Here is a 144,179-nt window from a genome sequence, read left to right on the forward strand (position 1 = left end):
TTGATCTGTAGACAATCACAGATCTGGTTAAAGCTGATCACTGCACTAAGCACCCTTCTTTTAGGCTCAATGGAAGGAGCAATTAAACATTCCTTAATGTAGTGATAGCTGGAAATAATAGGAGGCTACCATCCAAGGTGCTGGACCACATGGCAAGACCAGATCAGAACAAAGCCCAGTGGACTGATTGCAAACTCAGGAGCTAAGGGTTTGTTTTTTGGCACACTGTGTGTATGACAGGAGTAAGCCAATAGAAAGAGAGGAGCAGTCATGAGCATGGCCCTGAGGGAGCAGAGAGATAAGGTCCTTGGGGCACAGAACACAGTGGAGAGGCAGACTTGGAAATTCTGAGCAAGTAATTTTGTTCCTGCTGCATTCAGGGGAAACATGACTTGGTGTACATTATTTATGAATAAACAGGATTGCACAAAATATACCTGACTCATGTCATCCATTTCGCCTTCTAACGGAAAGAACCATACAAGGCCCTGATTATCGGCTAGCTGCTCAGGCCAAAGAAAGGGGCACTAATAACGTTCTGCCGAGAACTTGAAAATAGGTTCTAGAGGGCAAATAAATGACCGACGTTTTAATAAAGGCTTAATCAATTGTTTCAGTGGCCAACAGGTTGATAAAATGCTTATAATAATTGCTAATACCTTAAGATACTAATAAGCTCATAATAATCATCTCTAGCACATACCTTACACCATCTATCAATCATTTATTAACTCTTTCTAAATAGAACCTTAATATAGCAGAATGGCCCTATTTCCTGATGCTGCACTTCTGACCGTGAAGGCAGAGACTCAGGGCAAAGCAAAGGTAAAATCCTGTGCAAATCTGGATCAAGGGAGGTAACAGGGACCAGGAAGCACAGAGAAAACAACTGCAAGTAGCAGGAAGGCACAAGCCAATGTGCACCAATGAAAGGAAAAACCGACATCCCATTAGTTTGAGATTTATTTATTTTTTTCCTCCAGACTCTAGCAAAGCACAGCAACAATGCAATCTGCTGTTTGTATAAAAATGTGTCGGCACAAGGAAGGAAGGATGCACACATGGGGATTTCTGCCTGAAAAGGGCACTTGAAAAATAATCACTCTCCAGCGTAGGAGAAACATCTGCACAAAAGGAATACAGACACCTTGCATTCGCTCTTCCCTGGATTCAACCCCCATGCTAGTGAGGCATATGATGCTAAGGGAAGGGGAGTTATTTCATATGGTCTCATTGAAATGCTGCCTCACTTTGATTGTCTGGGGTTATTTTTGTTGGTTGTTTTAAGAAAACACAAGGAAGAAGTTAATATGCTCCTCCGTAGAGCTCAAAGAGACAGATCCTCAGCTAATGGAACATTGGTGCAGCTTCCATGGAGCTATGTTGACTCTCACTCGCCGAGGATCAGACTCCAAAAATTCTGTCGCCTTTGTAGATGTTGTATCGGGGCCAATCATGCATTGCAAGCGTTCTTGTTCCAAACCTTCCTGCTCCTAAACCAGCTAAAAAGCAGTGGATTGGTAGTAATAGAGAAAGGGGGTATGCCATTTGACACATTGTGAGGTTTTTTTCAAAGCTGCTTAGGAGATTCCCATTTATTACTCGTCTGTATTAAAACAAATGTAAACGCCAGTTTTCTGAATCGGAATTATATTTCTATACTCCAAATGTGAAACCCGTGTCGAAACTGAATCTAATTTCCCCAAAATTCTGGTTTCCTGAAACTTTCAGGAAATCCTCAGGGACAACTGGATAATTGCAATTTATCGTTACATATTTTTCCAAGTATTCAATCTCTGAAAATGATCCACTATGACATATTCCATCATTTCCCCCAGAAAAGGATGTAATCAAAGAGGAGGCATAATCTGAGCTGGTGGGAGAACAGTATTATCTCCTCTGTATCCATGTTTAGAAATATTAATTTAACTCATCTTCTCCTATTGATTTAAATCTGATCCAGCTGAAGAGGGACTTAGCTCTGAAACATCCTATATTTCATAATACAAAGCTTTCAGTTTTTTGAACTGTTCAACCTTACTTGAAATTATCTGCTGTCACTGGATTTACTTAAGTAGGTCAACTGTGGAGCAGTGGTAGAACTGTTGATGCATCTTTAACGTTTTGCTTTTATCAATTCAAATTACATGTATTGTTTCAGGTATTTGATTTTCCTGAAGCAATTGCCAAGATCTGGCTGGGATAGAAGTAAATGCCTAAAATACCAAAGATACAATGCAGTGACTTTAGTAGTAGGACTGCAGAATTGTATGAAAGGAACAACTTGCATATCCAGATCGAATAATGTGGGTCCCAGTGCTGCCCTGCTAACTCACGTGGAGTGTTCCTCATTCAAGAAGTCGTTCCATTGGTTGGGCAAAGTTGGCTTTGCCTGGGTAAGATCTAAGTAAAAACTGCGTAAGGACCTCAGCATTTTACCCAGCACCATTAGAGCCAATTTATCTATTCCCCACCACAAACCAGAGCTCCTACGGCATCTTTACCTAAGAGAACTAAAGTTAATCCTACTTCTTGATTGTTTTTTTTTAACTGACCATTGTCAGGTCAGCCACTTACTCATGTGACTCTAATAGGTGAGAAGCGGGAGGAGGGAAAGTTTTCATCTTTAAAATACATAGTATTAGGCTAGATTGGGGCTTGGATTACACACCCATGCAGCAAAGTAAGAAGGAATAAACTCACCCGCACAGCCCTACACAAACTGTCCAGACCTTAGAACAGAGCAAGCACATCAGCAAGCTCTTCCTCAGAGCAGGTGAGCAAAGATGGGCTGGGAATGAACAGAAGGTTTTGTTCCCCCACCACACCTACTTACTGGCCAGAGTAGCTGAACCAGCCTGTGATGGCATTACAGATATAGACCATAAGAAAGATCCTGATTCAGCAAAGCACATGCTTAGCCATAAGCATATGCCCAAGTTCTATTGGCTTCAATGGGACTACTCGCGTTCCTGAAGATGACTCGAGTGTGTCTGTGAGTCAAAGTGCCTCCTGTTGTTCAAGACTCCTTGGTGCTTGCTGCTTGGACTGGCTTCTCCTCTCTCCTTTCATATGTTGGGTCCTAAGTTTTTTTTCTGCCCGACTCCTGGTGCCTCCACCCAAGGTGATGCCTTGCTATATCCGAGAAACCAGTGGTGCTTTCCCTTGGGTAAATGAATAACATTAATAATGGGCAAGGAATATAAAACTCAGTATACAAGAAACAAAGTACCCCAACACAAACCCCACAAATGAAATGACACACCCAAAAATAACAGTATAATTGTGCAGGATTTTACTGGGAGGAGGAAAATAGGATCTGGGGAAGGAAAGGGTTTGGGTTAATTAATAAACGCTCAACACTAACAAACCCATTCCCCACCTCCCAAAACTCACAACTTTTCTCAGTACCCAGATCCCTGCTTAGCTACTTTCCCAGGTAGCTGGCACACTGAGGTTGAGTCCCATTAAAGCGTCTTCTCCTCTGGGTGGGGCAGGGTCCTCTCCTGGCTGCCTGGTCTGGTGTCCTGTGGAGCTCTCAGTAGCCAGTGCTGGTTCATATCTCTGCCACTCTGGACATGGTCTCTGCAGGGCTGGATTGACTGATCCATGCACTAGATCCCATAGCAGTTCAGAGACTTCCTTGGAGGGCATGGGAGTTAATCAGTGGAGTGGCTTCTCTCGCTCCCAAGCTCAAAATGGAAATTAAATCTAGTTTCTTTGCCTCTAAGTCAGGCTGTCCCCTCTCACTGCAGGGCTGAGCCGACTGGCTCCTCATTGACCCAGCAAACTGCTCGTCCAGATCAACCCATGCAGAAGCCTCCCTATTGTCCTCAGCAGGAGTTTATAGTCCATTCTGCCTCCACCATGGACTCCAAGGATTCTGGGAAATGGTCTCTGAGGGGTCTGGTAGCCATTACAGTTGCAGTCCCTTGGGTAGGACCCCCGAGAGGGTCAATCTGACAAACTCCAAGTGGGAGGGGGCTACACTCGGTAGTGCAGCTCAGACACCACTCCTTTGGCCGTGCCAAAAGTCACAATCTAGCCTATGATTATTTCTAGTACAGTAATGCTGAGAGGCTCTGTCAGGATCAAGGCCCCATTGTTTTGCGTCCTGTGCAATATTTCCTTTTGTTTTAGAAGGACCGATCATCATTTGTCACAATGATTTGTGGAGTCATTTAGGAAACCCTTTAAAGTGTGTTCTGCAAAAACCTTTCCAACATCTCTGGAACCTTCTGCTTTATAAATGAAGATATGCCTGGCCTCCTGTCTCCGGGGATTCAGTTTGGAAGCACTCTTCTCTGAACATCTTTGCTTTTCTTCTTGCTGGAGGCATCTCTAGTATATTCCTCTCTTCAGGGTTTGTATTTTTTACAATGAGACACCAGTTGGCAGGACATCCTTTATCTTTACATGCATCAGATGTGTCGTACACAGATAAAGGATGGCTTTTCCCCTTACAACAGCTTTCATCATTTCACAGTTGGGGCCCCATGAGTTATGAAGTTAGATAAAAATGTGTCATCTTGAAAACCGAAGGATACAGCGTATGACTAGGCTAAATAAAAAGGCAGTGGATAGAGGATGTGATAAATTGCTCTGTAAACATCAGGGAAGGATGAACTGTTTTGGATAAACTAAGAATGGATCTGGTCCCTTATCCAGAACCTGGAACTTTTTCCCCATACTTGGTCATTGGCTTCACTTTTGAGACTGCAAGAGACGGTGCTGATTATAACGATGGGCCAGATCCACAGCTGGTGTAAATTGGCAGAGCTCTATTTATGTCAGTTTACACCAGCGAGGCTCAGGTCAGGTTTGTGTTTTCTTTTGTGATGTGAACCCCATCATCTAGGGATGGCCTCTGAGGACACCAGTTCACTCATTTTGTATAAAAATCTTAATTTTTTTCCAACCTTTCTTTATTGAATAAGTTCATATACATTCAGGTATGCTTCCTTGCCCAAGCCAGAGATGGGGCTGCACTCTACATGGAGTGGATTTAGAATCTGAACCCACAGATAGAATTTGCAGCTAGCACCTACTTCTGTAGTGGGCCCAAGCAACCCACATGGGTCTACACACTCACCATATTTCAGATGTCCAAGATTCAGAAATCTAATGGGGTGTCTCTTTGGGTATGCCTACGCTGCAGTCAGACGACTGTGGCTGGCCCGTGCCAACTGACTGGGGCTCGGGGCAAGAGGCTGTTTAATTGCAGTGTGGATGTTTGGGCTCAGGCTGCAGACCAGGATCTAGGACCCAAGTCACAGGGTCCTAGAAGCTTGGCTCCAGCCTGAGCCTGAATGTCTACATTGCAATTAAACAGCTGCTTAGCCTGAGCCCTGAAAGCCTGAGCCAGCTAGCATGGGGCAGCTGCGGATTCTTAACTGCAGTGTAGACATATCTTTTAAGGCCAGAATAGGTCTGAAAAGCCCAGGATTGCTAGTAGGTCAGTGCAAGAGTTACCGCCGCTATCCAGCAAAGTGCTTAAACATGAGAGTAGTTCCACTGACTTCTAGGGAGCTATACATACTAAAAGTTAAGCACATGCACAAATGCTTTGCTTTCTCCAGACCTATGACAGTGCACGGGCTGCTAGCGGCAACAGGCCTGCTAAACATAGTAATAAATCTCTCCCCATAGACTTGCCTGGGTTTACCTTCAACAAGTCAGTACAGAATCCAGATCTGAATTCTTTGGGGCCATCTCACTTCAGGCACTGCAAAGCAGTTACTCCATATAACCCGCTAGCCTCAGAGGACATTGATCAGGAACAGACAACATTGCACGTGCAATCTGTATTTGAAGTAAGATCACAGCCTTTCATCCCAGTCTCTGGCTTGACTGAACAAAAACCCACGTTCTAGTTTGGGACTTCCCCCTGAAAATGAGTGATTGTTGTTCCTTACTTTCATGAGTCACTTATTGGCACACACTACAAATATTGAACTCCAAATGTCATGCTCCAAAGCAGATCCAATATTATAATTACTCTGAGTTGACACCTTGGAAAAAATCAAATGTGTTCTGAAAGTAACGATAACCTCTGCAAAATCCACGAACTACAGAGCCAGCCTTATCTGACTTGATTTCCTTTTTCTTTGATAGGTTTTGCAATAAATTACTTATTTAATGGATAGCAGGAAACATCACACAGGGCTATTTCAAACATTTCTGCCTTGATCATGTAATGCTATTTTCCCTTTTTTATTATGCTGTGGGCAGAATTTTAATTATAATATTTATGCAAATTATGTTTGTATAATCATATATGAAAGAGAGTGTGGATCAAATTTTCCAGCCAATTTATCTAAATATGAGCTTTAAACTTTCCCTTTATCACTGTCACAAATACTCTCTCACTTTGTCATTCCAGGCAGTTCTTATTAAAGTAGCATGTAAGGCTGAATTCCTCTCTGTCTGTACAAGAAAAGCCTGTTAGAACTGGTTGAAAAATAGAGGAACTATCACCATTTTTTATCCTTCTCAAAATGGAGAGGCAGGATGGTCCACTGATTAGGATGATAGCCAAGAACTTGGGCGGTCCATGTTCAAGTCTGTTCTATCGCAGACTTCCCATGTGACCTTGGGCGAATCACGTAGGTCACGATCCACAAAGGTATTCATGTGCCTCATTCTCATTGATTTCAATGGGAGTCAACCATCTAAATACCTTCACAAATCTGGCCTTCTGTGCCTCAGTTTTACTACCTGTGAAATAAGGATATTTATGATACCTATATCTTATCTAGTGCTTTTCATTCATAGATCTCAAAGTACCTTACAAAGGAGGCCAGTATCATTGTATATTACAGATTGTGCAGCACCCAGATACTACAGTGCTAGAGGCCAAGAAAGTACCTTTAGATGATTTTCAGGCTAAGTATTTGCTGAGGTTATTTAGCATATCACTTTGAACAACAAATTTGCAAAGATCACATGTGTTAGAGGCAGTTCACTTACAGTGAAAAAGGGTAAAATTCAGTGATATTATTTGCTACAGATTGTTCCCCCAGATCGTCATCTCTGAGCTGGGATCCCAAACAGAACCAGAGAGTTTGTAATTGTGCAGTTCAGGGGAGTTGGTTCTGGTCCATCTCTCCAGAAAAATGGGTCATCTCCTCAGCTGATGTGTATGGACAAGGCTCAATTTAAATGAACAAAGTTGTGGCCAGTTACACTAGTTGGGAAATTGGCCCAGTGTCTTTTTGCTGAGCAGTTTTGCTCTGCCCGCTGATATAATCAATTATATCTTGTATTTTCCTCCAAGGCCAGCATGACTTCACTCCTCTTGCCATGATCTCCCGCAATGACAGTGAACATGTAGTTAAGCATTATATAGCGTAATGCAATATCATGCTGGTTTTCAACTCTGACCTTCAGCTCTATCAGCACCATAATCCATATGAATTAATGTCTCAGGAAGCAAAACCAAGCATTTTTCTCTGGTAGGGCAGAACAGATAAAAAGAAAAACATTTGTGCTTCCTCTGGGCATCAAATCTAGCAGCAGGGGAAAATTCAGTTATCTTAGCTATAGGTATAAATATTTCTGCTCTGCTTATTGCAATACAGTGATATTATTACTATAAGTGGTATTTAATATTTACATTCCGTTAGCACCTAGAGTCGCATCTCTACCAGCCGGGGCTCCGTTGTACTAGGAAATGTACAAAAACATATACAGTCTTTGCCCCAAAGTGCATCCATGCTAAAAGATGAGATGTAATGGGTGGTTGAAACAAACAAGTGTGCAGGGTTGGAGTGGGAAAGGGAGGAAGGCAACAAAAATTATGAAATGTTTAACATAGATTAAAGGCTTGGATCCTCAAACGTATTTGATTCCATTGGGTAATAACCCCTATTGAAATCTAATACCTTTGAGGATCTGGGCCTAACTGTGTGTTTAAAATTGCATGTTATAAAACCTCTGCATTTTATTCACATGCATGCTCGGATAATCTACTATGCAGGTGCTATTTTACACCAAAGTCCAGAGACCAACCAAGATATAGTAACACTTCTGTATTTACATAGTAAATATAGATTTAAAAATGAGGTGAGCACATCGTTTTTCCATTGACATCAAGTGGCTTTGGATCTGGTCCATAACGCCTGTGCATTTGGCTTGCATTTGGCTTCTTATGCATGGGTTCACAGTGTTAATGACTATGGATAGAGTGCCAAATGGTAACCCAGTTATCTTGCAGATCAGAGACACATCCCCTATACTTGATGATTGCAGTTTGAATTTGCTTTGCTATCTGTTCCATGTTTGAACCCTGCCGAGAAAAATGGGTTGTTCGTCTCCTTATTGTTAGTAATGACCATTGATGATATGGTAGTGCTGCAAAGGGTCCAGTGAGAGCTGGGGCCTGTCACGGGGTGACAGCAATCGGACCAGACTGCGAGGTTGAGAGATCCTCACTAAGGCAGGAGAAACTGGGGCAGTAGCTAGCCTGAGTCAGACCAGGTAGGTAGTGCTGCTACAGATCCCTATTGTGGTGCGGACTGTACTTGGATAGTGAGACAATCCCTGCTCTAGAAAGCTTACTGAAAGTGCTCAGATAACAATATTGGATGCAGTGTAAACAGAATTCTTGCCCAAGATTTATTTAGGGAGCGTCCCTGATCTGTATTTGATGGCAGAGGCTACGGGGGCTGACCAGGTGAGTGATGGATCCAACAGCTACTTAGCCGTACAAACAACCCTAGTCTGCATCTGCCAAGCTTCCTTGAAGGTGGGCTAAGATCCATGATGTCTTCAAACCTTAAAGCTAAGGCTCAGTTTGAGTTTGATGTGAACATCTCCCACATCGCAAGTAGCTACTTAAAGGTGGCATTATGCTCACTTAGCTACCGGACACAGTAGTTCCCATACAGTGCAGTTAGCACCAGTTAATGTGAAGTGTTACTGGATTTCGGTTTCCAGGCTGCTATACAGTAATTGCACAGAAATGGCTCAGGAAGTCTTCAGCACCTGTAATGACAAGCTTGACGTCTTTTCTTCCCCTCGCGCTCGTTTAAATCTGTTCTGAATGCTCCCATGTAAATCCTCCATGCCATATTAGCCCGTGACGATGTTCATTAACAAATGACTGCAGGGTTGTCTAAATGAGGAAAGCAATTAGGCAGATTTGTGGAAGACAAAACATGTATTCGATTAATGTAATGGTAGACACATGTAGAATAATTTTGGACTCAGAGAATGTGAAATCGGAAAAGGAGGGGGGCGGGAATCCGGTGTCTTCCAGTTACGGCGTATATCAACAATTATGAGCTTTCTCGGACAGCCTCTTAAAACTTTTCATTATTAATCTCTGTATGTAAGGTTCCAAAGAAAAGAAACAACCAATATTTTCACATAATTAAAGGAAATTGTTAATCACATTAAAAGGTATGGGATATGCTGTTATAGGGGGAAACTTTTAAAAGCAGCAGTTAAGAGGAATATTAGAGAGCCATTTAAACTGAGTTAAATAACCACGGTTATCTGTACCTAACTGCAGATGTGGAAGGGCTGCCTTGTGGGCAAGATAAAACTGTTCACTCAGATAATGAAGCAAACAATACCTGGAAGAGACGATAATTGTGACTGTGAAATGGAGCTGTGGCTGTATGTATTTATTTATCTGCCTTTGCCATGATGAATAGTGAATTTGCACAAAATCTCAGCCCATCAAAAAGATGCCAGGACATAAAACAGGAATATCTTTTCTGCAATAAAAAAGATACATTTCTAACATTATGCAAAAAAAAAAAAATTAGGAGGTAGAGATGAGCTTATTCCTTAGTCACAGCTCAGTGAGTTGTACTGTTTTGTGTTTGAAAGGATGAGGAATAGAAAGCATTAAAACCAATGCCTAGAGATAATTTTTCAAAGGGTCTCTGAAAAGGTGCAGATTAGGTGTACCCGGTGACTCAGACATCGTGATGAGCATAGTATGAGTACCTAGCGAGGGAGGAAAGCTAGTAGATAGGACTGATTTGTATGTGGAAATGTATTATTATTAACTGTTTGTATAATGGTAGCACCTAAAGGCTGCAATTGAGATCAGTGTCCTATTGTCAAGGGCCTAGAGAGAGAATCCCTAACTTGGAGAATTTACACTTGAATAGAGAAGGCAGAAAAATGAGTGGGAGGGGAAACAGGCATAGAGGTGAAGTGAGTTGCCCAATCCCACAGCAGCAGCGCTAGAAATAAGGTGGAGATCTCCTGAATCCCTGTTCAGTGCCTTAGACATAACACTACATCTTCTCCTCAGAGCATAGCCCTATTACAGGCAGTAAGCTAGGGAGATCTGCAGAAGATGAGGGAAGAATTCGTTCACTCTTGCAACTTTGTCCTTCCAGACTCCAGTGGATTCATAGATTTCCTGATCCATTGACCTCCCACTTCTCTCCCCCTGCACAAACAAAACCCTCCCTAGAAATGTGTCTGTGCTACTGGGTAACAAATTATAACTTCTGGAAGAAGCTCCAGCCAGAGTGACTGGTAACAAAATTATGGGGTGGGTGGGTGTGAGAGAGAGAGAGAGAGAAATCTAGTAGTTGAACACAATTTGTGTGTGTTTGCAGTTGTGCTTACATTTTTGTTTACTATTTTATTTAAATGTCTCCAGATACCACTTATGCTCTGGTCTTCTCATGGTGTTTCAGTTCCAGGATGATGGAAATACTATGGAAAAAAAACACATTTTGTGTGGCTGGAATCCTCAGAATAAACCAGGTTATGTGTTGTTTTGGCCACACAGATGGTTCACAGGTACAAAGCCTGTGAACAACATCAAGTTACCCAAATGTGTAAGCCCTAGATGTTAGTAGCAAAGGAAGAGCTAACCTCAAACAAGAATAAAAGGGCCATGGGAAAATCCTTAGCCCTAGACACTAAGGGCTAGTTTTTCTCAGCTGTAACTTGGACTGTCTGAATTGCAGTCTTCTGCTGGGGCAGTGCAGCTATGCACCACGTCTTAATCAGGGCTGACTGTAAGGTAACAATCTAACCTTAAATTGCTTGAACCTCTGCAAAGTGCATGTAATTGGAGTCTGTTGAGGGGAGTGGAACTGAAGGATCCAGGAGAGCACAAAGGGATCATATTTTGAACACCTACACAATCTACTTTGAGCAATGTTTCATGTGGGTGGAGACTATTTTGTAGGCGGAGCTAGGAAGAGTAACCACTACCTTGTAAACTGGGTGAATTTTTAATTTTTTTTTTGGTGAATAGTAAATTTGCCAAAAACTATTCATAAAACTATTCATGAATTTGGGTTGAATTTGGGTTGGTCCTGGCTGGACAAAATGGGATTTTTCTTATGAAAAATTCAAATGGTTAATTTTGAAACTAAACATTTCCAAATTTGAATGTTGTTTGGAAATTTAGCTATAGTTCATTTGAAAAAATACCCAAATGAATTTTTGGTTTGTTATGGGGTTATTTTTAATTTATTTTTTGTCATGTTTCAGGTGTTCTTTTATCCAAGACCTATTTTGGCAAGAGTGAAAAAATAACTTGATTTTCAAAATGAACCAGATTTTTTAGGGGAGGGGTTCAGTTTGGCCCTTGAACTGAAAAAATGAATTGTTTGCTAAGCTCTAATACCATCCCTTCCCCTAACTCCTGGATAAAACTGATTGTTCCTCCTATATATTACCTGTGGCATATTGTAATGATAGAAGTGGGGGAGAAAATATCTAACTAGTCTGTCAGCCACAAAACTACTTTCACATTTTCTTTATAATCATCAGTTTGAAATGACATTAGATTACTCAGAAGAAATAGAGTGCTGGAATGCATGACAGTCATATGGTAGCATTTCTATTAATGTAGAGTACAAGACAGAACATATAAGATGAGACATGCTCGTTACGCAGTGGGTATATTAAACAGAACAATTAGAAAACTGAGCTGGTGCCAGGATACTGAGGTATAATTTGTATGAATGTAGAGACCTGTTAACTAGTACCCAGTGGACGATGTGTACATGAAGAACAACTTGCTTGCTCTCTCTCCAGAAGTTACTAGTACTCTTAAATAAGAGAAGGCTTGCAGGGCTCTATTAGAATCCTAGCTTTCAAAGCCTGAAAAAGGAGGAAAATACTGTATAGACACACCTTCTGGAGAATACAGACCTTCTTCCCTCTAATGCTTGGCAATGCTGTTGAAAACTTGGGTAACAAGCTATTTCTGGGGTGACTGGAGCACGCAGATTTATAAACTTGATTCATAGCCCATTGACATTAGAGGAAAGACCCGCGTTGACTTTTGTGGGCATTGGATCTGGCCCTTAATGAAAAATGCTGCAGACATCCTGAAACAATAGCCCTGAGAGGTGGGTGGATTGGCCCATTCACCCCAATGGACTGTTAGCTCTGTAATCTAAAGCAAGAGTTTAAATATAAGCATTGTTAACTCTAATTGCTGATCATTTTAGCAGAAGCATCCAGCTAACATGCTTATCCCCATCTGCCTCCCCCTACCTAGCTGCTAGCACGTCCTGGTTTTTCCCTTAACTTCTGAGTTGCAAGTATGCATCTCAGTATAAAAATCTGCAGCCTATTGGAAATGGGAACTATTTAATTAACTGCAAATCTCCATTTGTAAGGGAGGCTTCTGCACAATTTCCTCTCTGCCTCCAGTGTGCCACAGAATCCAGAGCCCTTAGGTTCAGCTTGCTGAGGGGTAATACAGGGCTTTAAGACACCTGACACCTTTTCCCCTCTGATCATCCTGTCAGTACTCATTCAGACAGCTAAACTAAGACAGGAACCCTGTCTGAGCCACTCTGAATGGAATATGCATCAACAGAGAGATGGCTAATGTATCGGTAATAGTAATCAAGTATGAATAACCTTGCATTTTCTATCTCTGTGGAGTACTGATGTACTCTGGGGTACCGTTTCCCACAACATAATATTAAAATTACTTATCTCTAACAATCAAGGATTACATAGTCAGGGATCCACTCCATCCTGGCTTTACCTTAGCATATAGGTTTACTGGTTACAGAACTATATACAGTCCAAGCTTTTCCTTTGCAGCTCTGGCTATCACCGTTGGACATGTATAGGGAAAGAAAGGACTATAAGAGTGAGTGTATGGTGAATTTTTTTATGTTGAAATCCTGATATACATGGAGTATCTGCAAAATCCTCCAGAGAGCACTCGAAAGGGAAAACAGACCAAAAAAAAAAAAAGCAGACTGCATATGACTGCTAGACAGCCAGAACCTCATTTCAGTTTATCCAGCTGCCTACAACACAAATGCTATAGGCATGTGCTTAAAATAATGTAGTGGAAAGCAATCCCTTGGGAGCTAAAATAATGCTGGGATTAAAAACAAGTTGCAAATAAAGAGAAACACGAAAAAATGGAATATATAAGGCTAGGCACTGCAAAGGTGTTGTTTTTAGAAATCAAAATTCCTCAGACGAAAGAGGAGTGTGCAATCCCAGCTTGGCTACTCATTCAGATCAGCACAACAGCTCTCGGTAAATAGGTGATTTGACCTATCTGAGAGCAGAAAAGCTACCTGTTTTTTATTGAGTACCCAAAGAAATGTCTCCAAACAAAGTACCATGGTTGGAGTGAGCGCTGTCTCATTAGCATGCATCACGATTGCTGAGGCAAGGAAGGGGAGGAATAAAAGCGAAGCAAGAAGAAAAACATGTTTCTTAATAGAGCCAGACTGGAGGAGGAAGAGGAGGTAAACAATAACCTTCAGCTTTCTGTTTACAAGAACATCCCTCCAGCAATCAGTGTCTAAATTGGACAAAAGTATGGGACTGCCGCAGGTACCTTTTCAGCATTCCAGTAATTGCCCGGTGCTAACTGGTGTGAAAATGGGACTGGGTAGTTTAGCAGATTGGAAGGAGGTACAGAACTTTTCAGTTCTAGGTCACTTGGTCAAACCAAGCCTGGTCCAGGTAACTGTAAGGTAATTACCCTCTAGCCACTGCTCAGTGATTGATGTAAATTGAGTTTGGTGGTCATGGACCTGTTCCTAACGGATGCATGTTCATTAGAACTACGCTAAACACTTTTTTGCCCATAGAAAACTTTTGTCGTGAGCAGGTGTGGAGGGAGTTGTTGGGTTTTTTTTCCTGTGGCAGACTTCAACTTTTCACCAAAATATTAAATCAAATATTTTAATTCAAAATGGTGCCGCTGTACCTGGGAGGAGTTGCTCTCTGGATGAGGGTTGGGGGGGAGGGGTCCCTGGCCCTGGTGCATAATGGGAGGTGTAGTCTGGCCAAAGAGCTCAGACCATAAAGGAGAATCCGAGCACCCACACTACAATTCCCATAGGGCTCGTCGGTGCCATTTTTTAATACAAACATTTTGGTTTTCAGGAATTAGGATATATTTTTTAAAAAATCAAAGGTTTCTGAGGAAAGCAGATGGTTTTCTTTGCAATAACCCAAACTTTCAATTTGAAAAACAGTTTCAATTGAATTTTTGACTAGCGCTGGTGTTCACTACACAAACCCACCACTAGCAGCACTGCCATACCAGGTCAGACTAATGACCCATATAGTCCAGTGTACTGTCTGTCAGTGGCCAATATCCAACACTTCAGAAAAAAGTGAAAGATACTCCATAACTGTCCATTATACACTAACCTGCCCACAGGGGAAGTGTCTACCCAACCTCTCGCACACAGTGGTTGGCTTGCGCCTCAAAGCAGGAGGGTTTATATGCCTTACAAATTGCTTTTAATCCTATCCAATTTAACACTAGATGTCCTCGTGTATATAAATGATTTATCTTTTGAGAATTGTTCTAGTTCTTGGTCGCAGTGATGTCTTATAGCAATGAGTTCCATGGGACAACTATGCATTGTGTAAAAGAGTATCAGTTTTAAACATGTTGCCTTTTTTATGTTGGTGCAACTTCCTTGTTTTGTTATACGACAGCTAAATAGGAATGTCCAGTTTACTTTCTCGATGCCATTTATTATTTTATTACGTACCCATCATGTCACTTCTTGTTATCTCACCAAACTCAGCAGCCTTAATCTTTTCAATCTCATCTCATAAAGAAGCCTTTCCAAGCCTCTATTCAGACTTGGTTACCTGCCCCTGTACCCGTTCCATTTATGTTATTTTTATATGGTTGTTGAACACTATGGACCACAATCTCCTGTGCTGAGAGCCGCACTCTGACCTGATTAGCAAGATTTCCTGGACCAGTGCCAATCCCAGTGCAGTGTAGGGCCTGCTATAACTTACAACAGCCAGCTACTATAAACAGCAGACCTGTTCTCCACCCCATCCGCCTTCTTGCCCCGAAGAGGGGAGGGGGCCAGTTGATATACAAACTGGCAAAAGAATGGTTCATGTGAATAAATGGTCACTAGGATAAGGGTTGCACATTCTTGCGGCCACTTAAGAGGCCACCTCAGCTTGGGTTCACAAGCAAGTGTGAAACCTGCCGAGTCAGATTGAGAAAGATTCCTAACACAAGGAAATGGAGTTACTCCTGAGTTATACTGGTAAAAGAGAATCAGGCTTAAGTAGTTTGAATCTGTTAAATTAATCTTTGCTTCCTGCTTTTGTTGGACAGAAGAAGCTGGCCCCTGGTTTGACTTTGGAGAGAAACCAAAGGAAACGGGTTTATACACCTTGCAATTTCAAACGTTGGCAATAATACAAAGCCCTACCATCGCAAATACAAACGGCAATAAAATTGCATCAGGTTTGGAAATGTAAAATACTATTTTAATTTATTCTCCAGATTATCCAGGCAAAAACTCAAAGAGCAAAAGATGGAAATAAATGCTTGGCTGGTGAAACGTAGCTAGTACAAATGCACCTGAAACCAGTGGGTATGTACTTGGCGGGACTTAGCTGTGCCCCTGTTGCTACCATGGCAGCTCCACTGCTATTCATAGACGTGCTGTGTCTCCTCAAGCTAGTGTGAGTATGTGCACGCAAGCAGGAGAATCGCCCCCCTAGCTCGTTCTGTAGCTGGAGCCTTACCCGCTCTTATTTTGCCAGGCAGTTAAACAACTGAGTAATAGATCTACAAATGGACATCTTATTAGCCTAATCCCGAATGGAAGAATACACAAATCAGCCATTTGTTCGGTGGATATCGTTTAAGCTCACCATCCATCTTAGTCAAAGGAGATGCCGAGTTCAATTTATCAGTGCTCAGACGAGAACTCGGAGAAAGGAAAAGGCAGGAGGCGGAAACCTCTGTGAAACCGGCTCACTCTTTCCTGTTGACGAAGGATGCTGTTGACTAATTGCAACCCCATTTGAACACGGTGGGTTCCGAAGTGTCACTGTTATGGCTTTTCATTCTGTTTCGGAGACACCATTAAAAAAAAATAACAGGAGCAGAAAAGGGCAAGCAGCTAGAATCCAATTAAAATGTAGCACGGACCAGGCAGAGCAAAAACCCAACTCGGAGAGACTGTGTGAGGGTAGGGAATAATTCCAGGGCATCTCTCCCTGAAGTCAATGAACATCTTTTCGTTGAGGACAGTGATAGCTGGATCAGGCCCTTAGTGAGTGCTGACTAGGCTGTGACTTGGCCACGGTACTGTGGATAGCAGCATAGCCCCAGAAGGCGAAATCCCCGTTTCGCATCCCCCCTCGCTCTGGGATGAGGGGGGCGGGGCAGGGGGAAGAAGGGGTTAGGAATTTGATACTGGCCTATGCAAGCAGCAGATTGAGAAACTCTCTGTCATTTCAGCTGTGCTGGCCCGTGTATTGGGACCTCAGAGCCAAGGCTTCCCCCATCCCCTGCCCCTCTCCATGCTGTACCCTGAAGGAACAGCTGGAATGTAGCATCCTCTTATTCCTGCATGACTGTGACCAAGATTTGGGTAGCCTGCCAAAAACAGGTAAGGGAGGTTTCTGCACTCGTCCACCAGCTATTTGGGCCAAGGATCAGTCAAGCCCTAAATAAGTATGAATTAAGTCGTATACAATATATTTCATCCATGTGTGCCTGATGAGCTTCTGTAGCAGTGACCCTCCATCCCTAACACTTACCTAGCACAGATTTCCCTCGAGCAGGATTTGTTTCTGTTGGAGTGGTGGGGGGCGGTGGAGGGGTGGAGATTATAGGAAACCTTGGCACACTCCGTCTAATCTTGCAAACCTGAAACAGTAATGGAGTTCCCCAGACTTGCCCGTTCCTGCTCTTTATGGCCCCTATTTGGGAAAACACTTGAGGAAGTGCCTAACTTTAAGTGTGTGTGTGTGTGTTAGAGAGAGAGACACATAAGCTTAAGGAGATGCAGTGTGGCCCACGGGCTAGAGCCCTAGACTAGGACCTCAGAGACCTGGCTTCTATTCCAGGTTCTGCAGCTGACCTGCTGGAAGATCTCGGGCAAGTCATGTCCCTCCTCTGTGCCTCAGTTTCCCCATCTGTAAAATGGGAATAGTGATTCTCACATCCTTTTTAAAGCACTTTGAGATCTCCAGATGAAAAGTGTTGCATGAGAGCTAGGTATTAGTGCTTTGAGTCAGGACCTATGTCTAGAGTTTAACTTACAGTGGACCAGACAGTATAGCCATTTCACATGCCACTAAAAGCCCTGGCAACCTTACTAATATAGTGTCAGGTGCCTCGCAAAAACTTTTTTTCCCTCATCAGTGTTACAAGGTTTATTAAGACGTGTCTGTGCTGCAAATTCAAATGAAATTGTTTTATATTATTAATGTTGCTGGAATCTTAATTCAATTATGAAACAACTCAATCAGTAAGCAGTCCCCTGGAAATTATCACCATTAAAGCCATGAAAATAATTAGGGTATTAATGGAATGTGATGAGTATCAATAGCTCAACTATTAACCCAGCTAGAAGCAGCAGTGTTGATGAAAAGTTGCGGGTTTTCCCTCCTAGATGCGCTATGCAATTTGTCTTTGTGATAGTGTGTCATTGCAGATCAGTCTCTAATCAATTTGTCCATCACAGCACAGTTTTTAAATTTCCTTTTAAAAAAAAATCCCTGTCATTAAAATACATTCAATAACAGGACTAACCCTGCTCTCATTGCTGTCAATGGCAGAACTCCAAGGGTGAAATCCTGGCCCTACTGAAACCAATTTTCCCATTCACTTCACTGGCCCCAGGATTTTGCCTGCAGTGTTTGCAGAGCACTTGGAACATGAAACCATTTGTTTGTTTAAATTTTGTTTTTAAAAAGGCACCTTTGTTGAAACTGTAGCACTAACTGTAGCATTTACTCAACCACATTATCCCCCTTGGAGCTCCATATTAACATAGGTAATTGCTGAACAGCACCAGTAGGAACAGACAAAATAGAAACGCAGAGCAGGATGTCATAGGTAACATTCACATTGAACAAGAGAGGTGGCAAGACAAACCCTGTGGAGTGAGAGCCTTTGAGCAGTTCATCACGATCCTCACAAAGAGGAATAAAGCCACAGAACAATGACTCTATAGTAGAACTTGGTGGATGATGATGATTTATTTGGTCTGAAACACTGGTGAAAAATGCAGATTCAGTGACAAAACACTTCATGAAGTGTTCATAAATCCTTGTCAGGTTTGTGTACTGGTCCCTAAGGAGGGCAAACAAACTCCCCAAAAAAGTCAAAATATTTCCTTTAAACTTCTTTGAAACAAAAGTGTTTGTGTTTTTGTTTGAAACGTCTTGTTTCAAAACATCCTTTGTTTTTGTTTAAAAATCAGAGGCAAGTTCTCAAAATTAACACCTTTGTTCAATCTGGCAAACTTTTTTTTCTTTAGTTTTTCGGAATTGCAAGCCACCCCAAAAATTAGTTATTCATGCAACTCTCTTCCATATACCTCTGCTTGGGATCACAAACCTATACTAAATAGTATTGTTGGGTTTTACAGGGCAAAATTCACTCCGCTGCAGAAGCTAGCTCAAGACCTATGCTCCACCTAAACCCTGTTCTGCACAGGGGTGCATTTAACTGATCAAACCTTTTCCTGACGCCTTTTGAAAGTCCCAAACTCCCGTTTGCCTTTAGCAGGCAATTTTGGGTGCACAACAAATGAAAGGCTAGGGCTCAGAGCCCTCCATTATGCACGTAGTTGTGTCCTTGAAGAAACTTGAAGCTGGACGACCGACTACACTTCATTTGAAAATGACTGATTAAGGCATAATTTAGATGCAAAACTTATCATCAGTATTCATGTCTGTCATTCTTCTTAGATGGCTTTTATAGAGCCAGTTTTGAAATGATCAGAAATGCGAGAGAATTAAAGACCTGTCGAAGATACTTAGGGGGCTTATTCTGGGATTTCATGGCATTCATGTGATGCTGACCTGCGGCACAAAAGCCTGGAAATTCAGGTTGTTTTTACGTTTGATATTGTGAGCCATTTTCACTTGTGTGCTGTAAAGTAAAAACGTACTATTAAGGGAAGGAAAACTAGCCTTCAGTCAGCGTTACCTACCCTACGTAAATCAACAGAAAATTGCTCTAAAGAAGGAACTAATGCTTTCACCATATATGCTTAAAACACTGGCAATTGGATTAGCCATATGATTAGTGAACTTAAAGGTTATATTATCAATGAATAAATGAAGCATCCATTTTATGGCAGTAAATATGAATATTCTGGGTTCAGTAGCATGAAGAAGTAACCACCATAAAAGAATTCAAAAATTATTTCGTGAAATAAATATTTTATTTTAGACCATATGCTTCATGAGGCGAGACTCTCAGCTGCTGTAATTCAGTTTAGCTCCACTTCAGTTCAGTGAGTTTCTTTCTACCAGGTGAGGACCTGGCCTCGTTGTATTTTTTATTATTAGGAGAGTGGATAAAATGAGCCCAAGAGTGCTGTCCAGTTGGCTTTAATTAAGAATAATGGGATGGACTTGAAGCTTAGGAAAATGTAGGCTGGGAGTGTGAAAATCTTGACCTTCTCACTGTGCATGGTGAGGGTGACCACTAGGAAACTTTTCATGCTATAGAGAATCAGACTTTTTGTTAATTTTAAGTGTATTAGAGAACAGATGCAGACACACAGGCTTGCCCTCAGTTTGTGTTCCAGCTTTTTCATCTCTTGTTTATCAGGGATAAACTTTTAGTCGACACATAGACGTGTAGTGACAATAATATACTGCAAGTCAGCATATCATTACAGAAGTAGGAAAGGTGGAATCTCTTGCCACCAGCACTCTATAGGCACAGTTTGGTACTCGGTAGGCACAGCCGTTGGTTTGATTATAGGCTGTAGGCCACTCTGTCACTTGGATTTTGTGGCCAAAAGATCTGCTACGTCCTGAAGTAAACTCTCCATTGATTTTAATATGTGGGTGTGTCTCTTCTGCAACGTACTACATCCACTCTGCTTCGCAAAACAGACCTTCCACTACATATAGGCAGACTCATTAAAGGTACAGAACAAGGACAAAAAGTCATAGAAGTCACATAGCTACCTATTCCACAGTATTCTACAAATCTAGTGGGCTGAATCACATTTCAGACCCAGCCTCTGTATGCTTGACCATGTATTTTATAGCAGGGGAATGCTAGTATAGGTGAACGACTTTTAAATACTTTGCACCACTATTAAACATTTAAATGAATTGATCTGTGGAAAGGGCTTTTTTTTCCCCTGCTTTTTTGTTAAACTAGAAATGACGGTCCAAATATAAGCAAAGAGTTACTCTGTAGCTGCAGGATAAAATCTTCAGCCACTGATAATTTAGGGCAACATTCTGCCTTCATGTTTCAGAGTAGCAGCCGTGTTAGTCTGTATCCGCAAAAAGACACAATTAACTGTGGCCTAAACAGAGACTGGGAATGGTTGGGTCATTACACTAATTGAATCTATTTCCCTATGTTAAGTTCTCCTCACACCTTCTATGGGCCATCTTAATTATCACTTCAAAAAGTTTTTTTCCTCCTGCTGATGATAGCTCATCTCAATTGATTAGACTCTTCCTGTTGGTATGCATACTTCCACCTTTTCATGTTCTCTGTATGTATAAATTTCTCCAGTCTGTGTGTTCCATTCTATGCATCCGAAGAAGTGAGCTGCAGCTCACGAAAGCTCATGCTAAAATAAATTTGTTAGTCTTTAAGGTGCCACAAATACTCCTGTTCATTCTGCCTTCAGATCCATGTGTATGGAGCCAGATAATCGGCTGATGTACACTGGCATAGTTCCAGTGTGTGCCATGTAGCTTCTATAGGAATCTATGGAGTTACTCCGGGATTTTCAGTGGTGTAGCTGAAATCAGATTACAGCTAATTCTTAGGACTAATTGAGTGAATTTGGCCCTTTGAAAAGAATTTAATAAAATTGTTCTGGAGCATTATGATAAATCTAGGGATTTATATGGCTTTCGTCACCATAGTCACTAATCATATGACTCAGAAGAAGGACACTGGGGCTTCATCTCAGTTTCAATTGTTTTTGTTTGATTTTCTGAACAGAATCATTGGGGTGGGGGAAACACCACTACTTTGTAGAACTATTTTGGGTGGGATTTTTCAAAGAACCTACACATCAATTTCCTAACTCCCAATGAAAGTCAATGGGAGCGAGGCACCAAACTCACTTAAAGCTTGTCTACATGGAGACTATATTGAGCTTTAAATTCACATCTTAGCTTCTTTAACAATAGGTATTCCATACTTGCCTTCCTTCTAGATTCTCATTCTTCACTAAAGGTGCCGGTTTGTGGATTAGCTTAATCCACTTCTGAAATGGATTTAGCTAAATTGCACAAAGGCACTCAGTGCAACACAAGTCAGCCCACAGGGGGAGCAGTGCGGAATAGCTATCCGGAGCTATTTCTCAATGTAGACAAGCTCTTGTGTGCTCTTGAAAATCCCAATCTTACTCCGGTGCAAAATGGATGCAAAAGGAGCTGTAAAATTCTACCAGGTTCAAAAGGCAATGTTTTATACTCCCACTTCTCTTAGTTTGCACAGTGCTACATTACAATACAAGTTGCAAAGCCACAGTGAATCTAGCTCAGGGTTTTCTAAGGTCAAATATTACCCAGATTCAACATCCCAACCAGAAGCATTCCTCTTTCCCATTTCTTCTAGTACCAGAGAACAATTGCTGAAGGTGTTGATCCTTTTCATCGTGCCCTGTCCTCCAAAAGAATGCCCTGATGAAAGAGAGCAAAATACTAGAAGGGGACACAGAGATTTCTTCTGCATGTCTGAGCCACAAAGCAAATCTGGCTTGCTGTGAAGAAATTAATGACCCCTGTGCTACTCATCTGTCTTTTATTCTGGAGGAGAAAAAATAAAGCATTCCTAATCATTCCACTTTCATATAAAATCAATATTTGATTGAAAGTGATATTTATTTTGAAATAATGAAATGCCTATCCAAGCACTGCAAATGCATTGGCCTGAGGTGAAAGAGAAACTACTTCCTCTTAATATTTAATTGCAAGGGAAACACTTTGAAATGATGAAAAGCAGTTGTGTCACTAGGTTCTAAAGAAAAGGAATGGAATCATTTCCTGATGAAACACACACACAAAATAAAAAAAAATTGATCAATAAAATACATCAAACTGATTGCATCCTTAAAGTATTTTTTTGCATTAATTTATCATATTGCTCGATGGGTTTATAGCCTTTTTTAAAAGAATACATGGAATATAAAGCAGCTTCCAATTTCAGTGCTCACTTTCTGAAATGGATTCATATTTCAGCAGATGAAGATATTTCGTATCAATTATGCATCAGAAAATGTGATTTGGGGCTGGCTCGTTATGTTAGAGCATGGAGCATATGGTGTAGCCAATGGAAACTCAACAGTCTTAATGGCTGTAGAGTGGAACTCTTTTCCACAGCAGAATTCACACCCGTCCAGAGGGCCAGCAAAGGTCTATGCTACATGGAAGCTCCATATTAAGGGCTTTAAAGTCATGTTTTGAAGTTCACTCCTGTGTGGAGGACTAGAACTGTGCACCACTTATGCCCTGGTGTGAGGGTGTGAGTGGGATTTAAAGGGGTCCATAAGCCTTTTCTTAGCACAAGGGTGAATTTTACCCTATAGAGGAGGAAAAGAGGAGGGATCAGGTGGACCTGAAAATAACTTTTTCCTGTTGTTTATTTATATTGTGGTGGCACTTATGAAAAGCAGGAAGTAAACATTTAAAACGCCTATCGATTTTTGTTTCTTTTGGACAGATTTCATTTATCAATGAATTATTAGTCCAAGGTATGAGATGAAGAAAGGGAAGCTGTTTTCCATATCCAATCATAAGGAAGCAACTACACACTTGCAGCAAAAAATGATTCAGAACAATGGTGGGGCAAATGTGATGGTCACAGGTGATGTTAAAAATCTCAGCTGCTTCATGAAGTATATTCCACTTTATATTTCTGCCGAAGTCTGTGTAGTTAATGAAGTAATTTTGTAGAAAATTGGTTTGTCTACAAGTGCGCAGCACAGTTCCTTGGTGAATGATATATTGCTGGAGTTCATTTTGTGCTTTAAGGATGACCATTCAGTCATGGTGCAGAGAGTCAGTCGTCTGCATCACCTAAATCCCAGGCAGATGCTGGGTGGGTGGGTATCAGAGATGGATTGTTTATGTGACAAAAATGTAGAAGTGGGTATGGCCTAGAGGGTGGGGTTTTGGATCCGTATTTACATAGTTTCAGTGGCTTCAACATGCCCATAGACCTGGTCTGAAAGGGCTGTGATTGGTCATCCAGCCATAGGCTTGAATATTTGCTCTGGGGAGGCTGCTCCCTGATGGAAACACAGAATTTTTTTAAGCAGGGGAATAATAAACACTGACTAGCCTGTCCTTCAAGTAGCTAACACTTCTATGCCCAGGGACTGGCCCTAAACACGTGACTGGGAGAAGGCTTAGAAGGACCTTTTACAATCCCTTCTGAGTTGTGTCCCTCAGCTACACCCATTGTGTTTGCCGTCCTTAGGATTTATGGGGCCCTACGCAGTGTTGTTAAACGGGGGCCTCTATGCCTGACTTGCTCTTAGCAACACAAAATTAATACGGCCCCTTTCTTCTGCTTAGTAAGGAGACTGCAGCATGCGCTGGGTGTGCAGGAGCCGACCCGCTCTTAGCTGCTGTCCCGGTCATAGGCGCAGACTCCGTGGGTGGGTGGAGCACTCACAGGGAAAATTTAGTGGGTGCAGAGCACCCACTGGTGCCAAGCTCCGCCCCTCTCCCCCCTGCCTCTCACACACCGGCGGCCCCACGCTTACCAACTCCTCCCCTTCCCTCCCAGCACTTCCAGAACACTGCGAACAGCTGATTAGCAACATTCAAGCTCCGGGAGGGCGGGGGAGGAGCGGGGATGGGGCACACTCGGGGAAGAGGAGAGGATGAGGTGGAGCAGGGGCAGGAAGAGGTGGGGCAGGAGCTTGGGGGAAGGGGCGGAGTGGGGGTGGAGCCTGGAGTGGAGTGGGGGGTCAGGTCCCTCCGGCAAGGTGAGAAATCAGTGTCTACGGTGGTGCCCCAAATTTTCAGGTGCCCTATGCAGCTGCACATGCCTAAGGATGGCCCTGGATTCAACCATCTCTAATGCACATGTTCAAACCTAGCCTGTTCGTAGGGGCTGGTCCGATGCCTGTTGGAGTCACTAATTCAAAACCCACTGAAGTGAAAGAAAAAACGTACCGATGTCAGTGGACTGGAAGGTAGGCCCTTAGGGAGTACCCTTTATTTACGCTTTTACAAAAGAAACTGCCATTTATAACTTTATGGAAAATACTATTACTCCTTGACAATCTGCCAAATGATTACACTGTGCCTTCATTTTAGGGAGTGGAAACATAATGTTTTCTGAGTTTTCCCAGCGCCCTTGAGAAACAGAAATAAACAAGTGTTATCTAGCTTTAATAATATGTGCAATGATTGCACAGCCTATCTAATTTGCATCTCATTACGTTCACTTTAATACTGGGAACAGATTTGCTGCCTGATTGGTCTGGAAGCAGTTTAGTGCTACACTTTTCAGAGCAAACTTTTCCACATCGGTTTCATTCTTTGTAGGCAGGCTTGGACAGGCAGTGCTCATTCCTCAGCATGTCAACTTTTGCAGAAAGCTCTATTACTGTTCTAATGGGGAGGTGAGGTGGTTATGCCACTAATTTAATCAGTACAACTCCTTTTGTGATGTCCTCGCCCCTCCACTCCACCCCAAATGAACAGTAGGGAGTGACCATGTGCCCTTGGCTTGCTGCAGAGAACCTGAAAACCATCAGCCCAGATCCTCGAGGGTATTCAGGCACCTGATTCCCAATGGGAGTTAGGAGCTTATATACCTCTCAGGATTTGGGCTGTCCACTCTTCCATCCCTGCACCCTTCAGCTAGTTACTAGGTAGGTTACTAAGGCCACCAACTACATACAGCCAGGCTCAACCATGTTTATTCTTCTTTTCATTCTCAAGCTGCCAGAGCTGCCTTGTAAAATAGTACAGTATGTCTGAGAAAAAATATGTTTTTCCCTTCTTATCCACAGAGGCCCTGATCCAATCCTGTTGTTGTTGGTAGACTCCCATTGGCATCAATGGGCTCGTGATCAGTCCTAAAGGGCAGAATGCACATAGGAACAGGGAGGGGGTAGCTGGTTGCCTGGCCTGTGCAATGCGGGAAATGTTTCATTGCTGACTTCCATTGCATTGTCCAGCTATTAATAAGGCTTTAAATGGGGATTGCTCCTTTCCTGCTGAAATCACCTCCTCTACGCCCCCAGGGCTTTATAAATCATGGTCTGAATCCTGCAAGTGCTGAAGCAACCATGCAGCTTTACTCCTGAGAACCGTACCACCGGATCTAATACATATGTGATGCGTCAGATCGTGGCAAATAAGTGGACATTGGAGGTCAGCATTTTCTGAAGAGCTCAGTACCTGAAATCGCACTAGCCTTGTAAAGAAGATCAGCATCTCGGGTGCTGACCTGGTCTGAAAATCTGTCACCATGGGAGCAGCTGAGCACTTCTGAAAATCTAACCTTAAGTGTCTCAATGAGAGCTGAGTTCTTTGGAGTTTCCGGCCCTGACTTTCGGTCAATTTTCTATGTTCACAAAGGCAGTAATATTCATTCTTAATTAGCATGATTTTTAAGGCTGCAATTTAGAATTCTGGGTTTGAAAGTGTGTAGTAACATCAGCCCTGTCTTCATCATTCTGCATTACATTCCAGTGGAGATGTCATGACTTCCTTTTTGCTCATCTCTGTTTGCTCTCTGTGAATGCTAGGTAAGTTTCTTCTATTGTCAATTTCATTTTGGTTTCCTTTCCATATTGATTGCATCTGCCAGGAGAGGTCCATCGCTTTAAAACGCATCAGTGAGGGGCTTTCATTCCAAGCTCCATGCTCCGGTTCATTTGGAGACGTCTGTTTCAGTGTTGGTTTGCTGGAGCTTTCCAGTGACTGGGGCTGGTAGGAAGCAGCTGTGAAGAGTTAAGTGCAGGCATTGAATGGCTCTTGGTCTTTTTTTCAGGGCTGTTTCCCTGACAGGTGTCACTAATGAAAGCCTAAAATCCAATGTGTGACAAAACATATTGTTACAGCAAGGATGGCCATTATTTGCGCTGAGATGGGAATAATAGGTTTTTATTTACTCCCAAGCAAGCTGTGTCTGGGGAAAACCCACTCTAGACAAAAAACAAAGTTCTGTGTTTGTCAGGCTCAGGAGATTAATTAAACTCTAGAGAGAGACCAGATATCGTTGCATTTGATGTTTCGCTCCTCAGCACTGATTTTTTGGAGTCATTTTTGAACTGAGGAAAGACTGATGCCTCTGGAGAATGAAGTCTTCTGTTTAGCCAGGGTGCAATTCACCCCTGTGGGTAGTAGAATCAAAATAAGGACAATACCAAAGGGGCAAATAGGCTCTTTTCTGGCCTTTTGCACAAAGTTAATTTCACCCCACAGAGCAAGTACCGAGGACCAAGCTGCTTTATCAGTGCCCTTCCACTATGATCGAGAGAGACACAACTCTTGGGGTAAAATGGTCATTCCGTATTCATGATCATTCACTCCTGGAACATGCTGCTAAGACGACCAGCGAGGCTGCTAATCACTGCTAGGTGGTTATTTGTTTTTAGTTATGTGGGCATCTGTTCTCTAGGAACTGGGCTGAGACCCATCACATTTGGTTCACACTAGTTGCTGGGTAGACATCAGATGCTAATGAGACAGCTGCCATCTTGGCCAACAGCAGGGATTGAACAGGGAAACTCCAGAGCTAAAAGCAAGAGTCAGGCTCTCCCGTGAGGCCTTCCACTGCGCTTATGCACCTCTGTAGGGTTGGAAGGGTATGTGCCATACCTTATAGGCTGATACAATGAGGATGGACAACGTATGGGACAGAAGTGCCACACTTACATGGATCCAGTGACTCAACCCACGCCCTGCAGACGTGTGCAGATGGTACTATTCCAATACACAGCCTTGAGCAGGGGCAGCAAAACATCTGTATTGCTATGATGCAGTCTACTCAGGGATTAGTAGAATAAATTCAGTGTGCCCACTCCTTGTTAGTTCCCCACACAAAGTGATTGGGGATTGCGTAAAGGGGGTAAATTTCACTCCAGCTACACCAGATATATTTTGAACTATATCCCACTCCCAATCCTCAAAAAAAAAAACCCTTGTCATTATTAATTGTCCTGATCTACAAAAGCTTTTAAAAGGAAAATGGCAGCAGTGTGAATGAAAAAACCCTCTAAGATGACAACTTCTTTGTAAGTTACAGCCCAGTCTAATTTTAAACTACCAAATAATAGAATTCTAAAAAAAATAGGATTTATAAGGCGAACCGCAGCTAAAGCCTCATACACATAAACAGCCTAATCTCTTCTAATGCCTGAATATGTTCAAAATACACAACTGCTGTAGTAATACTTTATTTTTTCTAATAACTAGAAGTAGTTGAATAGCGCAGTAAACATAAGCCCTAAAGTCTCACGATCAAACGTATTATAGGAGCTGTTTGAAAATAAACCAGCTTGAATACTTTGCTCTTTCTTTTAATGATTAAGAACTTTCCATGCTCATTTAAGAGCAGATTTCCAATTTTCAGAGACCTGCCGTAGAGAAAATTGGAAACAAAAGGTGAAACTGCAGTTATAAAATGCACAAATCAGCCTATAATGCAGTGAAATACAGTACAGTAGTTAAGGCTCATGTGGCAAAATTAATATAATGTATAGTGTATTGTAAACAATTGTATTAGTTCTGTTCCAATGGTAGTAATTATATGATAGAGTTATCATGGAAATGGCATTTTAGCGTGGTCCACATAGCATAAGAAGCTGAAATAATCCTATTAGAAAGAGAGACCAGATTTACGGCTCCTTTTGTATTTTTTTTGCATGGGGTGTTCCAGTTAATGAGTTTAAATAGAAAGTTATCAGGAAAATGGCAATCAGGGGTAGCACTGAGGGGGTAAGAATTGAACAGATCCAGCCAAATCAACTTCTCCAAAAAGCAATATTAGAATGTAGTATCCAAATGTCCTCTGGTGGTGTTGTTCCTTTAATCCCCAATTGAAAGGAGTAGTGATGCATCACCCAGTTCATCTCATTGCACAAGTACATCTTTATGACCATTATTGCCAGTTGAACATTTTAAGTTGCTCCATATTCCAGAGGGAAAACAGCTCTCACAAGGCAGTCACTGCATAATCAGGCCATCACCATCACAAAGAGGAAAGCAGAATATACCTGCCCGCTTCACTTCTTTTACCTCTTAAAAATAATGGGACAGATCCTCAGCTGGTGTTCAGCATGTAGTTACGTTCACTACAGTTGACACTAACTGAGGATCTGGCTTAATCCGTTTAGTTCAGAAGGACTGTAGTGATTTCACAGATTTTTAGATACGCTTTGGGATCAGATTATCAGGTGGTGGGGTAAATTGTGTATCGGGTGGTGGTGTCAACGTAGTGTTGCTATGCCAATTTACACCACTTGAGGATCTAGTCCTTAAGCAGAGGGGAGAGGCCGAAATAGCATCTCAAATTCCCTCTGGGAACACAGGGAGTGTTTTGGGTGCTGTAGAGCACACTGCCACCTACTATTTCAGTTACCTTTGAAGTTATACATATGTTTTCTACACAATTATTAAAATTGGATGTAGAGGTTAATTAACATTAGGACTGATCGACCTTATCTCCAGAAGTTGATGTCACCTAATTCTTCAGTTTTCAAAGTGCTTATTTTACTCAAAACCATAAGTAAAGAAATAATTCTTTATTCATAACTCACTGTGATAAAAAATGTACAACAATGTCCACTCCATCCTGCATTAGCTGATAAATTACAGGTGTTAAGTAACTACGGAAATATGACTCCGCGGCTTGTCTTTTAGTGATATCTTCTCCTGCTCTGCTGTTCTTCAGAGGACGGTCTTGACATTGTTCCCTGCTAATGAGAACAAAGCTACCATCAATCTGAAATAACATTCTATTCCCTTTACACAAGAATGCTGGGAATGTGTTCTGGGGACAGAATGAACCTTTTATCCCCCGGTGTAACTCCACTGGATTCAGTGGAGTTACAGGAGGAATGAATCTGGCCCACTGTTTCTCCCAGCAGATGGATGCTCATACTGGGCCAGCTCCTTAGCTGGTGTCAATCATGGTGAGCACATTGAAGACACAGTTAGGCTGACATATGCCAGCTGAGTTCTCAGCCCAGAGTTCTCAGAGTGCAGACAGATGGTCCTTTCTAGTTGGATACATTTACTTTATAGTCTAAAAACGTTTTGACCTTTGAATGTGTCTTTTTAAAAAAAACAAAACAAAAAACCCCACCACATTGATCTATATTTTTGAAAGTAACTAACTAGTGGTTCTGGATGCCTCAAACCTGGGGACCAACTTGATGCATCTTAGAGGCCTGATTTGCAGAAAGTGCTAAAAATCAGGGTTTTTTTAAGGCATCTGAACTTGGGCATCCTAAAACAGAGGTACTCAAAATCGCTAGCCACTTTGGAAAATATAGAATTAACCATAGCTGCATCTTTCTTACAGCATTTTATCTGTAGATCTGAAAGTGCTTTACAAAAGTATCATCACTCCCATTTCACTGATGGGGAAAATGAGGCTCAGGGTGGTGACCAGACTTGTCCAAGGCCACTCAATAGGCCAGTGGTAGAGGTAGGAACTGAACGCAGGTCCCCTGAGGCCCAGTCCTGACCATAATCACTGACTCCCCAGAATGAAACATCAAGGCTAGATGCTCCCTGCTTCAGCGTGGAGTGGAAGTTCAATTTAACTTCTCAAGATGATTGTTGATCTACGGCAGGCTCCTCTCTTTCATCATTATCCTATTTTCTCAGATTGGTGCTCCATTTGAAACTCATCGTGAGACAATATTCCTTTGACAGTAAGTATAGAATATATAAAATATATGGTCTCCTTATTACATATTTCTCTTTAGGAAAATATATGTGCAATCAGGTAAAGGGTTGGAGGGGTTTTATTAAATCCCTCCTATGAGCAGAAAAGTTAGGGGGGAGTTAGCATTGTTTTGTAGGATCTGAATGTATCTTTATACTATATACCTTACATTGTGGGAGTGGGGGGGTGGAGTGGCTAGTGAGGTATCATGAATAAAAACAGGAGCAGCAAATAGCTTTTGTTGGTCAGAGGTGTGATCCCTTACCTACCTAGCCTTGCTGGCATTTAGTGCAGACGTAGTTACACCAGCAGTGCTGCACTTTTGCTAGGATAGCTTGTTTCACTCCTGGGGAGGGGTTTTACTATACCAGTACAAAGTGAAGCTTTGTCAGGCCAGGTCTACACTAGGGGGTGGTGTCGATGTAAGATACACAACTTCAGCTACGGGAATATCGTAGTTGAAGTATCTTATTCCGACTTACCTCCCGTCCTCACGGCGCGGGATCGACATCCACGGCTCCCCCCCTCGACACCGCTACCGCCGCTCCCTCCGGTGGAGTTCCAGAGTTGACAAGGAGCGCGTTCGGGGATCAATATATCGTGTCTAGATAAATCAATCGTTACCCACCGATACAGCAGGTAGTCTGGACGTACCCTCAGTATGGCTGTGTACACACTCGAAGTGCTTTGCTCACATAGTTTACCAGTAAAGTGCACCTTGTGTAGACATAGCTTTACACTCATATGCATGTCACTGGATTGCTGAAGCCTAGATTTTCCCCTTCCTGCGGAATAACTCTGAGTTTCCTCGACAATTATTCTGGGGCAGGGTTCTGCCCCCAGGCCTCGTGTATGTAGGAAATCTTCCAGAGATAAAGATCCTTATGGAGGCCCGGTGCCTCTGTAGGCCCTGCTGCTCTTCCTCGTTCGGTGGCCTCTTGGCTTCAATGGAGCAGAGGGACTTCCCCATCCTGTATCTAACTCAGAACCTCCCTTCGAGAGAGCCCTGAAGCACAGAGGAACTCTGCTGGAAAAGTAATACCGCCCACAGTTTTGTTAACTTCCCTGTGGCACTAGGAGCAGGAGATGTAGTCATTTCCCGAATCATAGAATATCAGGGTTGGAAAGGACATCAGGAGGTCATTTAGTCCAACCCCCTGCTCAAAGCAGGACCAATCCCCAATTAAATCATCCCAGCCAGGGCTTTGTCAAGTCTGACCTTAAAAACCTCTAAGGAAGGAGTTTCTACCACCTCCCTAGGTAACCCATTCCAGTGTTTCACCACCCTCCTAATGAAAAAGTTTTTCCTAATATCCAATGCACTCATCAGCCAGTTAAACCCACCCCTTTCTCTGCACCAGCTAAAGAGCTCTGTGTACCCTGCCAGACCAGGTGTTGTAGTTGCGATCTCTGTGGATTATATGCATCATATCTTAGTCACCCACTGTCTTAAATTGTTTATACTATGGTTTTTACATTGCAAAGAAAACACTTGGCAATATTGACATCACATTAAGTAGTGCCATTTCTCTCCCTATTGTGACAGCTCATGCCAATGAGATGAGAGAGTTGCTTCCTTTTTTAATACACAATTCCGCTGCAGGCAGTACCTTCATACTATACACTAGCACATCATGGGTGAAATCTTGGCTCCATTAAAATCCAATGGTAAAATTCCTACTGATTTCCGGGGGCCCAAGATTTCACCCCATGTATTTCTGGGCTACGTATTTGGGGTTATAACTAGGCCCAGCACCAGACCTCTGCCCCTCCGCGTAAGTTCCACTCAAAACATGGCTTATGTGGTGCTTACGTGGGACCTAGATCTTGTGTAAAAGATGTAAATTGCACCCTTGGAAACCAGAGTAAATTTGCAATTGTAGTGATCTTAGTTTTCCCTTTCCAGAACAAGCTGAAGTGTCTGAGTAACGTTTTAAATCCTCCTTCCCTTCTCCCTTTGTGCTAGGTAATTATTCATTTGTAGTTTATTAGCTAATTATAAATGTGTGCTGGTATTTTAGGAGGCAAGAACCACTTAAGTTAAGAGTAATTATGTGGGTTTGGCCTGATTCTTTGTATGTGGCTTTTCTTTTTCTTTTTCCTGAAGACTGAAAATATTAAAAACCTCTATTGATTGATCTTGTCAAACACTGATGTGTAGACACGTTTCATTCATGGCAGGCTTTGCAATTGAATTAATTGAAGTTAATGAATTTGGGGTTACTGGAGTACAGTAGAAAGACTGGCACCTTTAAAGGAGGTTGTAAATGAAGAGAGAAATGTTAGCTGGTCGAGTGGATACATGCTAGTTAGTTTTAAAATATGATGATGATCATGCTTAGCTCTCCTAGAGCACTTTTTAGCCATAGAACTCTAAGTGCTTTACAAAGTATGTTAAGGATTATTATCCCCATTTTACGTACGGGGAAACTGAGGCACAGAAGTGCAGTGCTTTGCCCAAGATCAGAGCTGGGAACAGAAAGTCTTCGGTTTAACTACAGAATAGGTGCATCATAGAGAGAGACTGGCAACAGCAGCTAAGCTACATGGCCATGGATCTTAATGGGTTAAAAGACCCTGAGGAAATGATCCATCATTTTTCTCAGATAGCTACAAGTGAAGTATAATGTCAAAGCTTCTCCGCATGCCTGGTCAGTTGTAGCCCTGATGCTCCATGGGGCTGATCCAAAGCCCATTGAAGTCAGTGGGAGCCTGCCCTTTGACTTCACTGGGCCTTGGGTCAGAGATCACATGGGGCTGGAAAGGTGGGAAGGGAAGACCAAGACAGTAGGGAGATGGCTAATTGAATGTTTCTTTTCATTCCTTGCCCTCTTCAGCCCCTCTGCCATCCATTGTGCACATGGCTAGATCCTCAACTAGCATAAATCTTCATAGACGTCAATGGCGGAGCTATGCTGATTTTTGTCCAAGCTGAGAATCCGGTCCATAAAACATCTCTCTAGCTTATTGTGCTACGTATGACCTGAATGGTGCACAGTAAAGGCTAGACTTTTTGCAATGAAAAATATACATATTATTTGATGTGTTCATGTAAAAATTATTGTGGCTTAGTTTTCACTGAGCAATAATCTGTATTATGGTGGGGTTGGAGAAATTTGGTTTCTAAGGGATTTTGACCTCAGCATTACTAGTTTATGGTAAAGAAGAAAAGGCACTTAAGGGGATTTTGTTTCACTTGAAAATTAGCCTGGAGGAAAATGAATCTTCAATTCAAATTTAATTAAAAACTGATGAACCGAAAGCCTTGCAGTGGCTCGATGCGGTTCTGTTCTTATAAAACAAGAACATGATGCTCATGAGCAGTAAGAAGAAAATAAACACAAGAGATTAAAAATTAAAAACCAGATTGAAAAGGGCCAAACTAATTTCTGTTCTATATCCATTGGCTTCAGCAGATTTACCTCAGGGCTGAATTTAGCTAGTTGTGTTTCAATAAGTGTTTGGGAAAATAACATGTATCAAGTTTTCTTCTCTGATATCTCACCAGATTCAAGGGAAAATACTCAGCTTTGGTTATTAGTTAGTGGCTTGAAAAGGGGGCTGGCTCTGCAATCCTTATTTATTAAAGTGAATGATCCCATAGAAATTAACCAGCGTGATTAAGGAGTGCGTACTGATGTGAGTAAGGTACTATACAACATGATTCGGGAGGCTGGAATTAGGAGTCAGATACTCAGATGGTGTAAAATGGCATAGCCCCGGAGAGATCAATGGAGCTTATGTCAATTTAAACCAGCTGAGGGCCTGGCTCTGCTCCTTTGAGAACAAACACCAACTAAAATGGATACGTGCTGCAAGTAAACTAGTCAGAAAAGGTCATCTCCCTCCAATATTTATTTATTGTGCTTGTGTGTAACTGACAACTTTCCATTAAATGGTTATTTTCTCCATCTCTTGAAGTCTTCAGGTCAAGACTGGAGGCCATTCTGTTTTAGTCAGCATAAGTGACTGGGCTCAAGACAGGCGTGAATGGATGAAATTCTATGTCCTGTATTATCCAGGAGGTCAGAGGAGATTTTCTAGTGGGCTCTTCTGGCCTCAAAATCTATGAATGTAGAAACTATTATTTCAGATCACTTGTTCCATTTTAAATAATTATTTGCAGGGCTGTTTATTGGATTTGTGGCTATTTGAGTTCATAGGATGTTTTCTGCACATTTTAAATTAGTGACTCTGATGGTTCACAGGGTGCTCAAGATGGGGTGTCACCTTCTTACTCCCCTCCTCCAGTGCTTAACTGAGTGTTAACTCCTTGACACATTCAGCCTGTCAGCCGCCCAGACAATCTCCTCTGGGCTACACCAGGTTTTACATTGCCTCCCAGGGTAACAATAGATGCACCCCACTCACCAAGCCCCGTTGGAGCGTTCCCCTGTAGTGTTCAGCCCCTTATCCACTGAACACTCCCAGTAATACCAGGTATCCTGCTACGATTGCCAACTCTCCAGGGTTGGCCTGGAGACTCCCGGAATTAGCATCCATCTTCCAGTGACTATTGAAAGCAATCCAGGAGAGTTTAATAGGATATTTTAAGAAAATAGCATTGTTGTGCTGGGGGAGAAAAAAAATCTCCCGGAATAGCTTCAGTCAGAGCTGGCAACCCTATCTACTGTCCACAAGAGAACAGGGCACACACCAGCTTGCCTGCCCCTGAGTGGAATCGGATCCTGGATAACCTCACAGGACAGAGACAGATTTATAGTAAAAACAATCATAAGTGTATTATCAAAGCTGCAGATTGAAGAGGTAGTCAGTAAGGATAATGGAAACAGAAAGGTTATTTATAAAACAAAATCATAACACGCTTTCTAGAGGCTAGACTTAACTTTAACAAGCTAACCATCTGTCTAAAGAAGCTTGTCTCACCCCAAGTGTCCTTTGCAGCATTTCCATCCAAGGCTGGTAGGAACCCTGCTTTTGTCTGTATACAACGCACTGTCCTTTTACTTCCTCGGTGCCGTATATTCCCCAATCTTCATTGCCTGTCCCCTGAGACAGGACAGCACTTTGTGGTTCAGTCTTCTGTGTCTTATCTCCCTGTTGACTTCCCATTCCCCTTTGACTTTTTATATAAATAGTGCTTCCATTGCACTGGCTTCCAATGCTAAATGTACATGTGAACCAAGATAGGGGAATATCCATACATCCTTTGTCTCACAGAAACTGGTTTGTCAACCCTGCCTTGATTCAGACTTTAGGAACTTACTTTCACTATACTTCTTACTGCGTATCTGCACATACATTTCACGACACTATTAATGATCAGTGTGGCTCTGGCCTTCAGTGAAGAGGCTGGAAAGAGTATGTAAGGAAGAGGAACGTGAAAGTGAGTTGCTGAAGCATGTGGTTAACTGGGATCTATCTGCTTTCTAGTTAGGGCACTGTCTCCGTGAAAGATTGTTTAGTTTTTATTTTAAAAGAAATGTATTCTCATTCATTTAATTCACCCCTGTACTCCAAAGTGCTCCACCATTCTTCCTGTTAATATGTTGTTATATCTTCTTTGTTCCCTTGTAGCTACAGCATCAATACGCAGCAAGTTATGCAAGGCAGGCTTAACATACTGCTGCGATGGCTTTCATTACTGTAGGGGTCCTGCTTCTGCTCGAAGATTGCTGTTGCAATCTTTCTATACACGCCCGAGGAGGTGTTTCTAATACTATGCAAGATATAGGAAGCAAATCAACAGAGATGTGCAGATTTGTATCTACTTTGTAGGACTGCTTAGCTATTTATCCATACTATTCCACAGTGCTGTAGTCATTGGCCAGCGTGTGCGTGTGTGCGTGGTTGGGGCATTCACCTGGGACGTGGGAAACGCTGGTTCAGTCTCGCTGCTCCAACCACTCTCTTACTATTTATCCAGCACTCAACAGAAGAGACTGAGTGATCCCCACATCAGAAAATCCCATAGCTCAGTGGTCAGAGCACCCGCCTGAGAGGTGGAATACCCCCGTTCAAATGCTTTCTCTTCCTTTGGTAGAGAAGGGGGAGATGGACCTGGATCTCCCAAGTGAAGGCTCCAGCCACTGGGATGAAAGTTATAAGATTGGCGGCACCTCCTCCTCCTCCTCCTCCTCCAGCTGTTTTGCATGGACCAAGATAGGCCCCTAACTCATTCCATCGAAAAGCACAGTAGGTGCCTAAGCCCCCGACTGCAGGCATCAGGTTCCCATTTGAGGATGGGCACCTCCCTGCGGCATGGATTTAGATACCTATCTCTGAGAGATGAGCAGGGCTTGGCACACACCCCTCGCTTTGGAAGCTCCCGGCCTAGCAAGCTGGCTTTTGTAGATCACATTCTTAGGCCTCTCTCTCTTCCCATTCATTGTATAGGGAGCCTAGACACCCCACTCAGCTTTGTGGACCACAGTGTTGTTCCTGTGATTATTTTTTTTCCCCTATATTCAATATTGCACATGGGAGTCCCTTCATGGATCCCCTCTCTTTTCTCTTATGAGGATCAGGCACTAGAGGGGAACATGAAACACATTGAACCAGTGGATTGTATTTGCATTCAGAAGCCTTAACACACATTTTCCTGAGAGAGAATCATAGGACTAACCTTGTATTAATTGACAGTTCCAATGCTGCACCCGTCTTTGACACCATTTTTCTTTGACTGGTCTCCTATGACTAACTTCAATTAGAGAGAGTAGTTCTGATCAGAATGAGAGTGAATTCTTAACAAGCAGCCTAGCTCTTTTTAATGGGGAAAAGAAATGCACAGCTTAGTGAAGAAACCAGCAATGCTGAATTTGCATACAGTTCCTTTCAATTGAGGTTTCAGACCCTTAAAAATGCAGGTGACAGAAAGGTTCATCTGAATCTCTTAACCTTTCTGAGTGGATTCTGTAACTTCGCTCTCAATTTCTGGGGTGAGGCGATCTATATACAGGGGAAAAAAACATCTTCACAAAACAGCCTTGAACAGAGCTGTGCCTAAGATTATAACATTAAATACCAGAATCAATCTGCATTCTAACACAGGATGGAGGGGAACCAGCACAGCATGATTAAAGTTTGCTGTCCTGGAGATGTTCATATGGAAACTTTGGCAAGAAAGAGTCATTCCTATTGTGTTATGTTATTTCTTGTTGTTTTTTCACAAAAAAAGAACAGATTCACTGCACCAAAATTTGTAAAAATATCCCCTACAAAGCTGATGGGAGGAGGAATGAACTGATAAGAGGTTATATTCTCCTTTCATTTACACCAGACTTAATCCACTAGTAACAGGAGACTTATTCTAGATTAATTCAGAGTAACTGAGAGCCAACTTTAGCCCAAGATCTTGGGGACTTATCTCTTCTCTCCCATGAGTATTGAGGATTTTTGCACTTCAGGGTAATGATTTCATTGGAGTTGGTCCTGCTTTGAGCAGGGGGTTGGACTAGATGACCTCCTGAGGTTCCTTCCAACCCTGATATTCTATGATCAGTGATGGGGCCCATTTCAGTGAGTGACCTACCACCCTCCAAAGGCACGATCTGATTGTTAGTGGTGGTGAGCTCTGTGGCTACAGTGGTGGAGTGGTTTGGACTCTGGTCCCAGAGTGCTGGATGCTGCAGGAATGAGGGAATGTAACACAGCCTAACCACGCTGATTTCTATCTGAAGGCCTAGACTGATTATAGCATATTACATAACTCACGTGCCTTTAGCTTTGGTTGACCTTTCAGTTTCCAAGCCTAGAGCCTAAAGGGACTATTACAGACTAGTACTTCTGTGAAGCAAGCAACTTAATTCAGTGAAAGTGAGAGAGACTGGCAGAGTGCAAGGCTTCCAAATAGATGTATGCGGGGAGGGGGAGATGCTGTGATTCTTGATGCCCACGGGGGAAGGGCACCAGGGCACATAAAAGGTCCCTGTAGAGTCTCTCACATTTCTCAATGATTATGAAGACCAGTGTATGTGCAGATAATGGGTAAGGAGTTATTGTATGTGTGTATCCTGAAAATTACACTTGTGAGGCCTTGTAATGAAAGGCGGGTCACTCAGAGGTAGCGTGCGTTGAGACAGACTTCTCCAGACAGGAGGTGGGAGACACTTCTCTCCCTGGTTGACCATTGTGTAATTGTGTATGCAAATTGTGAGTGCTGCAGGGGAAAACAAAAACAGCCGGGGTTGTCCCATTTACGGGTAAAGGCAATGAACTTTGGGGGATATAACTGGGAGTATGGAGGTGCACTGGGGATCCAGCAAGCAAGAGGATGGGGGGATCCTCAGCCATCATGGCTGAAAACTCTGGTGAAAGGACTTAGGGTTAAGCTGTCCTCTATGAGACAGGAGAATCTCTTGTGAGTTAAGTTTAGACTTATGATTTTGTTTTATATGTCACCATTTGTTTCCAATATTCTTTCTTCTTATCATTTGAATCTCTGTTCTGTGATGATAAACTTATTCTCCTTTTCACTATCAACATGTCGAAGTTTTGTGTGTTAAGCGGAGTGGTGATCTTGAGTTAAATCTAGCAAGCGAGTGTGTATTATTCCTTTGGGAGTAGCGAATCCAAGAGCTCTGAGTGTTCAGTGGATCAGAGGCTGGGGACTCCAGAGGGACGCTGGGAGGATCTGGGGTTGATATATTTCTTTTGCTAATTGGTACAGAGAGGGAGGCCTGCAGAGGCCTGGCAGGCAGTGCTTGTGTTGCCAGAGCCTGGGGTGGGTCAGAGAGCTGATTCACAGTAGGCACAGACAAGACTTCTTCACACAAAGGGCAGGTGGTAGTGAAGGGCCTCACAACCCTAGTTATCCCTGGGAAGCATCACAGAAGGCTGCTTAATTCTTTCTTCTAAGGAGCTTCACAAAGTAAGCCCAACACAAGAACCTCAGGTTAGAGGAAGTTCCAGTCCGAATCTTCATTTTCCTTTCATCTCCTTTTTTTAAATCCAGGATTTGCCTTAGTGGATCAGTCTGTTGGTCCATCAAGTCTCATACCGTGCCTCCGCAAGCGGCAATATCTAATGCTGCAGAAACAAAAGCAATCTCCTGAAATGCACCTCCCCAAAGCCATGGAGAAAATTCCTTCTGACCCCTAATCAGCTCACAGTCTCAAGTATGAGAGTTATTTTGCCCCAGTGGCGACCTGCATCTCATTGTGATTATATATGATTCCTCTCCACCGTCACCCTATTATTCCGTGGATTTCTGGATAGTTTTTTTTTTTAATTTTAACCTCTTTTCCTCTCTCAAAGTCTCAGACAAGAGACTTCAGGACTAACAAGACACGCTGTCTTCTTTCTGGCTGAACTGGAGAACTATTCCCAAAATGCACTTCTGCTCATCACCCTTTGGAACAGAGTAGCTGCAATCTCACATGGGGCTTCAGCCTTAAAGGCACAGGTGTTCAGCCATACTTTCACTCCTTTAGAAGAATGGCAACCAACCAGGACATAATATAACCCAGTATAGCAGGCCACATTACCACCCCTGTTCTTTATTTATTACACCACAGGGTTAATAATAATGTCCAACTTCCTGAACAAAAGCTTTACCACAATGCCCTGAGTGCAGGCAGATTTTTTTAAATGAGTTTGAGGCTTCTTGAGTTTGCTCATCTGTATAACTTTGTTCTTCTTGCCTCGGGTTTCTTTTCTGTGCACTATGTCATTATGTCACTCTGCTGGCTAAGACATTAGATGCTCCAAAAGCCCTTCAGAAATCTCCCCAGAGAAGGTATGCTTCAGAAACTTCTGTCAGCCACAGTGCAGTTCATGTGCTATATGAAATAGCCCTTAGTTCTTTATATCAAACTGTGAGAGGCTGAATTGTTTTCTGATTAATGTTATAAATTAACCCAGCATACATACTATATAAAAGGGAGGGGGGGTGTATTGCTGGTGTTTTATAGGGATCTCGTCATAATGCTTCCACAGCAAGTCTATAAACAGCACGATATGAAATGACAAAAATGAATCTTAGCTTAGCAAAAACAATTATTTTTTATTAACCTACCACTCATCTAGGTTCAGTTAAGAATCCTGCCTCCCCACCCCCATGGCTGCATATAAGCCACACTCTCATTATAACCAGCGTAACACTGCTCAGAAGCGGAAATGCCGTGACATTTCTTTTCCTGTGAGATTTAATTGTTTTAAATTCCATAGTTCTAAACACAAGTGCATTAGCCTAGGTAATGGGAACAAAAATATAACATGTAGAGATAATAGCAAGCAAATCATTCTGAATCAAGCTGGTTTAGGCAATTGGATTTGTCAGTCTATGTTTTTCTACAGCCCTTTTGTCACACTCATTAATGAATTTATCTTCAAAACAATCTTGTGAGGTCAGATATTGTTATTCCCTTGTTACAGTTTGGGGCCTGAGGTCCAGATTTATAAAATATTAGATGCCTAAAGATGTAAATAGGGGCCTAACCGGCTTAGGCAGTTAACTCCCAGGACTTTCAAGGGATGACCCTCTGAAGGGGACCCATGCAGGTCTGCACTACTGGATAGAGCTGAAGCATTGGAACTTTTATCCAACTACAAATACTGATCGTTACGATGATGAAAGATGTTTTTCAGATGGTCTAGTTTTCAGGTTCCCCAGTATATAAATTAATCACAGTATTCTATACAGTATTCTATAGCCATAAAGAGCAACTCAGATCTTATACACATTCTCACTGGGGTTAACTCTTCTGGATTTCTATTCAGCCGCAGCTCTGCCATGATATTTTTAATAGGATAGATAGTGGTAGGGTGCAGACTCTGCTTTGTTGATTTGTGATCACCTTGCAAATGCAGGCAAAAAGGAGAGATCTCCCTTCACAAATCCATCAACACAAATTCAAAGCAGGGGGACCACCCCACAGGACTGGCCCCTTGAATTCTCCCCCCCACACACACACACTTAAATGCAGTTGAATGACCTAGAAAATTAATCTTCAGCAAGAAAAGAGAGATCATTTGTCACCTGATGTGTCACAACCTACACAATCTATCAAGCAGACAACATTACTGTACATCAGTTTATGGTGCTGTCATATTTCACAGTCAATCTCAATGTCAAAAACAATTTTACACAATTTTTTGCAATTTATTTTACTTGCTGAGGTTGAAATGATGCTTACCATGAAGGATGTGTCCGTCAGCTAGATTTGCAAAACTAGAGAACTTCAGGGGAGAAGTAGTGTGCTCTGAAAGCCAACTTCCATGTGAGCAAAGAGTTCCAGAACTGACCCCATAGTTTTCCCTTTAATTATTTGGGTTCCTTTGACTCTACTACACAACAATCAAGATCAGGGCTTCATTGTGCTAGGCACATACACGTTGTAAGAGAGAGCCCTGCCATGAAGAGTTTGCAATCTAAATAGACAACAAAGACAGGTTGAGAATTCAGGAAGTGTTACTGTATCCCCGTTTTACAGATGGGGAACTGCACACAGAGAAATTAGAGGACTTGCCCAAGGTCATACAAAAAGGATTAGGAATTGAACTCAGATCTCCCAGATGCCAATTTAGGCTCTAATCCTGCATAGAATCATAGATTATTAGGGTTGGAAGGGACCTCAAAAGATCATCTAGTCCAACCCCCTGCTCAAAGCAGGACCAATCCCCAAAGGGCCCCCTCAAGGATTGAATTCACAACTCTGGGTTTAGCAGGCCAATGCTCAAACCACTGAGCAATCCCTCCCCCAATGGGAGGAGGAGCAAGCCCTCAGTACCTTGTCCATCTATCCTCTCTTGCCTCCCAAAGTTTATCCCACTGCTCTCTTCTTGGCAGAGGAGGTGGAAGGAGGAGTTTTACTGGGCTTCTCAAATGCTTATGGCCGAATGGATGACTTGGTAATTATTTAAATGTGCAGGCATAACCATACCTATAAAATGTCCTGAAACCCAAACTGAAATATACAGGCTTTGTTATTGTTCCTGGTGCAGGAGAATATTTAGATATTTTCATAACCAAAGTTCACTGTGTTTATAGCCACTGGAAATAGGGGAGCTGGATTGGCCAAATGAAGAATTTTGTCTCTCCCCCCTGCTTTCTAACCCAAACTGAAGTTTTTTACAGGTTGAGTAAATCACTTTCTCTCTCTCTCACACACACCCTTCAGTTGCACACACTGTTGGCAGCCCCCCTTCAGCACTTCAGTGTATGATCTTCCGAAAGTGTCTGTGTGTGAGGCAGCAAGCGAGCATCAATTCCCCCCCCCCCCATCATCGAGGTAGGAGGCCTAGCCAATCGTCTACTGGGACACTATTCAGTAGTTCTCCTCGACTGTCCACATTCCTCCATTTCCCCTGTTCTTGCATCCCAGGGTGAGGCATATCTTAAGAGCCATACAGCCATTTATATTGTGTGGGAATCTCTGGATTTCCCCCTCAAATCTTCCTAATCGGCTTTTCATCTGTGTATAAACCTAGGAACCCTTGATAAATTTGTAAATCCACAATCGTCTCATCAGTACATCAGATTATGAGTCCCAGACTCAGCTTGTGTGTTTATCTGATCTCAGATTAATGAGGTTGCTTCCTCCCGCCCCCCGCCCTGTGCTTGTGGACAAAACCTGAACACATCAATCTACAGATAATTTGTACAGGGTGGAAGAACAAACATGGACCAGTGCAGAAATAATTGGAAGCTAGTTTCCCTATTCTCTTTTCTGTGTTTGGATGACGAGTTTTAAGAGATCAGAAACAAAAGGGAGTGTTTACATGTGCGAAAGGATACATTCCTGTTTTAAAAAAACAACAAAATATCGCTGTCCTTTAAATGGAGTCGAAATAATAAATAGCGCAAACCTAACAGTAAGAAATCCACAAGCAGCAGTAAATCAAGTATCTACATTATGACCCTGAAGCCCTTATCCCCTCTCATTTTAATGGATGTATTTATCTTTTCTAGTCTTTCTATAGCGCTCCTCATCTTTCTGTCTGAGTGCCTCACAAACATCAATGCATTTCTTTTCACAACAGCACTGTGAGGTAGGTAAATATTAGTGTACCCATTATACAGGTGGGGACCTAAGGCATAAGGAGACTACAAAGTTTTTAAAAAGTCTGCAGTGACGTTAGGTCCCCCAGTTTTGGGGTGCCCAACTTGAGACACCTCTTGGCTCCATTGAAGCCAATTGAAGCTTTGCCAAGGACTTCACTGGGATGTGGATTTCACTTGCAGGACTCATTCTCAGAGCTGAAGGACCCCAGACACATATACACACAGCTCCCATTGACTTCATCTGGAGTTGTGGATACTCAGCAGCTTTGACAATAGAGTGATTCTTAACCCTTTTTATAAGAACATGAGAGCATGGCAGTCTTTAGTGACCTGTAGGCTCCTGAAGCCTTGCAGGTGCAATTTGAAAAATGTAATTTTCAGCTCTCAGCTGGCAACATTAATTGGAAATTATGAAAATTCCAAAACTTAGCTGAAGGCTGACGCTCAGTATTGGTTCCTGGGTCTGAGACTGTCAGATGGCCAAAATGACGTACAGCACAAAGATCAACACATGCATTTGGCACATTATGGGGGAGATTTCCAAAGGCACAAAGAGGAGTTCAGTGCCCAATACCCATTGACTTCCAGGTGCCTAATTCCCTTTTGTAGTTTTGAAAATTAGTCCTTATATTTTCCCTCTGGTTTTAAACGAAATATGATCTGAGCCAGGGTAAACAAGCTGACTCCCAACCTATGTGTATGCCCACCCAACTGGAACCTTTTTGAAAAACATTTAGACTTTTCCTTGCATGATGCCCCACCTGTTGTCTGTATCTGTCATCTCTGATAGGCTGGAACTCCGCTGTTACAAGTCACTGAACATGCTTCGTTTGGGCCTAAGCCCTCATCAGGAATGAATAAGATCTTAAGAATGGCCATACTGGGCCATACTGGGCCATACTGGGCCAGACCAATGGTCCATCTAGCCCAGTATCCATGTGCCTTGGACACCATGAGCATGAAATGTACTTGCTCAGAGATTCCCAAGATCCATTGATCTTTTGATGAAGGGTAGTATAGAAAGGCCTAAGACAGAAAGAAAGATAGATAAAGAATTATCCTAAACATACCCCTTGCTGTCACTTTAAAAGCCAGCCAGACCTACAGCATAATTCCACCCCATTGCTTCCAAGATGTTGCCTGTGAGCACCTCCAGTCAAAGACACTGGGGGAAAAAAGCATTTCCTTTAGTCTAAGAAACATGTTTATAACTGAATGTGTCTTATACACTTGGGTATTTAGCAACGTTAAAAATTGCTCATAATAAATTAAGTTAATTTCTTTGTATATCAGTCCTTGATAAGAAGCAACTGTTTCATTTCCTTTCCCCGTTATGGAGGACAATCTGTTAGATTCATCTTGTTGGGAACACGAGTGTGAGGTGATAAGTATGATTGATGGTTCCCTTCTGGACTCGGGTTCATTATTAATAGCCACGTTCACTTAAACTATTGTCTCACCCAGTAAGGGATTTATCTTTGTTTACTTGTACCCAGCATGCAAATTGGTCACGGTATTCTTTGCCTATGATAATATTGCCTGTTGGTGAAATACATGGTACACAGAGAATAAAAACCTACTGAAATTGTTTTAAGTGCATGTTTTATTGTCTATGCTCAAATTTACTTCAGCCAAACATGAAAACATTTTTAATTGATTCTGTCAGCTTGATTAATGACACTTGCAAACCACTGTCTTGGAATCTATATGTCTGTCTGTCTAGATATCTATGGGATATTTATATGACTCCCGTTACCATTGGATCAGAGCACATCACAATCTTTATTTACCCTCACAACTTCAGTGAGGTAGGGAAGTCTCTGATCTGCATTTTACAGATAGGGAACTGAGAGACAAAGAGACTCAGGGTACCTCTACACCAGAAATGCTACAGCGGCAGTTATACAGCAATTGAAGGAGTTCTTCCATCACTGTAGTAAAACCACCTCTCCGAAGAGCAGTAACTAGGCTGCCAGAAGAATTCTTCCATTGACCTAGTGGTGCCTACACCGTGGCTTAAGTCGGCTTAATTATATTGCGCAGGGTGTGACATTTTTCACAGCCCTGAGCAATGTAGTTAAGTCAACCTAATTCTGTAGAGTAGACCAATCCCCAGTCTCTTGGCCAAGGTCACACAGGAAGTCTGTAGTGGAGTAGGGAATTGCCCCAGGTCTCTGCACTCCAAGGCTATCATTCTGTCCACTGAAGGAATTCGGGGCATCACAACACAGACAGACCCAGGGCTGTCTTGTAAAAGTACCTCCTTTTCCAAGTAATAAGAGTTGGCCAACAATTTTTAAAATTTTGACACCCCCCCCCCCAAAAGGGAAGAAGTATTTTGATATTTTTGTGAAACTTTCTTGTGCTTCGATCAGCTATTCAGCAGGTAAAATGTTTTAAATACAAAAATTTGATAGGCTCAACAACAAACCCAGAAAAACAGAATTTTTAAAAATTGTAAATTATTAGTTCTGTAACTCCTTAAAAACTTCCACTCTCTACAAATGTGCTTTGATTTTTGTGTTTTTCCCCAACTCTACTCATTGTTGATATAGGGCTTAGGTGGGCTTATTTGTCTTTAGCAAAGATAGCAGTTTTCAGGTATCTAAAAGGATGTCATAAGGAGGAGGGAGAAAACTTGTTCATCTTAGCCTCTAAGGATAGAACAAGAAGCAATGGGCTTAAACTGCAGCAAGGGAGGTTTAGGTTGGACATTAGGAAAAAGTTTCTAACTGTCAGGGTGGTTAAACACTGGGATAAATTGCCTAGGGAGGTTGTGGAATCTCCATCTCTGGAGATATTTAAAAGTAGGTTAGATAAATGTCTATCCAGGATGGTCTAGACAGTATTTGGTCCTGCCATGAGGGCAGGGGACTGGACTCGATGACCTCTCGAGGTCCGTTCCAGTCCTAGAATCTATGAATAAGAGGTCGTCAAAAGGTATCTGTCCAGTAGGGTACTAAGCAGATGCTTAGCTCACAATGCTTAAAGTTGTGCATGTACCTTGCAGAAATAGGTACATTTCTCCTCAACCCTTTAATGACTATGAAATGGAAAAACACAGGTGTCTAAACAAAAAGAGATGAATTGGAGAAGGATGAAAGAATGTCTGAGAAGGAAGATTGGAACGTTGCTCACTGGCCTATAATTTCACCATGCCACTTGCCTGCTACCATACAGCCGTGGGATACAGCATCATAAGATCTCAGACTGAGTAGGACTGCAATTGGCTGGTGCTCAGATAGAAGGAAAGTCCAGCATGCTGCCAGAAGTAGTGATAACAGTTCAGTAGGTGGTTCTTTTCCTTCTGAATCATTACTGCAATAATGCCCCAGCATGATGCTTGGGGGCACTGTGCCGTTGGAAGTGCCCTTCTTGTGCTAAAACATGAATGGAGGACCTGGTGTGCTCATAGAAAATTCCATGATACCATTGTCAAGTGCAGGGGTGTTAAGGCCTAGTTTTCTGCTTTAACTCCATCTTCAGGAACTACAGGTGCTCTTTGCAACTCATGTGCCTGACTATTTTATCCACGGTCTGCTGACAGACTCCCAGAGGCACTTTCAGAGGCTAACACCTGTCTTCCTTCTCAATTATAGGAAATATATAACCGAGCACAGCGGCTATAAAAGGATGAATAAAGGGAAGAAAATCGAGAGGAAATCATGGCCAAAAACTAGCTGGGGTAGTGGGAATCAGTCCTCAGTACTATGAAAAACAGTACCTGTGGGTTATTGCTGCTGGTATACAACGCTTGCAGCATAGCTGTTCATCAGTGGCCTAAACCATGTGGAAGATGGAGATCATCTTAAAGGGATGGTGGATTCTTACCCACTCCCTCACACTGGACTAGAAAGGGGCCTGAAGCTCAAAATTAAGATCCATGTCTGAACTTTCCCAAGGTTTGGGGAGCACTCACTGGGCTTGTAACTGAGCTGCCTCTGCAGATAGAAATCAATAGCAGAGTCATGAACTGAACCTGAATTTCATCTGTGCTTGGGGATGTTCGGCTGCGGGTGGCCAGACCAGGGGCCATCTCTGAATTGTGCCACTGCATTTTAAGATTATAAAACCTTTGCCTTGCATTGTCATTAAGCTAAATATTTTCCAACTTCTTTTGGCCTTGTTGATAATTAGAAAGGTCAGGAGTTGGTAGATCACAGAAACCTCCCCGCAATATAACAATGCGGTTTTCCCAGCTGCAATTATTAAATTAGAAGCGTTTGTTCTTTTCTATGCATTTCCGTTTTATTTACTGATGTCTGTTAGGGCTCTCTGTAGCGGACAAGATGCAAGTGCTTCTCAGCAGCATGCGGGAACTCAGCAGCACATGCAGGAGCCAACATGTAGCTGGTGCCAAGAGATGAACCATTTGCCTTCTATAGCAATGAATGAGGGGGACTGCGCAACTGTACAGCACTGAGACACTCTGTTGGCTACTAGATTAGGGGGCAAAGATGACAGAGCAGAGCAGCAGTCTCTAGCACTATAGTTCTCACTACATCACCAGAAATTGCCCTGGTCGGTATTGCTTTTAAAGCTCTTAAAAGCAAAGAATAGTAGTGAAGAGAGACTTTACACCTTGGAAAGAGTCTGATTAATACCTTTTTTTTTTAAGGCTTCAATTGTTCAGCTTCCAGCTCTTTAAAATAGAGCTCGTCTGGAATTTTCCATACAAAAGACTTTGGCTGAAAATGCAATTTCTGTAAAATCAAAATTCTCCATAGGATATTATTTTAAAATTTTACTTTTTGATTTTGGGTCAGGAAAACCCAAAATATTTTATTTAGGGTTGGTCTTAATTGAACTGGCATATTTTGGGTTTGGCAAAACGACCCAAAACATTTTGTTTCAAGTGAGTTCAATGCTAGACAGCATTTCCCTTTGATGGCACAGCTGTAGTTAGGATAACTGACTTCCCCATCTCTTCTATGGCCAAGCTCCCTGGCCAGACTACTTCTCTCATGATACAATGCAGTATCTCCTCTGATTGAGCAGTGTGGTGCATCATGGGAGTCGTGTGGTGCATGATGGGAAATGTGGGAAACATCTGATGGGTATATGCCACCACAAGAAATGCAGTTTTATGTTGAACTGACTCAAAACTAAACATGCTGGCACATGCTTACCATGGGCTCCCGTACCGCTGCTGTTTATTCTTCCTCAGGAGAGACATGTGGATGGTGACTGGCTCCTGTTGGACTGCCATCACCATCTCTCTCTCCGTAGCTGACTTTAAAACGGAAGATATTGGTGGTGTTGCCTAGATCTTAACCTTCCCTTTGCTCATGTCACATTCAGGTGGTTCGCTAGCCTGATCACCTCTAATATGTTTGCTTTGTGACAAAATGGCCGAAGTTGGTATGGTGGGTCCCATGCTTTTCTTGGCACGGAGCTAAGATGCCACCCCTTCCCCCTGCTCTTGGGATGCCGAGGGCCCAGCTAGTGGCCCGGAAAGGAGATAGAGGAGGGAAGTGGGGGGATGCATCTGGGTTTGGAGCCCCCACCCCTCTCAACCCCTGTGGGTTTCTTACCCTCGGTCCTTGACGCTGGGGGAGGGAGTCTCCCTTTGGTTCTCTGGTCTTTCAAGTCTCAGCAACACACCTCCAAACTCCAGTCTTCTCTCCTTCCTCACATACCCTGACTGCCTGAAGCAGGGGGGTTTATTAGGTTCCTGACAGGGCCTTAATTGACTACAGGTGCTCCAATTAACCTGTAGCAACCCTCCCTAATGTACAGGGAACCAAACCTTAATTAGCCTTGGGGTTATATATTTCCCCTCGACCACTCTCCCACTTCCTTGCGAGTGTGGGGCCTATTTCCGGTCCTCCCTCCATTCACGCATCGGGGCAGAGTTCCTCTGGATGGCGTCCGTTGGCTCCCTTGACAACTTCGAGGAGCAGTGGGCACTGTCCTGGGTTCTCTGCTCGGTGTCCCCTTCAGGTTCCCTTTGTTTGACCCTTTGACCTTCAAACCTGCCCTGTTACCCTTTTTGTTGTCCCTCACAATTATTTGAGTTCCTGGACCTTGTGGATCCTCCCCTAAGGCAGGGACAGGGTCCTTTAGCAATGGGCAGGCTTGTGCCCTCCTGCTTTCTGGAACCCAATAGGACCCCTCTCCCACTGCTCCGTGGCTCTGCCGTATCACAGCTTGATGAGAGATACTAAGGAATTCAAATAGTGCTTTCGCCCACTTTTATTTCTGTGCATGCCTTTTACTTGCCCAGTGCGCCTGTGTAAGGGAGTGAAGACAGCGCTTTCCTCCTCCGTGCAGGTATCACTAACCCCACCCCCAACCTATGCAGGTGGGCAGAAAGGGGCAAGCAATGGCTGGAATCTTGACTCCACCCTTACAACTGTCCACCCCAGCTGAGCTGGTGTGGAAGAGGAGGAAGGCATCTGCTGCTGGTCAAGGGCAGCAGCAAATTACTTCCTCCTTGGAGCCAAGGAGTAGAGGAAGCAGGACTCTCATGCTACGTCCACACTGCAATTGGGTGGTTGGGGGGCTGGTCACAGGTCAGCACTGTCTGACTCATATCCCCAGACGAGCATGCCAACTGGCACTCAACAGGCACTTAGGCATGTGTCTAAGGGCTTTGCATGTGGATGACAGGTGGAGCTTGAGAAAAAACACACAGCATGACTCACAACAAGCCTGCAGTGTAGACGTACCCTCAAAGTTATAATTCTTTCCCTGGACTGCCACAGTATGCATTTCCCCTTATTCCAAGCTAAAAGTAAAGTGACAAATTAGCTCTACACAATGAATGATCAGTCGTGGAGCATTTTGGTTAGTTAATACTTGAGGCTTGATTTGAATTTGGGATTTTTATTGGCTGTTTAAAAAAATCTGCCTTCCGCCCCCAAGGAGGTGTTCTTTTTATTTGCAAAGCAGAAAAATGATTTCTAAAAAGGTGAAAGAGTAGTTTTAAATTTGATAGCATGATTAGCTGGGCTCAGACCGTTATACCTTATCTCGCTCCTCGTGATAACTCAGAAAAACAATAAATGTCTTCTTACAGCAGACTGACATTCAATATTGAAATTGGTCTCCTAATCTTTATGTGATTGCTTTCTCTATGATAGAAATATTGCCTCGTGTAGAGTATTTATTGTCTAGTTCTTTCCAAAGTATTGACTTTATGTAACAGTTTGATATACATCAAATCCTTTATAGATTTAATAAACTATTCTGGTCAGTCTTCTGTTGTAAACACAATGAGATTTATGGTCATCTTAGTGGAAAGCCCTTTTTCCTTGAAATTTTCTACTTCCAGATATCAAAAGATAGGAAAAGCAACATATATCACTGTGGAAATCTTACCATGTATCTGTCGAGGTATTAGTCAGAAGCTATTGATGGTTAAAGAGTTGAAATATGACTAATGCTTGATGGCACAGCTGCCAAGACCTGGGTAAAGACACAGTAAAAATCCTCCCTTTTTACCCCCCTGAAAACTATTTTCTCCTGCAATGAATCACTCTAGCAGGATGGAGCGTGAAGCAGGGGCTAATCTAGCCCTGAAACAGAACAGCACCAGAAGGACTCCAATAAAAGAATCTATTATGGATGAAAAATAAAAATTTACGATTATTCAGTTAGGTATAAAGTTAATGTGTTGTCGCTACACTAGAACACTTGTAATTGAAAACGCTGATGAATGAGGGAGACAAATTCATGGTGTGACCCATCAAAGGACTAGGTCCTTTTTTAAACTCCGCGTTGTTTTCTAAAAGCGCAATCCTGCAAGATGCTGAGCACCCTGCCCCCACTGCAAACTCATGCCTAATCATGGGCTCCACTTGAAGTGCATGAGATGTCCCATTAGCTTCAGTGGCACTACTCATATGCTTAAGTTAAGAACCTGTTTAAGGTTTTGCTGGACTTGACCTCTCTGATTTTTATTCTTCTGAGTCTAATGATCAGATCCAAACATGTTTTCAAAGTTAGCAGCCAGAAGAAAAAAATAAAGATCAATTTTGTTTTGGTAACTACATAATCCTTTGAATGATTAAAAATGTTGTTATATGTCGATATCTGGAACTATTTTGTAGTCATTTCTTTATGCCATGCCCAACACAGTAGTAGCTAATGATGTATTAAGCAACAGGACTATAATTTATCGTGTTACTATTCATGTATTATTATCAGCTATGGAAAGCATTAGAAAGAGACTCTAAGGAGTTACTACTTTTCAAGGTCAATAGGGCTTCCAGTATGAACTTAGTTTTGCAGACTGGGGCCTGTGAAATTCACTGGAGTGGTAAAGATAAGGAGATGGACTCAAGGTCAGAGCAGCATATAAGGAGTATGCCATGCTGAAAAGGGAGCAGTCTGGGGGACCAGGTGGCTCAGAAGACTTTCTTGGGTTCATTTGAACCTGAAACTCAGGGAGTGAACTTCTCTTCACTCAGACTGGCTCGGAATATGGACTGCTGGATTTCAGCCAGTCCAAGCCATTGGTAAGTGCTTACCATATCCGTTCAGTGCTCTGTGTGAAATGTGGCTTCTGTTGGCATCCTGCTGTCCAAATGTGCTTATTACTGAGGCCACCACCATGACAGCAGAAAGGCCATGCACTAAATGGGTCAGGCCGACGGTCTCATCCCATGAGGCAGTCCACCCAGAAGCGGGTTGCGACGTACTGGTGTGAAGGAGCACAGGGAAGCTGGTGCCACCACTAGCCAACGTTGTTCCTCGTTGGCAAATAAAGACGCCGAGACTGTGCCTTCACAGGCACTTCGCTCACCAAACAAAACACAAAAGTTAGATCCAACTTGTAGCAGCAAATGCCGCAAAGTGAAGAAAATGAGACCCTGTTAAAGATCACAAATGGGCTAGGAAAAGCAGCAGGGGTCCCAGGGAGCCTCTGTGGATGTGGCACTAAAGGTCAGTGCCAATGAGATCTGAGGAAAGAATCAAGGACTGAAAAGTGCAATCAGTAGAGGAAACAGCCACTCGGCTCTTCATTGTAGCAGTGCAGTACAAGGGCCTGAGGGACTAGCACAGCTGATGAGGACTGGAATAAGTAGGCTCAGGGGCTTAATGAGCTTTGCTTAAAAGCAGCCCTTGTCTAACAAATAGATTTTTTTTCAATGCTCCCTCAAATCACAGCTCTGTCAGATGTTCTGATTCTCCTTTGATTCTAGTTAAGTTCCCCAGGTTTCAGGTTAGGATGGATCCCGGTTACAAAAAGAAAACGTCAGAACTCTTACCTTCCGCTTGTTTCACGTTTAAAATTTCATACAATTCACATTGCATATGATTTCCATGAAAACCCCCATACATTTAGTCTTAGTTCACACCAAAAGTTTTCAAAGCTCAGCAGCAAACCTCACCTGTACTTCATAGATCCTGAGGCCAGAAGGGACCATTGTGATCATCTCATCTGCCCTGTACCACACAGGCCACAGAACTGCTCCAAAATCATTTCAGTCTGAACTAGAGAACATCTGTCTAGAGAAACATTGTGCTGGAGAGTCTGATCCTGCAAACACTTAGAACCAAGTGGAATTCTTACTGTCCTTAGCACTTCCAGTCCGTGCTTAATTTGTACTGGGGCTTGCCAAGGCTGAGCTCCAGCACCTCTAGTTTGGCAGTTCAGAGCCCCACACCTCTGGGTTTGTGGCATCAGTTATGAATGTAAAAAAAAAATGCGGGAGCCCTGACACTTTCATTACAAATTAAGCACTGCTTCCAGTGAAGTCAATGGGGCGAAGGCGGCACATGTGGCCAGATCCTCAGCTTGTATAAATCAGAGTAGATTTGCTAAAGTCAATGGAGTTATACCAGTTTACACTGGCGGAGGGTCAGGCTGTGAGCTGATTCTGAGGGCAATATAGTGATACACTCATGGGTTGCAGGTGGACCTCCCCCTTCAGGGAGGCTAGCCCCCATGGCCAAAGTCCTGACCCCCCCCCCGGGCCGGCCAGAGCCCCCAGCCGCCCCCCTCCATTGCCAGAGGAGCCCTGGGCCAGGCCGGAGCAGCCCCAGCTGAGCCAGGACAACCCCAGCCCAGCATCCCGCAGCAGGGGCTGCAGCTAGCTGCTGCCCATGGATACCCTTACTCAGGCTCAATAGCACCTTGACTCTCTCAGTGCCTCCTGATAAAGTGCTAACCGGCCTTCAGCCATGGCATCACAAGCTGGCCCATAGGAACGTACTATTCTGCATGAGTTAGACTGGCCTTTCCTAGCCAGCTGGGTACTTCTTCAATCCCCAATCTCCATAGTATCTTGTGGCGTCAGATATAATTGCAAACTTTTTTCCCCACAGCCCCGATACCAATTCCGCTTTGCCTACTTGACGAGCGTTGGTGCGGATTAATTGGTGTTTGCGCCGCGCTTTGAGGATTACACTTCTACAGGCTGCAGCGCTGTATATTTTAGTGACTTTATTTTAGCACAAGACAGGCTGGCCCCTCATTAGCATTACATTATTTTCCGGCCCCTCAGTGTCCTCGGTAGCTGACTGCTGGCTACCTGTTGCTAGAAATAATTGCTGTAAATTAAATCTGTACGATTTTTTTCCCCCAAACCTGTGAATGCACAGAAATGAATTCACTACAATTTTATTTCTTCTTTCACAATAAAGGACAAATCCCGCCGTTGGGTAAACTCTTGCAGTCGCCTTTGGAAAAACATTGGATCGCATCAGTCAAACTGAAATCCTACCTCTACCAGAGACTTCCTGGGTGACCTTGGGCAAGTCACTCTATCTCTCTGTTCCTCCGCATCCTATCTGTAAAATGGGGGTGACTGTATTTCTTCTATCTCACCATTTGTCTGTCTTAGATTGTAAACTTTTTGGGAAACTCTCTCTTACTATGTGTAAAGTATGTAGTCAGTGGGGCCCTGATTTTTGTTGGTGATGCTGCAATAATAATAATAAATTGTTTCATATCTCAATCCTAAATTCTTAATGCTCATTATTACTATTGGCCAACCTTTCTTGACTCAGCTACATAGGAGTAAACCTTCCTCTTTGGAAGCTTCTGCATTTCTCCAGCTGCCTTCAACGAGTCCATTAGAGCTTTTAGAATTCACTCATTAAATTCAAACACACACAACTCTTCTCGATATTATGTTAACCTCTCTCCCTCAGCATGAAAGCAACTTCATATTATACAGCTAAATTATTAAAATTGTGAGCAATTTTGGAGTGACACTGGATCAACACAATTCATGGAACATAATGTATTGTCATTTTCTTTGCTTCAATGGTATATTAGCATTTTAAAGACGAACAATACCTTTTCTGACGAGATAACATGAATCAAAAAAGAAGCAGCCCATGCTATGCCTTCATTGCAGGATGAAGGTGTAAACCACAATATTTTCTCTAGAACAAAGATTCTGGACTTATATTTTACTCCCACTTTACAGGGAGGTGAGGTGAGTTTCCAGTTCCCTTGTGATTGTGTCATGTGATGGAAGAAATTATTTTGTGATCCTAGGACACTTGTATTTTTATCACCTTTACTACTGCCCTTCAGATCTGAGCCCATTTTTTCAGTGTTAGGATACACTGGATTATTGGCTGAAGTTAAAATGTTATTTCCCACTTGTCTATCAAAGAACAGTGGCTATATTGCTTTCCTGTATGTACTGCAGCAACCATGTAAATATTTACTTGTAGCAATGATGAAAGTATCCAAATAAGTAAAGAAAAATGGAGGCATTTTTTACTTTTGTGATGTTTCTGGGGAATATAGCTAGGCACTGTAGGGGAAATGCCTGAAGCATTAAGGAGGCAAGATACAGGCCATAGTCTGAGTCAGAGTGACAACTCTCAGCTTTTCTCCTCTCACTGCTGTCAAAGTTAGACTCAGGACTCACAGTTTGTCAGACCACTCTGTTTTATTAGCACAGCGCTCTGCTAATGACACCCAGATAATGTGAGCACCATGCAAGACACAAACTATCTTATTTATACAGATAAAAGGGTGAGAACTTAACAAGATAACAAAGGAAGCAGAATCAGATAAGTTTACCTGGGCTAGGCATGCATATCTTATTTCCTTACCCATCTTCTGTTAATGTTTTGCCATTAGCACCATTGTTTATGCCTAATGTTTCTTTTCCTGGCACCTGTATTTCAACATTTCTTATTTCTGCTTAAAGGTACATACAACATTTCTTTAATCCATTCTTATTTTTACAATATAATTCATTATACTTTCACACTGCAAACATGTGCCTTGGAAATAAGCCACTGAATGAATGAAATGTGATTGTGAGGGTGGGGCAATGGTTCTGTATTTACACACGGTTCATATTAATTAGTAGTAATTGTTCTATTCAATATCGCATCAGTTATTTTTATTATATTTATCTGTATGTATTGCAGTAGTGCTTATGGGCCTACTGCAATGGACCAGGATCCCATTGTGGCTAGATGCTGTACTGACTAGGGTGACCAGATGTCCCAATTTTTATAGCGACTGTCCCGATATTTGGGGCTTTGTCTTACACAGGCGCGTATTACCAGGGCCGCCCAGAGGGGGGAGAAAGTGGGGCAATTTGCCCCGGGCCCCACAGGGGCCCCATGAGCCCTGGCCAGTGGTGGTCCGGGTCTTCGGCGGCATTTCAGCGGTGGGGGGCCCTTCAGTCGCTCTGGGATTCGGCAGCATTTCGGCGGCGGGGGGCCCTTCAGTGCTGCTAAAGACACTGTGCTCATCTAGTCTGACTTCTCATATAACGCAGGTCACAGACCTCCCCTGAATTAACTCTTGTTTGAACGAGAGCAGATATTTTAGTAAAACATCCAACCTTGATTTAAAAGTCGCCAGTGATGGAGAATCCACTGCAGCCTTTAGTAAATTGTTCCAGTGACTAATTACCCTTCTCGTTAAAAGGTTTTGCTTCACTAACCTGAATTTCTCTAGTTCAACTTCAAGCCATTGGATTGTGTTATATGTTTTGCTGCTAGATTGAAGAGCCCTTTATCACCAAGTTTCTGTTCCTCATGTAGCTACTTAATAGACTGTGATCAAGTCACCCCTTAACCTTCTCTTTATTCAACTCCCTGAGTCTTTCACTACAGTGCATGTTTTCCAATCCTTTAGCTTAATTCCCAATGTACAGATATGGTTGTTACCAGTGATGTGTGTTCTGTTTTAGAAGCCTTGTTTTAATGGCCATTTTAGAGCTATCTAAGCAGAGATACGGGGAGTTCACAAGAGTGTGTGAAAAAGTTAGTGGTGAGAATCTAAGTCCTGCTCCCTTTGAAATCAGTAGTTTGAACATTGACATCAAGATGGCAGCATGATGAGGTCTTTTTGTTCTGTATTTGTCAGTACAACATCTAGCACAGTGGAGTTCTGGTCCATTGCAGTAGGCCCATAAGCCCTATTGCAATACAAATAAATATAACAGAAGAATTGATGCAATATCGAATATAATAACAACTACTACTAACTAAGACTAAACCTTATTTTATGTAATTTCTAATCCCTCTCAAATTAATTTCAAAAGGAGTTTTCTGATTGCGTTAGAGTTGCTTGCTAATCATCCAACCTGCCCTTTGTCTGGTGCCAGGTTTGTTCGCCTGGAGGTATTTCAGGTATCTCAGATCTAGTCTGTTTCTTGTCTTTTTTCCCACTACTAAGACACCACTTGCAAAGATAGCTACATAACGTATATGCATTTAGCTTAGCTAGGACTCAAGTAGTCATTTTTCCTTGCTGCTATTTTATTAATATATGCTATTAACCTTGCTTTTCCTTCTCTTTGGTACTTTATCATATGGGCTAATTAATTCTTCAAGTGAGAATTTCAATGAAGGAATGGGGATGTCTACGCTTGTAAAATAGATACATACTCAAGTGATGTTACCTGGCACCGACTAATGAGAGAGTAAACACCAACTAATGCATAGTACGCAAGCTGGCAGATCAAAGAAAGATGATCGGGGAATTCCTGTGACAGCTGAATTTGTCGGGTTACTCTAAATAGTCGACACAAACTACGAGTGGCCTTATTCAAAAGATCAGGAAAATAAGGGGGAGTGAGTCTCCCTCAGCCCCATGCACGGCTGAATAAATCCTCCCCAGAATTGGGGTCTGGCTCTCTGGACACTTCCTAAAGTGAATAGGTGGAGAGGAAGCAGAGAAAGGTAATGGGTAGGTGGTTTACTTAGTTTGTAAGCTCTTTGGGGGAAGGAAGCATCTTCATTTGTACAGCAGCTGACATAGTGGCTCCAGCAAATGTTACAGAAGTTGATTTTTTTTAAATGGCCATCAAATGTCCAGAAGGAATAAACCATTTATCTGGGAGCTGATCTTTAAACTAAATATAATATATATGATCGTGATTGCTGCTTTTCTATAACATTGTCAGTTTTGCCAAAGGTCAGCTTGATTACATCATTTCTTCCACTGTCAACATATAATTTCTTATAAATTCCTAAGATGCAAGGGGGGGAATGGTGAAAGGGAGAGAGAACGTAATTCCTGAGTGTTAAAGGGAAAGAAAAAAAGACAACAGAGAAATCTGGAGTCAAAAACAGAGGGCCTGATTCTCCTCTCTATTAGGCACTTTATTCAGCAAAGCACTTAAGCACCTGCTTAACTTTAAGCATGAGTCCCATTGAGCTTATTGGGACCAGTCATGGGCTTGATCCTGCAAGATGCTGAGTGCTCCAACTCCCACCAAGCAAAGCACTGATGCATGTACTTAACTTGAAGCATGTGAACAGTTCTGCTGACTTCAGTGGGACTCTGCATATGCTCAGGCAGGAGTACTCAGCATCTTGCAGGGTCAAACCCCATGTGCTTAAACTTAAGCGTGCACTTGAAGGTCTGATCCAAAGCCCATTGCAGTTAATGAGAGGGAGGTTGCATTGATTTCAATGGGGTTTGGATCCAACCCTGAGTGCTTTGTGGATTGGAGCCTTTCAATAAATAACTTTATTGACAATGTCATTACTTCAGATTTACACCAGTGGAGAATCAGGCCTAAATAGTGTAGCAATCACCTAACAATCTTTCCCTGTTCAGTTTGTGTATTTATTTAATGTTTTGCTTCACTGCTAACGGAAGATTGAGGATAGAAACAGTGGAAATCCAGAAGGCAGAGATCTGATTGGTACATGCTAACAGAATAGAATTAATCCCATTAGTTGGATGAATATACCATAGATAGAAAAGAGATGGAAGACTATAAAAAAGAGATGATTGCTGAATTTTTTATACACCCATGCCCATCCCACTCATTCAAATCTGAATGAAAAGTAGCTGCCTGTGTAAACAATTTCACATCCAGAAAATAGCTATGACTCATCTCTCTCAAATATCTCATTACAGCCCCCTGACCTCTGCCTTGCCAGGCTATTTTTGTTGCCATCTATTAACCTGAACACAGATGCTGATTGGCATTCCAAAAAGTGGCAAGCCTCCTTTTGAGTCATGGCAGAGCCATCATAAATTTAAGAGCCCTCTGCTGCTGGAGGTCACTTCTTGAGATGCGACATAAATCAAGAAACACCTGTGCTCTTGGAAGACTCCCTGGAAATTTTCATAGAAATAGAGCTGGTAGGGTGGTCTTATGCTTAAGGCACTGGAGTAGGGAATGGGATTTAATTCCTGACTCTGCCACAGACTTCCTTTGTGACCTTGGGAAAGTCACTTAATCATTTTGTGCCTTAGTTCCGTATCTGAAAAATGGAGATAATGTTGCTTCCCTACCTTATAGGAGTGTTATGAGGATAAACTGTTAATATCTGTGATGTGCTCAGGTACTATGATAATGTGGGCCTTATAAATTCCTAGCTAGATCCTGTATGCAGTGTTGTAGCTGTGTTGGTCCCAGGATATTGGACCAGGTGAGTGAAATAATATCTCTTATTGGACCAACTCCTGTTAGCAAGAGAGACAAGCTTTTCAGCTTACACCCAGCTCTTCTTTCTCTGTAAGCTTGAAAGCTCCTCTCTCTCACCAGCAGAAGTTGGTCCAAAAAAAGCTATTATCTCACCCACCTTGTCTCTCTAGATAGATCCTGCTCAAATTCCAGTTACTTACCAAATTCTTCCTAAAATCCCCCAGCAGATGAAATATTCAGTTTGCCCTGAATTGTTCAGTAGTATTTCTTTACGGCCTAACCCAAGATCAACTAAGGTCATTGGAAAGACTCCCACTGACTGCCATGGACCTTTCCTCCGTGCTCTTAACCTGCTTATATCTCACATTCCACAGATGGCTGCATTTTGGCATGAGAGCAGAGTGCTCCCTATACTTTTCAAATACATTGATAGACTGCTGCTGGAAATGCTGTAATATCACTCCTGTTTGGGGCGTGTTTTGGAATCTTTAGATAATTTGGGCTGTCTTAACTGTCCATCTACGTTCTCATTTGCATTGCTGGGAATCGTTACCAGTATCCAATTTGTGCATGTAGAAATATTGTGGAAAAACTGAACAGAAAGGACAACTTGTTTCTTGCTCGCTCTGGAGCACGGTGTGCTTTCATTTCTGTTTTTCAGACTTGATCATCTTTACAGTGCATACAATACAGGCTGTCCTTTCACATTTGGTCTTTGGTCTGTTCTGACGCACCACATTTAATGCTGCCTGACATCATCATAGGAAACACAAGCTGTGTGCCTGAGACACGAACTCCAGTGTAAAATCCCTATGCTATGGATTCTCTTCAAAAACACAGGCTGGCCTCTATCTTCACTCATTCAGTTCATGTCTGGCTCACTTTATTTTGAAGTAAGTCTTGCTTGATGCCCTATCTACAGCCAGGTAAGCATCTCACTTCGATGGAAGTTTTGAGAGTGGATACACAGCCCCCGTAAGGAACCTCTTGAATTAGAATGTCTCAGGAATCGGGGCCATCAGCAGAGCAGACTGCAGACCACCCAACAAGCGCAGTTGGCCTGATTGGCTTCCCTGCCTGATTGGTTGGAAGTGTGAGCAGACCAGCTGTTAAGCCCAGAAGCTGCTCAAAGCATTTGCCTGTGGCTGTGATAGCTCCTGCCAGTCCCGACCCTCGGCTCAGATTCCCAGCTTTGGCTCTGACCCTTGGCTCTAGCATCTGCCTCTGATTCAGGCTCTGACCTGGGGCTCTGATTCCTGACTATCAACTCCAGCTCTGCTCCTGAGGCCTGACTCCTCTAACCACTAGGCACAACCACCCACGTCCTGCTCACTGGTAGCATGTAAGTGGAAATAGGCCATTAAAGTTACCGGACTAACTTCTAAACTAAGCTTCCGTGTTCTAACTCCATTGAAGTCGGTGGAAAGACTCCCATTGACTGCATTGGGTTTTGGCTCAGCCCTAAGTGAAATCTTTACTTAGTGGACCGACATTTCAGTAATACTGAGTTTCTCTGTTGCAGTGACCAATGTTGCTTTTGTGAATTTTCTCATGTTCCAGAATATACTCGACAGCAAAGTAGGAACCTCTTAAGGAAGTATTGTTTTTGCAGAGGGCTGCAGGATGGGCATAGGGAGTCTATATGTGCTTTGGGTTCATTTTGCAATGCAATATGTCAGCAGAAACCCCAACACTGTGATTTCTGTGCTGCATGCACATAGACCGGGGTGGGCAAACTTTTTGGCCCGAGGGTACGGAAATTGTATGGCGGGTCATGAATGCTCACGAAATTGGAGTTGGGATGCATGTGGGGGTGAGAGCTCTGGCTGGGGTACAGGCTCTGGGGTGGGGCCAGAAATGAGGAGTTCGGGGTGCAGGAGGGTCCTCCAGGCTGGGCCAGGGGGTTGGGCTGCTGGGGGAGGGAGAGGGCTCCAGCTGGAGGTATGGACTCTGGGGTGGGGCTCGGGTTGAGAGGCTTGGGGTGCAGGAGGGTGCCCCGGGCTGGGATCATAGGGTTCAGAGGGCAGGAGGGGGATCAGGGCTGGGGCAGGGGGTGAGCTGTGGGAGGGGCTTGGGGTGCAGGCTCTGTGTGGCGCTTACCTCAAACAGCTCCTGGAAGCAGCGACATGTCCCCTCTCCAGCTCCTATGTGGCGGTGTGGACAGGCACCTCTGCTGTGCACTGCCCCATCCACAAGCACTACCCCTGCAGCTCCCATTGGCCGCAGTTCCTGGCCAATGGGAACTGCAGGGACGATGCTTGGGGAGGGGGGCAGTGTGCGTAGCCCTCTGGCTGTCCCTACCCGTAGGAGCCGGAGTGGGGACATGCCGCTGCTTCTGGGAGCCAGCTGGAGCACGGAAGGGGGCAAGCCCCAGGCATATATTGCTCAGGCCATACAGTGCCTACAATAGTACACTCGTTCCTGGGCACGTCAACAGAAAGATGCTGGTAAGCTGGAAGCAATTGAGACAGGAGCAACAAAAATGATTAAGGGACTGGAAGGATGGGTGACAAGGAAAGATTAAAAGAACCAAGCATAGCACAGATTGGCCAAACAGTGACTAAGGGGGAAATGATGTCTATCTACATGCATCTGAAGGCTGTAAACTGCAAGGAGAGAGAGGAGTTGTTCTGAGCAGTGGAAGGAGGTGGGTGTTTGTGCCCAGAGTGTTTGCCTAATATAGTCCCCTCACCCATCTTCTCAATGGACAGGGTGAGTTTGCTTTAAACACAGTCCCTGGGAATGAGGCAAACTGCTCCTGTTTTCATTGCTGGACAACTTCACAAGCCAGTGCAGCATCCACATCTTCTCCCCCATCTCCCGCCCCTGAGTGGTTTGTGCCACCAAGGTAGTGTGGTTGCAGTCTCTTGAGCTCAGGGGCTCAGACTGTCTTTAGCCCTAGCAAGGGGAAAGAAAGCTCCTTGCATCCTTCCCTCTCTCCATGTGCTTGCGCAAGGGTCAGGGACAATCTGTCCCATAATTAGATTTAAGAGGATGTAATTAAGCACAGGAAGAATTAGGCTTAATCTCAGGAAAAACTTCTTACTGATGATATCTTTTAGACGGCCAAATAACCTCCCAAGGGAAAGGACTGAAGTCCCATCGCTTATGTCATTTTAAACTGGACCGTATAAAACATGGGAAAAGGGAACAATACTGCAACCAGATGGTCTAACAAAATTCTCCCATTTTCAATTGGATTTGCATTTTGAAAATGTTTGTATTTCAAAGGAAGAGGCGTGATCTACAGAAGCAAAGAACCTTCATTAATTTCTCGTTGGCCAATTATTATTTTTTCTTACATGTTTAAGATGTTGGATGTTCTTGGAAACTTTATTTTAAAAAGAACTTTCTTGCCTGGGGTTATTTTGCATGAGGTCTTAAAGTGTGCTCATTCTGATGTGCTGAGCAGGTTTTAATTTCCCTACTTTCCCCAGTATTTATGTCCACTAGACATCTGTGGGTTTGTGTGATGGAGTGTCTGCCCCACACTGGCCCATAAGGGGTTAATAGAGCCCTTGGGAGGCTGTGCAGGAGGCAGCCAATCAGGGCCAGGCTGGCTCCTATAAGAAGGACTGAAGAACAGAGCAGCTTCAGTTGCCCCCTGGAGCTCAAGGAGGGAGGACTGGCTGCCTTGCAGGAGGAAGGAAGCTAACATCTTGGACACAACAGAAGAGAGCACAGAGCTAATTCCCAAGACAGCCAGCAGGAGGTGCCACAGTGGTGAGTCACACCCCATCACAGTTTGAAAGAAAGGAAGGAAATGTAATGCTCTTGTTTGAAATGGTTCTCTAGGTTTGTTGCCTTAAGCCAACAAATGAACACATACCCCTTTGAATCACCATTCACTCATGCGATCAGGTACTGAGTGTGAAATCCTGGTCCCATAGAAGTCAATGTCTAAACTCTGACTTCTGTCAGACCAGGATTTCACCCTGAATGTTTTGCAGCTTCTGTGCTGTAGATAACATTGACCTCAATGATCCCACTTGTTTTTGAAAGCCATTGCGCTGCAATGCACAAGTACAAAACACAGATCGCATTCATTATGTAAGTCACTATGGCGTTTTCCTTTTGTAAAAACATGACTGTTCCTAATGACACATTCCACATCCACATCCATTATAGCCAAAAATGCTGTGATTATAAGGTAAGCAATGCCCACTTAGAAGACAGTAATAACCAGGCATTTACCCTGTGATAATATGGTATGTAACCATTCTGTCAATGCTTGGTATTTAAAATGTAATGACTTTGACATCCATTACCGCACGTGGCAAGTAAAGTAGACAGACATGCTGTTTTGTGCCCTGCAAAATTGAATAGTCCAACAGCTTTCACAAAACCAGCATTGTACAGTAAAGTTTCACTGATGCTTTAAAAAAAAATCTCTTAAGGAAAAATCCTATAGAACTGAATAGGGATTAAAAAAAATGAGGTATTGTGGTATAGTAATGTAATGAGGGTATATAGAAAATAGACTGGAAACCTTTAGATTGTAATAGGTGCTCTAACATTATGGTAAACTGCATACACCGAAACCAAGACTTTCTGTTCTAAAGCACAGACCTCTATCGCTTGAGCTAAAGAAATAACTCCATTAGCTGTAAGCAGCAGGAGGCTCTTATTCTCTGTGGGGATCAGCTACTAGAAAGGGGCACAACAATCTTAGCCGGCGTTTATATGTTCATTATCAGTTAGCAAGCAGCAAAGGAGGCAAAATTCATGGAATACTTTATTCATTATGAGTTATACGTCCAGCCTGGTAACGAACCATTACCCAGCGACATCATTCATGGTTATGTCAGTCATTAATCTCGTACTGGGATCCTAAGGATACAAGTCTATTGTATGGTTTCTACTGGCTACGAATGAGAACAATCTCATTTACTGTTTTTAACAAATGTTCACAAATCATTGTAAGACATATTTGTTATATCCCAAGCCAGAGAATTGGAAAGGTACTCCACTTCAATAGCATGTGTCATTAAATTCAGCTTTATTATATCCACTTGGATACTTTTTAGTGTTTGTTTTATGTGTGTCCATAATACAAGCAGACTCGAAGTAAGTAATAATGCTGACCCAAAAAGTGTGTGTCTGTGTTGATCCTGCAGTCTTGCCATGCAGTAAATTTGCATTAACTGGGCCTGACAGTCTGGGTCCTATTAAAAAAAAAAATCCCCATTTTGTAATGTGCTGGATTCCTTTCTCATGAGTCCAGCTAATATCAAAGGCAAAGGTGGGTAAGCTCATTCCAAGGGAAATACTCTCACGAATGTGAAGAAATGAGCTAGGAATCTTACATTTAGGGGCAGATTTTCAAAAGAACTCAACTTCCTAGGTTACCTGGGGAGGTTGTGGAGTTCCCTTCATTGTAGGTTTTTAAGAGCAGGTTAGACAAACACGTCAGGATGGTCTAGGTATACTTAATGGGGGGGGGGTTAAATGACCTCTTGAGGGCCCTTCCAGCCTTATATTTCTATGATTCCTAGGCACCAAAAAGAGTGTGACTAGGTTTTTGAAAATCCCAACACTGGGTGTATGTAGGATGCTGAGCACATCTGGAAATCTGGCCACGTGGGTTACAATGAAAGCGGCTGGGTGCTTTTGACCATGTGGCTCTAGCTACGGGTGATGAGCACTTGAAAATCTGGCCCTGAATGCTTTGGAAAACCTGGCTTTAACTGGCTTTCTTGCTGTGTTGTATCCAGCTAGGTCACTGTTGTGACTTAATGTTTTCTGTATTAAATACTTTGCTGATCTATTGTACATTTCTCTTTCCCCTACGCTTTGTCTGTCTGTGTTTTGCCTCGCTTGACTGTGAAGTTTTCACAGCAGGGACCGTTGCTTTTCTGTTTATGCCGTGGCTAGCACATAGCGGGAGCTACCAGCAACAAGTCATCATAATAACATACTGAACTTTTATCCATCTCTAGCCTGCCTTACTCAGGGATAACTACCATTCTATGAGATAGGATGGAGCCAACATATTACTGAATAGATGCACTGTATTTGGGCCACATCTTCAGCTGGTGGAAATCAATGGACTGTAGCTCCAGTGGCTTCCACAGACTTCCAAGATAGTTTTCCCCAGCTGAGAATTGACCCCAATGGGTACTTTCATGGGTTGGGGGGGGGTGATATATTGGATGAAGTAAATAAAAAAAGAATGTCATATTTGTGTGCCGCTTTAAGAAACTTTAAAAAGGGAGCTCCAAAATGGGCAAAAGTTATTGCAAAAAGATTTCTGCATCAAAACCATCCTTAGGCTCTCATCCATCAAACCTTCCCCTTTAGCAACACCATTAAAGATAAAAATCCCAAATGAGCCATTGGGAGTTTTGCCAAATTAAAGTAAAGCTGGTCCAGCAATGGCAATTATTTTTCACAGCGATATTAAAAACAAATCATTTCCCCCAAAAAAGTTTCCCATAAAATTTTTTTTTTTTCAATGAATAGCCAAAACTGAAATCAGTTATTTTGGTTTTGAAAGGCATTTTCTGAAAATCTTGTCAGTTCTTCAAAACTAAATCCCCAAATTCCTTACCAGAAAATGTTTGCTTGTTACTGAAAAGCACTCTTCTGACCCTGAACATTTTCCTGTTTAGGCATGGGTATTTGAACAAATTGAACATTTTCTGTAAAAATGTTGTATTGAAAGCCCATTTGCATTTTAAAAAACTGTTCAGACAAATTTTAATCAGCTGTGCATGAAATGGTTGCAGGATCAAGTGTTTAGTTTAAATGTTTCATAACTTTTTGTGAAAAGAATAATAGCAGACTTCCCACTTCAGCTCATCAAATCAGCATTTACATCAAATGTCTTTGTGCTTGATTTCTCAAGACCTGTTTCGTATGGTTCTTATTTCTCACACCAACTTTCAAAGAATACAGCAGGTCTTTGAATTGTCAGATATTTCCTTCTTTCCATCTGATTAGTAAATGTTTTATAGTCAACACTGAGCTTTTCAGTGTCATTGATTATGCTGGGTTTTTTGCAGGTTACACAGTCTGAGGCTCAAGTGTTTGACAGTCTCTCATTTTCCCCTTCATTCGCCTAGTGATATTCTTTTTCTCTCTCATTCGCACACACCAGGAATTCTATTTTTAAAGCAATTCCAATGCAAGTTGTGCACACATGCATGAACAGGAAAATAAACGACAAAAAGCAGGGAAAGGATTAAGGGTGGTGTGACTGCATTAGTGCATTTTGTAATGGACGTTTGGTCTAGAGAAACAAATTAAGTGCTCTGTCTGCTTCATAAGTAGTGTAAATTAAAATGCTGATTTTGAAGGAGCTTTGAACAATCTCAGTGCTATCTTGGCAGGGGCGGCTCCAGGCCCCAGCACGCCAAGTGCGTGCTTGGGGCGGCATGCCGCGGGGGGCGCTCTGCTGGTCGCCGGGAGGGCGGCAGGCGGCTCCGGTAGACCTCCCGCAGGCGTGCCTGCAGAGGGTCCGCTGGTCCCACGGCTTCGGTGGAGCATCCGCAGGTGTGCCTGCGGGAGGTCCACCGGAGCCGCGGGACCAGCGGACCCTCCGCAGGCATGTCTGCAGGAGGTCCACCGGAGCTGCGGGACCGGCAACCAGCAGAGCACCCCCCCGCGGCATGCCGTCGTGCTTGGGGCGGCGAAATTGCTAGAGCCGCCCCTGTATCTTGGCCTCACCCCTGCACTGTATTGTAGTATTACATGTGACCCTACATCTATCTTTTACATAAGGACTGCATTGTGATCTGTGCAGATTAAACCACCTTGAGCAGCTTTTAGTTTAATCTGTGCTCCTTCTGAACCTATGCAATGGGGAGGAACCCACTAGATGCAAAATCAAAGAGATGCCAATCGTGATCGCAGAAAGGGATGCCACCCTTTGAAAATCTAGGCATGATGTCTTCTCCATTCCTTTTTATTCCTGTTACTTTTCTGCAAACTAATTCTTCAACGGTGACTTTGCTCACTGGGCAAGTTTTTTCCCCACGTTCTCTAGCTCCATTTAAAATAATAACCCGCTTCTGGTGGATAACCTGTCAATTACTTGCGAAGGTTCACTTAGTGCATGCCGTTATGATCGTTATGCTTCCTGGGAGTCAGCCTGCTGAATCGTCATTTCTAGAAGTGCCACCTATTAAAATCGATTGGCCCTTGTCGTGCTATGCGTTGCAACTGTGCAGATATTTTTAAACATATATTAAAATCCCTCTTCGCTCCTTCCTTTCTAGCAGCCCATTATCAGCATTCCCTTGTGCAAAGGCTGAAGCTGTCAGGCCTTTGTATATGCAGAAAGATAGAAAGCTACAACCACGGAGAGTCCATAAATATTTTGCTGGGTGGCATAACGCTATTCTAAAAGATCAGGGATTGGATTATTGTATAGTATTTACTGAACACTGTGCAGTGAGGTGACAAAATTTGCAGATGATACAAAATTACTCAAGATAATTAAGTCCAAAGCTGCCTGCAAAGAGTTACAAAGGGATCTCACTAAACTGAGTGATTGGGCAACGAAATGGCAGATGAAATTCAATGCTGATGAGTGAAAAGTAACGCACATGGGGAAAAAATAATCCCAACAATGCATACAAAATGATGGGGTCTAAATTAGCTGTTTCCACTCAAGAAAGAGATCTTGGAATCATCATGGATAGTTTTCTTGTTCTTATGTTGAAATTACAAGACAATATGACTTTCACATCAGTAATGAGACCCTACAACGAGGCACGATTCCCTTGAAACTGAACATACTGTTCTTCCCAAATCCCAGACCAGACCACTTTCCTGTGATTTGGGGTTCCAGGGTACATCTAGACTACCCGTCGTATCGGCGGGTAGCAATTGATTTCTCGGGATCAATATATCGCGTCTCATCTATATGCGATATATCGATCCCCGAACGCGCTCCTGTCGACTCCGGAACTCCACCAATGCAAACAGCGGTAGCGGAGTTGACAGGGGGAGCCACAGACGTCGATCCCGTGCCGTGAGGACGGTAGGTAACTCGATCTAAGATACTTTGACTTCAGCTACACTCTTCACGTAGCTGAAGTTGCGTATCTTAGATTGATTTCCCCCTCCCAGCGTAGACCAGCCCTCACACAGCACCAAATCTCTCGATGAGTCACTTGCCGCCGACAAATGACGTCATCAAGAGGCGTCGCCGCCGAAACGCCGCAGAAATTCGGCGGCATTTTGGCGGATGCTCCACCGCCGGCCAGGACGCGGGCACATTTAGATGCCCCCGTGGGCGCCATGGCACCCGCGGGCACCTCATTGTGGACCCCTGGTCTAGGGGGCCCTGTGCCTGATATGGATATCAAAAAATCCCTAACTAAAATATCTGTGGTATCTAGGACTGTATCTGTCTACATATTTCTAACATGCCATCACTGGGATTCAGGGGAAGGGTTCCTAGTCTGGATTCCAAAGCAGTTTGCGTATCCCTTACAACAATAACCATACCAGCTCTTGCATTTGCAATTTGCTCTGGGGCAGATGATAGTGCTTTCAATGAGTAATACCTTACGCTGGGAGTTCTCAAACTCACCCTCTTCTGACAACAAAAGTTACTACATGACCCCAGGAGGGGTGACTGAAGCATGAGTCCCCTCCAACCCCCCCAGGATGGGGGAGCTAAAGCCAAATCCCCACTGCCCTGGGATGGGGGAGAGGGGAGCCAAACCTGAAGCCCAAGGGCTTAAGTCCCAGGCAGGAGGCCTGTAACCTGTTGCCACCCAGGGCTGGAGCCCTCGGTCTTCGGCCCTCAGCGGTGGGGCTCTGGCTTTGGGTCCAGGCCTCACGAGCCCTCACGAGCCCATTAAAACAGGGTTGCAACCCACTTTGCGGTCCTGACCCACAGTTTGAGAGCCACTGCCTTACACCTAAAAAGATCCAATTGAAGCCAATGAAGTAAGTGGTATGAGTAACGGTATCAGAATCTGGCTCTGTCATTACAGGCCAGCGTATTATATTGTCTAATTTCCCATTTACTAAGAGCTCTCTAGACAGCAACTGTTCACATTCAGTACCCAGAAAAAGCCATCTTTCTGAAGGAAAAACACTGCATGTCGTAGCCAAGATTTATATAGCAATATTGAAGCGGGCCCAACAAAAATCTCCAGGATGGGAATGTGTTCCAATAGCAGCCAGTTGTGTTTAAAGAAACTGTACAAAATAATCCAGTGTGTCACCGCCTGTCACAATCGGTTTTCTTTTGAGACTTGAGAGTCTGATCTCGTTGTATTTTTGAGTTAGTTTTAATGGAGGCTAAGTATTCTGGTGACAAGTCACCTGGAGCCCTAATGAAACAGCAGAGTTTTTCATTCTTGTAATGTGACAGATATTGAAAATCATTACCTCAGTTCTCAACACGCTTATTTTGTTAGACATGACCTTCAACCAGAGATAATGGGAGAGAATTTCATAGGAAAATAGCAAGGAAATTAGATGCCTCTTTAATGCAAAACAAAAAAAAACCGCACCCCACCACTTTGTCCTTTTTACCTTTATCCCTTTGTTATCCCTCTAACTTCATCCATCTTTTGTGGTGTTGCCCTCCTTCACTTTACTTTCCACTATTCTTCATTCAAAGCTGGCTTCAGATACCCTACTCACATTTTAATCAATGGGGACCATTTGTAGAGTAAGGTACTATTCAACATGAGTAGCTGTGTCAGAATCTGGGATAAAATATTGTAAGCTATTACTTTAAAGTAGATTTAATAGACTTATCGATTTTTAAGGCCAGAAGGGACCATTATGGTCATTTGGTATGACCTGTATCACAAAGGTCCTAGATTTTCAGCCAGTAATTCTTGCATCTAGCCCAACCAAGTGTGGTTGAATGTCGGTATCTCTTTTAGAAAGTTATCCTCTCTGGACTTAAAGGTTACAAATGATGGAGAATTTATTACAGCCCTTCAGTAATCTGCTCCAATGGTTAATTACCCTCAATATTAAAAATGTGCATCTTATTTCCAATTTGAACTTTGCTGACTTCAACTTCCAGCCACTGGATGTAGTTATGCCATTGCCTACTAAAATGAAGAGCCCTTAAGTAATCTAGCTGCTGAGGAGTTAAGAAAATTCAAACCAATCTACATTGCCAAGCCTTTTTGAATTCTGATAACAAACCAGCTTCTTGGGTCCAGTTTTCTTAGCTACACACATATCAAGGCTTAGTCTACATTAGAAAACGTTTGCCGGTATTGCTATTCTGGTAAATCTGCAGCTTCCTCAGCTTAGAGCAGTTTTCTGGCACTGTTGTGCCCGTATAACTGTGTCCACAGCAGGGTTTTTGCCAGTATAAAAATATAGTAAAAAAATGCACGGCCTTATCCGGCATTATTATACCTGTAAACGTTTATTGTGTAGATTTGGCTTGAGTATCTAACACCACCGGGCAAGTTATCGTTCTTCAGCAAAGCTAAGGGAGTATTTAAACACCAAGATGTTCCTCAACAACGTAATTATTTTCTATCCAGCACACTCACTCTTTTTTTGCATGTCTCCCAGTCAGAGGCCACTTTAGCTGTGGTGAACCAGCATCACAGAAAGGGGTGTCTGATGCAATTTGGATACATTTTATTTAGGGGAAAAAAATCTTCCTCCAACACAAATATTCCCAGAGTTTGGGTATAGGACTGGTTTTATAGCTATGTTTTCATGCCTCAAGGAGAAGATAAGGGGAAGGATAAGGATTTAAGAAAGCTCTCTGCCCAGCAGCAGCAGAAAACTGATCATATAGAAGATGCCTACTTGGTCCTAAGGGGATGTTCAGGAGGAAGGTGAGCCCTTTCCATGGTCCTGATATTATGCCACAGCTGTCAATGCCAAAACTCCCATTGATATCAGTGGAGCAGTATCATAGCCCATGTCCTTGTCAACATACAATGAAGGACAACTTCCTTCACTACCCTTCATTTGAATGATCAGGGTAACCAAAAAGGTAAATGGTCTAACCAAACATTCACATGAATAATGAAAATGTCTAGAGTTATAATAGTAAATACAAAACTCCCTCCCCAAAACTCCAAGCATTTTGGAAGGGATAGAAACCCTCATACTTCAAAAAGGAATCCAACCTCTCACTACTGGGGTTACGAAGGAGAAAACTTTCTCTGGGAACTGGTTCTCCCGTAACTGCCTCCTCAAGGTTCTCCTGGCCCAAACCTTGCCTAGCAGGTAACAATCAGCGAACTCCAGCTCCCAAGCTCCTCTGAGATGTTTCTCAACAATGAATCGCTCCTATCGCTGTACATTCACAGAAGATACCAAGTTTGCTGCCCTGTTAAAGAATCAGTACATTCCTGGTAATTAATTTAATTGGGAGTAAATATACCCTTTCCTTCAAACACAACGCTGCATTCGTTTATTGTTAATAAAACTTGTTTTACTATAACTAAAGAGCCTGGACTAAGTGACATGGATAAAGGTAGAGATGGTTACAAGCACATAAAAATGAAAACACACATTTAAAAGACTGAAAGTTAACCTAGCAAGATACAGTCATTGTTGAAGATGGTTTTTCTCACTCCCAATCACCATTTCAGCTTTTTACTGGTGTGGAGGCCAAGAATTAATTAATAAAGGTTTGAAGGGATCTTAATGTATGTTAGCTAATTAGCAGAGGTTAAGCTGTTACCCTGTATCTGGTGCAGAGTGAATTGTGTGAAAAGTCGTTACGACCTTGTGAATTGCAGTCTTGTTTTCTGTTCTGGTATTGCAGACAAATAAGATAATGAATAGGCTTATGTATAAACAAATGCAAATGTTTACTTTTACTGGCAGATTCAAATGAATTCACTAATTGGGTAACCATATCTAATTGGGTAACAATAAGGGCCTCTTTCAGGTAACATAGCACAAATCACTTGTTTTTTGTCTCCTTAAGCCAAAGGATAAAGATGGAGTGCCTCACTGTTCTTTACTGTCCCAAAGGGATTGCCTTTGTCTTACAAGTCAGGAAGTTTTCCTGGGGATTCAGTTTCCTGGGTGTCTCTGAAGTGCAGGAGTCCTCATAATTCTGTTTCTGGAATTCAGGAACAGGAGAACCACTGCTGGTTTAGCTCGTTAGCTTTGTTAATTGCTAATATGTAAATTGAGGTAAACTCACGTTCCTTTGTTGATGACAGGCCTGCTTATCACCTTTTACCTAGGTTAGGCTGTCTTGTCTTAAGCGTGTTCTAGTAACATTGTACTGAGGGGATTCACAACTCCATGTATAACATTAACACATGCATTTTACAATGATATTAATAACCAGTTTGTTATTAGCTTTCATATAATACTTCACAAGGCCTATTTTGTACAGATATTATTGCAGTAGTAAGTAGGGTGTGATCCAGAGGTGTCTAGGCTCACACTTTTAAATAACTAGTCCTGGCCATTGTTGGAGACAGGATATTGAACTAGCTGGTCCAGTGCTCCGATCCACTATTGCAATTGCTATGTTTGTCTGAGTTAGAGTCCCCATAGTTATGATCTAATACCCGAGGTTCAATAGGAGTTTGAACATTTGTATGATATGCCCAAAAGGTTCAAAGTCCAGGTTCACCCAAAAGTTTAGATCCCATTTGAATTACTTAAGTAGTCAGCAAACTGCATTGGCAAACATTGCTGACATTCAAAAATGGGAACATCCTGGTGCAATACAGTGGAACATGATACAGTCCTGGCTGAGAGCAATGAAGTAATGGTATCTTTGGATCTACTCTCCAATTAGCTGATTGCAAATCAAGGATCAATTCTACTGTCAGATCCTAATTTTAAACAGGACTTTTTAACACCTTAGGTACTTCATTGCAAGTGTTTAGTTTTAATAATCTATTTCCATTTTCCTAGAGAATTTCTAACATGCCAATATTTTGTATCAATTTTATTATAGAAAATGCCTTTCAGCTATAAGGAAATCTTTTCATAAAAACGTTTTCTTTGAAAATTTTTAGGTTTCTGTTGAAAAGCCCCAAACTGAAAATTTTTGGAGTTTTGGTTGCTGGTAACCAATTTTTTTTAATTATTATCATTATATTTTTGTTGTTGAGATTTTGGAGTTTCAGTTTTGTTCTGAAACTCAAAAAAAAAATAAAAAAAAAAAAAAAGCTTTGCCATGTCACTGTGTTGCCTGAAATTAATGTTTCAAGTAGAGACAGATGAATGAGTTTGGAAGAATAAGAAAACAATCTGTCTCCACCCAAACCTTTAAACTGTTTATAGAAATGAGATTGAATGAAATTGTTTTTGTTTGTTTAATGTTTTTCTGAACATTTGGATATATTTATCACTTGTTTTGCCATGGTGCCTAAGAGAACTCAACTAAAATCAGATTGTGCTTATGCCAGATACTCTGCTGTCGAAAGATGATTCATAGGGGTTTTTTTTAAGGCCAGAAGGCAGGGACGCCCAGAGGGGAGGGCAAGTGGGGCAATTTTCCCCAGGCCCCGCAGGGGCCCCCACGAGAGTTTTTCAGGGCCTCTGGAGCGGGGTCCTTCAATCGCTGCGGGGCCTCCAGAGCTGCTTCCGCTCTGGTTCTTCAGCGGTAATTTGGCGGTGGGGGGTCCTTCCACCGCCAGAGCGGAAGGACTCCCCTGCCCCCGAATTACCGCCGAAGCGGGACCCGCTGCCGAAGTGCCAGGTCTTCAGGGCACTTCAGCAGTGGGTCCCAGAGCGGAAGGACCCCCTGCCGCTGAATTACCGCCGAAGCAGGGGCCCCCGGCCGCCGAAGACCCAAGGCCCCCTGAATCCTCTGGGCAGCCCTGCCAGAAGGGATCATTATATCATCTAGTCTGACCTCCTGTATAACACAGGCCATAGAATTGTTCTCAGTTATATCTGTGTTGAGCCCAATAACTTGTGTCTGACCAATCTTTCAGGAAAGCATCCGTGTGCAGATCAGTTGAAGTCAATGGAGCTGAGTCATTTTGCCCCAGAAGAGAATTGGTCTACAATTTGCAGTGGGATCCCCATAAAAATGAGAGCAGAATTTAATATCCTATTGAGTTGACCCACAGCCCATTGGAGTCAGTGCGAGTTTTTCCACTGACTTCAATGGAGAGGAGGCCCATTGAGAGCTTCTGGTAACAACACCTAAAATGTTTGTCTCCCTCTTGTAATTTTGTTTTGATATTGCCAGCCAGACCATTCCCTATGTTCACCACTCTGTAAGTCCCTGTATCTCATACTGTTGTTCTGTGTGTATGTGTGTGTCTCTCTCTCTCTTTGATTACACAAGTTATGATCTTGACATATTTGTGTATTTTTACTTTTTAAAACCAATTTTAAAATGAGTTTTAAAAAAAAACACACCAGCAGATGGTTCCCTCAATTGATGTGCTGGGGATGTTTTGGGAAGAGGTTATGCCCCATTCATTAACTTGGAGAGGAGAACATTTCACACTTTTTGCTAGTGTTTTTATTTCTAGCTGGCTGGCTGCAGATAGCTTTCTGCAAGACTGCTTTGCTCTTACAAAACTATATTGATTTACACAGCAAAATCTCTCTTTAGAGTAGGCCAGGCTAGGGAATGGAATCTTTTCATCAGAAGGTTGTGGGGGTGTTTTGTTTATCTTAAAATTTCCAAGGCTGAATGTTTAGCTCCCTGATTTTCCATTCCAGAAAATCTCTCACACCCATTCTCCCCCCTTCCCATTAATCTACTTTTTAATAAAAATAACCACAACTTTTAACCAGATCCTCAGCTGCCATAAATCAGCAGAGCCCCAACGAAGCCAGTGGAGTTATATCGATGTAGACAAGTGGATTGTCTGGTCTGTTCTTTTCATGGTGTTATACTGATATAAAATGCAAGGAGTAGTCAGTTCAGGTTTTTTTCTTCTGTTTTTATTCAGGAAAAATTTCCCTCTGTTCTGGGAAATTATCCATACCTTTGTTGAGGGCATTTTTATCATTCGGTGACTAGAATCCAAGTAATATAGACCTGGGTTTCTATTAGCACCATCTGCACTTAAGGTATGCAGAAGCAATTTATGATAATGGTTGATGCTGGTAGTACAGTGACCCACTCTATAGGCAAATTCAACACTGTGTATTTAATAAAAGTCTTACATGCAGCCTTGACTCTAGATCCTTAGCTGCTGTGAATCAGCATCGCTCCACGGAAATCAATGGAGCTATGTTGATTGACACCAGCCAGAGATCTGGAGTTTAGAACCCATTTGAAAGAGGAGAGTCAGAGAAAAGAGAGAGAAATAATGATAGAATGAAGATATCCTGACTATTCCTTCCCCCCTTCCAAAATGTGCCACAGGGATTAATTTCCATGCAAAGAGCCACCAGAAATGGCCAAAAGGGACTTGAGCTTAATGTCTTATCCAAAGAATAAGCACCAGCCTTAGGGTAGGGAAAGGATTAGTTCTCACAAATAAGGATGAATTTCACCCTTTGCCTTGACTCGCTATTTACACCATCCTTTCTAAGCCAAACCCCCCAGTGAAATCAATGGGCCAGATACTAAGCTCGTGTAAATCAGTATTGACCTCAATGGATTTACACAACTGAAGAGCTGACTTTAAAATTAGGTCCCTTCAGCCCTTTGCTGATAGATAATATAAGGGAAATCAGTGATCCCATGGCACTTTTAATAGGAGCAAAGGTGCATTTTCCTCGTGTCAGGTGACATCTGATGACTGTTAATTCAGAAACACCATATCTAATACTCTCTTATGGGGTTTTGCATAGGTATGTTGGTTCTGTTCACTTTGAAGCATTCCTCATTTTGTCTTTGTAAAGGTCTCTAATACATTTATACAAATGCTGTAGTAGAAACCCATTAGTAGATAATACTGCATGAAGTTTGTCTTACTAATCCCCTTCTTCTGCAACTGAACGTTCCTGCTCATTTGTATTCGTTGTTTTGATGTTTAACTTGAAAAATGTATATTATACAACAGGCTGAAATCCATGGCAAATAAAAGAAAAGAACCTAGGGGGATAATAAGCATCTCAGCACTGTTGTGATGTCTCATGCTGCTAACATCAAAGCTGCCAAGACACCATGCTCTGCCAAGAAGGAAGACAAGAGCTTGTAACACTGAGTTATAGTTTATCAAGTGTGCTGTAGCTTGCACAGTCTAGGAACTGCTAAGAGCAAATTGAAGACCACTCTTCACTGTGGATTGGCAAGTCTGCTCTCAAACTAATTTTTGCAGGGATGGTACCTACAATGAGTCTGTTGCAATGTCTGTCCTTTGCATAAGTCTAGTGCATTATTTCCACATTGTGGTCAAAAGTATGAGCCCATCTATTCTGTATAGATCCTTATACCATGCTCATCACTGGTATCTGTCATGTGGTGTTTGTTCTCTCATCCTCTAGTTAATTCAGTCATCACTCATTCTTGCACGCACCCTTTGAAAATGCAGACGCTTTTCTGACTGGGATTTGTAGAGATGGTTAAATCCATCCAGATGAAAATATATATATATATTGCTACTCAACTTGGCATTACTGGGAAAGATACGGTATTGATGGGGCTTCACCATAGCAGGCAGCTGAGTCATGAATCTCTTCTGGCCATAACAGTAGACCCAAAGCTGTACTCATTAAAGTCTATTAGTGGCAAAATTCCCATTGGTTTCAGCTGGTGCAGAATGAGGCCTAGTACGAGGACAGAAAACATTTGACCATCATCAGGTGGTAGATTTACACCTGCCGAGGATCTGGCACTGCATCTTCTTATTTTGTGTTGAGATCTGTTAGGAACAATACAAACTTGGAAGCGTTGAGATCATTGGGAGCTTGCCTGAGTAATGATTGCAGGTTTTGTCCTTTCTACAACACTACATTTGATTCCAGTGCTAGAAAAGAATCAAGCTATTCCAGCATCCACCTTTGACAGTGATCACATAACAGGTCAATTCACCTCTGCACTAGTTCCAGACAGGTAAATAAGCCTCTAAGTAACTGAAGTCACTCAGGTTATCTTACTAGTTACTAGTTTTTTCACCTGTTGTTCTGGAGTAGCCTTTTCACTCCCGAATAAGGGCCTTGTGCAAAGCACACCAAAGTCAAGGGGAGTCTAGTACATTTACTTTAATGGGAATTGGAGTGGGCTCTGTGTGCTTTTCCCTGTCCTCTCCATTTTATCTCTCCCTTTGATCCCCCTTGCTTTTGTTCACATTTTGCTCTTTCTTGGACTGGCCTCCCCTATTGCCATAGATTAGGATTTTAAGAGACATTTAAGGAGATAGGCATCAAATCCCACTCAATTTCAATGGGAGCTGGGCGCCTAACTCCCATAGCCTTGTTTGACAAATCCAGCCGTAGCCTTTCCTTACATTTCTTCCTCTTCCACTTTCTCAGCTTACTCTTAGCATCCCTTTGTTTATTAGAAGCACATAGACTTGAAAGTCCAAGAAGCCTTCAGCGCTCTCTTATCAGCTCTAAAGGCAGAGGCCAGAGAGGGGTTTTTACATTACCATAGACTTTAAAAAGCACCGTGGGAATGAAGGGTGATTAGTGAGCAAGAGGGAGATGGTGTTTGAAGCCAACACAGCAAGAGAGACTGAATGCAGTTTGGAGAAACTTGGAAGGGAAAATCACTTTATTAAAAATATTGTAAAGCTAATAAACACTCTCCTGAACTCCTTTAATCTCCTGTCCTTTTATTTCATCTTTCATCTTTTCAGTACCTCTCTTGACATTCATTCTGAAGCATTTCTTCTAATAGAAAAGCCTCCGAGTACTTCAAACTCTAGATCCCAGTTGGGAAAAAGGTTCTTCTCTCTTCTACACAGATGTCAACAGCACTGAGGCACTTTAACTATAGATTTGATTCCCAGAGGCCCCCCCACTCAGGAGCGTGTTCTAAAAGCAAACCAAGCTTCTCTTGTTCTGAGTATTAAAAAGGAGAACTAAAGAGAGTGGGGGAGGCTCCGTGCAAGTGCGGCACTCAGCCTGTTTTGCTTTAGCTTTTGTGTATGCTCTCTGTACGGTTCATCCGCTGGGTAGGTATCTCAACACGAGTGTGGGTTTTCCACGTTAACTCAGTGGCTGGGCTACGTGAACAAAAACGGAGCTCTGAGTCACCACAGTTTGGCTGCATGATACTAACTTCCTCAAAGACCGGGCTGTTCAGAGCTAGAGCTCTGGGTCAGGCCCACGTCCAGCCAAAGGCCTCACACTGAGTCTAAGGGCAAGTGAGCCAGTTTTGTGACATGTGCGTATGTATAGACCATTATCTGACAGACCATATCTCTATGGTCAGAGCAGTGGACTGAGACTCAGGAGACCTGTATTCTACTCCTGACTCTGCTGCTGGGTGACCGTGGGCAAGTCATTTTCCCCCAGCTATAGAATGGGGCTAATGATACTGACCTTCTTGGTAAAACACTTTTGCATCCACTGTTAAAAAGTGCTAGCTGTACAAGAGCTATCGGTATTATTATTATTTTATTATATAGTTATATAAAAACATTATTTCATGATGTGGCCACAAATACACTAGACATTCCATTGGCATCACAGGATTTATAGTTTACAAAAAAACAGCCAAACCCTGATGATCCTCTCACTTGCATTGGAGTAAACCAGAAGTAACTCCACAGCTTGCCAGTGTGCACCAGTACAAAGCCATGTAATGGAGAGCAGGATCAAGCCTAGAAAACCATATAAGTAAGTTATTAATGTTCATTTTGTACAAGGGGACAAATTCTGCCTTGACTTACCTCCTGTGCAGCCCTAATTCTCTCTGGAGAGGTGTGTGTGTTGTCTGTCAACGGAGAATTTAGTCCAATGACAACAAAATGACATGACAACAGAGCCAGGGAATAAAACATTTTAGTCCTGATTCTCATTTGCCTTATGGCCTCCTTTGCACCACTCTGGTAGTGTAAAAGGGCCTTAAAGCAGATCTAAATTACAGTTATGCCCACTTTCAGGGCCTATTACAAAGTCCAGTAATGTAAAGGGGCCTTAGGGCCTTAGTGTAAATAAGAATGAGGCTCTATTTCTTCACTATCTGCTCATTAAAGTACAGAGTTATGGGCTATAGTCAGTTTGTTTAAGTAAGAGAGCCTGCCAATTGTGTTCCTGCCCTAAATACTACAAATAGGATCTATTGATGGGGCCAGAACCTCACCTGCTGTAAATTGAGATAGTTCTACTGAAGTAGCTGGAGCTACGCCATTTACACCAGCTGAGGATCTGGCCCATGGGCGATAGCTTTTTGTAACCCAAAGGATCCCGAAGCACTTAAAAAGCCAGCACACTGACAAACACCAATGGGCAAAAGTTGACTTTTTAATTGCAACCACTGGGCAGCAGGGGCGGCTCCAGGCACCAGCACGCCAAGCGTGTGCTTGGGGCGGCAAGCCACTGGGGGAGCTCTGCCGGTCACCACGAGGGCAGCAGGCAGGCTGCCTTTGGCGGCATGCCTGTGGAGGGTCCGCTGGTCCCGCGGCTTCAGCGGACCTCCCTTAGGCGTGCTGCCGAATCCATGGGACCGGGGACCTGCCGCAGGCAAGCCGCCAAAGGCAGCCTGCCAGCCGTGCTTGTGGTGGCAAAATGCCTAGAGCCACCCCTGCTGGGCAGACGATGAATTGGAATCATTTAACTCCTCTTGGAAATGAAGCACATCGAGAATGAGGTACAGTTACTATTTAGCAGCATCTAGCACATTGCATGGCAGCACAGGACAGGACATGAGGAACTCTTTATCCCAGTAAAACTAAATGGCAATTTATTTTTTGTTAAGCCAAGTCTGATTACTTGAGATGGAATTTGGCCAGGACATATGGAGTAACTTCCCTACACTTGAAAAAGTGCTCTAGATTCTTCAGGACATGGTCTTCAGCTGGGGTAAATTGACTTAGCATCATAGATGTAAGTTTACACCACCTGAATGTCAAGGAGATCTCATTTTCACATCTTAGCTGAAAGTCGGACTTTGAGCCCAGTAAGGATCACTTGTTCTCCTCATGGATTTTCAGTGCTTTGGTTTCCGAAATCAATAAAACTCAAGTTAACTAAAATCTCTAAATACAGAAACTACTTCAAGAAAGCAATCCTATTCAAGAAGAGTTGTTAAGCATGTGCTTAACTTCATTGGAAGAAAACACTGGGTATTAAAATATTCTTTAATCTTATGGAGAAAGGCATAATAAGAACCAGTGGTTGGACATTAAAGCCAGACAAATTCAGATTAGAAACAGGCATAAATTTTTAACCGTGAGAATGGTTAACCATGGGAAAAAATTACCAAGGCAAGTGGTGGACTCTCTACCTCTTGAAGTTAGCTCAAGGACAAGCCTTGATGCTTTTCTGGAGGAAAATTTGGTATAATTTAACCAAATACAAATTATTGGGCTCATTACAAGAGTAACTGGATATGGCCACTGTTATGCAGAAGGCCAAACTAGATGATCCAATGATCCCATCTGTCCTTTAAAATCAAGTAAGTGACCACTGAAGTCACTGGGACTTAAGCATGTCCTTACAGTTAAATACAGGCTTATATGCTTTCCTGATCTGAGGCCTACATTTGGAAATCTGACCATATATGTTCATAGTTCAGTATGAAAGAAAATCATGTGTTCATCTTCCAATCAACCTATCTCAGTATTGCCCTGTAACTAGGATTACCCAGCCTTTCTGGTGTGCTATTCACTGAACAGTGCTAAGGTGCAATGGTTGACTCGGTTGGGTAACCCCAGTGCATCAACCCACTTGATTATTTAGTGCCTGGAAGAGCTATGGCCATCATAACTTTGACCACATAGACATAACAATGAAAGCTATTAATATAGAAATAACTTTGCTAAATAAATAACTATGTCAGTCTGGTTATTTATGACTATTTATGACAGATTTATCTTTCTGATTTCTCCAACATCTCTCTCCAGAGGAAATTAGATACAGTGCTCGGTTTAAGGTATGCCAGGAAGAAAATGCTTCTATAAATACTTAACAACTTGTCTGGAGAGATTAGAAATACTGGCCCATCCTCATAATGTCATGTTGCGTACTGAATTTGTTTAAAAGTGAGTTGTTGTTTTTTTCATGGAGGAAGATAACTCAGTGGTTTAATGGAGGCTGTGGGGAGAATAAGTAGAAACATTCTTATGTCCTAACTGACAGTTTCAAATATAAACCTTTAAGATAATTGTGGCATTTCCATCCCCAGCTGTCTGTGCCAAATTGATTGTGCGACCCAAATTATTTGTGAAGACAATCATTCATTCACAGAAATCAGGCAGCCGGGCACCTAACTACTTAATTTTTGCTGGTCAAGGCAGGTTGTATACATGCAGAATTGTTTCATAGATGCCGGTTCGTAGATGCAGCCAGTTGTGTGTGTAAAAAAGACCTTAACATTTGCAGGCCAAGGCAAAACAATTTAGTACTCTGTATTAAACTCTCCCGTGCTTAGCTCTATTTTGCCCATGTGAGGAATCCAAGAATCTGAGTGACTCAGAAAGGATAGTGCATGTTCTCCATGATAGTTAACTGATTGGGTTCATTAGCCAATTGGAGTGAAATTCAAGACTCTGCAAAGGGTCAGTATGAGGTCTATGCACTTCTTAAATTTCACTTGTGACCTGTTCTGAAGGCCTAAGTGGGAGTTTCTGGTGTATTGGCTTTGTGCTGGCCCTCTGCACAGGGGAAAATTCACCCTTCATACATATGGCATTCCAGTCTTCTCTCCATAATTTATTGGTAATTCCTGTAAATGTCAATGTAAGTTACATATCTGCATAAATTGAATTATAAACCATGTAGGGCCTGATCCGTCACTCATTAAAATCAAGGGACATCTCGCCTTTGATTTCCATAAGTGCTGGATAGGGGATGCCTTGGGCCATATCCTCAGCTAGTATAATTGAGCGGCGCTCCATTGAAGTCAATGGGTGAAATTCTGACTATTGAAGCCAACGGGAGTTTTGACATTGTGTCCAGGATTTCATTCAATGGAACTATGCTGATTGACACCATGTGAGAATCACTTTGTTAGTTTCTATAGTTATTGACATTATTCAGTCAAATGTCTTTACGAAGTTTGGCTAAATACTCAAAAGGCAGCTGCTAACTGAACTTGAGCAAAATTTCTGAAGCTCGGGGGCTGGATTCACATAAGGCTTAGGTGCCAACTTGACAAATTAGACACTTAAATCCCAGAATCAGGCCCCACTGGCGTTCACAAAACCCTTGCAGAGCAGCTCTCAAACCCTATAAGCACCCAAACTTGGCTGGCGCCTACGTTTGTGTACTAAGTTCTCTACGTGCCTATGTTTCTGCCTCTGAACATGCACACTGCAGCCCCATGTCAGGCATCTGGCTCTAAGTCCCAGAGCAATGCACAATCTGGGAGAAGATAGGTGGTCCTCCACCTAACTCACCTGTGGGGCCCAATCCACTAAGCATGCTCAGACCTCTCCTACAGGCTCGGGCTCCTGTAGATGAGCTCACACAAAATGGGGTGGGATGGGGTTGGGTGGGGAGGAGGACTTCCCTTAACTTTTAGCCCAGTGGTTGGGGTACTCACCTGGCATGTGGGAGACCCGCAGTTCAAGTCTGCCCTCCATCTGACAGGGAAAAGGCATTGAACTGGGATCTGCCACTTCTCAGATGAGTGCTCTAGTCTCTGAGCTGTTGGACACGCTGATGTGGGGCTCCCTCAGTCTCTCCTGTTGAAGCTGTTTCGCTTTGCATAAATACTTTTTAAAAAGTCATTGGGTCAGGGAGACTGGACCCCCCCCACACACACCTCCCGGGTGAGTGCTCTAAGCCCCAGACTACAGAGTCATTCCTATGTGTTCTCTCTCTCCACCCCTTCCCCCCATGTTGAAGCTGATACCCTCTCTCCCCATCAAGCAGAGGAGGCACCTCCCTGCAGCCTGGACTTACGTCTATCATGGAGAAAGGGGTGGGACTTAGCACACCACCACCCCCATCTTGGCATCTCCTATTGGCAAATTTAGGTAAGGCACCGCCTATCATGCTGGCTTTCGTGAATCCCATTCTCAGGGTACCTCTACACTGCAATAAAAGTACCCTTCAGAAGCGAATTGCAGAGCCCAGATCAACTGTCTTGGGCTCGCGTCATGAAGCTAAAAATTGCAGTATAGACGTTCCTGCTTGGGCTGGAACCCAGGCTCTAAGCTCCTCCCCCACCCCTCCCCGGGGTTTCAGAACCTGAGTTTGAGCCAGAGTAGGAATGTCTACACTAATATGTGTAACCCATAGCACGAATCCAAATCAGTTGACCTGGGCTCTGAGATTTGCTGCCACAGGGTTGGGTTTGTTTTGTTTTTTGCAGTGTAGGCATCCCTTCGGATGTACCCTCAGGCACCTGTGTCCCTCATTCATTGTATAGTGAGCTTAGGTGCTGAGCTCACATTCTGTGAAACCCAGTGATTTTCTGGGCACCTAGAAGTTAGGCATATTTACACTGAGCATCGCCACACCTGTTTTTTGTGTGAATCTAGCCCCATGAGTCTACCAAATTGGACTGTCAATCTTATGAGCATCAGCTTTCTTATGAGATTTCCTGTCATTCCTACCCAAAATCAGATCCGAAATATTATAAGCAACAGAATTTCACTTGATATTGCCATACATTTCCAGCCAGAATTTAGTATCATAATGATATGAGACAGTGATAAAGTTTCCATTAAATTCTATGGATTTTTTCCATAAGGAACAGCATGCAGCACAGCATGAGATATTTTATAAAGTGAATTGTTAAAGTTTCTGCTTTTTCTATTTATGAAACTGGCTCTAGTTTGCTGCAAGACTTAGGAACTGAAGCAGGTGGGAAAAGAATAAAAAAAAATCATGCAGGGACAGACTGGAGGAAATATCTGAAAAATGTGTCTTGATTTATTTGAAATAATACAAGGGAATGCATAATGGGTGAATTAGGTGGGGATTAAACCTACACATTCTTGCAAAAGCACAAATGCATATTTCCAGTGATGATATACTGCAAATTGACCCTCTGGTTACTTTCCTGATAAAATTTCAATCACAAAAATAACTCATAAGTAGAGCTGTGCGAAAAAAATATTTTTTGGTTCGCTGACCAAAAGCACCAGGGGGAGAATCATTTCGGGTCAAACAAACATTTGGTTCATCCTGAACTAAAACGTTTCCTTTCGTTTTGTTTTCTTAAAACACTCTCAAATGTTTTTTTTTGTTTTGTTTTTGAAATACAATTGAGGGTAATTCCAACCCCTCCCTCCATCTTTCTGAAAGGCAAAGTCTCAACACTTTGTTTTGGAAATGCTGAATTGAACCATTTCTTCATTTGGTTTTTTCTTCCCAATTTTACTAAAACTATTTACTGAAATCAACCCAACTTCACAAACTGTTTTGTAAACCCAAATCTGCAGTTGTTCAGCAAAAAATGGTTTTGCATGAAAAATTTTGCCCAGCTTTACTCAGAAGTAAAGTATTTAAAAATATCCCTGCAGTCCAAAAATGGTCATTTCTAAGTAAATCTGAAATCAAATAACTTTTGTTTATGCTCTCTGAAACAATCCATGTGTTGACGTTACACTAATAGAGGTAGTGTTGGCCAGTGGGTAGGTCTTTGGCTGGGGAGTCAAGAAAGCTGGATTCTATTCTTGGCTTTCTGCTTCTCTCCAGATCACTGTATTTCTCTGTACCTCAGTTTTCCCCACAGGTATAATGAATTTTGTAAAGCATTTTGAGAACTACAGATGAAAAATGCCATGTAAGTGCTGGGAATTATTGTTAATTTGGAACCCATAATTTCAGCCATCAAAAAAGCCCTTAAATGCACATTACATATTGAGAGTGATTTTTAAAGGGGCTTCAACCCACTCGTCCTGTAACTGCAGTTGCAACGGAGTCAACTGAGAGCACAGATTACATCAATGAGGTGTCCACAGGATGCGTGGGTACAGTCAGGTAGTTAGCCATCTAATTGCCATAATGTGAATCCTCAGTTATTGGCACTCACAACATTGCACCCACAATTATTTCTGAATGCAAAATAGGAGATTTGGTTAAAACTACAAAACAACAGCCAGTAAATTACCAATGAGGTAAAATTGACCTATGTAAAGTGGACACCACAAAGTTGAGGCACCACTTAAGCCCTGTTTGGGGGATTTAACCACTGCATGGATCTTGTGCTGATCATCTGCACAGGGGCAATTTCGCCCATCCTGCGGAAATGTATGCCAGAGTAAGGAGAACTGCTGTGCCCTTTTTACAGACATCGCATTATTTTTTAATTGAGTTTTGGAGATTCATTTTTGGATGTTGGGTTTTTACTGATTTTCAGTAAATGGCTGGCAACCAAGCTGCTGTCTGAACAGCCTCACAACACCAGTACAATGGCTTGTGTTAACTGTATTATTAGCAGTAGCCTGCTTCAGAATAATTTCTAAAACCAATGTGTTTTTATTGGCTACACACAAAAACTAGCACATCTAACTGCAGAAGTCAACTGAGTTAATCTCCCTTCTCTGCCTAGAATACTGTTCTCTCCCTAGTCCTTCTGACACGTGGGGTTATTTTTAGCTATAATTAAAATCTTAACATACAATGTCATAGAATCCATTTTAGTAACTGATGTGCCAGCACTTTTTTTTTATTAAATAGACTATAAAAACTTTTTAATTTTTAGTATTTGGAGCGTTCAAGGAGAAAGCAACCCTAACATTGATGCCTGATGACAGTTAGTCAATGAAGTAAGAAAAAAAATCCTGCGGTGGTTCTGTCTATCTCCCAGCTCTCTCTAGCACTAAATTACAGAATTAATAGGCTTTTAGAAGAGACTGACACATAGTTACTGTGAAAAAGACAATTAAATGTGGAAAGCCACTTTTCTCTCTGCATTTAATTTTAACTGGAGGTTTTGAGACTTAATAAATCTTTTTCTTATTTCATTCTCACTTTTTCCACAGGTATTAAAGCCCTTAAGAAAAACAGCTAGAAAGATCTCTGGTTTAACTAACATTTTTCCCTCACCACCACTACCACATCCTGTTTTTTTCCAAATCTGATTTTCCCCCTCCAGTAAGAAAGTGGGGTTGCATCTTTATGCCTAATATTTTCCCTCCTTCAATTCTTTTGGGTACCAAAGAGTAACTTAGGGTACATGGCAGAGCAGTGAAATAAGAACCTCTCCATTTCCCCATACTCACTTCCCCCCCCCTTATTCAGACAATCCAGACCTTGGGTACAAGTGCAAAGTAGTAAGTAGGAGGGGATGTGGAGGGGAAGGAAGCTTTGACATCACCCCCTCCTATGTGCTTGCCTGAATAGCTGAGCCAGTGCTGGAGGTGAGAAGTAATGTGAGGCCCGCCACCGGGCTTCCAAGTGCTTAGCATCCACAACTGGGGAGAGATTATTCAGAAGAGCTCCACACTGGAGCTGTGCAAATAATGGGTTTTTCAGTCCCAAAAAATTGACTCCAAACTGACATTTTTTCCGAAATTTCAGCAAATAGAAAAGTGGAAAAATATTTCTGGTCAAAGGAAACATTTTGCTCGACCCAAAATGAAACATCCTGTATTGATTTCTTGGGGGCGGGGGACGACGAAGACAAGTGAGGGATGCATTTTTTAAATGGAAATTTTAGGACAAAAACTCATTTTGACCTGAAAAATTGGAACATTTCATTTTTGAATATGTACAAATGAAACATTTCAACTTTTCTGGAATTTTTGTTTGGGGTTTTTTTTTTTGTTTTTTGTTTTTTTGTGGGGGAGGCTGAAACAATTGGGGGAAAGTGACACAAATTTGTAACCAAATATAATGTCATTGTATCTGCATTTTTCACCAACAAAGGCCAAAAAATTTCACCCAATGCTACTCAGCACCTGATAATGCCCAAATGGATCAGCTGTTTTGAAAATCTGGCTTCTTACTTGTTTTTAAATGAGAACTGAGCTCTTTTGGCCAGGGAAACAAGTCCTTCAAGGGGTCTGTGATTTAATAGTCTAGTTTGGGGTGTATTCGAGTTAACTGTCACCTGATTAGTGGGAAAGGAAATGTAGCACCTCAGGCAAGGAGTAAGGATTCTGGTAGCCAGCTAGAAATGTAGGGATTGGAGTGGAGGAAACTGATGGGAGCTCCTTGAAAGCTACATCAGCCAGGGGTTATGAATAGTTATCTTAAATGCATAAAAACTCATGCTGAAAACTTGAGTTAAAAGCAGGGGGTTTCTGGTGTGGAACATGGTGCAGTTGCAGATCAGTTTGAAACAACACTCTGAAGTTGTCAGTTCACCCCACAGATTCTTCTAGGGTCAGCTGGCATTGAATCCCTTTTCATGAACCTCTTGATGTTGAGGGCTTTGTTTATTTCAGGCATGGCATCATGCTGTGTAGAAGTCTGCCGTTGTGCGCTGTACACTCTCTGGGTTGACTTTAAAGAAAGAATGAGATGCTCCTCTCCGCACCCTTAGTGTGTCTCTAGCCCAAGTGGTTTTATCTCGTCCTATCTGATGTCTGCCATTACCCATCCCTCCCCTCCCAGGGCAGTGATTGTGTTTCTGGTGATAGCCTGGGGAGAATCTCACACCTAGCTGAAAGCAAAGCCTTTCTTTGACTCATGCCCTCCTTGGATGGACACTTGTTATTTTGATTAATTTTAATAAATTGCCATATGGGAAAAGTGGCTTTTCCTTTCTTTTAATATATGTTCTTGCAGTGAGAGCCTGTCCTAACTGTCCCTTTTGGTGTGGGAGGCAGTGTTTCCTAATGGATAGGACACTGGACTGGGATGCAAGAGCCCTAGATTCAGTTCTTGATTTTGTCACAGGTTTGCTGAGTGATCTTGGGCAAGTCACTTCCCCTCCCCGGGCCTCAGTTTCCCATCTGTAAAATGGGGATAATGATGGTTAAGTCATTGGTAAAGTGCTTTGAGATTTATGGATCAAAAGTGATATATATGAGCTTGGTATTATTATTAACAACGTTTGGAAATAGCGCTCCCAAGTCATAGCTGGAGTAGAGGAGGGGAGAGCAGGATAAGGGACCTGCTCTAGCAGCTACAAGATCTCCTTTAGCTCAGATGAGACATGCCTGTTCATGGAGCTGAAAACCTAAGATTCTAGATCCAGGTCACAATTATATCTGTGGTTTATAGAATTGTTGTGTCCGATGGCAGCAGCATATGGATTCATTGCACTTGGTCTGCAGTCCTAATCACCTGCAATGATGTGCAATGATTATGCTGCCTTCCACTTGAAGTATTCTTGCTGTTTCTTTGGCTTCTTACCTAAAATCTTGCTCATTTGACTTTCTTTGCACAACACAATCATGTAGTGCCTTAACCTTTCGTGTTCTCACCCATTATCTACAATCTTAAAGTAAAAGGAATGTGGCATATAGACTAGAAGAAAAGGCAAGGACTTGTATGATTTCAGTTTCCCCTTATCTGGAACAACAGCAAATTAGCACATGTCTAGCACAAAAACAATCAGATCTCAGCCCCAGATTGCATTTTTCATAGTCAGATTATTGGATTAATTCCCCCTGGATGACATGCTAGTTGGTTTGTGTGAGCGAATGCTTAATATACCACAGGGACGTTGGTACAAAGTAGCAATTTGTAAGGATTTGCAATGCAGAACCTGATTAATCTGTTTTAAAAGAGACGGCTTCCTCATTTTGGGAACTGTAAAATGTTTAATGCACAAGCATCTCTGAATACTTATGTTCTTTATTTAAAGAAATCCAGAACTGTCCGTTTGATTGCAAAATCTTTCTCAATGTTAGCAGCTGCTTCAGTTCATGGCTTTAAATTATCATTGAGCAAAAGGGATACACAGGTGCAGAAACACCAAATCCAGACTGATATCTCTAGAATACCTATGAGGAATCAGTATGGTTCCTGAAGCATCCTGCATAGAACTTGGTGGAAGGAGCACATGTTGCAGGAGAGAGGCATTTGGAGGCAGCATCAAGAACTCAGTCTGTGTGCACATGGCTGGAATGCTAGTTACAGTCACAGCACCTCTGTAAAGAGTTCTCTTAATAAAGAGCCAGTTTTGTTTTACAAGCATGGAATCTTTTCATTTGATTACCAAGCAACTGGTACATGTGGCAAAGGGAGGAGATTGCCTCACGCTTGGTAAATGTTAAATATCCAATAAGTTCTTATATCATAATAGTACTGAGGGTAAAAGTTAGGAAACTGAGTCACAAGTCTATCTGATTTAGGCTTAATTGATTTTCACCTTGATTTATACAATTTCAGACAGATTTATTGTCACACAGTGTCTGGACAGACATTTATACCAGACACATGACAACAGACAAGACAGGATTGGTAAATGGGCCCAACTTATCATTTTTTGGAGTAGTGGAAAATCCTTCCACCTTCCATGATAGTCAGCGCCTTCTCTGATCCCTTGGTTTGGTCCGTCAGTCCTGCCCTTCAGTTTCTGACCCTGTGTGTCTGCAGTTTGGGCCCATGTTCACTTAGGTCTTTCATACATTGCCACATGTATCCAGCTGGCTTTTTTTTAACCTTTGTTCTGTCAGCAATAACGTCATTTTAAGCAGCTTAGCAATTCTATGTAAAAGAAGAATTGGCAAAACCACACTTCATTTTTATATTTCAATTTTATAAGTCCGTATATGTTATCCCCTTCGTCTATCTGGGGAGGGGGGGAGTTTGAAGAGCATGATATAATTCTTAAATGTCAACATTTCTTGTCGTCTTTAAGCATGGGCTTTTCATTCAAAGTTTTGTTTGTTTGTGAATCATTACAAATAAGCTTCATTATGGATTTTCCTGTGAACGCATTTTGCACTGGGGCCTTGATATTTAGCTGCTTTTCGTGGTACCCCAACAACATACTCAGTGGTTGCCACTCTTTATTGTTTCACTGTTTCATTGCAAACCATGTCAGTTTCTTACAGTTGGAGTAGCCAAGACAAACAGAGAGGTGATAAACGGATGTCTTTCCCCTCTTTCACAGATAAAGGACAGGGAAATCAAGGGTCTTATTCAAGTCCTCTGAAAGATATAAAGAGTCTCACCATGTATTTCAGTTCAGGGTGACACACAAACTTGGCGGCAGAGCCAGTCAACCCAGATCCCCTGCATCTTATTCTGTGTGCCTTCCGTTTAAAACCATCCCTCCTCTCCAGTGAAAACAGGACTATTTAGTTATTTTGCCCAAGAGGTTCATGAGAAGGCCAGTAATATATATTACCAGTATTGAGTTGAATTTTAAATGTATAGGTTTTTAAACATTTATTTAAAAAAAATAGATAAGAACAGATTTCTACATAGACTGTGCTTTATTGCCATTTAAGTGGAAACAGCAAGGGGGTCAGCATTTTCCAAACATGTGATTACTTGCTCAGAAGGGTTTATTAGGACAGTGCATTTAAGAAGCCAATCAGAAAGTTGCTGGTACAGCATACTGTAAATCTCTTAACGTGCTGAATTTTGATTTAGTCTCTTGTTCTAATTCAAGTTCACGAGATATTTTAACCTTTAATGAATGTGCTTGAGAGACCTAGTATTTCTCTCTTCCCCACTTACAGTACACTAAACAGTCTGATAAACCAGAGAGAATTAATGGTGAGCATAACGGATTGGCTCAGTGCCAGGCATCCTTGGCTCCTGTTGAATCCAGGGGGAGATGAGGGTGCTCTGCACCTTGCAGGATCAATTAACAATTAAAACCTGCAAAGCCTTGTTCATGAGATCAGCTCTTAACAGACATCTCCCCAGAGGTGTTGAGCAGTTCCTGCCAGCTGCAGAATTCTCTCCGTTTTCATTAAGGTCACAATTCCGTTTGAAATCAGCAGGAATCTTTCTATTAGCATCACTGGGAGCTGGTTTGGAGACATGAGGAGTGCACTTCACAGGGGTGTCACAGCAATTTGAGGAACCTTATATCCTTAAAGAGAGTGGTTTTTAACATAGCCAAGGGATGCCGGCTCGCACCATGAGAAAATAAGGGCATTAATCTCTCCTTCTCTGAGATACTGAACACATCAGTATCCAGTTCTCAGTCTAGATAGGCTCTAGCTCACCAAGGACTTATGGGCTTCAGGCAGGAATCATTGGGGGTAACGTTTTCAAAAACTGCTAAGTGACTTAGGATCCTGAGTCTCATCTGCAAAAGTGACTTTCCCACTGACATTCAACAGGACTTAGGCCCGATTCAGCAAAGATTCCTAGACACAGGTAGCTTTAATCACACCATTGACTTAAAGTTATGCCTCTGGTTAAATAAGTTGCTAAAATGGGGCTTGATAAGTTAGTCCGTCCCTTTAAGTGTAGTGAGGTCTAGGGGACAGCCCATTCCTTTTATGGGGCCTCGCCCTTTAAGATACTGGGTGTTCTGAAAAAGCAGCAAAGAATCCTGTGGCACCTTACAGACTAACAGAAGTTTTGGAGCATGAGCTTTCGTGGGTGAAGACCCACTTCGTCGGATGGGTGTTCTGAGGTGTTCAAGGACTTATACACTAGCAGACAAGAGAAACAGACCTAGGGGAAAAGTGGTGTTTGGAAAGAGAACCTGTTCCTGTCTCTTTAAGGGCCTGAGACAGGAGTAAGGCTCCCTCTTCTCCCAGTCAATTGGGATGAGCTGTGGGAAGGGGACCATATACACGCTGCCTCCTCCCTCACAGGAGGGAGCTCCTAGCAGGACCTGGCTGGCTGTGGAACCCTGAGGGCTAATTGGGAAAAGGGGGCCAGCTGAGGAGCAGCTGGCTCAGGCCCCACAGCTGGTCCAATTAGCTCAGCTGCTAGGAGGAGAGGTGGGGGAGGATTCCTCTCTCAAGAAAGAAGATGCCAAGTTCCTGAACTGTAACCACTGCTCCAGGAGGGGAGCTGGGCTGGGCTGGGCTGGGGTTCCTGTCTGAAGGAGAGACTGAGACTGGCTGCAGTGCACTCAGCTGCTACCAAAGAGGCTGGGATGAGCCCTGAGGAAGCTCCTTTAGAGCTGGTTGGGAAGAAGCTGCTTGAGGAGCCACAGCTCCCAGGTGGGATGAGGGGAGTTTGCAGCCGAGTGGGGCATGCTGACAAACAGGGTAAAGATAGTAGCAGCCCAGGGAAGCAGGGAGGGTTTGGAGAGGGCAGTCCTTCGCTGCCTAACCTAGGCTGGAAGGCAGGGGAGAGGGGCTGGTTTCCCTCTACTCCACAGCAGGCAGAGAAATACAAGCCTGAGGAGTTAAAGAGGCAAAGAAAGCTGGGTCCCAGCTAGGGGCCTGCCATAAAGACCGTTGGGTTTTCTGCTTGGACTTCTCCTGTTAACGCTGGAAGGGGGCTGAAGTGAAAGGTGACCAGGCCACACAGGCTGCTACACGTCCTGGATGATGGGATACTAGACCAGAATCTTTGCACTACTGCATCCTGGCATGGAAGGAAGGTGCTTTGGTGAGTACACCCTGGGACAGGGGGCCTAAGCTAGGATAAAAATGAACTGATGCATTTGGCTGCTGTTTTCAATGTTCAGAAAAACAATAATGTTGACAGCTTTTTTTAAATATTAAATCCGGAGTATGTCGCATGGCCTATTGTTAAGGTTGTTTATGAGTTTCTGATATAAGGAGTCCCTTTCAATTATTTTAAACGTATCTCTTGATGTGGGGGGCTGGAGATCTGGCATGCAGGCTCTGAGTCAGAGTGCATTTTTTTCTGATGTTCTATCCAAAGCTGTGGAGCCATTTTCAAGCAATGAATGAGTGAGGGGAAAATGCAGAGTCTTTTGTTTTGCTGTATGGTTCCACACTCAAAGATGATATGGTAATGCCTATGGAGCAACCAATAATGGGGTCCAAGCATTATATGAAGATAGGGACTGTGTACTACTCTGTCCTGAAGAACTTATAATATAAATAGACAAAACAGACACTGTGTAGGGGAAAGTGGTATAACACACAAGTAAATACCAGATAAAAGCTATTAAACTTTATTGCTTACTACATTTTATAGTAAATATTTATATACTACATTTCATGTTCAGAGTACATCAAAAACATACCTATTCAATCCTGCAACAGCCTTAGGAAGTAAGGATGATTGCTCTAGTAGTAGTCCTGCTTTACTGACTGGAAAACTGAGATAGGTGGAGAGTCACTTGCCCAAGGCTACAGAGTACGAGTTAATACAGAAAGGAAGGACAGTCTTGGATCTGGATTCATTTCTTTCTCTGCCACAGACTTCCTGTGTGACCTTGGCCAAGTCACTTAAACTTGATCCAGAGCCCATGAGAGTCTTCTCATTGTCTTCAGTGTGTTTTGGATCAGGACCTTCATTTCTTTGTGCCTCGATTCCTCACGTAGAAAGTAGGGGAATGTTATCTCCTTCTCCTTCTGTCATCCTCTGTCTGTCTTGTGTATTGCAATCGGAAACTCTTTAGAGCAGGAACTGTTTCTTTCTATGTACATGTACAGCACCTAATTCAATGTCCCTGTCTTGGTAATTCAAATAATAGTAATAAAAGTCAACACTAATCCACTGCCTACACCATTGAGGTACACTTTGGTCTTAGCTGATTGCTGGACCTGTGATGGAATTCTAATGTGCCAGGTACCACTTGACGACTGTCTAATGTGCCAGATACCATATGTTGGCCAAAATTCATTTCCACATCTGCCTAACATCTCTGTTGCTGCCACACGTACCTGGTATTTTCCACCATTGAGATGCCAACCTTGGCAGAATGCCACTGTCATCACACACGGGCTGTGGTTGTGTTCAGCAGCCAAGGGGTTAATAAACAGGCTTGTCAATAGCTGACTCCACTATAACACATTGCTCAAGCTTTCTACTGTATCTTAAGCAACTCTGATATTGTCAGTCAGGGTGAAAGGAACTTGCAATAGCTTAAGGCCATATAGGTTAATTAAAAAACCTTGATCAAAGTGTTGTAAACCACATAAAAGGTTCCATCTTTTAATTATTTTCTGACGGTCTCCCAGGCAGTAAGAGTAAGACCCCCAAAAAAAAATCCTATTCCCATGGCAGGAGTTGTGAAGATTATTGTCCTCTCATCGGATTCAGTTCTAGCTTGCTATGCAAACAGATAAAAGGCACTTCACTATTCACCTTCTTGAGGGGGGGGAGGAATGGTTTGTTAGGTGACACTGGGAAGGAGTTTAGCCTAAAAGAGCAGAGGACTGTAGTTGTGGATTCTAGGATTGATTCCCAGCAATGTCAATGGCTTACTGTGCATCTGGGCTAGTCCCTTCACTGCGCCATCCCTTTGTTTCCCTATCTGTGAAGTGGAGAGGATAATAATATGACCTGTTTAGCATGGCTGCTGCAAGACTTGACTTGTTTCAGAGTTTCTCATGAAAGGTGCTACAGAAGTGTAAATAGTTAACTCCTGGGCCATGTCTACACTGTTTTAAAATCTTCCCTGCCTCCTTGCCAGCCCTCAGCAGTGAGTGTCAGAGACCAGGTCTACAGATGCTGGCTCATGCTATGGTGCTAAAAATTTCTCTGTAGATGTTGGGGTTCAGGTTCTGACACTTCCCCCCCGCCCCCCACCTCTGTTTCAGACCCTGAGCTCCGAGCATGAGCGGGAATGTCTATACAGCTGTGTTTAGCACAAGTCTGAAGACCTGGGCTTGAACACTCACTGCCTTGGGTTTGAAAACACAATGAAAGATGTAGCTTTGGAGAGCTTTGTCTTGCCAGGTGCTCATTGCCCCACAACTCCCATTGACCTCAGTGGGAGTTGAGGGCACTTTGCAGGGTAAGTCCATATAGCAATTCTTCATCCGTCAATCCACAGAGGCTAAGCAGTGTATTGCCATTTTGCAGAGGTGAATTTGCCTGAGGTTATGCAGCAGGTCAGTGGCAGAGCTGGGATAGAACCCTGGTCTCCTCATTCCACTGCCCTATAGGTACGCCGTGCTGACTTATTTACAAAGAAGCGTTCTAGGAAGGTCGTAGAATATTAGGGTTGGAAGAGACCTCAGGAGGTCATCTAGTCCGACCCCCTGCTCAAAGCAGGACCTACATCAATTAAATCATCCCAGCCAGGGCTTTGTCAAGACAGGCCTTAAAAACCTCTAAGTATGGAAATTCGTGTAACTAAACTTTCACTCATAGTCATGTTTGTAACTGACACCAAGGAGAAGAGAACTGTATTCCAGTCACAAGGAACAACCACTCCTTTTCAAGAGCCACAACTGGGCTGTTCAAATTTTGCTTTGAAAGACTCATACTTGCTGATTTTTTTTTCTTTTCATACCTGCAGTAAGCCACATGCATTGCCCTATTGTTGGTGGACTTGGCGTGTGTATTGTGTCTGTAATGGCCCACCTACGCAATGGGCTTCCTAGCTCGTTGGCATGTTTCTGTGGCCTTTTGTTGAAGTCTGGCATAAAAGTCTGTTAAATCCTGTTTTGCACCATCCCTTCAATAAAAGAAGAGAGAACCTTATTCCTAGCACTGCTGTACCCACCACAAGGGTTGATATTTTCAATAATATCCAGGAGTTTATAAAGAATATCAGGGCAACTGGTGCTGGAAATATTTGACTAATCTTTCCCATTCCCTACCATATTCTTTGTCTTATGCATTAGTCAGTCTTCTACAGTATAACTGTGTTTGAAAGGGTGCAAAGCACAGAATGTAAGGGTTAATTCCCTGTCTGATTCTCCTGGAGGTAAGAGTAGTTGATCAAATGGCTGGCTCATTAAGACCTATGAGGTGCTCAGAGTTAAATTAGGGAGCTATGTAAAAGCAGCCTCAAGCATCAGAGCAGGAATGGTGTTCAGTTAGGGTCTGGATTTTGCTCTGAACTGACCATTATGATTGGCCGGTTGGCTTTTTGTTCCATGCTGTGAGTCCTCAAATTTAAAGTCTTAGCACAAAAACTTTAGTGGCAAACACTCCTTTCTATTACAGTAGGACCAAACTGGCCCACTCTCTGAGGCTGGTATTTCTATAGCCTCTTCTGACCCAGAGAATCTGTGTGCTTTACAAATTACCTTACTCCTTGCTGAAGTGTGACTCTGTTTTGCAGTGGGATGCAGAAGCTGTTTACTCTACACTTTTTGTTCTAAATTATTATACATCAGTCATGTATCCAACTGAAGCATCAGTGAGAATTTTAGATAGACCAAGTATCGCAATTATATTCCAGTTTAGTTAGTGAACTTTGCCTAACATCCCTCAACTGTCCAAATAAGCTATAGCGATAGTATCTTTAGTGACCCCAAGTGGTCAAGATTTCAGTCAGAGGAGAGTATATGCCATCAAAAATACCATTCTGGGCTTTAGTTCAACACACTGCTGAAATGGCTGAGCCCCAGTTCCCAACATGTGAAATGGGGATTATAAAGTCTCCTTCCTCCCACCCTTTGGCTGTCTTGTCTATTTAGATGGTAAGAGGTTTGGTCCAGGGACTGTTTCTTACTCTATATGCAGCACATCTAGCACAGTGGCAGGCACTGCAATCTGGGATGGGAGTGGCTAGGTGCTACTGTTGTAATGTTTGGAGGGAAGGCACTATGGAAGTAAATAGCAATTCTCAGCTCTGGATCAGTTACCAATATAATCTGTGTCATGTTAGCACCTTGGAGCCCCGGTCTTGGACCAGGACCCCACTGTGTTAGGTGCTGTACAAACACAAAACTGGTCCCTGCCTCCAAAAGCTTCCAGTTTAAGTATAAGACAAGAATGAACAGGTGACTATATCAGACGGGGCAGCACAAAGGAATAATGTGACAACCTCAATTAATTGATCCATCTTCCATGCATCCCAGTGTGGTTGGGAAGAAAATATTTTTATCAAAGGGGGAAAACTAGAGCAGCCCACAAATGAAATCATGGTTTGAGAGCTGGAATTAGTACTTGGGAATTCCTAGTTCCAGTCCAGACCTCAGACCATTAGATCATACCTCTCTGTTTTTTGTTTTGTTTTTTAAAAAAAAAACCAAACCCTTCCTTGTTTCTCAGATAAAGCTGTCCTGCATCTGTCACCATCTTAAAGTTCTAAATTATTCACCTGGTTTGAAGTGTAACTGGAGGCATATCTTTGAATGTCTGAGACCTGTATTCTGTGCTGGATGTGTTGTATATTTCATCTGCCATGGACTGACTTCAAGTGGACCTTTTGGGCTCTGTGTTAATTGATTTGATGGAAAATTGGATTAGTTAGCAAGCATGCATGCCTGATGCCTCAAAAGACAAATTGCTGAGCAGCCTGTGAATCTGTTTCTGAAGCCAGGCCAGCCACTCCTCTTGCATACCCTCTTGTTGATTTTTATCTGTTTTCCATCATACGCACCTCTCGTTTTTCTTTTCTTTTCTCCAAAATCTGGCTCCTGCTGCCCACACATTTTCACCTACAGTACATGAGTGGGTGGCTTTTTCCATGTGCCACAAAAACAACAACAAAATCCACTATCCCATCAATTTCAATAAGGGCCACTACACCATAGACATAAGAAAACAAGCCCTAAAATGAAGCTAAATCCACAGTAAATCACTAACAAGGAAATTGTGGTTAACCACCATCCTAGAAAAATAATCTACCCAAATGTGTGCTTAGAGCTTAAATACAGGAGCACACAGTAGGATCAGTTCAGGCTTTATGCATAACATAATCTTATCATGGGCTACTTGAATAAGAAGCACAGCTTCTTAATCTTCTCTATAGAATATTCGTTATGAAAATCAGTTCATTGCTTCTAGTCATATACATGCAGGCACAGGAAACAGTTGGCTTCATAACCTTGGGCAGAGGGAGGGAGAGAAAAATAAAGAAGTCCCAGGAGAGACATATGAGAACCCAAAACGCATTAAAACATATGTTGGAACATATTGATCCCTGACAGCTTCCTGCAGCAGCTATTAATCTCTTTCATTTCCAGCCACACTGATATTTAATGAGGACAGCATGTGCCTCTCACTTGTATAAATCTTCTGTGCAGATTTTGTACAAAACCCCCAACCTGGAGCCAGGTCTCAGCCAGTTAAAGAATTAAGTTTCCATATGTTTCAGCTTACACAGATCAAACAGAATATTGTCAGGAACATTGTTCAAATAACTTCTTTGTGGAGAATACAAGTTGCAGCCTGCAATCCTGGAATGAAACTCTGGTTTTGTTTCTTTGCCTCCAAATATGGCAGTACTTTGAACAAGCAAAGGTCCGTAATAATCTTTGTCCACGTCGGTCTGGCCAAGGTGAAGACTTACCACTCTACTTATTGTCTTGTAACCTGTACTACCAGCTGGGAAAGTAACGGTTATCTCCATTCCTGACCACCATGTCCTTTATCACATCACCTAACCAGTATTCTAGTTTCTTAAGTAGCAAAAAATCTGTTAAAGGCTGTTGTCTTACTTGCATGGTTAGCTGTAAAATTAAGAGTATGTGGAAGGCTACTTTAGCCCTAAATGAAATGTTTTCCTAAAATCTTTGTGTATTGTTTTCAGGGGCGGCTCCAGGCACCAGCATGCCAAGCGTGTGCCTGGGGCAGCAAGCCACGGAGGGTGCTCTGCCGGTCACCGCGAGGGCAGCAGGCAGGTTGCCTTCTGTGGCATGCCTGCGGAGGGTCCGCTGGTCCTGCGGCTTCGGCGGACCTCCCGCAGGCTGCTGCCGAATCCGTGGGACCAGGGACCTCCCGCAGGCAAGCCGCCGAAGGCAGCCTGCCTGCTGTGCTTGGGGTGGCAAAATACCCTGATTGTTTTAGGGTGGTGATTTTTAACCCTTCCCAAAAGTTAGTTACAGCTTTTTAATCTTATGTTTTTAATTTGTTTTCAATGACTAGTTGTAAGCTGTTCACAGGCAATTTACAAATAGAAAGACATCAATACTCTGATTCTGTAATCTGACATCAGCAGGACTCTGCAGATTCCCTCTCCCCCCAGCTGCAAGACTGGGGTTTACATTTGTCAATTTATTTGGTATTTATTGTTCATTCACCTCTACTCATATCAAGATAACTTCCCCCCTCAACACACACACACACACACACACACACACACCGCAGAAGTTCTCAGCCTACCTGACTGTGGCGTATTGAGCATATACTATGCAATACACCTATAATCTGCTGTCCTTACTCTGAGTATTACTACTCATTTGTTTTCAGTACCACTACTCAGAGTAAAGCCCTGCTCAGCAAGGGTAAAAGGGCCAGATTCTGCCACCATCTCTTTCCCATTTCAAACACGTTCAAGTAAAAAAGGTCCATTCACAATAAATATAGTACAGGCCTGGGAGGATGTAAAGATGAATCACAGCTATGAAAATATTCAGCTGGTTTTTAACATGAATCACAGCAGGTACAATAGCAGCCATCTACTGTTGATGCATTTCAAATGTATCAGACTTTCTGCTGTTGAGTTAGCATTAATTAGTCTTAAAATAAAGTGCTACCATGCAACATTAATCCAAGAGAAGAAACTGTAAATTCCATACTATTCTCTAAGGCTTGTTTTCACAATGAATTAATGGGACTTAATTTAGCACTGCATCAACAAACTCTATCACTGAAGGAATACAAACTAGATGTTGCTTCCTAACTTTTTTCCTCATTAGCTCCCCTGTATGTGGTTTGATTTGGTTTGACACAGTGGGTCTTATTCCAGCAAATTGTGAATTTCATAGAATATCAGGGTTGGAAGGGACCTCAGGAGGTCATCTAGTCCAACCCCCTGCACAAAGCAGGACCAATCCCCAGACAGATTTTTGCCCCAGATCCCTAAGTGGCTCCCTCAAGGATTGAGCTCACAACCCTAGGTTTAGCAAGCCAATGCTCAAGCCACTTTACTGAAGAAGCACACATCAGGGAAGAGTCTCACGTGACCTTTATCTCTTATGCCCAATAACGACTTGGTACAGATGTTGCTCCCCTTGCAACATCCTGACGAAAGACCTTTGTAGCCTCTCTGCTTACTTTACAGTTAATTATTGCAAACTTAGGGCCAGATTGTGTTCCTCAGGTTCATGCTGAGTAACTTACTCCATTGAGCTAGATTGTTACAGTCAATATATGGTGGCCACTATCTTGGCTGACAGTTTGGAGCTTAAACTGCGGACCGCCAGAGCTAAAGAGCCCAGGCTTTCTCAGAGAGGGCTGTAACAGACTCCTGTCCTATATGGATTGGGCACGGAGGGGGACCCATGACAGACCCTATCCAGAGTCTTGCACTTACTCAGCTATGCACTCCCCTGCTCAGATTGTGACTCTGCCTGTGGTGAGGACAACAGGAGACACTCACCCAGTACTCCCTGCTGTGAGTGAGTGTCAAGGAGTGGAGAGGGGAGGGAGGGAAGATGTCGCATTCCAGAGTGTTGTCCAGACCAGTGAGAGGTTGTTCCCCCTTGCCCTGTAACCCTGGCTGTCTCAACACTTTGCTGTTGTAGCTCCCAACCACGGCCACTCACTAACAACATGCGGGTCACACCATGAGTATCTGTATAGCTACAGCCCTGGCCCAGCAGCTCTGACCCCATCAGCAACACTCTAGTCAGATTCTGGTTACTACTTGCGTCCAATGCTTTCCCAGTCCCAAACTTTCCCCAAAACCTGTCTTCTGTACTGTCCAGCCCTCTCCTGGGCAGTTTTGCTATTAGAGATTCATTGCCCCAGTAAGGGGTCAATAGGCAATGCGATACTTTTAACTGGAGCTACCTAAATAGTTCAGTTTAAACCCAACACTGGAATAGTTTATATTAAAAAATAAGTCTAGTTAACTGCAAAGACCTTTTAAGTGAGTACAGGTATAAGGTATTAAAGTCACAAATGGTTACAAGAGAAATAAAGATAAAACACGTAACAAGCTAGGCTTGGTTCAAGGTAAAAGCCTTATAACAGGGTCCCAATAACATTGCTGACCAAATTCTCAAGTCAGGAGCTCCCCCAAGTCAAGGGCTGGTTCCTTTGTCATCTCTGGGGAAGGAGAGAATCCTGGGGTCTTTTGTCCCTTACTTTTATAGTCCAGTTATTCTTTGAAATGGCGTTTTCCTGAGGGTTACCCCTAGATAAAATTCATTCCAGCTATGAGGACCGAGACATGAAGTCTCGTGGTGAAAGAGCTTCTATGTTTGCTAAACTGCAGATCGGTCTGTTCCTGCGCCCTTGACAGGTGATGGCCAATCAACTTTGAGGACAGCTGGTTAGAGGCGTCCGCTGAGAAACAGATTTACCCACTTATCAGACAAGTCTGGCAAACACATTTTAGTCATCATTTCAGTTTGTTCATAACTCTTTGTATAGACGTTACACAAGAATATTGATCCGTGTGGTGGTTAGTTTTTAAATGATACCTCACAAGGTATATTTTGCACAAAGGTTGTTGTTACAACAATGCGTTAGGGTGTGACTACATAGGTGCTTTCAGCCACAGAGGGTCAGTTCAACAAAACATTATATTCTGATTCAGGTGAAACGGACTCAAAATGAAATACAGTGTTTTGATTTTCTCCAACAGAAATCTGAAAAATGTTGGCAAAAGTGGAGTTTTGTCACAGAAAACTTTGAATTTGCAGAAGCTGCGTTTTCCATTGGAAAACCATCCCGATGGAAAATTCCCAACCGTCTCTAATTTTTGGTCTATTCAAGCCCACTAAAACCAATAGGATTAACTGCAGCATAAGGTTCTAATTGATGTAAGTTACAGGAGCTGGGTCTGGCCCTTAAATTCCTCAGTAAACATATTTTGCAACCAAACACTCACCTCAAACTGTTATACCAGTGTAATGCCTTTGACTTCCAATAAATTACATGGATCTAAGGCCATTGAGTATTTACATGGAAACATCCATTGACTTCAATATGCATTGGGTCAGGACTGACATGAAAGGAGAATCAAGCATTCTGCAACATAGTTTCTATAAACTTTGGGCTAGATTACGCCATCCTCACTCACAATAAGTAGCAGCAGGCTACGTGAGTAGCCCAATTTAAACTGATGGTGCGAATGGCAAGTTAAGGTACAATTCATTGTGAATATGGGCTAATGAATCTGGTTTCTCTGTCCCTGTAGTGAGCACTAGTGTTTCTGTGAGGATAGCTTATTTCCTTTGCGTTTGTACAAACTAGAAGGGAAAAAATGAGGCCAAACGTTTTAAACATCTTTTGAACTGTATATATATAATCCAGGCACATGCAGTTGAGATGTATTATCTTCTGAAAAGAATTGCTTGATACAATTCATCTTCTTAGTCTCAGTTCTAAAGGTGAAGGCACATCCTGCTAACCCATTTGCAATAGCAGTGAATGGAGTGGAGCAAGGTTGCTACAACAACATGTACTTTGACATTCCTCAGTTTTCCACACTCTCGTCCAACTTTGGACTCTGGCTGTAGATATTTTAACTCCTTTGCAGCATAAATGTGTTTTGGGGATTATTTTTTTTTTGTTCTGTGGACATCCTTGGTTTCCCCCCACCCCCAAGTATCCTCACAATTTGGGTCACCTGTGAATTTCACCGGGTGTCTTCATTTAAATGATACTTTTCTATGGGGGATAGTTTTGGAGGGTGCCTAAAACAATCCTCCAATTGCTTATTTTATTGGGATGCAATCGTTCTTTCACTTTAAGTCAAAACTGTCATCCAGCAGGAAAGTCCAATCCTGTAAACTGTTGATCACCCTGAAAATTCCATTAGCAGTAGGTGTTCAACAGCTTGGAGGACTTACCCCTAAAATACTTTGGCACAGGTGCATGTTTTCTGAGATGTACAGTTCTGGTTCCCCATTCCTCTGCTCATAATTCGTCTCCCTTATTGACCAATTCTGGAAAAATCACCAATTTTTGAGAGTTTTGGTGGTAGCAATTTCTACTCCTCTGATCAAATTACCTGCAAAATCCTGTCTGCATTAAAATGGAAATGATTTGTGGGAAAAGAGATGCAATTTGGCTAGGGATTCTTATGGGGAACATGGCAGCCTGGGAATCTGTTGAAGCAGTAAGAGCAAATCTTCCATATGCAGAACCAAACTCTGCTGTCCGTGGCACTAATGTGACCTTGAGTAACTCCAGCAAAGGGTTAATTGGAAGTGTAGCATATTGTCAATCTGTCTTTACTTATGGGGCAGATGCTCAGTTGGTCTAGGTCAGCAAAGCTCCACTGGCATTAGTTGGGCTATGCTATGTCCTACCAGCTGAGCATCTATCTAGATAGATCATAGAACTGGAAGGGACCCTGAAAGGTTATAGTCCAGCCCCCTGCCTTCACTAGCAGGACCAAGTACTGATTTTTGCCCCAGATCCCTAAATGGCCCCCGCAACCCTGGGTTTAGCAGGCCAGTGCTCAAACCACTGAGCTATCCCTCCCCCAGTCAATCACCTTTAGATTCATTCAGAGCTGTAAACTTGGAGATTAAAGAATATAATAGGCCAAGTGCCTAATATATTCTGCAGCATAACATCTATTTGTAAAAGTAGCTAGAAGAACTATTCCATAAACATGTAAAAACATGCATAGAACTTCTCATTTGGTTTGCTGTTACAGTAGTTCAGCTTGGAGACTACGAGTAATTGCATTGTGATTCTCTTGTCATGCTGAAAGATCTGCCCTAGAATGATGACCTGCATTAATGGTACGGTTTATCACCTGATATTCTGACACCATTATCACTTCTCTGTGCGTGCTCTCTTGTCCCTGAGCTATGATTTCAAATGTGGTAATGCCACGTTTTACAGGAAATCAGCTGCGGCCTCATATGGGGAATGGAGCTTACACATTGTCACCTCTGTATATTGTGTAGACTTCACACATGCATAATTCACACTCTAGAAGCCATCTGAACCTAAAAACAAAATGTAAAGTCAGAACAGTATCAACATCGTTATTCAGGATTAATGTTGTTGCAATTAACATTATAGAAATAAATCCATATTTGCTAGTCATAGTAAAATGTTCTCATACTAATTACTACTAAAATATCACTGCTGCACATAAAATGCTGTTTAACAGCCATGAAATTAGGTAGATACAACTTTATTTTCAAGATCCCATTGTCATGACTTCATCTGACATTCACTTTAGAAGAGATTTTAAACTACATATGAGTCCAAACCACAACTCAAGAACTGAACAAACCTAACATTTCATAAGTGGCCTTGAGCTATACAGCTGGTGAAACACACACCTGTTCCCCGAGCCAGATCTGAATCCCTCCAAAATTTGGAGAAGTTCAGATCTTGCCTGCAGCTTGGATTCATGTATTTGTATAATTATCTGTCTTGCTTGCCTCACAACTTGTTTGTTTGCTGCTGTAGTCTGTTAATTCCATTGAAATCAATGGTCTTCTGCTATTTAGTAGTACAGTGGTAGCATCTAGAAGCATCAAGTCAGGGTGTCACTGTGAAAGATGCTGCATATACACAGAGAGACAATCCATGCCTCAAGGAATTAGCATTCTAAATGGAAAAGATCAACAAAGACTGGAAGAAATCAGTACTGTTGGCCTCATTTTACAGATGGGAGGCGCTGGGGGATTATAAACCAGATTGTCAGAAGAGCTCAGCTCCCATTTTAGGGACCAAAATAAGCCTTCAAATATTCCAAACAAGTCTGGATGCTGAGGCCTTCAGAAAATCTGGCTGCACAAGACTTGCTCAAGGTTGCAAAGGATGGCAGAGCCAGGAACAGAGCTTGGATTTCCCAGGTCCCCGTACCCTATTGCTGTCGTAATGAGACATGCGGAGTATTCTGTTTAACATGCCTGAGGCCCCAGGCCATACTGTCACAGTGCCAGTCAGCAGGGGCCCTGAGCTGGATCTCCCCCCCACACCCACCCATTGTATAGATGGTGCCTGGGTGTTCTCTGAGAGCTTTGGACTCTGGAACTGGTTCCCCCTTTGGTCTGAAATCGCCTGACTTTTGTGATCTTCCAGGCACTTGTTTGGGGAAACAGGGCTGAGGGTCTGCTTCCCCCACTAATGAAGGCATGGAGAGGAGTCACTGTAGGTGTCTGGCTGACTGAGTTCCTGTTGGAGTGATGATTTTAATGCTGATGGGATTACATTGTATTGTGTAACTGTTAAGACACCTGAATTCCTGGGTACATTTTTATTTTTTTATTTTATTTTAAATCTTAAATACCTGAGCCAATCACCTGCACACACTGGCTTCTAATTTGGGCTCAGTATGACTTATTTTGGGCAGACCACCAAAGGAGAAATATCATCTATAATAACAAGGATTGTAATCTAATATAATTGTTGACATTTTCCACCATTGAAAGTTAAAGACAAGCATCCAATCCCATATCCTCAGATGAGTTAGGTGCCTAAACACCTTTTTTGAGGATCTGTACTTAATGAGAAGGCTATCAAAAATACAGCGATCACTTTACTTGTTGCTGCAGCAGAAAGTATAACTAATTCTGAGAACGCCGAGGATGATAGAGACACTGGTCTTGGTTTACTCCACTCACACTCAAGCTGAAAAGAGAAGTTATTTTCCTTAAAGGGTTTCTGAAAATGTAGACTACTGGCAAATTTTATTACATTAATAAAATTGCAAAGACTTAGAAAATTAGATAAGTGCAAAGTAATAAAATGCTAAGATCCTGCAGTCCTTACTTAGTCCTTTTAGTAAATGAAAGTTGTTTGGAGTTTTTTTTCTCTTGAGTTAGGGTTGTCATATTTTTGCCCCTAGAAAATTATATATGAAAACTCACTCACTTTTGTGTAACGGCAGCATAATGATGTTTCTTTAATTGAGCATTTCTCAGGACTGACTTGTTAATTGTTGTTGGGTCTATCTGTAAGTATCTTACAAAAGCCAGGAATGTGCCCTGAGGAATCAAGCGAATGTCTTAAAAGTCTGTAATAGCTGTCAATCGATTAATAGTAAAATGTCTTAGGGACATAACACCATGAAAATGGCATCAGTATGGAGGAGGATTACAGTTTATATGAAGCTGTTTTCTAAGTTTTTTACAAGAAATCCTGAGAATGTGTGGGAGAATTTTGTGGTGGTCTCCACCAAGCATTAGAGACTTGTGACTCTGGAACCATTCATGGAACCAGAAGTTTGATTCCTGTGTCTGGCCATGACTCTATTAGCCACCTGGTGTTGGACGTCCAAAGGTATTTAGATGCCTAAAGATGCAGACAGGTACCTAGTAGGATATTCAGAAGTGCCTAAGCACATTAGGTACTTAAACAAGTTTGGCACTTGGCTATTTAAGTGCTTTTTTTGAAACCCGTTGGGTACCTAAGTACCTCTATAAATCTGGCCCCATCTCCTCTACTGAGCTACTATATTTGTAGGGAAAGTGCTGGGTAGAAACAGGATGTTTCCATATCTCCTCACCTCCAGAAAGTATGTATGTGATCTTCTATGATATAGTATTGCCCAAGTAGTCCAAAATCCTGAGTCAGGCTCAGGACCACAAAAAATAAGATTGCTAAATCCCATAATTTAGATAAAAGGAAGCCCAATATTTATTTTATTTGCCTTCTTTCTTGAGGTTTTAGGATTGCAGCTTTCCTCTACAACAAAGAGACAAACTTTTTCTTTTTCTTTATTTCTTCATTTTAAAAAAACCTTGAGATTCTCACATAAACACAGGATTCCAGGATCTGGGGCTTTCAGAAAAGCACCAAATCATGAGGCTCATGTTAAAATCGTTAGAGCTGGCAACACTCTATGGTATGAACAGTCTAACTTGATACTAGATATAGGCCCAGATTCTAAACGGTAATCCACGTGCTTTGCAACATACTGCATGCACAAAGCAACCCTAAAGCTAGCAGGCCATAGGAAGATTCTGCCAGAGAGAGCATCTGTGGTGCTGAGTTGGCATCAGAACTTGTATAGCAGCACCCCTACTTGTGGTGGATGTAGTATGATGAGTGGAACTGGAGAAAGAGGATCAGGTTGCAGGAGGGGCCTACACTGGTAAGGAACCAGTGGCTCAGGAATTCACGCCTGGGACTGGCTGCTCCTGGGAGGCAAATGGCAGAGCTTCAGCATATAACATTGGCCTCTCAACATGTTTAATAAAGGGTTTTGACAACTCAGCCTGCTTGCTGTATCACGTATTGGTAATAAAAAGGAGTGTGGACAAAGGAAATAGAGTTGGTCAGGGCCTTTCTATGCAACTGGCACAAATTAGAGCTGTTGCTTGAATTTATGCTGGGGAGACCAGCCCCAGGACCAAGTGGATAAAAATCATGGCTGAGTTCTGCTGTGCTTTGCCCACAGCCAAGATTTTGGGCAACTTAGTTAAAGGAGGATTAGATTGAATAGGTTTGAAAAATATCAACATTAAACTTTCTGTTGGAAGAAGGAAATATATTTTAATACCTTTTTTTTTTAAAAAATAAGAAAATAGACCCTGCCAGTAGAGTCCGATGGTGTAATTACATATAATTCTTCTGCTGGGTCATAAGTTGATTGGTATTTATAATTCTGTACCAAGCAAATCAGCCCTGAAAATGATACTGGGGTAGTTGTGAAGCTCTTTACTTCCGTTGTCATTTTATGCAGGGGTTATGTTGTGTGGTGGTTTTTTTTTTTTTTGGTGGGTTAAATGATGCAGAGAGAGAATTTCATTCAACCAATTATAGAATCACAGCATTTTGTATGATTAACTTCATGTTCACAGATTGAATGCAAAAGCTATTACTAGGGCATTACTATTCCGTACCTGAGATGAACAATGGAAATATTTGTTCTGCCCGGGAGGATTACACCTTCCATTAATCCAAGTTTTATTGAAAGTTTAAATAACAGACAGACAAAATTTGATCAATTAGCAATGTAATGCCAAGGAGATGTCATAGTGAAATTAAATCTTAAGCACTTTTAATGCAAAGAAGCCTACGCGCTCCCTCCAGTTTTCTTTCACGGTAACAATGCTTCTATTTTAATTGAAAGTTTATTTTGCTTTGTGCATCTTCTACTAAACTTTAATTTAATGTTGTAATGAGAAGTCTCAGAGTGCTTCACAAGTTAAGAAAACAAATGATTTTGGCAAGATCCGCAGCTAGCTGTGGACTTTAAAAGAAGGGAATCAGTTTTAATAAAGAACTGGGGGTAAATTACTGGAGGCCTAATATTCTATAATGAAATGGGCACTAGTAGAGAGGAAGGACAGCCTTATGATATAGGCAGTGGACTGTAACTTGGGAGATCTGCTTTCAATTCCTGGCTCGTATACTGTGTGATTGTTGAAGTCATTTAAAGCCATTTTTTTTTCCAGAAGAGCTCAGCTCCCTTCTACATCCCTAAATAAGGGCCAGATTTTCAAGAGGTTTGCACCCAACGTGCACCTGATGTACTGAAGCCTTCTAAAAATCTGGCAACTTACTTTGTTGCCTAAATGGGAAGTGAGCCCTTGAAAGGGCTCTCTGAGCTTGTTTCCCCATCTATAAAATGGGAACAATGATACTTTCCTCCCTCACAACAATATAATGACCACAAAATTCAGTGGTGATTGCGTAGTGATCAGATACTTTAGCAGTGAGGGGCCATATAAACACTCTCGCTGATACGCAGGGTCTAATTTTCCGATGGCATAACTCCCCTAGCCTCAGCAGAGTTCTAGCTATATTAAGGCTTTAGCTTGATGCTCATCAATGTAGTAGTTGATCACCTTCCACAAAAAATCAATAGCAATATCAATGCTTCTAGAAGGATTGTGAATTTGGTCTGTATTAGGTCTAATTCAAAACCCAGTGAAGTCAATGGGAGCGTATCTACTGACCGCAATGCATTCTCTATCAGGGCCCATAAATAGGGAGAGAGAGAACATTATTATTAAAAAAAAACTGCACGCTGTAGATTTGGAGCATTGCACATTTAAGTGCAAGATAAAAAGCAATAATCAGGACAGGCAGTGCAGGGAAACCCAACCCTGTATTAATGAGACTGCTGCCAGTTATTCCTTCCTAGCAGTAGGGGTGTAGCCAGCAAGGAAGGAACCTGGCTAAGTACCTCGTTAACACTGAAAGTGCAGCAAGCAGCATCACCAATTCTTCAGACAACAAAGATAAGCCAAACCCTTAACGTTGTTCTAAAAGAGTGGGGAAAGAATAAAGTCCAGGATAATTTCAGGACATACTTCATGCTTTCAGTGGATCCAAGTAGTCTTTTCTTTACCCGGGTGCAGTATATTTTGTGTGATACGTTCTGTCCTGTGGGGTACGTGATGATGCACTCACCGACTTCCATTGCAAATCACTTTTTATATCACCTCTGCTAGATTCTACCAAATGAATACTGCCCTCTAGTATGGGCATATATTACAGGTCATATAAATCAATAATTATTCATACTGAAGAAGCTACTGGAGACTTGTATTAAAACTAGAGTCTGGTTACATTGGGACAGCACCAGTTGAATGAGTGACATCCTTGCCCCAGAGAGCTCAGTCTAAATAAACGAGACAACGGGAAGGAGAAAAGAAAAGTAAATATATATTTTTCCACACTCAAGTGTTTCCCTGAGTAAGCAACTTTTGGCATACCTGAACTTTTTGTATGCAAGAAACACTCTCTGTTACAAGGCTACAAGTTGTAGCTGTGTTTACTGGAGAATTGGCTCCAACAGTCCAAGATTCGTGTTGACTGAAGTTAAATTAATAATTCACAACGGGAAGAATTACTTTAGGGACTGCCTCCATTTTTGTTGAACTGTCCGCAAACTGTTTGTGGAAATTCTTTTATTCATTCCTTATTTGAAATTATTCATTAGCAAATAGTTGATGGTTTGTGGATCCAAGTGGGCGGGGCAAAAGTGGCCACTTTTACACACCTATCTTGGGATCACTTAGGACAGGTTAGGCCTTTGTGGCAACTTAGAGCAATTTTAGGGTTGCTCTAATTTGTACCCAGGTGCAATGGCTCCCAAAGGGCCACTCCAGCAGCCAATGGTTAATGGATTGCGGCCTGACAATGTACCAGTCCCTTGAACACCCCCCACCTACACTGGAGGTTACCTGGATGGGAAGCTCCGCATCTCTTGTCAGTGGGATGCACCACTATGTGTTTAATCAGGTACTATTGCTGCTCTTTACTGCTGCAGTGATGCAGGGGGGCTGGAGTAGGGACAAGGATTTGGTCCAATATTTTTAATACATTTTTCTAGTGCTCTTTGATGTGAACATCTGGGGGGAGGGGCGAGAAATGTTTGTTTGAAACCCTCTTGGTTTTCCTGACAGCCCCACATGTCATTCACCCTCACCTATTTAGAGCTCTCTTAATGTTTCAATACTTCAGAGTTAGCAGGGTCTATGGGCTTACTTTTCCATTCAACACACATACAGTTTTGTCCACCTCCACGGCTCCACCCAAACCTCTGTGGCAAATCCTAAGTCTCCCATGTCCCATCTCGTTTGCTGTTTCTCAGTTACCGATAATATTTCAGTAGGGGTTCAGAACAACTTCAGTTTTATTGTCAGTCTTGTTCTTAGACAGTAAATACCAAATGTCAGAACTCTGGGGTATATCAACATCTTATTCAGAGAGATCACTAATTTAAGAAGGTACAATACAGAAAATATTTGTGTCTAGGAGGTCAGACTTTGGAGCTATGCTGATTTACACCAGCTGAGGAGCCGGTCCATTAGGAACGTGATACTCCTGCTAAAGATCCTCTGAGAGTGACAGTGGATTACAGAAAATATTCGCCAAGAGGAGTTTCATGAGGCAAGCATCTCTTAAGAAAACTTTGTATGTAAAGTCAGCTTGCAGTAAAAGCTGAGTTACAAGGCACACTATCGGTGAGAGGCTTAATATCTGATAGCAAAACACTACAGCACATCCTTCTCTAAATTAATATCCTATCAGTAAATATTAGGAGGAAGTCCAGCTTATTAAAACAAATAGATGTGAATGTACATACTCAATATCTAGTATGTGATCTAATTATTTAACTATATCCACAAGAGCAGAATGTTTGCAGACTGCTGCTTAACCAAAGAAATATCGTAGTCTCAGCAGGGCCTACTGATTTTTTCCATCACATAAACTTCCCTGTTTCTGGTTTTTATTGTTTTGACTTTTGTGGGGGGAAAAGCAAAAGTGGCACTAGCTCCGATCTTGTCTCATTCACATTCAGACTTAAAAAAAAAAAAATAGCAACTTGGCTTCAAAAGTCACTTCCATATGGTATGTTAAATGCCAGCACATTAACTCTTATAAGTAATAAGGTGTGATCTTGTTGGGCTTGCTTCACTCTTAATATAATTGTTGATGCATTGTGATAGAGATGGTTTCTTTGCCATTTTAAAGGAGTCTGCATTATAGCTATTGGCCTATTTTATGTCTGGTAATGCATCCAGGATGGGGTTGTCAAAGCTACCTAGGAATTTGGATGCCTCATTCTCATTCGTCTCTAAGGGAAGTTGTGTATCTGAATCCCTATAGTGGCTTTGTAAATCCCACTAGCCAAGTTTTTGAGGGAAGAACCGGAACAGTTAGAATTCCAGTTACCAGAATATATCCTCCAGCAACAAGTTGAAAACAAATTTTTTTTAAAAAACCTCCAGCCTAAAAATGCCCAGTACAACTAGCTGTAGTCATCCAAAGTCTATTTGGAAAATTACTCGGCCTCATACTTAGATAACTGAAGTGGCATGACTTTTTCAGAAGTGTTGGATATCCATTAAGGCCAATATAATCTGTAGTAGATCAGGCCACTTATGTACAGTCCTAAATATGAAGTTTGCTGCTTAACTCTAGGCGCCAAAGTTAGGAAAGTTTTGGTCCATGGTAAATAATAAGATCTCCATTTTGGAGACTTGGATTGGGATTTTTAAAGGTGTCTGAGGGAGTCTCATCGAAATTCAATGGAGTTATGTCTGCACAGTGCCAAAACAAACATGCAAAAAAACCAAAGCCATGAGAGTGATTCTTGGAGCTCAGGTCAGGACATGGGCCTGTGGGGCTGGAAATGGCAGTGTAGAGGTTCCCACTCAGGCTAGAGGCCAGGCTCTGAAGCCCAGCGAGATGGGAGGATCTCAGAGCCTGGATTCCAGCCTGAGCGGGAACCTCTACACTGCTATTTTTTAGTTCTGTAGCGTGACCCTGAGTCAGCTGACCCTGGCTCAGAGACGTGTTGCTGTGAGGGTTTTTTTTTCCTTTTTGCTATGTGGACGTACCCTTAGACTCTTTTGATAATCCCAGCCTTAATCAAATCGACTTCAACTAAACAAACTAAGGCCCCAGTCCTGCAAACGCAAACACAAACACACCTGCATAACTTGAGACAGATGAGCAGTTCCGTTGCTTTCATGTGTATAATCTGGTGAGTAGTCCTGCTTATCAAGCCTTGCCAGATTGGGTCCTGTCCTATTAGAAGAGCATTGGGTGTGATGATTAAAGTGAACCAACAAAACCAGTCATTGGGTGGGTTATTTTCATCTGAGGACTAGATTTTTTTTCTTTATTTTATTTTTCCCAGCAAAAGTATAACTCTTGAAGAGGTCTCTCCAAAGACAATTGGGTAGTGACAGGTCTGAGTACCTTGGGCAGAGGACTTTCATAAAGAGTCAAGATGAGAGAGGCTACCATCAGTTTTGAATGTTTTAAGGTGTTTTACCTGAACTCCTGGTCCGTGTTTGCCAGAGCTGCTGACAACACAGAACTGCCTCTAATTACAGTCATCATAATAACTAAACATTAATGATGCTGTACCCAAAGGCGTGACTTTAAAGAATATTCGATCTAAACCAAAGATGAGTGAAACTGAGATTAAAATAAGAATCAACCTGAAACTTTGCCCATCTCTCAGCTGAAATATCATCAGTTTGTATCCATTCTGTAGAAAAATTGGGTTAACTTTAATAAATAAAAAAAACCACCCTACATTTTTGTAACTGGGCACATGGTTCTGGGTGGGAGCATAAACACCATCATAGGTTCTTCTCCTGCTGGTTCCTGCCTCCCCTCATGGAAACACAGGACATGTGCGCCTGCACCCCAACCTCAGAAGACCCCCCTGCAGGCTACAAAATCCTTTGATACTTTCTAGACAAAGGAATGATCTCCACAGAGTTCTCTCCGCTTTCCCCTTTTGATGTCTTGGCCTCACTGCAGCTGTTGCATTGCCAAAGCCACAGTGATCTTTTACCCATTTTTTTAAAGTAGTTCAGAAGAAGGAGATTAAGGACTTTGCAAAGAAAAGAGCAGACTTGGGGGTGAATCCCGCCCTAGCCTACACAGTGTGAGGGGAGCCTGTGCTAGGAGAATGCTGCTGCTTAAGGCAGGATTCCTAAAAAGGGACATGCCCTGGGGGTGCATTTTACTGCCTTTTTCTGAACAGGACCAGTTAATGCCCTTGACTACGTGGCTAGCACACACGTTAGCCGACTGGGGGTGGGTGGTAATATCAATGCACAGTGTAGGCTATGCCCCCCTGGGGTCCTGTTGCAGGGGCTATCTCATAGCCAGCCTTCTTTCCTTGCGCTCTCTTGAATGTTCTGGAAAGATCTAAACCTGCTACTTTTGGGGTGGGGGGGGTCATGGTGTAAGGACAAGGCATTTCCTCTGTCTGCCTTTTGCACTAGCCTGACATGGAATACCTGTGGTACAAGTAAAGCAAAGGGCAGGATTTAAAGCAGCCCTTAGTCTGCCTGGACAGAAGAGAGACAAAAGCACTCCTGAGCAGAGTAAACGAACTTACTACCATATTGAAGAGCCTGGGGGGGAAAAAAATGCAATACAATAGTTTTAAAACTGTCACACCTAGGCAAATGTAATCAAATGATGTAGTTAGTATCTTCCGTTTCTAGCATCCTCTATTCCAAAGCACTTTGCAGACTTCCAGCATAGGAGCCCCTCTCCCCACTGTTGAAATGATGGCACATCTGGGGTGGAATGTTTTGACCATTTAACAAAGTATGGTCCAGTGGTTAGGGCGCTAGCTTAGAATGTGGAAGAACTCTGTTCAGTTCCCTGTTCTGCCATGGACTTCTTGTGTGACCTTGGGCAAGTCACTTCGCCTCTCTGTGCCTCAGTTCCCCATCAGTAAAATGGGGAGGATAATGCTTCCCTATCTCACAGGGTGTGGTGAGGATAAATACATTAAAGATTATGAAGTGCTTTGAAATCTATGAAGGAAATGGGCTCTATAAGAAATGGGCATTATTCTTAACAACTCAGACCTACTTTGCACAAGAGTTTAGGACAGGAAGTGAAGAATAGCCTCTCCCCTGGGTAATAAATATGAGTAGAATGGAATTTAGGCAGAACACTAGGAATAATATTCCAACCGTTATGAAACGCATCATGGACATTAAAAATCCTTGGTGCTCAGTTTTACACCTCGTCTGAAAGGTGACATCCACAGCAGCACAATGTCCGTTCAAAGGCATTGGTCCCATATCGACTCGGAGGGCAATGTGCCAGGTTTGGAATCCCCAAAACACTTTCCTGCAGCATGGACATGTTCCTTGAGGACAAATTTAATGAGCTGGTTTGTCCCTCCCAAGATCTGAGCTGGTCACAACCAGGAACAATGTTGATAACTGTAATTTCCACCATCACTATCCGTACACCAAACATGGTGTTTTTGCTCATCGTAGTGGATTGATGAGTGTTATCTGAAGTGTGCCAGGCAGCAATACAATTTGTCATAACTAAAGTTAATGAAGTGGAAGGTTAAATAGACTGTAAATGCACATCTGACGCAATCTGTTAAATTAACTGAAAATCTACTAGCATTGTACTTCTAGCTACTATCATTAACTCAAGTAACAAATTGCAGCATTGTGATATCCTGGATTTACACTATGGTTTAGGTAGCTGTCATCTTGGATGTTCAAACGCTTATCTGTGGCTGGGCACTCACAACACGGGTGGGGCACGATTGCTCTTCGAGAACCCAGGTGTAGCAGTTACTGTACCCATCCTCTGAGGTTAAAGGATCATTTCACCTCGCCTCTAGATACTTTACAAGTGCAAATCCGGTAACTAGATAAGCAAGTTCTTTTGATTTGCACGTGCAGTTGATTTGGGGGAATGCAAATTGCAGCTGCAAAGGGAGACCCAGTGTCAACTCTTTTTTTTTAATGTATCCTTTAGTTTAGTGCACAACAGAATACTGAACTACCCTTCACCAGACTAAAATAATAGCTAAACACTTACAAGAATCACTGCAGAACAATACAAAATCTGATGGAGTGTAAGAGAACATTAAGCCTATAAAACAGCCAGAGGGCAAAACACACTTTCTTAACAGCACCCCTCTACTATGGCACAGCTCTGAGGAACAAAGATGAGTAATGATGACAGGCGAGAGAATATATTTGGATACTTCTGAGAGGGCACAGAAACTGGCCCACAAGACATCAGATGTGGGCCTTTCAGCAGCCTCATTCTGGTTTCTACCTGTAAACATGAGGAGGTTTCTTTAGAGAAAAGCCAATGAGAGTAAAGATTACAAATTGGGCATAGCGCTCTTCTGGGGAAGGTAGGTTTATCTCGTGCTTGGAACAGGCCCATAAGAGCTGGAATTCCAAGGTCCTACTTCTGACTCTCTGGGTAGATTACTTAACCTTAGATGTAACTCGGTATATATACTTGCACAATGGGTACAGCTGCTATTTAAGTGCATACTGTTCCCAGTAATACATGAACTGTGCTGAACAAAGTACAATACATAACTATGCCATGTAATATTTACTGAACCTGCCTCCCACGGTGGTCAAGGCTTAATTAATTGTTTATAATGTTCTATGGATGAAAGGTGCTCTATAAATGCTTTATTTAGGTGTGTTACTTTTGGTTCCACATTTAGAAAAAGCGTATTTCAGAAAGGCGTCAAAGTTGGTTTTATAAGACAAGCTTTAAACTCTGTGAGTTCTTACCTTAGTCAAGTGGAATGCCTAAAATTTACAGGTATATACCACAAAGGCAGGTAAGAAATAACGTGTGACTCATAAGGGTGTGGTGATGGTGCTATATCTTTGATGGTTTTGTCCCAAGGCACATCTGTGAATCTCTTCTCTAAGACAGTAATAGAATCATAGAAGAATAGGGTTGGAAGAGACCTCAGGAGGTCATCTAGTCCAACCTGCTGCTCAAAGCAGGACCAACCCCAACTAAATTATCCTATCCAGGGCTTTGTCAAGCCGTGCCTTAAAAACCTCTAAGGATGGAGATTCCACCACCTCCCTAGGTAACCCATTCCAGTGCTTCACCACCCTCCTAGTGAAAGTGTTTCCTAATATCCAACCTAGACCTCCCCCACTGCTCCTTGTTCTGTCTTCTGCCACCACTGAGAACAGCCAAGCTCCATCTCTTTGGAACCCCTCTTCAGGTAGTTGAAAGCTGCTATCATATTCCCCTCCCCCCTCTCTTCTTCTGCAGACTAAACAAGCCCAGTTCCCTCAGCCTCTCCTCATAAGTTATGTGCTCCAGTCCCCTGATCATTTTCATTGTCTTCTGCAGGACTCTCTCCAACTTGTCCACATACTTTCTGTAGTTGGGGGACCCAAAACTGGATGCACTACTCCAGATGTGGCCTCACCAGTGCTGAATAGAGGGGAATAATCACTTCCCTTGATCTGCTGGCAGTGCTCCTACTAATGCAGCCCAATATGCCATTAGCCGCCTTGGCTACACAGGCACACTGCTGACTCATATCCAGCTTCTCGTCCACTGTAATCCCCAGGTCCTTTTCTGCAGAACTGCTGCTTAGCCAGTCAGTCCCCAGCCTGTAGCGGTGCATGGGATTCTTCCATCCTAAGTGCAGGACTCTGCACTTGTCCTTGTTGACCCTCATCAGATTTCTTTTGGCCGTACTCTATTGTATATAGATTTTTATTTTTTATAAAAGATTTACATCCGTTTCTCTTTCTCCGAGACTATAGATGGGCATTTTATGTGTATCTGGTTCAAATAGCAGATCAGCTGGGACTTCAGGGCTGCTGTTTCATTCTTAGTCCCGTTGCACAGGTAATAGAGTGAACATTTCATGTACTGTTTGCAAACGGCTAAAGCAATGTGAGAATGCATTACCTCTTTTACTTATGCTATATAGAACACAATTGCACGATAAGCTACACCCGATGGCCAACGTTTTCAAAAGTGGGCCTCTGACTTTGAGTGCTTTGGTTTTAGCAACTCCTCTTGGGACACATTGGTCCTGATTTTTGTCAGAAGAGCTAAGCGCACACTAGTCTAACTGAAGATCCGCTACTTCTACAAAGGTGTCTCAAGCTGGGTACCCAAAATCAGTGGGCATATGTATCTCAGCAACAGCGACTTTCCTATAATCTGTCATAGGAGGGGAACACAATTTATTCCTGAACCCTACAGACCTAGATTCAAACATTTATATAGCTCAGAATTGAAAATGGTGATATCTGGATATCTTCCTCCTGTCTGGCAGATCCAGTTACTTGATCACTCAGCCTGCATAGCTGGGTACAGCACTGGGCGTATGCGTAGGCTGCTGAGTCAGGAGTTTTCTTCCCGAGGCTACAGGTCCATTCAGCGGAGGCTACTGCATCCCAATGGCTGCTATAGCACTCTCTAGCCCTAGCTCATACGTGCTCTGCCTCCACCATTGCCCTCCCCTTATTTGCCCACTGCAGTGTAGGAACTCCCCTCCTATAACGCACCCTTGTGCAGTAGAGCCACATCTGCTTTCTTACATGCACGGAGGTGGGACTGGCTTCTACATCACAAAACCATCACCCCAGCGTTAGGCAGGGTTTCCGGATTCTGCTCCGGAAAGACCTCAGCACTGAAATAGTCAGAAGTGTTGCAAGGTAGAATTGAGTAGACTGGTCCCCACGGAGGAGGCAAAACTTAAAACAAAGAAGGAGGAAACTTGATTTCAAAGCAAAAATAAATAAATAAACCCAAACCTGAGTTCTACTGGTACTTCCTCTTTACTTTGCTAATGGCACGTCAAGCTGGATACAGAGCTGTGTATACTCAAAATGTTGCATTCTGTTTTGAAACTTCCCCCCCCCCACACCCAAAAAAAAAAGTCTAGCTGTTCCCATTTGTACAAAATACGCTTCCCAGATTAAAACTTCTGCTACTTCCCCTGGAGATAAAGTACAACACTAAAAGTGCCAGGAGTAGTTTTTCTCACTTAGCAGTTAATGTGTAGTCATTTCTGGCCTTTGGACATGTGCCATAATCCCTGATAAGACTTTTTTATATCTATATTTTTGAAAGGTGTCAAATGGGTCAAAAAAGTAGGTCAGGAGACAATTAAGCAATCTGTTTGATTCATTATTAAGTGTTGGTGCAGTGCTGATCATACTCTCCAAATCTAGTTAAGTAGATGTCGTCACAGTTGCTTCTTGGTTTTGGCTTTAAATCATAATCAAAGGAATAAACGAAGGGAGAGGAAATGGGAACAATACAGCAACCATTAGGATTTAGAGATGGGCTCATTCTGGACTGGAGTCCTTCTGATTCCTAGCCAAAATTATTCTGTAACACAGAGTGAACGCAGTCTTGCTATGTAAGGTTTCAGAGCCTTTAGTCACAATTTAAATTAAAATTAGGAAGCAAGAGCTTGAAAAGGAACAAACTAAGCCCTTAAACTCCTTTCTTGCATACCCACACTGATTAGCATACTCTAGGGATATGCCAGCTAATGCTTTACTGCAATCTATTCCTCATTTCTCTTCAACTTTGCTGCCTCAGTACCACAGAAACTCCCACTGGTGTTTATGGGATCGTGAAACACACAAACAGCACTAACTGTTCAGCCAGGTGCACAGTGCCAGTGATTCCAATGACTGGCAGCTTCTAGATTTCCCCTGCCTCGGAAACTCATAATTGCTTTGATTGCTTGTGCTTTCTAGTCCTGCTTTTCCTTCTTGGCCCAGTGGATCCTGTGCTACTGGATTTTTCCCTTTTTGTCCCAGAAAACAAAGCATCGGAGCAGTAACTAATTCTCTCATCTGATGCATAATGACTAGTAAAGCCACATCAAATTCAGCGGCATGGCCCATTGGATAGGACATCAGCTGTGGAATCAAAAAGCCCTCAATTCTATTCCCAGCTCCACTATTTATTGAAAGCTGTGTGATCCAGAAGCCCTTTGCAATGCATAGCACAAATAAATTTGTTGGACCAATAACGTTATGAACAAATTTACAAATCTTTTATTAAAGTTAATGTTAAAATTTTCTAATATACAGGTTAAGGAAAGAGTGTCTATACATCTGGGTATAATTCTTAAATTATCCAAAAGTACAAAGTTTGGTTTGAAAGTCATAAAACACATAATCGGCAATATCCCAAATTAAGGTTAATAAATTTAACGATACAGTTGAAAATACTAGCATCCACATATTTGGGTACATCACTCATAAAAGGTTATGCTAAGAGTAACTTGTGCAAAGCAAATATAGCAATGAATGTAGATTATCCCTCAGTAACTGAGAATTTAGGATAGATTGTCCCTCCAGAAATACAATCCATCAGAGGAGTATTTCAGTTACTTTCCTGACTTTGCTTCTTACATGATCCTGTGTGCCAGCAGATGGTGCTCTTTATGTTAACTATCTGCACCTATGACCATATATACACACACATTTGTATAGCTATCTTTTTCCATAATACCTTGACTGGCTATGTGGTCTAGGGGGGGAAAACACCATCACCTCTCTTATTTAAAAGGTCCCTAGCCAAATAGCCATCTTTCTTAAAATGCTTTACGATCTACTGTGCTAAGTAAGTCCTAGGTGTTATTACTACCTCTCTAACCAGGGCTGCCTATAGCTCATGACAATCATGAGAATATTTGCTAATTTTGAGTTGTTAATGATTAAATTTGTGCACCAATCTGCACTCAGTATTTTTTCTTATTCTATGAACAGACCTCTAGTGCACGGACCTCTAGTGATGAGCCCACATAAGGTGTGTCTACACTGCACATTAAAACCCATGTCTCGGAGCCTAGGTCTACAGACTCGGACTTGCGCTGCAGCGCTAAAAACAGCGGTGTGGACGTTGCGGGTTGGGCTCTGAAGCCTGGGGAGAGGAGAGCTGGAGCCTGAGCTGCAAATTGTACACAGCTATTTTAGCGCTATAGCCTGAACCCAGCAAGCCTGAGTCTGTCAACCCAGGGTCTGAAACTCCTGTAGATGTGCCTGTGGAGTCTAAGATGAGCCTGATGCTGGTACTAGAGTTGGTCCTTTAGCTCAAATGATAGAGGCAGGTGCTTTTTGATGCTGGGAATCCTGGGTTGTTAATATCAAGCGCTCTCAGAGCTTTGAGATCTCAGTGCTTCACAGAGGAGGTCCATCTCGACATCCCCATTTTACAGATGGGGAAAGTTGAGGTAAAGTGACTGGCCCAAAGTTGCCCAGTAAACCAGTGACAGAACCCTGCTCTCCTGAGTCCCACTCCAGAGCTCTGTCCACTAAGCCACGCTGCTTCCCTTCTATCCTGGCAGACAAACCAGGGGGGCAGGGGATGGTCACACAGTCTGGGGAGGGAGCAGAGGCGCAGAATAGTAACTTCAAATCCAGAACGTGGATGATAGAGCCTTTGTTTGTGCCCTAAGCAACACCTAATGGTGCTGGAAGGTTTCAACATCAGATTACACAAAGATGGCCCATAACACCATTGTAAGATGCAGAGTCAGCTGGTATAAACTGATGTAGCTTCCTTGACTTCTGTGCCAGTTTACACTAGCTGAGGATGTTCCAAGTTTTGAAATGTTCCTGGAGAATGCTATTGAATTTTTCTTAAGGGGAGAGCCATGAATTGTGATCAGTGCATTAGAAGCACCGTCCTTTTTATTATTTTATTTAAAAAAAAAACCAGTGGGTTTGTTTTGGAAGATTCTTCATACATTTTCTTAACTAGGGAAAATATTTTTTCCCCTCCTCTTGGTGCTTTGCTTTCCCGGCCTGCATCTGCCCAGGCTGTAGAGTTTCATGTCTTTTAATGATTCTCAATAATTTATTGAGAACTCAAAACATGTTTCAGAGTTATCTTCAAAGCTTACTGTAGTTCAAATGGTTTCTATAAATACACAGTACAAATGGTATTTTTCAAAGGTTTACTGTTCCCCAAATGATTGTAGTGGTGTATTGACTGACTGCCTATTTACTAGAGTGCTAGGAGCACAAGATGAGGGGGAAACCAGCATAGCAAGCAAGATCTCTTAAAATATATATAAAGTTTACAGAGTTCATCTAATCTGTGTGGTTTTGATATTTATAAACCAGACGTTGTTGTTAAGGTTAACAGCATTGTTCCAGCTCTTGAAATCGTGTAGCTATCAATTCACAAGGGCTTGATTGTGCCTTTGCCTTACCTGTATGAACAATACGGGCCTTTCGCTCAGGTCAGTAATACCTACCCACATCTTGGGTCTGACGCAGGGGGCTACCCCTGTCTTCCAGAACTCCCTGAAAGAGCATTTGGGCTTGGAGGGGACGAGGGGAGAAAAGGGCTAGGCAAGGCCTCTTGCCCATTCCTTGCCAGCCAGAGAAGCTGGGAGAAATAAATTGCACCTCCTGTCACCCACTGGTCAGTGTATGATACGGGCCCCATTCTGGGCCAAAACCACAGAGGACGTGACCATAGAACACATCTGGATTTTGTGCACTTTTTGGGGGGGGGGGGGGAGCTATGGACATTTTTTGATTTAAAAAATGCAAAACCTTCTGTTTTCATTAGAATTTCCCATGGACAACATTGAGGTTTTTGCAGGGGTGGGGGCAAAGTAGTTCTCTCACCATCACTTCCCCCTCTTTCCCCCCCCCCAAAAAAAAAAGCTGAGAAGCAGTGTGGATGGAAGACTTGTAACCAGCCCTAGGTAGGAATCTGTTACAGCCCCACCTTGGGAGCCTTGGCTATTTTACTCTAGCTGTAACAGCTCCGCTTTTAGCTCTGGGGGTCCTCTGTTCAGTCCCTAGTCTGTCAGCCAAGATGGCTCTCTCCAGCTACAATAACGTACTCCTTCCCACACGTGTGCACACACCCCTTAAATCAAGAGGGTTACAATTCCTCCCAAGGGCTACTCCAGGGTCGCCCAGAGGATTCAGGGGGCCTGGGGTCTTTGAATGCCGCTGAAGACGTGGCACTTCGGCGGTGGGTCCTGGAGCAGAAGGACCCCCCGCCACCGAATTACCACCGAAGACCTGGAGCGAAAGAAGCTCCAGGGGCCTGGGCCCCACGAGAGTTTTCCGGGGCCCCCGGAGTGAGTGAAGGACCCCGCTCCAGGGGCCCCAAAAAACTTTCGTGGGGGCCCCTACAGGGCCCGGGGCAAATTGCTCCACTTGTCCTCCCCCCCGCCGCCCCCCCCCCCCCGGGCGGCCCTGGGCTACTCTGATAAAAATACAGCTGCATGGCCTCATTTACTCTCACCTGAGCGGAAAAGCTCAATCTACCATTTGTGTGTTTGTATTACAACTGAAGCTAAAGGCCCAGGCACCATACAAACCTATAACAGAGAGACAGTCCTTGGCCTGAAGAGCTCAAAATCGAAGTGCAAGACGGTAGAAAACGAGGATAAAACAGATGGGGAGAGTACAAGGAAACAGATGATAGTGGTTGGCATGTAAAATAATTAGCCCAGCAAACCAGCTTAACCAAGAGTGAGATTTTTTTTTTTGTAGGTCTTGTATCAGAGGAGAGATTTAAGGAGGGATTTGAAGGAAGACAATGAGGCAGCTCTGCAGATAAAGGAATGGCCCAGAAGGATGGTGTGTGTTGGGGGGGGGGAAAATTAGAAACAGTTGATCAAGACTGGCATTGTATGCATATGAATGTGGGGTTGAGGGGGTGGTATGGAGGAGATAGACATCTTGATAAGTGAGGATAGGCGGGCATGGAACAACAGTGCAGGGTTTTTAAGGTGAAAAGTAATTTGTGTTTGTGATGGAGAATGGAAGGATGTAAAGAGAGGGGTGATATTTATAGCCCTCTCCAGTCTGACACTGGGGTGGTGCAAAAGACAATGGGATCTGGCCCCTAGTTTTTATCAAAGCTGCATGGACTTTGTACAAATGTTTGATTAGGTGAAAAGAGTTCACCAGACTTGAAGGAAAATTTGCTGTCAAACAATCTTTTTTGTGATAGTCATTTTTTTTCCTTAATAGCCCAGTAAAACTGTTCTTTATGGAAGACTGTGAAATACTAAAGGCTGCCTTGATGGCAGAGAATATTACCCATTAAGGGCAGCAGATTGTTCTGTGCTATTCAGAAAGCTGATTAAATTAAAATGCCGTCTTTCTTCAAAGAAATGAATATTGTTACATAAAATTGGAACGCCTATCTTTTGACAGAAAACAGAAGGCATAATTTTTACTAATCTCTTTCATCATACTTTTATCATGCATTAGATTATATTAAGTCATATAGATATATGCATATACAGATGCGTATATATGGGCCTGATTTCCTGTTGCTCTGCAACTTGTGTAATCATTAAGACCAGTGCCAAGTGGTTAAAATACTACTAGATCAGAACAACAGGAATTCCAATCCACTTTTTACAGCTATAAATTACTGAATAAAGTACATGGTAATGAAGAATCAGGCCCAGTATATTTATTTGCATAGATAGATATATAATGTGTATGTATAATATATAGCTTAATAAAGCAAATATATTTTTGAGATGATACAATTAAGTAATAATAAATAACACAAACACTTTATTTTCCAGGGTACTTTAGTCTTGTAAAATTTGAAATCGTAATAACAATGTAATATAATTGCTTTACACTTCTAACTGAAGATATCCAAGCACTTTTCAAAGAGGGATGAATTCAGACTTTCTGGGAGGTGACTATCAAAACACCTAAGTAATTGGTAAAGCTGGGAATATAGTTTGGAAGTCTTGATTCCCAATATCCCACTCAACTCCGATCACTGGATGATCCTTTTAATGTTGTTGTGTTAGAATGACTCATCTTTGGTTCAGAAAATCTAACCTGGAGACAGGGGCGGCTCTAGGTTTTTGGCCGCCCCAAGCAGTCATGCCCGGGAGGCGCCCCCGAGCCGCGGGAGCAGCGGACCTCCCGTGGGCATGACTGCAGAGGGTCCACTGGTCGCGCGGCTCGGCTGGACCTCCCGCAGCTGCGGGCGGTTCGCAGGTCCGGCGGCTCCGGTTGAGCTGCCGCAGGCATGCCTGCGGGAGGTCCAGCCGAGCCGCGGGACCAGCGAACCGTCCGCAGTCATGCCTGCGGCAGGTCCGCTGCTCCCGGGGCTCCGGTGGACCTCCCGCAGGCATGACTGCGGCAGGTCCGCCGGCCCAGCCTGCCGCCCCCCCGGGAAAGGGCCGCCCCAGGCAGGTGCTTGCCCCGCTGGGCTCTGGAGCCGGCCCTGCCTGGAGAGCTCTTGAAAAGTTTCTGAATTTCAAATTTTTTATGAAATGTCAAAAGCTCCAAAAAAGGGGAAAAATTAAGAATTATGGACTAAATTTTCAACTCTGGTCAGTATTAATTCTGAAATGTTCAAATTAAAAAAATGGAGAATACTTTGATTCTTCTCCCCTCTATTTTTGACCTGCTCTACTAACCCAGCTGTTGAAATACTGTGATCCTTTTTCCTGCTAGCAAAATGCAATAGTGTATATTTAGTATTATATCAGTGCTTAGGCCACAATTCAGTAGGACATTTAGACCCAGATTTATGTATGAGCTTAAGTTTACACACTGAAGTAGAATCTTTATGGGACAGGGATCTTCAACATTTGTTTGGCTTTACGACCAGAGAGGAAGGATATTCCAGTGATTAGAGTACTAGCCTAGGACTTGGGTGACAAATAGAAAGTTGTAGGACTTAGTCCTTTTGAAGTACTCTAGGGCATTTGCTCTATGGCTTTTGAGAACAAATGCCCTTGAACAGACATTTCCTAAAGTATTCAGTGGTGGTGGTGTAACCATGTTGGTTCTGGGATACTGGAGAGACAAGGTGGGTGAGGTAAGCTCCCTCACCAACAGAAGTTGGTCCAATAAAAATTATTACCTTCCCCGCCTTCTTTCTCTAATTTCCTAATGTACTGAATCCAGCCTTTTTTGGTAGTAGATAATAAAATAATAGTGACAGGTCTCAAGCAGATGAGTTATTAAATTTTAGCATGCAACTAATCATAGAATATCAGGGTTGGAAGGGACCTCAGGAAATCATCTAGTTCAACCCCCTGCTCAAAGCAGGACTAATCCCCAACTAAATCATCCCAGCCCAGGCTTTGTCAAGCCTGACCGTAAAAACATTTAAGGATGGAGATTCCACCACCTCCCTAGGTAACCCATTCCAGTGCTTCACCACCCTCTTAGTGAAAAAGTTTTTTCCCCAATATCCAACCTAAACCTCCTCCATAGCAACTTGAGACCATTACTCCTTGTTCTGTCAATAAAAATGTATGTTTTTAACTGAGTTCCTTGCATGAGAGGAGCTTGAGTTTGTACCCTGAATGGATATAAAGGATAGAATGTAAGAGCATTTTATCCTTTAAGTACTAGCCAGGGGAAAATGGTATCCACTATGAAAGCACAAGCCACCTGCATCCTTATTGCACACCAGCCCACGAGCACTCCCATCCCTTCCAGCACATGCAGTATAAGAGCGAGGCAAGAGGTCATTCAAAAATGATAACTAAGGAAGTCCGCCACTGGCCAAGATGCTACCACTGGGAAAATGCATTTCAGACCTTGGCATCTGGGCCCTTTAGCTGCTTAGTACACCCTGTGTGTGATCACAGCAGGCATTGGAAGTATAGCGAGGAATAACTCTCAGGGCAGAGAAGACAAATCTATAATTTTTATGGGCTGTCACAGTGCATTTCCTTCAGACTCAGCATTCTCCCTTCCTCCGCAGGCCCTCAAGCCATGCTACTCATGGCTTCCTCCTGCCAGCCAATGATGTATTGCAGGCAGGTGGGCACAGGAGGGAACCTGGTTTCAGAAACGGGTAATAAGGAGAAAGTCTGTTTACTAGACAGATGAGGGGAGTGAGAAAAATCTGTCTAGCAGACAGTGATAGAACTTCCAGGGTAGGGGCAGGAGGGGAAACTGATTAATAAAATTAACCCTTCACTTTGTGACCCAAAAAATCTGCTTTCTGAGTACATTAGAGCATATTATAGACTCAATTCATGTAGGGTCTGTGCTGAATTCCTATGGAGCCCCTGAGCAAGATTAAAGCTATCTCCACCCAGCAGGAAACTCCCTGACTACAACAAATCCCTCAGCGAGGCAGCGTGTCAGAAGGATGCAGGGAAAGGCCGTTTACATGTTGTGCCACTGTGGGTAAATCTGACCCTGTCTCTCAAACTGTGCCTTCAAGCAAACAAATAGCTAGGGCTTTGTTTGTGAAACCCAAAGACGTATAGACTCCCACCTGGTTGTGTTACAGACTGGAAACCCAGCCTAGCATCGCTTAAATATTTCTTGAGATTGACCATTCTTTCAAGCAAACCTTGATTCACTTTTGAGCAAAGCTGGGTTGAGCACAGAGGTTCCAGTTGAATTTGATTTCAAGTCAGCCTGAAACTCCCGGTGAAACACAAAGGGATTGAACACCTGTGCATCGGTCCCAAAGGAGCGGCGGCTGTGTGGGTGACGAAAGACGAGAAATTGATTTCTATCTTCCTGGATAGCGGCACAGAGAATAATAGGGCATATTGATTCTAACTTGATTTGCATAGACAGGTGACATTCTTGTGGATGGTGTGGTAGTTGGATCAGCATATTATAACGCTCTTAAGGGGTATCCAACTAGCAACTCCACTTATAGAAAACTGAGTTCATGCAAATTTCCCTTCATGGCTTCTGATGATCTGGAATGAGCATCTTTTCCATATAGGGCTGGTGCTATTCCTCAGGAGACCGGTGATAGATACAAACTGCTTAGACTGAATGTAGTTTGAATCTGGCTTCTCCGACAATTGTGTTAGGAAGCTATAGAGCCATGTTCTGTTACACCCCTGACTTGGAATTATCCTGGATTTACACTAGTGTATTTGCAAGCAGAGTTTGATTTGGCTTTGGGTTTTTATTTGGGTATTTATTTAAATGAGACCAATATGTGCCATCATGATGGTAGTTTTAATTATTTGGATACCTTTCCTCTGGGAACTGACCTGAGGCTATCAAATTCATCTCACATAGTCTACCAAATGAGCACTGGGTGGTATCCTCTTATAGTCAAGTGATGAGACACACTGGATTTTAAAATACTCTCTCTCCCATTATGCAACTTTCTGAGCCATCCAGTTCCTGTCTATTTTTAATCAGAATGTCTCTTTATTAGAGACCAAATTTCTGCCCAATGCAAAATAGAATAACAAAGTGAAAAGCCTCTGGAAAAAACTTTGTTGCCCTTGTTTAAAAAAACCCATGAGAATCCAATAGTAATTCCTGATGCTGAGTGGAATGTGAAATGAAGACAATGGCACTTTAATTTCAGAGGTGGAGGGGTGGGGAAAGGAGTTAGAAGCTAGTAATTTCTTGATAAACAAAATTGGATCTCTTGTCACCAGCAGCTCTGTAAACTATTTTTGATGCAGGCAATCTATATGTTAAATATCTTAGCCTCACTTTTTGGAATAAAATGAATGGCGTATCAGGGTGTTTGTTTGCTCTTTTTGCTATGACTAATCTGTGAAGTTTTGCTTGTTTGTCTATGATTTATTCAACGCTTTCCTGATGTCTAGCATTAGATCACTCAGTCCTTGCATTGAATTAGTAAATATTTCTGCCTGCATTCAACTTGATAGCCTTTAATGTGCATGGAGACAAAAATGCTACTCAGTCAAATGACGTGCCATGGCACTGTGGACAAACCGTCTCTGCTCCCTGGGTAAGGTGTTTGGTTTTGGTAATGTTGATGGAATATATTTCAGTTTATCAAATGAACCGTGAAAAAAGAGGCTGTTCTCTCAGATGAGAAACAGGGCTACCGCTGTCCTCTGACATTGAGGTAAAATGAAACTTGGTGTCCTCTGAGGCCTGTAGATTCTCATCCGAGTTTTCAGGCTGTCGGTTTAGTCAATTTCAAGGACTGCACGTGGGCATTGTGGCTCAGAAAACAGCCGCACAAATGGGGATCAGAACCTGGGCTGTGCACAGAAGAGGTTTATATTAGTTTGGGTATTTAGAGTTCAAGATTGTAATGCAAATAAATGGGGGGGTGGCAAAAGCTGTGATTTCACTTGTTCTCCTTCCCACCCCCCGCTTATACAATATGAGATTTGTCTCTCTGAAATGGAACCTACTAAAAATGTCCATCAGTGGCCTGAACTGAAATCTGTGCTTCCAATCCTGCAAGCTACTTTGTGTGAGTGGACCCCTGTGCCCAGACACGCTGAAGTCAATGAGTCTGTGTGGATATTGGGTTCTGCCCGGGCAGAACCAATTGCATTGTCAAGGCCTGTATGATGGTACTTAGCCAGCCAAGATCCTACCCAGTGTCCAAAAACTTTCCCCAATTCTCAAAGCTCCATGGTGGGATCCTTTGCTTTGTTCTGGACCCTACATGGGTGTAAAAGAGAGGCAAAAATTGACCCACAGTTGTTGTAGATTATGGGGCAAAATGTGATCAGACTTCCCCAGATATCTGTGAACCCATACATTCCACCCTTCTAAGTATTAGCTTTGACATGATTCTAAAAATGTCTAACATAATTAGTGCAAGATGAATGTATCTATAGCCTCCAGATTTGTTGAACCTTATAAATAGCTTCAGTTAATGGAGAGCAAAAGGAGTGATCCGTAAATTTGGTTTTATGAAGTTTTCACTTATTTGCCATTATTAATTACGTTGGAAGATTGGTAATGGTAAGTGTCCATTAGTGCATTAGCTCAGTGGTGATATACTGTGCTAAAAGGGAGTCAGATGAAGAGGAAAAAAGAAAACCCTATCCATTCATAAATACAGCTCTTTGCAGTTTGTTGAATAGTGACCTGAATAATAGCCAGATCGGCAAGGGCAGAATGGATAATGGAGTTCAGTCTCCAGGGGGAGAGATTCATAAAACCTGTATTCCATTTCACCCAGAAAAGTATTTACACTGTCACACATTCCCTCTCTAGCTGGCCAGAAGAACAGAGCCAGGAAATTACACACAGCAGGACTGGGATTGCACAATATCTCTTTAATTTTTTGGGACTGTCCCAATCAATGTGTCATGCAGCAAGAAATCGCAAAGGGTGGCATTTTAATCAGCTGTGCAATAGACAATCAGCCCATGCCAATGGGCCTAATTAAATAGTGAAAACCCCGCCATTTAGCGAATCACTCTGACACAGAAGTTAAGGGCTTGATTGAAAATTCACTGAAGTCAAGGGAAGATTTCTTATTGACATCAAAGGGCTTTGCATCCGGCCTAGATACTTCTGTGAAAAAAGTTGACCCCCAGTCTGTGTTTCATTTGCCCGATCAATTGATTGGATTTGTCTGACTTGTGACAGTTGGAAGAGGTGTGTTTTTTTTTTTTAAGCTATTTTTATTTTTTAACTGAGGGGGGGTGGAATGACCTTGAGTTAGTGAATCCCCTTTCACTTTTTGGAGGCTTGGGTCCAAATTTTGGTTTAGGGTTTGATTCTGAGCTGCTGAAGTTAATGGGAACTTTGCCTTCAGACCCCTAGCTCCATTGGTGGCCAGCTGTTCCTAGCTGTGCACCCCACTAAAGCACAAAGGGGGAGAACTGACCTAATCCCACAGTGCTGACTGCCAGTGCTTGGGGAAGGCAGGTGTAGTGTTGGAGAAGCACCGACTTTGGCAAATAAATAACCCTGATTTTACTTTGAGTGGTGGGGAGGTGGAGGGTAGCTTTAATTTTGGATGTTTCAATTAATCTTTGAATTAAAAAAAGTCACAGCTGAATAAATTATGTAAATGAAAAGGGTATAAAATCTATTAAAATGTGCAGTTGCATCTCCCACTAAATGTTCTCTCTTGAATCACAAATACGTGATCCAGCTCATAGGTTATTTATTTATTTTTTAACACTATTTCACAGCTGGATTATCTGTTACCAATTTATGGAAGAATTTTTACTCCTCCCAGCCTAATTAGTTTCCAAAAAATCCTCTCTTCCAATTTCCCAGACATCTTAGGTTTATTTACATGCCCCAGGAAGAGCTATTTACTGTTCTAGGTAATTTGATGAACATTCATTTGGTTTGAATTAATATGCAGAGTTGTTGTGAGCGCTAGCAATTTGCTGGTAATTGGAACATTGACTTACCCTGAAAAAACAGCCTTCCAAGTTAGTTTTCACATGTCACATTATGCAGGAAGAGAACCAAATTTCCTTGTTTACTTGCTAGCAAGGGAACATGTTGTGCATGAACTATTAGAAAAGCGAGTCCCCTTTGCTAACTATTGCTTGCAAAAATCACTCCATTGTCATAATCTGACAATTTCCTCCATTTCCGAGGCAGGTGGGGAAAACACGCGAGTGACTGTTACAATGGCAATTATCCCCTTTTTTGTAAATAGTCAGTGGTAGCTGCGGAGTCCCCAGAGGTCTTGAGAATGACAGTGAAAAATGGCAGGGGGAGGCAAGGTTCTGCAATTTTCCATTTTCTGGGTGGCTCCTCTTTCGAGGAATGTCTAATGGAATATAATAAAGGATTTCCTAATTATTGCATCTAATTGCAAAGAAGAGGAAATCACTCTAGTATTTGGTGGTTAGCTTTGTCTCCTCTTTAACCAGTGCTACCTATCCCACCCTCATTCTCCACCCCACACCATGAAAACTGCCCAGCCAGACTCACTACCATCCTCATTCCAGCAATATGCAACCACACTTTCTTCAGTCAGCTACTGTGGCTTGTAGCCAGGTAAAGTGCCTTGTCCCCCTTATGCAAATTCTTCTGTGTCTGAGAAATGGGATCCCAGGAGTGCAGGGGTTGTTTGGGTGCGTCCCTGGGGATGGGGCCTTAGAATCAGTCTCAGGTCCATGGGTTCTGACTTTTGATGATCCTGTTCCAGTGATTATGGAAGGGAGATGTGGGCACAGGCCATCATATACATTAGAGCAGCCTCAGGGCTGCTCTAACTTGTGCTTGCCTGCTCATGACCCCTGTGGGTCATGGGAAGCAGAAAATAGTCATAGTGTGGTGCACCCCAATCCAACTCCAATAGAAGGGGCTGGAGTTGAGATCTTACATAAATTCTGCTCCATTTGGGGGAGACCCTCTGTGGAGAAGGGTATGCTCTGGGAGCCATTTCACACTCTTTAAGACCCCTTTACATTGCCAGAGTGGCTAAAAGGGCCTTAAAATATTGTGGGGCCTATTCTCAGACCATTAGCTGACATTTTTTTTTTAAAAAATCTAAACTATATATGTGTTTGAGGCACTTACCATGGACTAATTATCACTGAATAACTGGACAGACTTTTGTTTCTTGCTTTCTTGCAGGATACAATTTAAATGTCCATAAGGTCAGCCTTTAATGAATCAGGTTATACTGCATTAACATGGTGTTTGATAGTTAACTCTATCAGTTTCATCAGCAGACCATGGGCAAACACTGTTTGTAATATATACCTACCTTTCGAGCTAATGGAAACTGATGTATAGAAAATGAATTCCATTTTTCTCTCCTGGTGTGGTCTGATCACTTTCTGGATTTCATTTCACTTTCAAGGGTTACTTAAGATGCTAACATTTCACCAAGGATTTTCCAGATAACGAAAGCAACTTTGTTAGGGACCGCAGTACCAGGGGAAAACAGTGAGTTGCATTTGTTTGACAGAATATTGAGTCTCCATTGGGAACACTCTAAATATATGCAATCATTAGGAAAGGTTCACTGCCTTTCTCAATGCAGTGGGGTTTTTTTGCAGTCTTCTGTCTCCTTATGTGACCTCCTACCAAGGCATGAAATGAGTTATAATTATAAGTTAAGGCAAACTGTTCTGAGCTAATTTAAAATAGTTGGATATCCTTTGCTGCTGATACAGAATGCTGCATGCATGTTCATCATTTCACCTTTGTGCCCTATAATTGTTGTCATGAAAGGAGTCACACACAAGATGGCACTGTTACACATGGTCTTGAAAGTTCTTAGCATGAAAATGGTGTACAGTCTTTGAAGTGCTGTGTTTTGTTGTTAGTTTCTGTGACATAATAGCTCTGGTGGCACTCTAGCAAGCAGCATGAGGTTTTGCGCTCTACTTGAATTTTCCTAACTGGAGTCAATTCTTTGGGCAAAGTTGCTTCCTGGGAATTGGGCATTGGTACTGGGCTGAAATTTCTAAGAGGGGACGGTCTGTGTGCTGTTCGACCACTTCTGTTCAAGGACTGGTGCATGTAGTTTAACACAAGTTACAGTAAGAAAATATATAGACTCCAGGTCACTGATTACTCTTCCAACAGGAAACCAACCTGCAAGCCCCTGACATATGCTTCTGCTTGGTAGGGGAGCAATACTGGTTTGCTCCCGCAAAGTCCATCCAACATGTGTTAGTTTTCACACCGATACATTACCGGGTACCAACAGAGCTTCCCCTCCTTTCACCCCAGACTGAATGAAGTCAAGGTCGCTAGACCACTGTAGAACCAGTGCAAGAAGAGATTCAAATCTGAGGAAGCTAAACACATCATTTGCCTGTGACAGACCACTGGTTCTAAGCTTGGATCTGGCTGAGAAAACTCTTGGCTTTAGTGAGACTCCACACAGGGTCCTCTCATGAGCATCCTATTGCAGGGCCAGGGCCGTTATGTTGGCCTAACTTTGCTCCCATTGACTTCAATGGCCAATGCTGTGCATTTCTGAAAATCCCACCACAAAATGGAGGATTAGGTTCTGAACCATATTTTAAAATGCCTTTAGGCTTCAGCTACATTTTACACTCTCCAAATAATTATAAGTCAAATATTTGTTGTCTAATCCTTGATAGTTCATTTTATTGTAAATTACCCTATTAAATGTGCTTTATTAATAGCACATCAACTGTAAGATGAATTATTAATAAAACAACAAATACAAGGCTATGAATTACATTAACATCTACTATCAAACACTGCTCAATGATTCAGCAATGATTGTATAAGGTGTCAAATATTTGATGTCCTACTTATTAAATAACTCAATGTTGCGGGCAGGGAGTGTTTTTTAAGGCCACTTTATGCATATTCATAGGATTTTCCTCACAAACCCCTCCTGGAGTTAGGGGCACATTATTGCCACAATTTTCAAGATGAGGAACTGAAACATTTAAGGGACAGATCTTTAAAAGTACTTAGGTGTAGTTCTGCTCAGGCTGGCAAATGTCTAACCCTGACGGGCTACAGTCCAGATAAGCATCTCCCTCCCTCTGCCTTGAGTGAGGCGCCTAAGGCAGGTTAGATCATGTCCTTGCAGGCAAAATGTACCTCTCTCTTCCCCTGCTTCCTGCACTGCTCATCCTCAATACTTCCCTCAGGTTTCCCCTATGTTTTCATGCCCCCATCTGTGTTCTCTGCAGTTGCTTGGCTGCCCCTCCACCAGTTGGTGGCCTGCCTCTGGATGCGGGGGCTGGGTGACGGGTATTAGCTGTGCTGTGAGCACATTTATCAGAGCACTCTGCTGGTGAGATAAGTATGAAAATCCTGCTTTGGCTTGACCTAGGGCTCTGAGCTGCACATTAGGGCTTAGGTGGCTTTGCAAATGCCAACTGGCAGAAACTTAGTTGTCTAGGGGGTTGGCAGCAGCTGAGGAGTGGCTTGGAAAATGTCAGTGGTACTTAGGTCTGGGTCTAAGTGACTCCCCAGGGTCACACAAGGAATCTGTGGTAGAGCCAAGATTTGAAGCCAGATCTTTTGCATCACAGTCCAATGCCCAAACTGCAAGCCATCCTTCCTGTCTCTCCTGCATTTATTGTGTTTGGAATTTGGGCACCAATTTTGGACTGATGGGAACAGGGGAGACATAGTTATTTATTGGCAGGGCTTACAACTTATTTTATGGTATAATACTGGTATTTTACCAGTGGAAAAACTGATTTTTAACTGAGTAGAGGGACAGAGCCTGTGTATAGAGGGAAGGGATAGAAAAAAAGCAGTCTCATGGCTACAAGTTACTCGGTTTTTCCTCCAAGCTTTCCCTTTAATTCGTTTACTGTAGAACTGGAAGTGTATGTGGTTACGAGTATTTTTGGTGTGTTATTTTTACAGGTCATAAGCATATGTTTACAACAAAAAATTGCATAAACACCATGAAAATAAACAAATGTGGCTTGCAGTGTTAGCACAAAAATTAACATATGCAAAATTAAGTACTTCCAAAGTATTTGATTTCATTAGGGAATTTAGTGCTCATGAAAGCTGGCAGCCTGACAGCCTTGGGAGCTGAAATCTTCTAGCCATTGGAGAAGAACAGCACAGGCAATACCATTGCACAGATTCCCTCGCCTGCCCTTTTTCTGTTTTTGAAATGACTTTTTTTTGTTAAATTCCTTTAGTTTCACTCAATTGCTAGAATATGGTGGTAAATCTTCACAATCGAAACTAAACATTTGAATGTTGTCCGAACGAAAGGTTTCATTTGACTGACGTTGTTTTCTCTCCCCCCCCCCCTCAACTTTTCAATTCATGGAAAAGGTTTGGTTATGGTCTGCTTTGAAACTATTTCTTAACTGCTAACCAATGAAAAAAATCCATTCCTTGCCCAGCTCTTGTCAAATGCCCCTGAGGATTACAATGGTGCACTGTGGGATAGGTCCCGGAGGCCAATACCATCGAATTGCAGCCCCACTAACCCTAATTCAAAATGGCAATCCGATTTCAGCGCTACTCCCCTCGTCGGGGAGGAGTACACATATCGATATTACGAGCCCTTTATATTGAAATAAAGGGCTTCGTTGTGTGGACGGGTGCAGCGTTAATTCGGTTTAACGCTGCTAAATTCGAAATAAACTCGTAGTGTAGACCTGGCCTTAGCTTTACAACTGGGGACATGGAGACCCAGAGGAGAATGGACTTGCTGATGGTCACACAACAGCCAGTGGCCGAGCTGGGGTGAGAGTCCATGCTTTCTTGATTCATGGTCCTGTCCTTATTGCTACGAAACTCTGCGGTCGTAAAGGTTCGTTAATACTGTATTTCACTGAGTGTGTTAAATGAGACCCCTTATTTACAAAAACCTTCCTGATGGAACATTCACGTGAACTGGGAGGAGGGATGCAGAGAAAGCAGCGTGTGTGTTCCTGGTAATGTAAAGGGACATACTTATTTGTATTACACTGCTGAGCTCCATTATGGCCTGTGTTCACCTTGTTCACAGGGCAAATGCTTTGTTCATTTGAAGCCAGCTACCAATCAGAACCTATCAGTATATCAGTATTTCACGTTTTATGCCTGAAAGGAACCAAGCTACTGCTGAATCCTAAAGATGCAGCGCTAAGAGCACTATTGACTCAAGAAGAGCAAACAGAATGAGTCAATATGGGCCAGCGTTTCAGACATCAGTTCTTAAACTGCATCTGCATTACTGTGCATGCAGTTGTTTGCAGCTATTTGCCTGAACACAGATGGGATCTGCTCGCAAAGAGTTGTACGCACGGAAACGCTGGTGTGGTGGAGTACGGCTGAAAAGCTGGCGCACTGTTTCTCTCAAAAGGAATGAATGGAAGCTGTCACAAGGAGTCTGGCCCCTATGCCAGAGCAGGGGCTCCTGTTTGGTCACTTCAGAGGGTGTGGGAGCAGCACCTGGGGGCTGAAAAAGGTCAGGGAGGGTGAGTGAGTCAGGAGAGTGGGAGAGCTCTCTCCAAAGTTGTAGAGAGCAGAAAGCTTTCTGCGGGGCCTCCCTGGGAAGAGTGAGGAATTGGCTAGGAGACTGTTTGGGACCTGGGGGAAGGCTGAAGGCAGGAGACCAGCAAGAGGGTTTGCTCCCTGCTGTCCCCAAGCCAGAGAGCCAGGGCTGATAGCAGGAGGAGAAACTGAGGGAGACGCTTGCCTGTCTCTGTCTGGAGAGCCAGAGCCAAGGACCAGAAAGGGGCTTACCTGCTGACTTCTCCATGCTGACAGGGAAACAGTGAGAGGGACAAGGACAGGAGGACTGAGGGATGCTCCCTTGGTGAAGATGCTCTCCCAACAGAGAGGCTGTGGAGGTCCCCAGCTGGAAGGACGGGGCTGGCTGTTCTGGTGGAAGAACAAAGAGGACTGATGCCGGGGCTATGCTGGAGTGTGACGAGGGATGTTAGGGCTGTATGTTGCATGTACTGTTTGATCTACGCTGGAGAACTCTGGACTACGGTTGTGGACTTCTGTGATGATTTTTGGGCACATCAGTTTTGTAATAGACTCATAGACTTCAAGGTCAGAAGGGACCATTATGATCATCTAGTCTGACCTCCTGCACAACGCAGGCCACAGAATCTCACCCACCCACTCCTGTAACAAACCCCTAACCTATGTCTGAGTTATTGAAGTCCTCAAATCGTGGTTTGAAGACCTCAAGGTGCAGAGAATCCTCCAGCAAGTGACCCGTGCCCCATGCTGCAGAGGAAGGCGAAAAACCTCCAGGGTCTCTGCCAATCTGCCCTGGAGGGAAATTCCTTCCCAACCCCAAATATGGCGATCAGCTAAACCCTGAGCATGTGGGCAAGACTCACCAGCCAGATACCCAGGAAAGAATTCTCTGTAGTAACTCAGATCCCACCCCATCTAACATCCCATCACAGACCACTTACCTGCTGATAAATTAAACTAACCCCGGAAGGACTAATTGCACTAAAAAAGATTTTGGACTGTTCTGGAGGACTCTGAAAGGAGAAACTGAGGCAGACATGCCTTTCATGTTGTGGTGGGCTGCAGAGGGACGCTCCAAGTGGGGTGCCCTATCACAAGGCCTTATTCTCACAGTGAGATTTATTGCCAGTGCAATTTATACCCACTTCAAGACCCCTTTACATTTCCAGAGCAGTGTAAATGAGAATCTGGCCCTGGGAGTTTTAGCTATCCAGATATGTCCCCTCTCTGGTTCTTTGGAGGACAACAAAGATACTGTAGGAGAACAAAGCAGCATTGAAAGACAACAGCAATATACTGATATGCTGCAGTCCAGAGGAACACTTGAGCACATTAACATTGTCTGGAAATAGTCCCCATGACTTCAAATGTTTTGCTGGATCAGGGTTATGTTGCATTACCTGGTTTTACACTTTGGTTTTCAAAGAGTGACTCTCACCCTTTTTCACAGGGCCAGCACAAAGCTTAGTGCCCCCCATCCCTCTTACACCCTACATTGAATTCCCTATCCCCAAAGCATTAGGTCCAGATCTGGGGTTTTGGTTTGGCCCATTATGAAATCCAGAATGTGGCACCTTTCACTAACAGTAGCTGAACTGGGCAAGAACTGGATTTTTTTCCATTTCATGGGCAATTCCATGATTTTTAAATGTGTCCTCATTCCGAAACACACACCTACTAAATTTCCTGCAAAATGGGATTCCAAAATGTTCCGTTAGATGATATTTTGTTTTGAAAACCCCTCAAACTCCACATGATTGGGTGTTTTTAAAGTGTTTTGATGAGAAAATTCTTACTGGCTCCTAATAATACTGTGCCATAGGGAAAAATAATGGAACAAGAGAAGGCTCCATGTGATGAAAACAGGACATAAACATAGTAGGCAGCTTGATAGAACTCTTGGAATGTGAGCATTGAGGGGAGGAAAACTAGTTTTGGGTTTCTTTTGCAGCTTCTCTTTTTTGTATGAAGACTGTTTGAACGGCAGGAATCCTATAAATCACTGACAGATCCTCTTCTCAGAGCAAGTAATTAGCAAAGGCACAAGGTGCTAATTTGAAAATGACATGAATTCAAGACTGTATTAGGCAGGTAACTTGTCTCTGTTGAAATGTCAGTTAGACTCTTTATCTTACACTGGGTCTAGCTTTGAGTGCATTTTGACAAAGTGTTTGTTTTTATTTACCAGGAGAGGGACTCATTCAGATTAAATGTACTATTGAATATGTAATATGCTAAACAGTTATTTAGAAATGATTGTTTAATTATGACATACAAATAATCCTTAATCTTCCATTAAACTTTAAATGCAAAGACTTTTTTTTACAAAAATAAGTGAAATGCATGAATGCTGGGCATCATTCTACATTCATTTACACCAGTCTTGCACTAATATAACTCCACTGGTCCTGATTCACTTCTGTATTACTCCATTCATTGTGCTGGCATGAAACTGGAGTTATACCAGGATAAAATGGCTTTAGCAAAATGACCTAAATTGGTGTAAATTGGGAGTAACTAATAGGAGAATCAAGACTAGTATATGCAAAATAGATTACATTATGATCTCTGTTACATGAGTGTAAATACAAAACTCCACTAGCTTCAATAGACTTACTCCAGATTTAGGGACAAAGTGCTATCAAAGTCTGTGGAAGCTTTTCTAAGTGCACAATAGCAGCAGAAAGTGGTTCATTTTCTTAAATTGTTCTGAGTCTTTAGAATATTGGTCCTGTCCTGTGTAACAAAAGTGTAAAATGAAATACAATGCACAGGACACATGGCTGCAAAAATAGTTTACTAGTGGTGGCGAAGAGTTCTGACCCTGCAATGACCTCTGTGCAGGCATCTTCTCTCTTGGAAATCACTGTAGGGTCAACACTGGAGTCTTTGAGTTTTGGTTCTGTTCAGATAAGTATAATTTAGTTTGGGTGTGTATCCGGTGTTCTCTTTTTGCCATAGAAAGTGTTACCTTGAGAGATTTTTTTCCCCTTAAGACTCTGGCCATATTTTGCTCCAGCATCAAACTAAAGTAACTCCACTGAGTTACTTCTAATTTTAATTTTATTTACATTCTGGTAGCACCTATGGGGCAGAATCAGAATTGGGGTCCCATTGTATTAAGCGCTGTACATACAGTCCTTTCCCCCAAAGAGCTTGCACTCCAAGTACACCATTGTATGTGAGGGCAGAATTTGACCCATAGGTCCAAAAAAAAAAAAAAAAAGGCTGATCCACTATATTCTTAATTTGGGATTCTGCTATATTAAAATGGTAACTGGAGGCTTGCTCAAAAGCCCACTGAAGTCAGTGGAAATCTTTCCATGAGTATCAAAGGGCTTTGGATCACACCGTAGCTGACTCTGTTCCCTATGCAGGTGATTTCTGAGAGCTTGCAGTACAAGCTCCTCTGTTCACTTGAGGACAAATCCTCGATGGCTGTGAAAAGCCCTGGCCACAATAGGAAGCTGAGGGGGAGCAGGGTTCCAGCTACGGAGCTCAGGAGCTCTTTGACCACAATTTCACAGGGTTTGATGTTGAAACAAATGTAAGTTCCAGTGATCTGAACAGCAGTATAATAATTATCCTCCAGCAATATGCCCTTGCATGTACGTGGCAGAGCGCGCACCGTCTGAGCGGTTGCTTCTGCAATGCGTTCTTCCTCTGAAGCCTCCCTCCTTTAATACCAAACTTGGCTACTCCAAATCCCCCAGAGAAAGGAGTAGAACTGTATGCAGTGCTGCAGAGTAGGATGTACATGGAATGGTTAAATTTGGTTGCTGAAGGAATGACTCCACCTTGCAGAAGCAGCAGAAGTTTGCACATGTACATCATAATAATATAATATATGAGAATTTTCCATGTGTCGGGTGCATGTGGTTTTTTGTTTGTTTGTTTGTTTTGGTGCATCTATAAGAGGCCGGCCAGTGCATCAGTACCTGGTAACACCAACCCTTCTTGAAGCTGGAGTAGTCCACAACTGGCTCACACTGAAGTAAGGGAGTTAACTTTATCACTTGAGACCTATGGTTAGAATAATGTTGGTCTTTCTCATACACGTTGTTATCACTGAAAATGACTGATGAGTCATAGGTGCTCTTGCAGACCCAACACATGCCAAGCAACACATTTTCACTTTTGTCAATATGACGCATGAAGAGCTGCTAATAAAGTACCTCGGAGAGTTTAGAAAAGGAGAAGCAATCGTTTGTGTTAGCTTATTTCTCCTTCCCCTCTCAAAAGACCTTAACACTGAGCAGAGGCTCTAATTATTAGCAAGCAAGGAATTAACTCCCTGCTTAGATCTCACAAAGGTGGGCAGGGCGCAGTGACAAATTGAGGACAAGGACTGGAAATCCCACACAGCACTCGATAGGAACCCAGGAAACTATAAAAGAGCTAGATATATTTTTTCACTGCAATGTTTTTTCTTATGAAAATTCTTTTGGATTCAATGAAAATGTTTTTGTCACAATCTCACAAAACAATAAAAACCAAAATGTTTCCAGTTTTTGGTCTTTTTGGGGGGGGGGGGGGGAGTCTCTTCTCTATTCATCCCCCTCCATTTTTTCAGTAATTGCCAGTGTCTATCTAACTGAAACTAATCTAGCCACACATTTACAGCACAGTTTTGTACCTGAGCACCAATTTGATTCTGTTTGTTTAAACCCTTTGTTTATTTTGTTATTGAACCGGTGCACAGCAAGACTCAAGTACAAAGCCTTGCCGGGGGGGGGGGGGGGACCCTTCACTTCGTAAAAGGTTGTTGCTGGACCTGATGTCTCTCTTTCTATAAAGAAACCTGGACACAATATACCAACTATGATGTTTTAATCATATTTGTTACATATTAGTGTTAGCAAAGAACTAGCTGTTTCCTGGTTGTATAACTCTGAATTCAGATTTTCTATACACGTTGGGCAGGTACCCATTCTTTGTGCAAGTCTCTACTGCCTCTAGTATTAACCATGTTGTCTGTGTCTGCGTGTCTCTCTGTGAATGATGGACAGATGCTAGATAGCAGAACTGGTCAATTTTCCACCCTTCAATTTTTCAGTGGCTTATTTTACCAAAAAAAATTGATAACCCCCAACCCATACTTTGGGCCTGAAATTTTTCAATGAAATTGTTGAGAGTTTCAACCATGTATAAAGCTGGTTAAATTTAAACAAATTCAACAAATTTAAAATTTCAGATGAAAATTTTCACTGCAAATTTTGATTTTTCACTTAAAGCCTGAAGTTTCCACAAAAAAATTGTTTTTAATTCTTTTAGTGTGTTTTGTATTTGTGTATGCATATGTATACAAACATGCTTGTTTTTAACACAAGAATAATAAATTAGAATAAGATTAAATGTAACAATAATTTTTAATACTGTGAACATGTATTCTAAAATAGAAAGTTGTGCTAGTTGCCAGTCAGCAAAAGGCAGACTTTGTAATGTGATCTGAACTGTTTGTTCCTATGATGATAACAAAAGACATTCTATTAGACTTTTATTACTGGTTCTATTTTGGCAAACACAGAGTATGGTTTAATTAGCTGATAACTAGGATTGAAAAGACATTGCTTCTTTCAAAGTCTTCCAGCAATCTGGAGAACAGTGCATATTTTTTCTTTTTAAATTTTTTTTATGCCACAAACAATAGATTATTAAACCACTGGTTATCAAGTAGCTCTTAAATACTGTCCCCCAGTGATTTAGGAGAATACATTATATATCCTCAAAATGGTAAGAAAACATTAACAACATTTTTCAGAGGGTTCAGATGAAGCCAAATTCTCTGCTGGTGTAAATGATTACAGTTCCATGGATTTTTAAGGGAGTCTTTTCTCCATTTAACCTATTGGAGAATTTGGCTCATTGTGTTTAGCATATTGCAAACTTTCAACAAAAAAATACAAACCATCTTATATTAAAGAAACATGTATTTACTGTTCCAGTTAAGTAATATGACTGCTTTGTTCAGTGAATGGAAATCACCTGTAGAATTTCCAGGTACACTGATTACACTTTTGCACAACATCACCTAAGCAACCAGTGATAACAGTCACGGTACTAAAGTGTGTTCTCGAGAATATTTCCAGGACATCAGCCCAAGGAGTTAGCCTAGTTTCTTTCTCTCTCTAAAATATATATAGAGAATCTATATCTATATTTTTTTTAATTTAAAGTTTGTATTTGTTTTACGTACATATATTTGCAGTTGGAAACCAAAATGTGAATGAGGAAAAAAAGTGCTGTGGTATATTTAAATATCAGCATACATATTTTTACAGATGAGGAAACTGAGGCAGAGAGATCTTGTGATTGACATACCTACTTGTGAAGTCATGGTCAAAATCAAGGCGTTCCCAGCTCCCATTCCCGTGCTGAGACCAACAGATCTTGTGTCTTTGGAATTTTCTACTTTTTCAACTCTTAATTAAAAAAAAAATCTGTGTTTTAACCTAGACATCTGAATCTGGAAATCTGTTTTCCAGAAGAACCTATGTCTCCTATTATTAGTCCCTTCTATATGGGGTCGACTCAGCAGAACTTAAGTATTGTCAATCATTATTGCTCTTGAATGTTCACGTTCTACCATATGTGAAGATATGTCTGGAAGGATTTTGTTTTAATCTAAATTTAATTGCTAGCTAAGTAACTGGCATTTTTAACTTAAAACATAATGTATAAAAGACTTCAGTAGTTTAGAACAATTGTCAGTTAAACCTCAAGCTACAACTTCAAGGACATGTGTTTTTGGTCAGATGTATCTCAGGATAGGATTCCAAGAAGAATTAATAGTATGTTAAAAAAGAAATCTGCTTGGATTAGCAACAGAATGAAAGAGAGAGACAGTTTATCAAAGGACTTGTCAAGTTGTAGCCCAAAGAAGGAATTGCTTGAAGATCCGTCAGTTGTATTGTAAAGTAGGATTTCAAGGTGATGTATGAACCAGCTCTCGAGGCATTATTTCAAGGGCATGAGAATAGGGAGTGGACATATAGCATGTAGCAGCAGCATCTTAAAACAGAATTCCTCAAATGGCCTACCCTAGGCTTGTAAAACAATAAATAAGAGAAAAAATATAGAAAACCTAGACTAACTTCTTGGGCTGATGTCATTGAAATATTCTAGAGAACACACGTTTTAAGTGATGTTGACCTTGTCATTAAATCTTAAGATGAAATATCTCCCCAGACAAGTTTTGTTTATGATGGCTTTCAACCTATTTTAATAGTGAAATTGGCTCAAATTCTATCTGTGAATTTCAGCCCCCTTTACAAAGGCTATCCTATAGTAATTTGGCATAATAGTTACTATTTGTATAGGAAGAACCTAGGGGCTGGATAGCCGTGGCCATTTTCCTGTATCCATTTAATTGCCACTTTGGTCATGGTCTCTGAACTGTGAAACAATAAAGGACTCGCTTAACCTTCAACTATGTTGTGCTGGGGGGGAAATAGGTAAATTGCATATAGATGTTTATATTCCTTTTTATACAGGCTCCATTTAGCTGTCATCTGCCCTGATGTTGCTCTCAAAGAGAGAGGCAATAATTTCCTGATTCTTTGACTAGGAAGATATTAAGAGAGAACTCATGAGGAGCAGCAGCATTTTGGGAATGAGTGTTAAGCCTCAGGTGCTACTGTTTGAAACATTTGCCGATTCACCATATTAGTTTATTCCTTGTCGGTTTTCACTTCTCGGCGCTCTCCTAATGTCCTCGTTGAAGGACACCTTTGAAATGAGGGATGAGCCATAATGAGGAGAGAGATGAGAATTAATCAAAGATGACACTAGAACTGATTTGAAAAATAATTTCTTCTGCATAGTATTCTCTGTGTGTGTGTCTAGAATATACACCCATTGTTTGCCACTTGGCATGTTCATGAAGGACTAATGCAAAGAGGAATAACAGCATCTAAGCAAGGGGCGGGAGGATGCTCCAAGGCTTTGAACCCAGGATTTCTGAATCTCTGTCCAATTCCTGGCTCTGTCTCAGTATTGCTACATGACCTTGGGCAAAACACCCAGGCCCTACTCCAGCGAGAGATTGAAATACATGAGCAATCGGGTTAGTGTCAAAGGGATTAATCAGATTCTTAAGTACCCTGCTGAACTGGAGCCACGATCACTCTGTGTAGGGTGACCAGACAGCAAGTGTGAAAAATAGGGATGGGGGGTAATAGGAGCCTATATAAGAAAAAGACCCAAAAATCGGGACTGTCCCTATAAAATCGGGACATCTGGTCACCCTAGTGGGATATGAGCCTAGAGCCACACACAACCTGCTTTTATGGTGGAACACTGACTGTTCGTCAGCAAGGGGAGGGGTCTGCATTCTGCCTGTGAAGTACTCAGTCAACGACAAATTCTGAAAGTCGTTGGCAGCAGCCCTGAAGTCGGCATAGTGATTTAGCTGCATCATTGCTAAGGTATGCCACTGTGCCAGTAGCCAGACAGTGATTGGCTCTGACTGTAACATCCCATCTTGTCAGGGAATAGCTCTGCCTTTGGACAGGAAACTAGATGCAATTACTTGCAGTTGATCCTAGATTCCTTTT

Source organism: Mauremys mutica, chromosome 19 (genome assembly GCF_020497125.1).
Source record: "Mauremys mutica isolate MM-2020 ecotype Southern chromosome 19, ASM2049712v1, whole genome shotgun sequence".
Lineage (NCBI taxonomy): Eukaryota > Metazoa > Chordata > Testudines > Geoemydidae > Mauremys > Mauremys mutica.